The 121,896-nt window shown below is 38.2% G+C and overlaps 9 protein-coding genes and 1 pseudogene across 15 annotated transcripts in view; 4 read left to right on the top strand and 6 right to left on the bottom strand.

Moving 5' to 3' along the window:
* Positions 1 to 782: 782 nt before the first annotated feature.
* Positions 783 to 14,037, top strand: LOC127439189 (cellular tumor antigen p53-like). 3 transcript variants are annotated; one of them, XM_051695347.1, is made up of 11 exons: positions 783 to 975; positions 1,734 to 1,802; positions 2,061 to 2,118; positions 2,218 to 2,388; positions 5,255 to 5,438; positions 5,604 to 5,716; positions 8,260 to 8,369; positions 9,104 to 9,243; positions 9,407 to 9,507; positions 11,243 to 11,346; positions 11,449 to 14,037. In XM_051695347.1, exons 2-11 carry the CDS (start codon positions 1,747 to 1,749, stop codon positions 11,543 to 11,545), a joined length of 1,134 nt encoding a protein of 377 aa, XP_051551307.1. In that variant the 5' UTR covers positions 783 to 975; positions 1,734 to 1,746; the 3' UTR covers positions 11,546 to 14,037. The 3 variants fall into 3 exon arrangements, with proteins under 3 accessions (XP_051551307.1, XP_051551289.1, XP_051551298.1); XM_051695329.1 differs by having other exon boundaries at positions 785 to 975; positions 2,215 to 2,388; XM_051695338.1 differs by having other exon boundaries at positions 830 to 887; positions 2,215 to 2,388.
* A 1,860-nt stretch (positions 14,038 to 15,897) lies between these two features.
* LOC127439767 (zinc-binding protein A33-like) lies at positions 15,898 to 22,327 on the bottom strand. The gene is made up of 10 exons (XM_051695991.1): positions 22,322 to 22,327; positions 21,558 to 21,719; positions 21,374 to 21,454; positions 20,253 to 20,369; positions 19,865 to 19,996; positions 19,642 to 19,776; positions 19,182 to 19,233; positions 18,972 to 18,998; positions 18,848 to 18,874; positions 15,898 to 16,893 (listed from the first exon to the last, which is right to left on the bottom strand). The coding sequence occupies exons 1-10, from the start codon at positions 22,325 to 22,327 to the stop codon at positions 16,355 to 16,357; spliced, it is 1,278 nt and encodes a 425-aa protein (XP_051551951.1). The 3' UTR covers positions 15,898 to 16,354.
* Positions 22,328 to 23,706: 1,379 nt separating this feature from the next.
* On the bottom strand, positions 23,707 to 36,877 carry LOC127439595 (macrophage-capping protein-like). The gene is made up of 9 exons (XM_051695779.1): positions 36,798 to 36,877; positions 34,580 to 34,776; positions 33,921 to 34,075; positions 32,650 to 32,811; positions 26,169 to 26,318; positions 25,836 to 25,922; positions 25,125 to 25,257; positions 24,938 to 25,029; positions 23,707 to 24,136 (listed from the first exon to the last, which is right to left on the bottom strand). Exons 2-9 carry the CDS (start codon positions 34,770 to 34,772, stop codon positions 24,071 to 24,073), a joined length of 1,038 nt encoding a protein of 345 aa, XP_051551739.1. The 5' UTR covers positions 34,773 to 34,776; positions 36,798 to 36,877; the 3' UTR covers positions 23,707 to 24,070.
* A 5,494-nt stretch (positions 36,878 to 42,371) lies between these two features.
* On the top strand, positions 42,372 to 52,944 carry LOC127436789 (serine/arginine repetitive matrix protein 1-like). 2 transcript variants are annotated; one of them, XM_051691176.1, is made up of 10 exons: positions 42,372 to 42,662; positions 43,622 to 43,683; positions 44,628 to 45,296; positions 45,665 to 46,303; positions 48,530 to 48,660; positions 48,787 to 48,880; positions 48,962 to 49,010; positions 49,169 to 49,243; positions 49,593 to 49,745; positions 52,367 to 52,944. In XM_051691176.1, the coding sequence occupies exons 2-9, from the start codon at positions 43,643 to 43,645 to the stop codon at positions 49,734 to 49,736; spliced, it is 1,842 nt and encodes a 613-aa protein (XP_051547136.1). In that variant the 5' UTR covers positions 42,372 to 42,662; positions 43,622 to 43,642; the 3' UTR covers positions 49,737 to 49,745; positions 52,367 to 52,944. The 2 variants fall into 2 exon arrangements, with proteins under 2 accessions (XP_051547136.1, XP_051547146.1); XM_051691186.1 differs by having other exon boundaries at positions 43,599 to 43,683.
* On the bottom strand, positions 52,530 to 59,273 carry LOC127436801 (28S ribosomal protein S31, mitochondrial-like). Its single transcript, XM_051691199.1, has 7 exons — positions 59,073 to 59,273; positions 58,413 to 58,832; positions 55,714 to 55,866; positions 54,592 to 54,738; positions 54,436 to 54,509; positions 54,173 to 54,310; positions 52,530 to 54,093 (listed from the first exon to the last, which is right to left on the bottom strand). The coding sequence occupies exons 1-7, from the start codon at positions 59,189 to 59,191 to the stop codon at positions 53,867 to 53,869; spliced, it is 1,278 nt and encodes a 425-aa protein (XP_051547159.1). The 5' UTR covers positions 59,192 to 59,273; the 3' UTR covers positions 52,530 to 53,866.
* A 134-nt stretch (positions 59,274 to 59,407) lies between these two features.
* LOC127436810 (mitochondrial ornithine transporter 1-like) lies at positions 59,408 to 67,192 on the top strand. Of its 2 annotated transcripts, none has more exons than XM_051691222.1 (7): positions 59,408 to 59,645; positions 60,048 to 60,156; positions 61,745 to 62,003; positions 63,739 to 63,876; positions 64,646 to 64,821; positions 65,341 to 65,499; positions 65,687 to 67,192. In XM_051691222.1, the coding sequence occupies exons 2-7, from the start codon at positions 60,102 to 60,104 to the stop codon at positions 65,800 to 65,802; spliced, it is 903 nt and encodes a 300-aa protein (XP_051547182.1). In that variant the 5' UTR covers positions 59,408 to 59,645; positions 60,048 to 60,101; the 3' UTR covers positions 65,803 to 67,192. The 2 variants fall into 2 exon arrangements, with proteins under 2 accessions (XP_051547182.1, XP_051547172.1); XM_051691212.1 differs by having other exon boundaries at positions 60,027 to 60,156.
* LOC127436815 (transmembrane 4 L6 family member 4-like) lies at positions 67,056 to 81,777 on the bottom strand. Its single transcript, XM_051691238.1, has 5 exons — positions 81,413 to 81,777; positions 81,081 to 81,146; positions 80,034 to 80,170; positions 79,753 to 79,939; positions 67,056 to 67,606 (listed from the first exon to the last, which is right to left on the bottom strand). The coding sequence occupies exons 1-5, from the start codon at positions 81,587 to 81,589 to the stop codon at positions 67,598 to 67,600; spliced, it is 576 nt and encodes a 191-aa protein (XP_051547198.1). The 5' UTR covers positions 81,590 to 81,777; the 3' UTR covers positions 67,056 to 67,597.
* A 4,798-nt stretch (positions 81,778 to 86,575) lies between these two features.
* LOC127439766 (mannose-P-dolichol utilization defect 1 protein-like) lies at positions 86,576 to 89,788 on the top strand (annotated as a pseudogene).
* A 14,162-nt stretch (positions 89,789 to 103,950) lies between these two features.
* Positions 103,951 to 106,389, bottom strand: LOC127439283 (transcription factor Sox-19a). The gene is made up of 2 exons (XM_051695518.1): positions 105,456 to 106,389; positions 103,951 to 105,314 (listed from the first exon to the last, which is right to left on the bottom strand). The coding sequence occupies exons 1-2, from the start codon at positions 106,109 to 106,111 to the stop codon at positions 105,068 to 105,070; spliced, it is 903 nt and encodes a 300-aa protein (XP_051551478.1). The 5' UTR covers positions 106,112 to 106,389; the 3' UTR covers positions 103,951 to 105,067.
* Positions 106,390 to 117,639: 11,250 nt separating this feature from the next.
* LOC127439613 (eukaryotic initiation factor 4A-I-like) overlaps positions 117,640 to 121,896 on the bottom strand; it is a 16,726-nt gene continuing 12,469 nt past the window's right edge. The window contains exons 10-13 of one of the 3 annotated variants that reach the window (XR_007897002.1): positions 119,528 to 119,583; positions 119,093 to 119,235; positions 118,901 to 118,980; positions 118,557 to 118,625 (exon numbers count right to left, since the gene is read on the bottom strand). Coding sequence is in view for 2 of the 3 variants with exons in the window: in XM_051695807.1 (XP_051551767.1) it covers positions 118,481 to 118,625; positions 118,901 to 118,980 (225 nt within the window). In the remaining variant the exon portion in view is untranslated. Of the gene's footprint in view, positions 118,626 to 118,900; positions 118,981 to 119,092; positions 119,236 to 119,527; positions 119,584 to 121,896 lie in introns of all 3 variants that reach the window. The other 2 variants (XM_051695808.1, XM_051695807.1) reach the window with 2 other exon arrangements.

Raw genomic sequence — 121,896 nt, 5'->3', positions numbered from 1 at the left:
GAGTGATGATTCAATTATGAAAGGTCTCATCTTCCATTATGCAACTGATGTGGGAACTCAACTGACTGGTCCAAAGTTTCAAGTATGGTTTTATAACTCATAGGTAGCAATCACAGAATATCAGTGGCTGTGATGTGGGTGAACAGTTCGGCTTCTGAAGCTTATAATTTAGTAAGTCTTGCAAGCCAAGAATAAATATATCAAGACACATCTTAAACAAAGCAACGTACAACTAAGAGTTGCCTACAGTTTACGCTATGTGATATTCAGATGGATTTGATGCCTGCCACTTCATTTTGCCATTCGCTCTCTGGAGATGCGCGCGTGAGTTTTTATAACCATTAAAATCAGTGATCTGTCTCACATCAAACCCGGTAGCTCTCTCCACCCGTTTGTGCGCATTATAATCCTACAAAGTATTCCTTTTCTGCCTGAAAACTGATAGATCAGATTTACGAAATATAATATGCATCAAAGAGTTTGTCAAAATCGATTCCATTACAGGTACCGTGAACGCGCGCGCGCGCGCGCGCTCGAACCAGAAGCGACGCAGAAAGAGACATTTCAAAACAACTTCCTGGTTAACCAGATTCCGCGCGTTTTATAATGACAGTTCCGATATTCGTTAATACCAGATAAATAAATTAAAAAAAATAAGGATTGGGGGAAAAATCTCAAGGTGTATTATAAAATGTATATTTTGTTATATTATATTATATAATATTTTATAGATCTTATTTAATATATTATGTGGGACCGGTTGTCAGTCACGTGACGCTGATGCAATAGACTCCTCCTGTAGGGGATTCCCCTCAAACTCCACGCGTTCTTTGCACTGGGTTTTAGCTTTGCTGAAAATCCACGTTTTGTTGTGTTGTTTTGGCCAGGTGTGTGTGAGAGACTTCAAAACATCGCAGCAAGAGTAGCAAGATTATAGGTTGGGGAGAGGAGGTCGGCAAATTAGATTATCACAAGGTAAAAGACAGACAGTTACCTGGCGTTGATTTGCAATATGTCAGAGCAGAAATGCGTGTTTTATTAAGTGTTTGCTTTTAGACAGTTGCACTGTTATCGTGCATTACGTACAAAATAGTTTGACGCTCGAATTTTTGTCGGGTAATAGTCGCATTTTAACGAGATGAGATCGTCAGCATTGAAACGGGTTTTAAAGTTTTTTCGAGCGACCCTACATTTTAGAAATAAACGAATGAATTAACAGGAACATATACTCGGAAGGCCTGCACTTTAAACGTTACTGAAACGTCAACGATAGCAGAGGAGCGGGTAGGCTACCTATCTAATTGCCGAAAATCCGCGATTTAACATGCAGAGTTTTCGGTACATCCGTTAGTGTGTTTTTGGATGTTCGTTTTTGTGCAAAAGTCCAAACATAGACTTTTACCCACTTTAAAAGGAACAGCAAATGTGCGCATTAGCTAATGCCGCGAAGTAGCTGCCTAGCCTGGCGATAACTTTGCGACTCTTGACTATCGCTTCGAAGACAGTTCTCACGGTATTGTCATTCATTTATACATGTACTCAAATCTCCAACTACGTGAATCGGTAATTAACTTAGAAAAATATTTGACTTATAAGAAAACGAGCGCGATCTGAACCGTCTCCGAATTACCAGTAAACGTGAGGCGTTTCACTACGTTACATTTTCTTGTTCTCTTGTGTATATCTGACCTAAGGTTTTGTGTCTTGTTTGTAATCTTGCGAACCTGAAACAGAGAGAGAGAGGACATGGCAGACAATACCGAAAGCCAAGATTTTGCTGAGCTCTGGGAGCGGAACCTCATGTAAGTTTGCAACACCTGCTGAGGATAAAACTTCCCACCTCAGTCTGTGCTCTGGAGTTGGCCATGTCCTCAGTATTATGTGGGTGCAAGCAGTTTACTGTGAGGTCACCCTTATTGTGCACTTTGTGGGAATTATTTTTTATTTTTTTGAGACACCAATTTAATTTGTCATTACTCAGATGTGTGCATTGTATGTTTGGTTTAAAAGCTAAACAATTTCTTTCACTTTTCCTTTTTCCTTTCCTATTTGTTTCTTAGGTTGGAGCCTATACAAACACCAGAAGGTGGCCATTGTTTCTCATCAGTCTATGATGAGGTATTTAAAAAAAAAAAAAGAGGGCATGTACACATAATTGTTTTGAATTGTGCTGCTGTAATAATTGTATATCATTTATGTTCTATGTGTTTTCAGCAGTACCTTCCGGACTCATTCGATCCAAATATTTTTGATGTTATCACTGAGCAGCCTCAGCCATCCACTTCCCCACCAACCTCCACCGTCCCGGTTGCCAGTGACTACCCTGGAGATCATGGCTTCAAGCTGAGATTCCCACAGTCCGGCACCGCCAAATCTGTCACTTGCACAGTGAGTTGAAAAATACACGCAATCATGCGTGTACACACATACATGCATAGATTGCTCAATGTAAAACACTAAAACATACATCAAAAGAATACAAAGAAAGTGTGTTTGATCACCCCTGTTATGCCTCACACCTAATATAGTCACTATATTTACACTTTCTTTTGGGGGGGGGGGTTGGGTGGTTAGTTTTACAGCATAATAAAAAAATAAATAAAAAAAATCTCTGGTATTATCTAGTATTACATTGCAGCTAACTTCAGGATACAGTATACAAGTAGCTTAAGTGGGGCATGGATGCCCATGTACCTGAAGAAATGTTGAGAACCTAATTGTTCTTTCTGGTGAGCGCTGAATCTTAATGTTGCCAGGATACCACAAGACTTCATTCATTCTCCACTGCTGCCTTCGCTCCTCTCCTGAATAATACTTAAGACCTCCCATTTTGTGTATTCGGCACTCAAGTTCAAGATAGCCGCTATTGTCATTTGACTTGTCGATTTAAAATCTGGAGAGCGCAAATACGAATTTAGCTTTGCCATTTTCTTACGCCATTGTCTGAAGACATGAATGGGCATGTTCTGATGTGTAGCGCAGATATGGGGTTAAAGAAGTGCCGCCCCACTCCCAACTGATTCTTTTTCTTCTTTCTCCTGTTGCACTTTTGTGTGTAGATCTTTAAAATATTCACATTTTACTTGGAATGTTTAGCCAGTGAACTTGATGGAAGGTTTTTAACTATGTATAGTTACAAGATGTGAACAGAAAGCTCAACACACATTAGTTTGGATAAAGTTGAGCATTAAAACAGAGCAATTTCTTTATGATGTATGTGGAAAGAGGTGTTGCTCTAAGCCATATAACATAAAACATGATGACACACAATTCATCATCAGTCAAAGGAGCTATTTTTCTGAGGTTATACTGTTCAGTCCACATTAGAAGCTAAAGGGTAATTTACCTTAGTAATGAGTCATACAACCGTCTGTGTTAAATTTAGTGATCTAACATGAGATATAACCGTAGATACATTTTATTCAGTGAAATGGAGCCCAGTGTAAGGTTTTACTCTAATCTTCAGTGTTTTCTGTTGGTGCCTTGATTTCATTTTTAAGATGAGCAGCAGTTTTTTATTAGTAAGCAAGTAGCTGTGGAGTTTGAACATGTCTGAACTTGTCCTCATAGAGGAGTGGGGGAGGGAGTGTCCTGATATACCAAACCAAACTGCAGTCTACTAGACTAGACAATCAGAACAGGGACTTTTAGCATTCAAAATTTTCAACCTTACAATAGACCTTTTTCACAGGCTGTGATGACGCGTTTCCGCCTTATTTATCAGCGTAAATCTTGCAATTTTTTTTTTATATTATACATTTTTTAAATATTGAGTGTAAACGTATAACATTATGCTTTGTGTTATATTACCCTGGAATTAGTTTAAAAAAATGAATTACCACAGCTGTGAGGGGGTTTCTATTACAGCTGCTGAGAGAGTGACAGTAAATTTGGCGGCATCTCCCATTTTACTGTCTTAATCCATCGCTCTGTTTTTTTTCTTCTTCTGGAAAGTCATTCAAACGTAATAGTGGATTTTTTCTTTTGGTCTTGGAGCAAATGGGTAAGTGAAAATAATATTTGCTGTGATCTCCCATTCACTCCCATTCAACTCTGCAAACGTTTACTTATGCGTTCCAAAACCCGGAGTGTGAAAAGGGTTAATTGGAGGGAGAAGTGGGTCCTATAACCCACCACTAGAGTTTTAAGATTGATTTAGTGAGAGACCGTCACACTGGTGTGTTTCAGATCCCATGAGAAACTACATGACAGGATATGCTCTGGAGGGTAAGACAAAAATAGAATTTTAAAAGCTCATCTCTATTTAATAAGTCTGAATTTAATAAGTGTGTATTTTATTCAGGATCTCTGAGCTGTGTGGTGGCTTGGATTTTGAGACATTTGTTGATGCTTGGCTATCCTGTTTTTTAACCAATTAATAAATTAGGTTTTGCTGCCTTAGCCATGAACAAATAATGCCATGACCAATATGATTAATATTATTTAGTTTTTCTGGCATAACATGTGACTGCATCTTGTAGGGGTTACTTAGGGATATTAAAAAACCTACACTTTCAAAACTGACATGTCAATGGGGTTGTCTTAATGACTAGTTGGTCTTAAGAAAGCTTTATATATTAGGCTACTAAGCTATCATAGTTAGAAAAAATGTAGATATTTTATGCATGCTACGGGGAATATTGCTTACAACAGGCAATTTGAAGTTCAACATTAATTGTCTTGAATTTTATTGAAGGCGGTGAATTTGTCACTTAATCAGTGCTTTGATGGCTGTAGCAATTTAGAGAGGCAACGTAAATGAAAGGGTTTTAGCATTTTTATAGTTAATGTTGGCAAGCATGCTGTCAGCACACAAAAACTCTGTTGTTTTTAAAAATATATATATTTTTACAAAAATCTAGATAGCCTTGTCAGCTGCACTAATCGAATAGTCATAGTAGTTGGATGACTAGTTAGCCATCCTGACCATCTCAAGTGTTAATCTGCGTTTTCATGAATTGACATAAAACTTGAATGCTTTATTAGTTTGTGTGATTTCCATACGAATAATTTTTCATTGAGAGCATAAAGAGTTCTTAACCGCTGTGTGTCAGGCTTCAGTAACATTTGTGCAAGTTCATTATTGTCTGCTGTGTGTGTTTGTGTGTGTGTGTGATACCTCGTAAATCACTGAACATCTCTCAGGCTGATCTATTTTGTAAAACAAAGGCTAGCTATCTTAAGGTGGATCTGTAACTTAGTGAGTGGGTTTAAAGCATATCTCCTGTTTCTGTCTTTTACCCTCTGAATTCAGTACTCTTCGGACCTGAAAAAGCTCTTTTGCCAGTTGGCAAAAACTTGTCCTGTTCAGATGGTGGTGGACTCACTCCCTCCCCAGGGTGCAATGCTCAGGGCGACAGCCATATACAAAAAGTCTGAGCATGTGGCTGAGGTGGTCCGCCGATGCCCCCACCATGAGAGGACCCCAGATAGTGATGGTATGAACATGCGCGCACACATGCACGCGCACACACATTCATTCTCTCTCTGTCTGCCATACACCATTGTATACCACTGAAAGTCAAGAGGAAAACAACAACTTTGCAAAAAATGATGTTCCACTGAAGGCCATAAACAGGTTTTTTTTTCTTTCTTCTTCTCAGGACTGGCTCCTGCTGCACACCTAATCCGAGTGGAAGGAAACTCTCGTGCTGATTACAAGGAAGATCATGTCACCTCCAGACACAGTGTAGTTGTACCCTATGAACCTCCACAGGTAAGTCTAAATTGGGGATGGGGATTATACATATATTTTTGTAGTAGAGTAAAACAAAGAAGTGATGGATTACGTTAATTAACATGTAAATTGAGTATGGGCTTCCGGTTCCGGCCACCTTAGGAATCGCAGCATAGTTTGTCTACTCTGACAAAGTGGTAATTAGCAAAATTTTTGAGTAACAAAATAGTTCTTGATAAGGTAAACATGTAAAAGTGGGACAACAATTGAGACCAGAGAGAGAATCAGGAAAACTACTTTCTGAGTACCCGAAACTTAGAACAGACAGAATTGCACGACTCGCACGTTAGTTCAGACAGTATGCTAATTGCCAGTAATCTCACCCAGACACCATGCAAATTAACCAAGAGTGAATTCTGGAGGGAATTCAAAACTTTCGTAAGGAGAACAATTGTCAGCTGGATGAAAACAAAACATTAAGAAGACAAATCAGAGAATCAACCACGCTAAAGATCGCATCGAAGAAATGGAAATGCAAGTGCAAAATGAGGAACAGGTGAAGTGGAAAGTGATAAAACTATAGTCCCAGCTGGAAAGCAAACAGATCGAGACAAGAGGGTCAGTCAAGAAGGGATAATATAAGAATATACAATGTGCCAGAGGAAACTGAGGGAAATTCTATGGTTGACTTTATTGAAAAATGATCGGGGGACACCTTGGACTTTGCCCCTGAGCTGTTTGTGGAAATGGGTGTGTATGTGAGACCCTGGTCGATTATGTTGAAGTTTCTAAGATACAAAATGAAGGAATATGTGATCTGAAAGGCTTGGAAAAAAATAATATCTACCTGGGCCAACTAAAGATTTACTTTGATCATGACTACCCTCCAGCAGCTCTTCAGAAATGAAAGAAATATTCAGAAGTGAAGAAAGTGCTGAAAGAGAAATTAATTTGTTTCCAAACTCTTTACAAGGCAATCTCTACCACATTGCTGAAGAAGCAGCTTAGGATATGGTGAAGATGGTGTTTGACGTGGAAGAGCTACTGCCGTCGAAAACACTGATGGAACAGTTAGGACGCTCCGCTTGGGAAACTGTGAAACTGCAAAAGAGGCAAAAAGACACTGAAAGTATTTGATATTAGGGACTCTTAAAAATATCAGAAGATATCTCCAGGCAGAGATCCATGCAATTCAGAGCATGAAAACAATTATATAGATTCTGGATTTGACTCTGTACTGTTTAATTTAGATTTTTTTTTAAAACGTTGTTTTTCTTCTTTTCATATAGTTGCAATGCATAAAGTCAGACAATCTCCTTTAGTTTAGTTCTCATGAAGGCAGTGAACTGGAGGCCCTGCTCTTAACTGTAGGAGAGGAGGCTTTCCCTCCATGGCTAGATGTCATCATTAGTGTGTAACAGGTTCGTTTTGTTGAGACCCCCTACATTGAAAGCACTGAAGGTTTGTTGTGTTCTTATTTTTCTTCCATGATATTGTTCTTACAGGGAATGTGCCTGTCATCTTTCAATTTCAGATATCATTTTAACCAAACATTGAATAGTTACAAAGTAAAAGTAGTTTCTTTCTAAAATCTAAAATGAAATAAGAAAAGACACAAGTTGTTGCGTTATCATATAATAAAATATCTGAATAAAACCGAACATGAGAAAATTAGAAAAATGGGGTTTACACATTCATTATTCTTCATTTTAATCAAGGACGAGGAGTTATTTTGACAGACGAAGTAAGGTTTCTTCTTTATTTTGGTTTCTTGGAATGGTAAATGGAACCCGTTACTTTGCTGATTATTTACACCCTGCCTGGGAGTGATATTGCATTTTTCAAAAGATTTTTTATATAATAGTTACTAAAACACATGGTTTATTGATCTGTGGAGGTGACTTGAATGTACATTTACAGCCTGAACTTGACTCAAGCAAGAGGTTTTGTTTCTAAATCTATCCACTGAAAAATGTATGCATTAATGAAGGATATTGACTTTTATATATAACTTTTCCCTAATACTAGAGATTATACACATACACTTTCTCCCTCTGTTTGTACAAGGATTTATTATTTTTAAAATAAATTAAAAAAAATGGGTTGCATATGTGTCATGAATGAGGCCTGATTTTGCCGTTATAAATTAATAGAAGGAAATATACTTACCATAAGTTTTGTCAGGAATTAGTTTTATATTGATGTTTATATGTATGTATGTACCAGTATGCATATATTTATGAACAGTAATATAGGAATATATTAATGCTTTCAAATGTTTATCTTTTCACATGTCCTAATTTGGCACACAAAAAAAAGTGGTGAAAGTTGAATTAGTAGCATGTTAGAAATGTGCTCTGCCTGTGTTCAGAAACTTGATGGACATACAGATATGGTCTGATCTCGGTCTCGACATTTTATTTCCACATATTTCCAAATATAATTCATTGCCTACTACAAGTTCTCAACTAATCAAGAGAAAATCAGTTTGAAGTTTTTCCTGACACAAATGTGAGGCTATGTCTCTCTCTCTCTCTCTCTCTCTCTCTCTCTCTCTCTCTCTTTCCTCTTGTTTTATGTAGTTGGGAGCAGAGTGCACTACTGTCCTTTATAATTACATGTGTAACAGTAGCTGCATGGGTGGGATGAACCGCCGACCCATTCTGACCATTATCACCTTGGAGACTCAGGAGTAAGTACTGTGTGCTTGAGTCTTCTGGTAGTGCATTGCATATCTTTGACCACCTGGTATTAAGATGCATTCATGTGGTTAGCGCTAAATACAGGTCTAAACGTTTTGTGATCGGATCACAAAAACCACATGTGAATGTGGTGAAAAACGCATGTAACCACATCACATTTGAGGTGGAAACGCTAATCCGTCCTGTACCTTTTGGTATCAACCACTGCGATGTAACGAGTCTAAAATTTGTCGGTTACCAGCAGCTTTAAAAGGAAATAACAGTCCAATCGAAAATTTAAAAAAGCGAATACAAACATGAGAACTTAACAGATCTTCTTCAGTTTGTCTGAAATCAACATGCAGGGACATTTATGAGAAGCACGAACATCTGCAGCTCAGGTTAAAAAAGGTAATCCACTAAAATAATAGACAGTTCTGCTTAAAATTTTGCTTTTGTGCTTAAATTTCGGCTGCATCTGAGAGAAATAGTGCACAGTTTTTTTCACGCTTTCTTTGTCTTTTCTGTCTTTATTGCGGTTTTATTATCATGCATGTCGTCCCTCCCCTCCATATCCGATCACAATTGGTCACAGGAGACGAATTTGAGTGACCAGGTGTAAACAGTGATGTCTCACCTGAACATATGTGATCGGATCACCCGAGACGCATGTTAATACCATGTGTAAACGGGGTCCATGTGAATGCCAAGGATAATCAAATCTGCCTTTACTGTTGTCCCACAGTGGCCAGTTGCTGGGCCGTAGGTCTTTTGAGGTGCGTGTGTGTGCGTGCCCAGGCCGAGACCGAAAAACTGAGGAGAGCAACTTTAGAAAAGAGCAGGAGGCCAAAACCATGGGAAAGACCTCCTCTGCCACCAAACGAAGTAAGTTTGAATGTGTGCTGTGGTATTCTGCATAAGACTCCCTTATATACTAAAGGCTATGAGTATCGTTTGCTTAAGATGTGCGTGTCTGTGAGTTTAGTGTTTCTTAACACCATTATCCTACTGTAATCTTGAACTGCTATCCTGACCTTTGATCTTGCAGACTTTAAGGAGTCATCCTCATCTACTCCACGCCCTGAGGGCAGTAAGAAGGCCAAAGTAACACTGTGTAACAGCAGTGATGAAGAGATCTATAACCTGCAGGTGATTGCATGTGTGCAAACACATGTATTGATAGCACAAAACAGCCTCTCTATCTCTGATTTTTCTGTGATTTTCATGGATATCATAGTGAGGTTTTGAAGGTTATTAGGATTTTAAATGAAAGATGGAGATTAAAGGAGAAGTTCACCCAAACATTGGAAAAGATTTCATGTACTCACTAGGGATGTGCACGGTTACTGTTTTTAACATTCGGTTAACCGCGAGGTTTCATGGATGGTTAATTGGTTTTCGTTGGGACTCTGGAATTAAGAGTGTTTGTTGCGATGGAATTTCCTCAAACACTCAAAATAGCAGCAGATAAAGTGCATAGTGAGCTATGAGCCTAAATAGCAAAATACGTAGATATTCAAATGATAAAATCTCACAATAAACTTAAACAAAAATAATCAAATTGTCTCTGCATGTAGTATGCACTCTGCCCGGACGGGCTGACATTTCTGCGAGACAGTGAACACAAGTATTATCATGTGCATGCTGCGGTTAAATAGCCTCTTTAGGGTGCTTTGATTTTTAAATGGTTTAAAATCAAATGGCATTGAACTTGTTTTACTACTGTACGTAAATGTGCACATTAGAGCAAAAGGAAAACACTGTCTTACCGTTTATAAAGCACTGAAACGTTCCTTGGTGAAAAACAACCTGGAATCATGATTAATGGTGTAACAGTCACACAACGCAACGAATGATACAACGCAGGTGTTTCATGATGTTTTTAAAAAAAAAAGTTCTTTTTAACTTGGTGTCTAAAAATGTGGCGATCTGCGCAAGACGCTGAAAGAGAAAACGGTGAGATTCAGCGCAACAGTCAAAGACGCCCGTCCCGCCCATGTTAGCAGTATATAGAAAAACAGCGCAGACGCACAGGAAAGCACGTTTGAACAGCCCTTAACTCACCCTATAATTGAAAAACTGACCCAAACCTGATGGTTTGTCAGAACTCCTCGAGTTTGGGTCGGGTTGAAGACCTCTATTGAACATGTAGAATAACCGAATAGTGGTTTTTGGTATTCGAATAGTGGCACGTCGAGCGGTTAACCGAATGTCAACTATCTGTGCACATCCCTAGTACTCACCCTCATGTCATTCCGAATGTGCATGAACAGGATGCATTTTGAAGAATGTGTTGGTTGTGAGAAGGCATTCATGCCTCTGAAGGCATTCGATAGAATTGTTTTAGAAACCGACAACATTTCACTGAAAATTTGCTCTAGCTCTCATTTGGCACGTTTATGGAAGAAGGAGCAATATTCAATTTGTGAACAAATTGTTCTTTTCAATGAATCAGTTGATCCAGTTTACAAGATGATTGTCTGAAAGATTTATTTACAATTCGGACTGATCCACTTCTCAAGTTCAACTCACTGATTCAGTTGCAAGGTCTCTGGAGTGTTGATGAATAACAACTTACATTTTGGTCCGTATATCATATTAAGCTATCAGATGACTTAATTAGACTTGGAACATAGTACACAAGTTGAATGGACCACTTTTATTATACTTTAATGGTATAATAGTAGTCAGTAGTCATTCATTGTAATTGGATTTCAAAATTTCTCCTTTCATGTTGCACAGAAGAAAGTACGTTTTATGGTTTGAAATGACAAGAAACTGAGTACATGATGAGAGAATTTTGAGAGAACTGTCCATTTTGACTTTCCAACTGTTGATTTGTTTTAGCATGACTGTAAAATTAGTCGGTTCTCTCTTCATGCAGATCCGTGGTAAGGAGAGATTTGAGATGCTTAAAAAGATCAATGATGGTTTGGAATTGAGCGACATAGTGCCTCCATCTGACTTGGACAAATACCGTCAAAAATTGTGAGTTGTCTTCCTACAGTCTCACTCACACAGATAGAGCTTTTCAGTTACAAATCTGATGTAACACTTTCAATTCAATTACATTCTTTACTTGATCATCAGTGTCTCCAAGACCAAGAAAGAGAAGGATGGCCAGGCTCCTGAGCCCAAACTAGGAAAGAAACTGATGGTGAAGGATGAGAAGAGTGATTCTGATTAAGATTGAGGGATGTTGAGAAAGAAATGTGGAAAAACGTTTTTACTCCACTGTCTTTTGCCTTTTTTGCTTTACAGTAGAACTACGTGATCCCCCAGTCCTATGTGTCATTGTTTATCTTGTTCACTTCATCAGAACCTTTATAAGTTGGTTAACACATAAAAGCAGCATGTGAATGAGGCTAGAACAGCTGGGTGCTTAGGGTGTATTGTGTTACATCTGCACTGAAGGAGCAATACTGGCCCATCGTGTGAGTGAATGTCTCTGTAGCCCATGGGGCACTGTAATGAGATAAAAAGGCCTGTCTATGTTCTCATGCAGTCAGCACAGTGTGTGGGATTTATCCTGCTGTAGGTCAGTGCAGGTCACTTGCCTCCCAATACTTAGTTTCTATCATCTGGTAGAGTTGTAACTGGAAAAACAGTTTCTCAGTATTTTCAAGGACTACTAAGTCAGTCTGAATTGGGATTTAATGGCCATTTTGTTTCAAATTTACCAATTGTTGTCAGTATTTTGTAACCTGCTTTCAGATGAAGTTTTGGTTAGATTTTGAATTAAATGCAACCTTTAGAACTGGTTACTAGCTATTAACTGTAATGAAACACACAAAGCAATGGTATGGTGTGGAATACACAATCTGTAATTGTTTACAGCACCACTTGAATGACATGGATTGACTTCATTGAACCTTTAAAGGAACTGTTGTTATTGTCTAAAAATTTTGTGCAACCAATAACATCCTGCCATTTGAAATACATATTGATTACTCTAGTGATTTGTTGTTTTAAATAATATGACCATGAACTCATGGTTTGCAAATCAATTGACTTGTTTTGTTTGTGGCTATATGTCTAAATACAGTGGCATGTAAAAGTTTGGGCACCCTTGTTAAAAATTTCTGTTGCTGTGAATAGCTAATTGAGCAAAAGATGGCCTGATTTTCAAAAGGCTTAAAGTTAAAGATGACACTTTTTTTTAATATTTAATATTACTTTTTTATATTCATTTTTACAGTTTCAAAATAACAAAAAAGGAAAAGGGCCCAAAGCAAAAGTTTGGGTACCCTGCATGGTCAGTACTTAGTAACACCCCCTGGCAAGTATCACAGCTTGTAAAAGCTTTTTGTAGCCAGCTAAGTGTATTTCAGTTTTTGTTTGGGGGATTTTCGCCCATTCTTCCTTGCAAAAGGCTTCTAATTCTGTTAGATTCTTGGGCCGTCTTGCATGCACTGATCTTTTGAGGTCAATCCACAGATTTTCGATGATGTTTAGGTCGGGGGACTGTGAGGGCCATGGCAAAAGAGGTAGTCCATTGTGGATGTTGAGATGTGTTTAGGCTCATTATCCTGTTGTAGAAGCAATCCTCTTTTCATCTTCAGCTTTTTTACGGATGGTGTGATGTTTGCTTCCAGAAATTGCTGGTATTTAATTTAATCCATTATTTCGTCTACCAGTGAGATGTTCCCCTGTGCCACTGGCATCAACACAAGCCCAAAGCATGATCAATCCACACCCGTGCTTAACAGTTGGAGAGGTGTTCTTTTCATGAAATTCTGCACCCTTTTTTCTCCAAACATACCTTTGCTCATTGCGGCCAAAAAGTTATATTTTAACTTCATCAGTCTGCAGGACTTGTTTCAAAAATGCATCAGGCTTGTTTAGATGTTAATTTGCAAACTTCTGATGCTGAAATTTGTGGTGAGGATGCAAGAAAGGTTTTCTTCTCATGACTCTTCCATGAAGGTCATATTTGTGCAGGTGTCACTGCACAGTAGAACAGTGCACCACTACTCCAGAGTCTGCTTAATCTTCCTTACGGTCTTTTGCAGTCAAACAGGTTTTGATTTGCCTTTCTAGCAATCCTACAAGAGTTCTCTTTGAAAGTTTTCTTGGTCTTCCAGACCTCAACTTGAACTCCACTGTTCCTGTTAACTGCCATTTCTTAATTACATTATGAACTGAGGAAACAGCTACCTGAAAACGCTTTGCTATCTTATAGCCTTCTCCTGCTTTGTGGGCATCAATTATTTTAATTTTTAGAGTGCTAGGCAGCTGCTTAGAGGAGCCCATGGCTGCTGATTGCTGGGACAAGATTTGAGGAGTCTGAGTATGTATAAAGCTTTGAAATTTGCATCACCTGGCCTTTCCAAATGATGATTGTGAACAAGCCATAGCCCTAACAAGCTAAATAAGGTCTGAGACCTTGGTAAAAGTTATCTGAGAGCTCAAATCTCTTGTGGGGGGCCCAAACTTCTGCATGCCACTGTATGAGCACGATTAAATTGTCATTCTCAGGGCATATTCAAAGTCCCTCCTTTTAATTTTGGTACAGATTTTTGTCTTTTTTTTTCCATACTCGTTTTATTATACACACAAATTTACCATTACATATGCATTTATTCATGTTTGTAGTTAGGGGTATATTTTTAAGAAAATGTAAAAAAAACTAAAATTTTGTTAATACAGTCTTTTTAAAAGAAAAAAAAAATGTGTCTTGATTTCTTTTTGGTGGGACCATTAGCGCACTGATTATTTATATACAGTTTTAGGTCATGGAGATGAGTAATAAAAAACTAATGGTATTCAGTTGCAAGCATATATGATTCATAACGAAACATGCTTGCATAACATTTCATGAAGTGTTAGGGTAAATGTTACTTTGTAGACAATTCAGAACCGTATGGGCTGAATCAAAAGTACTTTTTCCTTTTAATCTTTCAGTGTCCACAATTTAAATGGTTATATACATTTTAATTTGTGCTTAATCTCCATTTAAAATGTTTTACATAATATGGCAAAATGTATGTGGACACCCAAACACCACAAGCATATTTGCTTGAGCATTTAATTTCAAAAGCATGGGTATTGGGCATTAATAGGGACTTGGACCTCCTTAATGACTTCCACCCTTCTGGAAACACTTTCCAAAAAAAAAAATAAAAGTACTTTTTTCCTCACAATTGTTTAGAATGTGCAATGGCATTAACATTTGTGTTCACTGGAATTAAGGGACCAAGCTCAGATCCATTACCTAGAACGGGGTGTCCACATACTTTTGGTCATTTAGTGAATAATCTAAGGGACGTTTTTAGGTGTGGGCAACAATGACTAATTGACTTCAACCTTAACAAAATTGGTAGATATACACTGGCGGCCAAAAGTTTGGAATAATGAACAGATTTTGCTCTTATGAAAATAAATTGATACTTTTATTCACCAAAGTGGCATTCAACTGATCACAATGTATAGTCATTAATAACATAAAAAATTACTATTACAATATGAAAAAAAAAAATCTGAACTTCTTAAACTACTTCAAAGTGTTCTCATCAAAAAAATCCTCCACATGCAGCAATGACAGCTTTGCAGATCCTTGGAATTCTAGCTGTCAGTTTGTCCAGATACTCAGGTGACATTTCACCCTACACTTCCTGCAGCACTTGCCATAGTTGTGGCTGTCTTGTCGGGCACTTCTCACGCACCTCACAGTCTAGCTGATCCCACAAAAGCTCAATGGGTTTAAGATCCATAACACTTTACCAATTATCTGTTGTCCAATGTCTGTTTCTTTGCCCACTCTAACCTTTTCTTTTTGTTTTTCTGTTTCAAAAGTGGCTTTTTTTGCAATTCTTCCCATAAGGCCTGCACCCCTGAGTCTTCTCTTTACTGTTGTACGTAAAACTGGTGTTGAGCGGGTTGAATTCAATGAAGCTGTCCGCTGAGTACATGTGAGACGTCTATTTCTCAAACTTGAGATTCTGATGTACTTATCCACTTGTTTAGTTGTACATCTGGCCTTCCACATCTCTTTCTGTTCTTGTTAGAACCAGTTGTCCTTTGTCTTTGAAGACTGTAGTGTACACCTTTATGAAAGCTTCAGTTTTTTGGCAATTTCAAGCATTGTACAGCCTTCATTCTTCAAAACAATGATTGACTGACGAGTTTCTAGAGAAAACTGTTTCTTTTTTGCCATTTTTGACCTAATATTGACCTTAAGACATGCCAGTCTATTGCATACTGTGGCAACTCAAAAACAAACTCAAAGACTATGTTAAGCTTCATTTAATGAACCAAATAGCTTTCAGCTGTGTTTGATATAATGGCAAGTGATTTTCTAGTACCAAATTAGCAATTTAGCATGATTACTCAAGGATAAGGTGTTGGAGTGATGGCTGCTGGAAATGGGGTCTGTCTAGATTTGATCAAAAATGACTTTTCAAATAGTGATGGTGCAGTTTTTTACATCAGTAATGTCCTGATTATATTTTGTGATCAGTTTAATGCCACTTTGCTGAATTAAAGTACCAATTAGCAAAATTTGTGCATTATTCTAAACTTTTGGCCGCCAGTGTAGACATCAGGACACTCTTATGATGCGCACTAAATTTTGTCCAACATAACTTTGTAATCATTTTATTCACGTAGTTAAAAATATTTATTTTTTTGGTATGTAATGCACATTTTATTGAGAATTGGCCATGAAATGGTGCTATAGAAAATTATTTTACATTTTTGCTGATATCTCAGGAAAGTCCTCTTCTGAATCCTTGAGTGTTTCAAGAAAAAATAATCTAGAGACAAACCTGGAAAAAAAAATTGATAGGTCAAATCATTTGGCAGATATGAGCCAATACTTTATCGGGCGTGGCACATAATGAGTAATTGACCTTTACTTTGTGGGTGCCATATCTAAATGCACTCCTTTATGGTCTAAGGTCTGCACAAACAGTCAACTTAACTCTCCCCAACAGCCCTTTATGAGGACAGTAGTCAAGTTAAAAGGATTGTACATAGATTTAGAGAGAGCATTCATTTATTTAGACATTTCTGGCTTGAAATCTGGAGAGGACAATGTGATAAGTGTGCGTCCATCCAGTGGTGCGAAGAGAGGGTACAACTTCTCACAGAAACTTGTAGCAAATGTGAAGATATGTGACCGTGTGTCTACGTTGTAGAAAGACACCTGACCTTCCTCATAGTCCAAATAGACTCCCAGTTTTCTGGGCACAAGTGACAAGGGTAGCTCGGTCTCTGGTTTGGTGCAAGCATAAAACTGCCGCGTGCTTCTCCATATTGCCCAAAAGCCCTCAGAAGGGTTCATGGGAAAGCGGCCATGCCTTTTGGAAGAGGCAGTGGTCAATCCAATGCGCCAGTAGCCATTGTTGACAATATCAACTTCCCAATAGTGACGACCGGAGGAGAGCCCTTCCCAGCCCAGAACACAAGGCCAGCTGTCAAAGCGTTGGGTGCTAAATGACACTTCAGCTTCATTCAGAGCTTCCTGGACCTTCTTCCTGTCCTCTGAGAGCTGTAACCATGGGTGGTTAGTCATGGGGTCCAGTGTGATGTCAGCTAAACAGAGGTTGTACAAGTGAAAAGGTAAATCTTTCTTAACCCAAAACTAATCAATATTAACAAGTTTCATTGGCAAGTTTGCTGTATGGATTGATGATTTCATTTGCCAAAACACTTTACTTGTTGGTGTCGTTAACATTAGTTCAGTCATGACAACTCAAGAGACATGCTAATGCTAGAAAATACACATACATACTGAGTTAAGCATGTGGACATGCTTCTGCTGCTGTACAATTAGACAAAACGCAAGACAAACTGCATCGAGTATATGTATGACATTCTGCTGCACAAATAGACACTACAAACTATCCCCCAACAATGCAGGCTGTTGCACAAAACGCATAAAACATCAAACGAACACGACCGCCAACCTAGCAAATCTATTGCCAAGACTTGTTTTCTGCTGCTGTTCCAAAGATCCATGTGCACCAAGTGTATGCTAGCTAGGTGTGCCTATGGCCACTGGCCAAATGGAGTAACGCTAATGACTGAATTTCTCTGTGTGCCTCTGCCTGCTTAGTCTAATGGCTTAACCAGCTAGTGACCAAACTCGGGTGTACCTGAACCAGGAAACCCCAGAGCTTATTTAACTAGTGATTTACAGTAGACTAGCTCTGTGTGGATTTATTTAATCTAATGACCAAAGACCCCGTTTACACCTGGTATTAAGATGCGTTTGTGGTGATCTGATCACATGTGGTCAGTGCTAAAAACAGGTCTAAACAGGGTCTAAAACGTTTTGTGATCAGATCACAAAACCACATACGAATGTGCTCAACGCATGTGACCTCATCGCATTTGAGATGTAAACACTAATCCGTCCTGTATGTGTCCCGGCAGCAGAGAAGCGCATCTCCTCACCTGTCAATCAACCACTGTGCTAAAACAAGATTTTATTCTTTGTCGGTTACAAACGGCTTTAAAATGAATTCACCGCCCAAACAGAAAATAAATAAAATATAATAAAGAAATTCACAGGTCATCTTCAGTGTGTCTGAAATCAACATGCAGGGACTTATGAGAAGCACGAACATCTGCTGCTCAGGTTAATACAGGTAATCCACTAAAATAACAGACAATTCTTCTCTAAATGTTGCTTTTGTGCTTAAATAAAATTTCAGCTGCATCTGGGAGAAATAGCATGCCTTTTTCTTGCGCTTTGTCTTTTCTGACATTGTTGCGCTTTAATGTCATGCAGTAACACATTGACATAGTGATTGATGTATGTCATCATGAAACAGTCTCTCCCCTCCAAATCTGATCACAAGTGGTCACAGGACACACATTTAAGTGTAAACAGCCATTTTTCTCACCTGACCACACATGATCGGATCACCCGAGACGCATCTTAATACCAGGTGTAAACAGGGTCCAAGATAACGATGTGTGCCAGCCAGATTTGGCTAAGGCTTACCTTGTTAAAGGCACACTTCTATGTGACAGGGCCAAAAGCACCTTACTGTGCAAGCCCCTTAAAATAAAAGCCCCAGTAACCACCTGACCAAAAAGCATTTTCAGAGAATAACTCTCGCCGCGTAATGCTCTGAAACTGGCTTATCTGCAAAACTAAGCAATTTAAATGTTAGACAAAGAGAGAGACGCAAATTGATTGGCTACCCAATTACACGTTAAAGTACCAATCAGTTTACACCATGCAAGTCGATAGGCTTAACATGTCACATGTGAGCAAGCCAACTGGCGAAACAGATACCAGTTCAGAGAACTTATCAGCTTTCGCCACATAGAGTTGCATGGCTGGTTTTTACATTTAAATGTAGAATATGTTAACATGAGTTAATGAAATGTGAACTATTTTGATTCATTAACATTAACTAAGATAAATAAATGCTGTAAAAATCATTATTAGTTCATGATACCTAATGCAAAATTATAGTTTTTCTAATGTAAAACTAATGTAAAATTAAAGAGTAATATTATGAATCAGTGATACCTGATGCACTGCAGATCCAGCTCCACACTTTAGAAAACAGTGATAAACATTATTATTAAAGTAGTAGTATTTTGACTATAGTAATGACATTCTAGACAAACAAGACAAATACAAAAATCAGTACCTGAGTTTGGAATGTACTTTGGTGTCTCTGTCAAAACAGATTATACACACTGAATTGTACACATCAGAAAAAATATGAACTATATGAAAAATATGAGCAGTTTCCAAAATCATTAAAAAATCAAATTAAATAATTATTTCCTAAATGAAATTTACTGTAATTTGCCAAATCAGTAGTTTTTCAATTTGTTGAATTATGCAGAAGACTCACCTATTTTCCAGGTACGTTGTTTGCTGAGGAGCCAGAGCTGTGGAACAACACCCTAAACAATCCATTATTATAAAAATTTGAGTGAAAACAACAAGAACAGTATTACCTCAGAATAAGTTCATTTGTTCAATAATATTTACATAATGATATCCTCTGTTTGTAATGGGCACAGTTGGATTTTGTTTTGTTTTGTTTTGTTTCCTGTATTTATTGTCCTGCAAAAAGGATAGCAACTTGCCATAGATGTTCCCTCTAAAAATAATTTTTTACAAAACGTGTAAGGAATACACTGTTTATGCAGTGATAGGTATTTCCTAATAGAGATAACGTGTCCTAATAATGCCATTGATGTGTCACCGTAAAATAGTTTATGGGTTTAATCTATGAATTTTAGCTGGATGTTGAGATTATACAAGGTTGAAGATTATTTGTCCCTTATCTAATATGGGCTCAGTTTCACCTTGCTGTCCTCCTTCAGCAGAGACCAAGTTATGAACTCCAGAAAAGGCAACAAAGCTGCAACCTTGTTCTTGTTCTTCTTCAGTTCCAACTGCCTCAGAAACTGAGCTAAGTCTTCTCTCATTACACCACAGCGCTGCACAAATATACAAAAACATACAAATGGTTATTAATACACATACATTATGACATATGTCCCATGGGATCACACCCACTAACCTCACCTCTGACACAGCTTGTAACTCTTTAGCCCATTCCATGATCTTCTGCTCTGTATGCTTGGCAGAGTCAACCTTGTTCTCTTTCTGCTCCCAGCATGCATCTGTTTCTTGCTGCCAGGGGCTCTCACTGAACAGCTTTAAGTGGGATTAAAAAATAGACTGATACAATGAAGGCAACGACCTTAATGAAAATGAAGCAGCTTTCGTGTATTCTTTCGTTTTTAGGTGTAGTAGATATGCAAGTTTTTCCAAAGAACTCATTGAATAATTATTTTACATAAATAATTCGTTATCACCCACATATATCCACAAAGACAAATTCTGCAAAAGTGTACTTGGATTAGTATATTTAAAATTTGTGAATGAACTGTATATATTGCAGTGCACTCACAATGTCAACTTTCTTGAGCTCCTGTGCCCACTCAAGGATGAGCTTTCGGCATTGTTCCAGACTACGAGGCTCTGCATTCGCACAGATATTTTGGCCTTCATCTGCATTGGTACCAGGCTAAAAACACACATGCACCCACATACACAGTCAATTGTGTTTTTTAGTGATTTCATGTAATCAAACAAACACCCATTGCCCCAAACAAACCTAAAGTACTACCTCAGGGCTCTGTTGAAAATGAATTCAATGCATAACAAATTTGCAATCACAAATTCACAGAGGTTGATGGGCTGTTTATCCAATTCCACAACACAGAAACCCTACCTCACCTTTCCATGGTGCACTTCAACACCAGTCTAATCAAATTCAACCATCATGATAGGGTGACAGAGGTTTAGTTTGTTGTTATCAATAGCTTTATGATACACTGATAAACAGTTACTGTGCGTAAGATGTCTCCATGCAACCTTTATAACATTAATATTAAAACCACTGTTTGATCAAATCTGTATCGTATTATCAGTACCTTTCTATGGATGGGTAATAAATCCTGTCTCAGCACATTAGCTCACTTCTAATAGTCTGCCAACTTAATGGCTGAATAAAACCATTAGACCATTCAGATTGGTTTAGTTTTGGGATTTGGATAAGAGAAGCATTATTCAAGACTCATTCTCAACAGCAGTTGGTTTGTGTAAAATACATCCACTAATTTTATCGTAAGAAATTTCTTAATCTTGAACGATAAAACTTTTTAAAGCAATAAGCGTATAGATCAAATTTCATTGCTGCATTTACTGATGCATGCTGTATTATTTTTCCATTTTATTTTGTTCGACCATGATTTCATTTGTTCCTACTAGTGCCTATAAATTCAATAAAGAGGTTTTTGGTTCTGTATGCCCATAATTAAATCAAACACTATTTTTACATCTCCACATGTACGTACATCACATATACACAGATGTCCTCATAATAATGACAAATTACTTTGCACTGGTAAAGTTTGGGTTGCAAACATTAAAGTATAACAGATTTTGCTATAATAGTTTAACTGTTAATAAAATCTCACTAGCCAAACATTGACATACATGAAGTTAAGCATTACATGTATATATTACCTTGCAGACATGTTCCACCTGCTGTTTCCATTGAGTGATAAACTTCACACATTCCTGCAAGCTACGGAGATCCTTAAGGTCCTGTAACACAACAGAAGGATAGCGATTAAGAATAGTGAATACTGTCTGTCTGTCTGTCTGTCTGTCTGTCCATACATCCATCCATCTATCGATCTGTCTATACCTTTTGTCTGGGGCTTTGACTGCTTTTGCTGGGAACTGAGTTATGAGACTGAAAACCCTCATCAGGTAGAATCCAGCGCACAGCCCCGATGGAGTTACTCAGACCAGCTTCAGGGTCCTGAAATTCTGTTACACATAAAAACAAATACGTCTTTCCCTTAGCCTAAACTTTTTTTCTTATACTTTATTCTTATTCTAAGTGTTATAGTGTCATTGTCAAAATCATAGGATATCTAAACTTACTGAGTCTTGTCTTGTCCTTCAAGATACTCTTCATGTTTGTGATTTAAGAATTTTTCTTTTGAGATGCTCAGTCTAGCAAAGAACAAATTTTATCAGCTCAAACTTATGAAACTTTGCTAGAATTTAAATTACGTAATAGATTGATTAATTCATTAAATACTAAAATACAAAATAAAATTAATCTGTAAGATGCCAATTTAATAAATCAGCTAAATATATTGTAACTATTCTAAAGCACCGATGAGCTTCCTCTTCCTCACTCAAGCAACAATTTAATTGTTAAATCTAAAATAATATATGTATAAAAAAAATTACAGTAATACATAAAAAAAAATAATAATAATAATATTAAAGAAAGTTTACATTTCTCACCTCACCCTTTGAGGGAGCAGTCTAGCCCAGAGAGTCGAGGTGCACACCAGCAGAACCAGAGCACAAGGACACCGATTCTCTTAAGCGGTATCATTTCATCTGTAATGGCTAGACAACGACCTTTGCCACCTTAATCTGCTCCAGTCATACACGCATGATTTCTCATCTATTAACTTATATAGGGCTCTTCTGGTGTTTGGTAACACTAAGGGAACCTGATAAGAACTTGACCATTGTGAGCTTATGTAATCAATTAACGTGGGCTGGAAATCTAGTGTTGATGTTGTTGGTGTGCTTTCTGGGCTATATTCAACTCCGTTCAAGAAAACATTAAATTAAAACCCTTATATTCAATTAATATGCAATGATTAAACGGTTTTATGCTTGAATTAAGAGTGCAAAATTCCTGGTGTACTGCATGTGATTTGATAACACTGTCCATCAAACAGCAAGCTAAAAATATTATTTGCATTTGTTTTTTCTTTAAATAAAATTATGTGACTGAAAATCATGAACAAGCAAAGATACTGTATATACTATATATATACAGCTCTGGATAAAATTAAGGGACCATGGCAAAATTATCAGTTTCTCTGGATTTACTATTTATAGGTATGTGTGAGTAAAATTAACATTTTTGTTTTATTTTATTAAGTACTGAACATTTCTCCCAAATTCCAAATAAAAATATTGTCATTTAGAGCATTTATGTGCAGAAAATGACAACTGGTCAAAATAACAAAAAAGATGCAGTGTTTTCAGACCTCGAATAATGCAAAGGAAACAAGTTCATATTTATTTTTTAATAACACAATACTAATGTTTTAACTTAGGAATAGTTTCGAAATCAATATTTGGTGGAATTACCCTGATTTTCAATCACAGCTTTCATGCTCTCTACCAGTCTTTCACATTGCTGTTGGGTGATTTTATGCCACTCCTGGTGCAAAAATTCAAGCTGCTCGGCTTTGTTTGATGGCTTGTGGCCATCCATCTTCCTCTTGATCACATTCCAGAGGTTTTCATTGGGGTCATTTCATTTCAAATGATGAGAGATTTACAAATTTAGGGTGAACTACCCCTTTGAATTAATAGCTCAGACTGCACTTTTTACAGATGCTATTGGGCCTCAATTTTGCTTGTGATTGTAATACCCACCTATTTGTTTCTTAGACTAAAAATAATAAGGAACTGCTGGACTGGCTGAACTGGTCAATGACTACATGACTACAATTAATGCATATGAATGAGTAAAATTATTTGCACCGTTGGTACAAAATAAAATCCCTGTTGTGGATTTATTTTGTTCCCTTTTTCACGTTTTTTAAAAAAAATTATTTTCCACACATTCATGGGTGGGTTCACCAACTTTCAGTATCCTTTCCAGTGATTTGATTCGATGTAGAGGTTGTCACCTTAGCTTAGCATACATGCACCTGTCCAAGATAAAGGATGATCACACAGAAAACCATTTATGTAATTCTCATGCGTGGTTATATAAGCATTGGTGTGCGATGTCTGTGTTTATGCATTCTATTTGAATTAGGGCCAATTTGGTGCTCATTATAAAGCAGAGGTTGACGGAGGTCATGTGATTTAATAAAATCTGAATTTTGAACTCAAAAACAATTCAAACAAAAAACATTGAATCAACAAAAACAACAACAACTGACTGTTGGGTTGTTGTTTTTTTAATGAAAGATGTACTGTATGTAACAGAAAATTAATAGAAATGCATACAAAATGACAAAGGGCCTTCTCATTGCCTGGGATCAAGCAGCAATCTTTTGGCTAACAGCAAAGAGTCTTTACAGGGTAAAATTACACATGGCTAATATGTTATGTGGTTATACAAAATGAGTCACAGTTTCTGTGCATCCCATATCTTGGTATGTGTATTTAACTCCAGCTCTTGAAAAACTGTTTGAAGAGGACAGATTCACGGCCTTGAGGAAGAATTTCCACCTAAGGACAAGAGGAAAAGCAGAAGACTGCACTGTAAAAAATAAAATTGCATTTTATCCAGCTTATGTTTTGTTTGTTTTTTTGAGTCATATACTATGAAATGTGAATTACTTTGAATCTATATGAAAACACATGTTAGACCAACAGTATTCCCACAAATGTTGTCCCAACTAGCCTAACAGAGTTGTTTGAACAAACAATTTCATATTGAACAATGTTGCTGATTTGCAAGTTCCCAGCATGCATTTGAACATGAATAAATTATGCTGTTAGTGTTATGGGCTTACTTTTTGCTGTTTACTGACTTCATTTTGGTGTTATTGTTGTTGTTGTTTTTTGGTGTTGCTGTTTGTCAATTGTTGTGTGGTGATGTAAGGAGCTAGTCTTTTAACTTAATGAGGTTTGTGTGTTAAGGGGTTGAGGTCTATTGTGTGTCTATGTCAAACAATTGAATGTACTGTCTTGCCTTGCAAAATATACCTCTCTCTTCAGAGGCAAAATTGCAATTAACTTTATTTAAAAGGTGACAAAATGAAAATTCTTGTAATGTGAGTTGTGTGAACATAAAATTAGTAGTTCTCTCAACAAGAATTTTTGCAGTTTGTGAAAAAACAAATTCACATTGATTAAACAAAACAATGGTACTGAGGACAATTATTGAGACAGTTGTTAAGAAAAGTCATGATATTTTGAGTTTACACAAGATTTCATTTTTTACACTATGGTAAAAGATGCCCTATGACATCATAGTTCTGTTTCCTAGAGTAGAGTTTTTTTTTTTTTTACTGCTACTTAGAGTACCTGTGTTCTCATCCTGGGATAGTTCATTTCTGTGATGAACTCATCTGCTACCTTCAGGGCAACTCTCTTCTCCTCTGCATTGGCTCCATTCCCTGTCAATCAATAAATAATGGCAAGGACTTTTTATGTGGGTCTTTTTTATTGTTTCTCTCTGTTTTTCTATCAGTCGCTCAGATGCAAAATTCACCTTTCCAAACATAGATCTTCCCATTAGATCCATTGTCTAGTATGAAGCAGTCATCTTTCCCCAACAGCTCTTGACCAAAAGGTCCTCTATCACAAAGTTTGGTCAAGGTCATTTGGCCTGTTGCATTAGATACCTGAGAGAGAGAAACATTGTGAGATATTCTTCTTTCCCCTTTCATGAATGACATTTGAACCCTAATACATTCTCTTTTTTCCCGATTAACACTTTTTATTGAATCTCACAATAATAATAATACGTTTATTGTCCGATTCCTCTAAAATTTGCTTTGCGTCAGAATTACTGTCCTCATCATCCAAACATACAATAACTAAATGAACATACACAGTTCAATAATACGACATATCATCAGCATACATCATCTAGGTAATCATACAGTACAGGACATTAGTACAACATGTCATCGTTGTCTATTATACAAGTCACATAACATTATTTCAAGTGCAACATCTCCGTTTCTCAGTACGAAGCCTTTGTCATTGAGTCGTCCAGTTGGACGTTGGAATGAAAGTACGCTTGAAAGTCTGTGTCTGGGCATCCTAAACCTCCTTCCTGATGGGAATTGAAGTTTATACTCGTCGTGAAGCACATGTTGGCTATTACCAATGATGTTACTTGCTATTTTAAGTACCCTCTGCTCATGATCATGCCGAAATATCTCTAAAACAGGGGCCCCTACAAGAGAGACCTGACCTTGTAAAGTGAAGCAGAATTAGAAATGTCTGCTTCAGTGTCTTCCTCTGCTGTGCTGTCCTTCAGAGCTGGGATTGGACCAAGTACCTTTCAAGTAGATAGAGAGATGCTGTTAACTTCTCTACTTATGCATTTACAATGGAGTCAAAAAGTCTGAGACCACTAGTCCCACTATAAACTGCTTCTGTTTTGCATTCTTTTCAAATGTAATACAACATTTTTCAATGTCATTACAGACTTTTAGACCCTAAGAAACTTTGCATAAATGTACAAATAGTGCCATTTCTTTCTGATGAAAGTACATTAGTGTGAATGTATGAGTGTGTGTGTCACCTGAACCATCTCTAGTGGTTCCTCGCCCTCTGTCACATCAATGATGTGAGCTTTTCCATTCCTTTCTGTGTCTCTGATCAGCATTGCAATCTCACGGACCTTCTGTCGCTCAAACATGTTGGCTTTGGAACCGCTCCATGCGACTATGGTCTGAGAATATACACACACTTTGTTATATCCTCTCACCTTATAACTTAATGTAATATATGTAATATACCCATGAAATTAACTATGGTGGGTTCATTACACAACAAAATTAGCAAAGCAAACCAAGCTTGAATAAACAGCAAAATAAACCACATTAAAACGATGTGATGTGGCTTTTCTGCTGTGCTGTTGTTTATTTCCATTGTGTTGTGGCTTAATTTTGTTGTTGTGTTGTGGTTTCATTACGTTGTGTTTTCAGCTTTTATTTGCTTTGCGAAAGCCACGTCCACACTAATAAATTTTTGTTTGAAAACACATCTTTTTCTCTACGTTTTGGCCTTCCGTCCACAATGAGGCAGCGTTTTTGTCAGCGAAAATTGAGCTTTTTGAAAACACTCTCCCAAGTGGATACATTTGAAAACGCTGTTTTCGCGTTGTAGTGTGGACTGGGAAAACGTCTTGGTTACGTACGTAACCTCGATTCCCTGAGATGAAAGGAACGAGACATTGTGTGCTAACGCATATGGGGAGTTGTCCTTCCACACGACCTTGTTGAAACCTCTCTACAAGGTGTTTGAGCCCCGGCCCTCATGTTGGGCCAGGTGGGGAGCACTCAGAATGAATATATGAACTATAGTCGTATAGTATGAATTAACCCCTTCACGAACCCAGTCAGGAAGGGAGTTTATTTATAATGAAAGTGCTTGTGACTTTATGGTAAATTACAATGGCCTGATGCAGGCAGTTGTGTAAACTGATGGGGAGCCCGTACTTAAGGGGAGAGGCATAAGTATATGTTTGGCAAATGAAATAGCAAGCACTGTAAACAGAGGACTTTTGAAGAGAGAGATGTTACGTCTAGGTTGTAAAACCTTGCGAATGTGTTTTGAGAAGACCATCCTGCTGCAAAACATATCTTGTAAAGACACACCATTTGTCCATGCCCATGAGGAGGCTATGCCTATGAGTGTGTTTTAACACCAATTGGGCAGATCTTACCCTTCGACTCGTAAGCCAGGGCTATGGTATCAACGATCCAGTTAGAAAGTCTTTGCTTGGAGGTGGACATTCCTTTCGTGCATCCTCCATAGCACACAAAGAGCTGATCAGACGTATGTGTGTAGTGCACGCACAGGGCATAACAAATGCAAGGATTGTTCCTCATCTGAAATAAATGGGGGAGGGAAGAAAGCTTGAAGGTGAACCACCTGCGCTCTGAAGGGTGTGGTTAGTACCTTAGGCACATAGCCTTTTCTAGGTTTGACAGTGGCTTTTGAAAGACCTGGGCCAAACTCCAGACATGAATTGTGAATTGATAGTGCATGTAAGTCACCAACCCATTTTACTGAGGCCAAAGCCAGCAGTAGTGCGGTCTTAATGGAGAATATGCGCAAATCAACAGAGTCCAAAGGCTTAAACGGGCCCCTGTGAGTGCTTTTAGGATCAAAGTTAGGTCCCATGTCGGGACTGTAGCCGGCCAAGGTGGATTTAATCATCTTGCTCCTTTAAGAACCTTTATGATTAAATCATGCTTATAGTGGCCTGGCTTCAGGCATGATACGCAGATATAGTCGCCACATAAACTTTGAGTGTTGACGGAGTGGGTCCTACGTCTAATCACTCTTGAAGAAATATGAGAATTTCATGTATAGGGCAGTTTCCTGGGTCTTTGCCATGTAAAAGACACCAATCAGTGAACACATTCCATTTTAGCGCATAGAGGCATCTCGTGGATGGCACTCTGGCCTGTAAAATGGTGTTTATGACTGAATGCATCAGTTCTGACGTGGTTAGCGTGCTCCGTTCAAGGGCCACACATGCAGGTTCCACAGCTTGGGCTTGGGATGCCAGATTGTGCCTTGCGCCTGAGAGAGGAGATCCCTCCTCAGCGGTATTTCCCATGGTGAGCTGTACAACATCTCTATCATTTCTGGAAACCATGGCTGATTGGGCCATTTCAGCACAATTAACAGAACTGTTTCCATGTCCACTTGGACTTTGTTGATGACAGAATAAAGGAGGCACACAGGGGGAAGTGCATACTTGCGTTTCGCTGGCCGTATGTGGGCCAGCATGTCATGGTAACATACACTATATTGCCAAAAGTATTCGCTCATCTGCCTTTAGACGCATATGAACTTAAGTGACATCCCATTCTTAATCCATAGGGTTTAATATGATGTCGGCCCACCCTTTGCAGCTATAACAGCTTCAACTCTTCTGGGAAGGCTTTCCACAAGGTTTAGGAGTGTGTTTATGGGACTTTTTGACCATTCTTCCAGAAGCGCATTTGTGAGGTCAGACACTGATGTTGGACGAGAAGGCCTGGCTCGCAGTCTTCGCTCTAATTCATCCCAAAGGTGCTCTATCGGGTTGAGGTCAGGACTCTGTGCAGGCCAGTCAAGTTCTTCCACACCAAACTCGCTCATCCATGTCTTTATGGACCTTGCTTTGTGCACTGGTGCGCAGTCATGTTGGAACAGGAAGGGGCCATCCCCAAACTGTTCCCACAAAGTTGGGAGCATGGAACTGTCCAAAATCTCTTGGTATGCTGAAGCATTCAGAGTTCCTTTCACTGGAACTAAGGGGCCAAGCCCAGCTCTGAAAAACAACCCCACACCATAATCCCCCCTCCACCAAACTTCACAGTTGGCACAATGCAGTCAGACAAGTACCGTTCTCCTGGCAACCGCCAAACCCAGACTCGTCCATCAGATTGCCAGATGGAGATGCGTGATTCGTCACTCCAGAGAACGCGTCTCCACTGCTCTAGAGTCCAGTGGCGGCATGCTTTACACCACTGCATCCGACGCTTTGCATTGCACTTGGTGATGTATGGCTTGGATGCAGCTGCTCGGCCATGGAAACCCATTCCATGAAGCTCTCTACGCACTGTTCTTGAGCTAATCTGAAGACCACATGAACTTTGGAGGTCTGTAGCGATTGACTCTGCAGAAAGTTGGCGACCTCTGCGCACTATGCGCCTCAGCATCCGCTGACCCCGCTCTGTCATTTTACGTGGCCTACCACTTCGTGGCTGAGTTGCTGTCATTCCCAATCGCTTCCACTTTGTTATAATACCACTGACAGTTGACTGTGGAATATTTAGTAGCGAGGAAATTTCACGACTGGACTTGTTGCACAGGTGGCATCCTATCACAGTACCACGCTGGAATTCACTGAGCTCCTGAGAGCGGCCCATTCTTTCACAAATGTTTGTAGAAGCAGTCTGCATGCCTAGGTGCTTCATTTTATACACCTGTGGCCATGGAAGTGATTGGAACACCTGAATTCAATTATTTGGATGGGTGAGCGAATACTTTTGGCAATATAGTGTATATGCACCACTACTGTTGTGTTGTCCAAACGAATCAGAATGTGGTGATTGACAATATCGGAATGAAAGCTCTCAAAGCAAAAAGATAGCCAGTAGCTCTAGGCGGTTGACATGTCACGGCCATTTCACACCTGTTTCCAGGTATTGAAAGTTGGGTGTCAATTACACACCGTACCCCAACCTGTGTTGGATGCATTTGCGGTCAGCACTTTCTTTCTGAAAACTTGACCCAGCATAACACCCTGTTGGTAGAAGGCTGGCGCTGTCCATGGTGCTAAAGCAGCCAGACAGTGGCGAGTTACTGCGATGCATAGGAAAATGACATGACTTCAGTGGTAATGTTTTTTCAGTTTGAACTGAAACAGACACCGAAGAATGGTCTGTACGTGGTCGTTCATAAGGTGCGCACGCATGAACTCCCATGAAGGAATAGATCTAGCGGCTGTCAGAATTCTACTCCTTCAACAAGGGGACCGTCCAGTTGAGGATCATGTCTGTGAGTTTTTAGAGCCGGCAAATCAAGTGCACTATCCAGACCGCTCGCTGGTGGTTTTCTTCTGGGCCAGTCTGAATAGTGCACTGAGGGAACTGATGCCTCCGGCTGATCCTCACTGGACGCTCTGCGAATATGTGGAGAAGGCTCTGGAACTTTGCGGTTCCCATTATACAGTGGATTATGGCGGGAACCCCGGGCCAAAACCTTCGTCTTCGACTCCCTTCTCGAAGCCTTCCACAGCCCCTGTCTCGAAGCCTTCCATGGCCCCTGTCTCGAAGCCTTCCACGGCCCTTGTCTCGAAGCCTTCCACAGCCCCTGCCTTGAAGCCTTCTGTGGCCCCTGACTCCAAGTTGTATGATCTGCCACTGATGTCGGTGCATAGGTCCACGAAGAACCTGCCTCAAAAATTGTCTGTGCCCACGCCTGCCACGGCCAAAGAGCCAACCCCCACGCCTGCCACGGCCAACGAGCCAACGCCCACGCCTGCCACGGCCAACGAGCCAATGCCCATGCCTGCCACTGCCAACGAGCCTACACCCACGCCTGCCACGGCCAAAGAGCTAGAAGCCTCGTCCGTCCCAGAGCCTGCATTGCCAGCCTCGTCCATTCCAGAGCCTGCGTTGCCAGCCTCGTCCATCCCAGAGCCTGTGTTGCCAGCCTCGTCCGTCCCAGAGCATGCATTGTCAACTTTGGCCATCTGGAGAAGAAGGAGAAGAAAAGTTTCTGTTCCCAAGTCTCTTCCCATGCCCACGACCACAGAGGTCATTCCCGAGTCTATGCCCAGATTCACGACCACAGAGATCATTTCTGAGTCTCTGCCCATGCCCATGACTACAAAGGTCGTTCCCGAGTCTCTGCTCATGCCCACAACCACAGAGGTAATTTCTGAGTCTCTGCCCATTCCCACGACCACGGAGGTCGTTCCCGAGTCTCTTCCCATGTTCGTGACCATGGAGGTCGTTTCCCATTCATCCAGGACTCTTTGTCTCAAGCCTGCAATGGCTCCGCCTTCCACGGCTTTGCCCCTCGAGCCTGCCACGTCTCCGCCTTCCACGGCTTCGCCCCTCGAGTCTGCCACGGCTCCGCCTTCCACGGCTTCGCCCCTCGAGCCTGCCACGGCTCTGCCTTCCATGGCTTTGCCCCTCGAGCCTGCCACGGCTCCGCCTTCCACGGCTTTGCCCCTCGAGCCTGCCACGGCTCCGCCTTCCACAGCTTTGCCCCTCGAGCCTGTCATGACTCCGCCTGCCACAGCTCCGCCCCCAGAGCCTATTCCTCCAGTGGCTCCGCCCACAGAGTCTTCCATGGCTCCACCCCCAGAGTCTTCCACGGCTCCGCCCGCTCCTCCAGAAACTATTCTTCCTGCGGCTCTGCCCGCTCCCCCAGAGACTCCTCCTACAGCGGCTCCGCCGCCTGACCCTGTCCCTGTCCTGTGGCCGCCTCCCAGGCCTCCTGACCCTGTCTCATCCCTGCAGCTGCCTCCCAGGATTCCTGACTCTGTCTCGGACCTGCGGCCACCTCCCAGGATTCCTGACCCAGTCCCCACCTTGAGGTCATCTCCTTGGTCTCCTGGCCATCTGCCTGATCTGCTCTCATCTCCCTGGTCTCCTGGCCATCCGCCTGATCTGCTCTGGTCTCCTGGCCGTCCGCCTGATCTGCTCTGGTCTCCCTGGTCTCCTGGCCATCCACCTGATCTGCTCTGGTCTCCTGGCCGTCCGCCTGATCTGCTCTGGTCTCCCTGGTCTCCTGGCCATCCACCTGATCTGCTCTGGTCTCCCTGGCCTCCTGGCCACCCGCCTGATCTGCTCTGGTCTACTTGGTCCTCCAAGCCTGCAGTGTCACTCTGGCTCTCCATCCCTCCAGCTCCGCCTTGGTTTCAAACCTCCCTGTCTTTGCCTTGTTCCTCTGCTCCCCTTGCCCCTTGTGCCCCCCTGAACTGCCTGTTTACCCCTTGTGCCCCCCTGAACTACCTGTTTTCCCCCACACTCCATGGACAATTTGTTTTTGTTTTTGGAGAGTCTGGAATCCTCTCCTTAAAAGGGGGGCTCTGTCACATATTCCCTGTTTTTGTGTTGACTTATGTTGAAATTCTTGTTTAGTTCCGGTTTCCTGTTAGTTTGTAGTCCTTTTGTAGTTTCATTTTATGATTGGTTTTCCCCTGACTGTTTCCACAGGTGTTCCTCATTCCTTTGTTTGCCCCCATGTATTTAAGCCCTTGTTTTCCCCTGGTTTCTTTGTCAGTCTTCACATGTGTTGTCACGTTCTGTGCCTGGTTTCCCGTGTTTTGTTTCGTTTTATTCTGAGTACTTTGTTTATCTTTGCTTTCCATTAAAAGCTGCATTTAGATACTCATTCCTTGCCTGCCTCCTCACAATTTTCATTTTTGGGTGAACTGTCCCTTTAAGGCCACAACTGCAGGTTACTGCTTTTTACAGAGTAAGAAAGTAAAATTTGAAATTGGCCTTTTACTTTTTTGACCTTTTCACACACATATACTCACATACCTCTTCTAGATCCAGTATGAAACAGTCTCCCTTGTTGAAACTTCCCCAGCTAAGCTCCACCTCTCTGGCTCGGATGTTTTTCTTTCCTTTGACCTGATACAGATGAGTAACTGGGCCAATCCTGGACCTGGCACTCTTGAATCCGGACTCCACCCCTCCCTCCTGAAATAGAAGGAGAAACCAGTGAGAGCGTGTTTCTATAGTGAACAATCTTACATCCTTGGCCTTTTTATTGTTTTCATTCTATGGTGCTGTTGCAAAATGCAGTAACTACACGATTTTTCAAAATTGAGTTATGCCCAAATTCAGGCCTCTTAGACTATGATCTTTCTCATGACGGATGAGTTTAGATCAACTATGCTCAGACTCAGAGAAAATGGCTTGAGACTATTTTAAATCCACATTTGACTGGACAATCAAAAAACAGAGTGTCTATTTACACTAAGTCCAAACAGCCCATCTTTTTGGCAAAGGCTATTTACACTAACTCCGCCCACCATTGTTGAGACCAAGCTGAAGACAGCCATGACAAATTTCTTAGGGGTCAACTGCTGGTCAAATAAAGGTGGGCATATTTGAATTTTTCGTGATAGGGCAGAGACATTGAACAGGTTAATGGGTTAGACATTTTGTGGGTTAGGAGAAAGGAGAATGGAGTGATTATTTGCACTCCAATAGTCTGGTGGAAACGCACAAGTTTAAAATAATTTGTGTCCCCATGTGTTGCTGTAGTAGCTCAGAGTATAATGAAAAATGATTTTGAAAATTATTGGTAATGCTGATGATCCGGGTTCGAATCTCGCTTTCTGTCATACTTTTTCCCATGTCTCCAATCTTAATTTTTCCTATAATACTATTTGATTCCTCACAGTGATTTGGTCACAGTAAAGGTTGAGGAGTTTAGGGAAGAGTTTGATCTGGATAAAATTAACCTTGGTTTTCCTATAGTAATATTGTAGTAACCATGTTTTTTTGGTGGAAACTGTAGTTTTGATGCAATGAACCATGGTGTTACAACAGTAATATGTTTCAAATATAGTAACCATGTTTAATTTTGTGGACTCTAAATAAACACAATAAAAATGCTGCAGTAATACCACTATACTGTATATTAGTATTTAAACAGGGGTGTAGTAGTATCTGCCACTATTTGCTCTAGAGTGCAAATAACCTCTGCCATCAAAAAACTTTGACACCATTTTTCAGTGTTGACATTGTTACTGCATTTTGGCTTTGTATGTCAGTATTGCTGTCCCTCCTCTCTCTCTCACCTTGTAGCTAACTCCTTTCGGAAAGAGTCTCATGAACTCAGGTGACTCGTAGCCTTGCACCTGTCGGTGTTGTACTGGCTCTCCACCTAAGTAGCTGTCTAGCTGAGTGGCAAGCATGGCACAAGCACCCTGCTCATCCCGTGACGACTTTTCACCTTGAAAAACATGTGATTCCATAACATTCCAATGTTAAAACATGTGTACAAACAGCACCTGTTACTTAAAGGGATACAGTAGTTACTCACTTTCATGTTGTTCCAAAACCAAATAACTTTTTTTCTTCTGTCAAACACAAATTTTAGATCTTTGGTAAGTTATATTCATTCACCATTAACTTTCATGGTATGGAAAAAGGAAGCAATGAAAGTGGCTGGTTACTGCGGCTAACACTCTGCCTAACACCTCCTTTTGTGTTCCACCAAAGAAAGACTGTAATATACAGTTTGGAACAACATGAGAATAAATTATGACAGAATTTTCATTTTTGTGTTAATTATTCCTTTGATTAGTACACTATTTCAGTATAGAAAATGTCTATGTAGCAAGAACAGGTTCATAGTACATAGTAATTACACATCACAAATCCCCATTTATTCTCAAAAAGCTCATATAACTAACATTCTACGGTTTATACATCAACAATTACACATACTACACACCCATCCACATGTGCAGGTCACTTCTATCCTTGCCCCGGTTGCTGAGCACAATGTACGCATCTCCGTTGTAGAAGATACCCTGCTGCAATGAATCAAGAAGCACAGCCTTCATCTTCTCCACCCTCCAGATCCACATCCCAGGCTCTCGCACCTCTGGGGTAAACTGGCTTGTCGCTGCCCGCAGATTAAGCATTTTGCTGATGGCAAGAAAGAGAAAGAGAGATGAGTGTGTGTAAACGGAGGTCGAGGGACTGATAGGACTTTATTATGTGAAAGTCAACAGGTGAAGAGAGGAGGAGGAGGTGAAATAAGAAAAGGGAGAATGAAGCGAGGAGAAAACAAGAGTGGATAAGAGAGAGCGACAGAACAGAGTGTGCATGTACTAGGAAAATACAGAAAGAGAGAACAAGAAGATATAAATATAAGGGGAAATGATACAAGGAGGAGATCTTAGATATTGTAGTTGAGTGTTGTAGTTGAAGAATGATACAACATTTAAATACAGGATATTTGGATGAGAAAGTTAGAAAAGTACGAAAGTAAGAAGGGAGATTGTGGGAAAGGAAATTGGAAAAATTATGTGTGATGGAGTGGATGAAAGAGAGGAAGAGCAGTAGACAGTGGAACAGAGCAAGAATGATGATGGGCAAGCCTGATCCAGACAGCAGAGGCGGGGACCCTTAAGGTCATGGGTCAGATATAGAAGCAGAGCACTGGATTGCATGCTCCATTAGAGACACACAATGGGAATGCCGAGGGAAGGTGAGAGCAGAGAGATCAAATAATAGAGCTGTAAAATGAGATGCAATCATGCCATACAAATAATTCATAAGGCCAACTGTTGCACAGCCATTCAAGACACACAGCAACATACAGCCAGCCACACACACCAAAGGCAGACTGACAGATCAACAGAAGAAGTTGTCCCCCTGTCACTGTGTTTACACTGATTACATAATCACATTAGCTGATCAGATGTGAGGTCACAAATAGAAGCGAACCACTTGAGAGTGACGCATCATCCGACTGTAAGTGGTCTCACATGATTGATGGTAATATCCAAAAAGTTGTAGTAGTTTCTACTCCACCTTCTTTCAGTTCCATATTTCCATGATCAAATTTAGTATAAAGAGTAAAACAGAATTCTAAAAAGGTGAGAGCAAAGGGGGCCTGGGTAGCTCATCGAGTAAAGGTGCTGACTACCACCCCTGGAGTCGCGAGTTCGAATCCAGGGTGTGCTGAATGACTTCAGCCAGGTCTCCTAAGCAACCAAATTGGCCCAGTTGCTAGGGAAGGTAGAGTCACATGGGGTAACCTCCTCGTGGTTGCTATAATGTGGTTCGCTCTCAGTGGGGCATGTGGTGAGTTGTGCGTAGATGCCGCAAAGAATAGCGTGAAGCCTCCACACATGCTATGTCTCTGCGGAAACACGCTCAACAATCCACATGAAAAGATGCATGGATTGATGGTCTCAGATGCGGAGGCAACTGAGATTCCACCACCCAGATTGAGGCGAGTCACTACGCCACCATGAGGACTTAGAGCGCATTGGGAATTGGGCATTCCAAATTGGGGAGAAAAAGGGGAGAAAAAAAGAAAGAAAGTGAGAGCAAAATAACAGAAAATTAGTTTCTATCTATCTATCTATCTATCTATCTATAGAAGATCAGTGTCTTGTCAATTTACTTTGATTCAGACAGGCTGAATTTTGAATGCCAGGTGCAGATTAACCTTAGCCATGTACCAACAGGTTTTGATGGATGAAGACTTTCAACACTGTCATCTTCAAACCATCAAACTTTGATTCTGAAGACAAGTAATAAAAACACATGGTGTGGTAAAATCATTGCACAAATAATAAAATTAATCTGAGGACTAGTAATAAAAAAGAAACTGAATATTGTGAGGTTGCATAAAGGAAACCACACATGTTTTGTATTGAAGGAGTAAGTGCTGAACAATACATCTCTCAATGAAATAAAAGATGAGGGAATATTGACCTAAAAAAAATAACAACAGATTGACTAATTTACACATGTGCACCAGGAACATAAAAAAACAATGGAAATATCTTAAGTAAGTATGTTAAAAGTTAGTGCGACTTAATAATATTAACATAGGCATGATTTTAGTTTAAATAATTTTGCCAATTAATTAATTTATTGTTAAGGAGCCACAGCATGAAATTTCAGTCAATTCCCTCTGAATCTGAACATACCTTAATGAAAAAGTAATTGTTAATGTCGGCACAGCTCCAGACAGCTGTTATTGTAAATGTAGTAGTTGCCTGAAGAGTTTTCTCTACTGCCTATACAGTTGAGTGACTTGCCTCACAACTTCCTGCCATTTCCTCCTCAGTAACTTATAAAGGCTGGGTACAGTTATTGGGGCATATATTGTATGGAGCACTTAGTGTGAAGACAAAAGCGTGCTAACCAAATGATAAGCCGCGTGGAGATACGGATAATCATCTCACATCTGTTGTGAACACACTGAACGCAAACACTTTTTGACTAAACAAGCAACATGTCACTTTATCTGCATGAGCAAACGTGAGCTTGTGTTTATGGCACTTTGAGGAAGAGTGAGAGGTGAGAGAAAAAGTGCAAATAAGAAAGAAAGAAAGAAAGAAACTACAGTATATAGTTATTACAGATTAAGTTGACAGGCCAATGTCTGAAAATATGACCCAATGAACTGAACCATATTCTATTTTCATGAAGTGATGAGGAGACCACGGTACTCTTCAGTTCACCTCAAATGTTGTGTCACCTGTAAACCACCAGAGGCCACTTGTTTAGGATTCATATTTGAGATCTCTATCCACACAATATATGGCAATAGTCCCATTGTGATAGATTTTCCATCATTATTATTCTCATTGTTGGAGGTTTTTAGTGAGGGTTTAGACATTTGACACACAAACACACTGTAAGCAAACATCTTAATTTGACTACACAAGTAACACATCATTTTAACAGCTTAAGCTAAGTGAGCCCATGTTCATAGCATTGAAATGGTGTTCGCTCTGATATCACAATAGCAATTAAGGGCAGATAAACTAATTAATTTTCTTATGAAGAAGCTAAGCTTTGCCTAAGTTTGATATGTTTTGCTATTCAATTTAACTTTAAAGCTGAAATTTATTGAATTGTATTGAATTGTAGTATTATTACACTGTAAAAAATGAAATGCCATTTTATCCAGTTTATGGGGGTTTTTGAGTCACAGAAACTCAAATTGTAAATTACTTTGCCTCTATATAAAAACACATGTTAGGCCAACAATAGTACCCCAAATGTTGTCCCAACTAGTCAAACAGAGTTGACTAGTCATGTTGAACAGTGTTGCTTATGTGTGAGTTCCCAGCATGCATTGCAACATGAATAAATTATGTGGTTAGTGTTTTAGGCTTGTTCCTTGCTGTTTGCTGTCTTTATTTAAGTTTTTTCGTTGTTGTTGTTTTTGTTTTATTTTTTGGCACTGTTGGCACTGTTAATTAATAGTTGTGTGGTGATGTTAGAAGCTCATCTTTTAACTAAATGAGGTTTGTTGATTGTCACCGTTATTGAGGTTTGTGTGTTAAGGATTGAGGTCTATTATGTTTCTCCATCATTCAGCTGATCATACTGCCTTGTCTTGCAAAACATACCTCTTCAGAGGCTAAGATTACTGGTAACTTCATATAAATGTACTTTAAATGGTGACAAAATGAGAGTTCTCACATTGTGAATCGTCAGTTGGCTGAGTTAAAAATGACTAGTTCTCTTAGCAAGATTTTTTGCATTTAGTGAACAAACAAATTCACATTGACTAAACAAAGCAATGTTACTGAGGACAATTATTCAAATGTAGTTGAGAGAACCCCAAAATCTTACTGCATCATGTTGTGTTGAATTTTTAAGTTTGCTCAACGATTCCTTTTTGAAATGTGTAATGATTACACTTGTTCCATGTTATCCTTCTGAATGTGAACTTGAGGCCTTGTCAGCCCTGAGACATGCCATCATGATCGACTACTCTCGAGTCTTAATTCGCCTTAGTCTTGTCTTTGTCCTCATGTAATTTACCAAAGGATACTCTTTTGATTTTTTTCCAATGTGTGTTATTTAACCATTTAAAATCACTGCTGCATTTTTTGTGGTAATTTGACTTATTTGTGCAAGACAAAGAACGAACGAAAGAAAGAAAGAAAGAAAGAAAGAAAACTGTATTTTTAGCAATAACCCTACACATATTAGAATGGTAACTCCTTGGAATCATATGTTGCCATTTTGGCACTTATATACAGTACATGTAGTGATCTTAAAGGGACAGTTCACCCAAAAATGAAAATTCTCTCATCATTTATTCACCCTCATGCCATCCCAGATGTGTATGACTTTATTTCTTCTGCAGAACACAAATTAAGATTTTTAGAAGAATATCTAAACTCTGTTGGTCCATACAATGCAAATGAATGGTGATCAGACCTTTGTAGCTCCAAAAAACACATAAAGGAAACATAAAAGTAATCCATTTGGCTATAGTGGTTAATTACACAAATTCTGAAGCAATATGATAGGTGTGTGGGTGAGAAACAGAACAATATTTAAGTCCTTTTTTTTTTTTTTACCCTAAATCTCCACTTTCACTTTTACTTTCAGACGTGAAAATGAAACTAACAGGCACCACATGTGACTTTCTGATGTAAAAGTGAAAGTGGAGATTTAGGGTAAAAAAGGATTTAAATTGTGATATTTTTCTCACCCACACCTATCATATTGCTTCTGAAGATTTTGATTTAACCACTGGAGTCTTGTGGATTCCTTTTGTTTCCTTTATGTGACTTTGGAGCTACAAAGGTCTGATCACCATTCACTTGCATTGTATGGACCTACAGAGCTGACATATTCTTCTAAAAATCTTCAATTGTGTTCAGCAGAAGAAAGAAAGTCATACACATCTGGGATGGCATGAGGGTGAGTATATGATGACAGAATTTGCATTTTTGGGTGAACTATCCCTTTAAAAAGCTGCATTTCAATAAGAGGCCTCATCTGACATCATAGCAATTAAGGGCTGATAAACAAATTCATTTTGTAATGGAGATAAACAGTAAACAAGACTGTAAACATTATAATTGTCTGTAAAAGCAACTACTGAGCAAAGTGCTTGAGATTTCAAAACATGGTTTCAATCATGGTTATCACACCTAGAGAGCAGTACTTTCTCTATTCAAAAGGTCTGTAACTGTAACATTTATTTACATATTTTACACATTTTAAGCATAATTCATTGAAAAACATATTGAAAAAAGAATGAAAATGCAAAAAACACACCCACTTCTACTCCCAATTGATTCCTCTTATTTATTCATTACTCATGAATAATTTGCAGGGGAGTTGATTCATGTGGAAGACAAATTGGTCAAGGTTTAGGGACCATTAGACTGATGATCTCATCCTCTTACTAAATCACCACACATACTCATATGGTGGATGTGTGGGCTGTATTATGAAATTTGCAAGTTTGTAACATTCATCTGTCATGTGTGAAAGACAAGAGACCCGAGAGAAAGAGAAATGTTGACCAATCCAATCTAGATTGTTTCTTTCATTATCAGGTCATCAAGTGTCACAGTTTCCCTTTTCTGATGTTGGTAGTTTATGAAAAGAAAAACATTTTTTTAAAAGTTTGAAGGGTTGACTCTAACATGATTACTAATAATCCAGAACTGTAAAACTAATTTTGGCAATTTGTTTCCCACGTAATAGAGTCCATTTATATTATACCAGCAGTACCTTCCTATCATAATGCACAGAAACAGTCACAAGGCAATCAAAGCCCAAGACAAATGGAATGCAATATGTTAGCTTATTTCAACTAAGTTATGTGTAGTCTTTGAGTGAAAAGGGAAACAGACTCTCCTTTGAGACAAAAGGGGTTTCGTTTGACAATCTTCACTCTGATTACGTCATTTACAGTACTGCTGTTTCAGCCCTTGGGGAATAAGTGACAACTATTACGACCCCATCTAAGGTGAGGACGCAACTTAAAACTGGAACACAAAATGAAGGTCTTTTTGTGATTTTTATTTAAAAACACCACAGTTGAAGCAACAACTTCAGGGGTGAGCATAGCCAAAACAACAAACCAAAGCCCCACTAACTCCTGACAAACAACCAAATAAAATAACAAAGAAAAGAGAAAAAAAATACAATAAACACCCTTACTCCCTGACTAACACTAAACAAGAGAAAAAGGATATATACAAAAGAAACTGGCACCCACCCCCTACAGCTTTCCAAAGGTGAATTAGCTATTTACAATATTTACACAGATATGTCCAAAAAGAAATAAGGTTGGACAACTATCATCACAAACAACAATGTTATTTTTAACAGTCACAACAACAGGCAAGCAGCAATTAAACAACATCACACTACAACAAACACTCTTAGCCAACAAGGTTTAACAACAGCAATGGAAACAACAGGAAATCGTGAGATCAACAGAGCTCCCCCTGTAGATGTGGTGGTCTGTTTTATATTCCTGTCTCTTAGGCCACACCAATCACAGGTGGAGATTAATCCTGGCTGGTCCAATCCTGTGGAAAGTGGAGACAGAAGAGAGAGAGAGAGAGAGAGAGAGAGAGAGAGAGAGAGAGAGAGAGAGAGAGAGAGAGAGAGAGAGAGAGAGAGAGAGAGAGACAAAAAGGACAAAACAGCAACACCTATCTACAACAATATGTCACTGGACGTAACACAACAACCGTCTTGTCAAAAAATGCCTCAGCTCAGGTACTGATCAACATGCTTTTCTGTACTGTTTAATTGCCAATAAGATTTTATATGCCGCACTTTTGTTGGTCAAGTGGTTACAAATAACGATTATAAACGTTAGGGAATACGGTGGCTAAATACTTATTACAGACAAGGGCGTAGATTTGGCTTGAACTTTGGGGGGGGGGGGAGGTTGCAACGTGAACATGTTTCCGTTGATCATTATTTGTTTTGATTAATGGGGGGTTACCTCCCCAGTATACCCCCTGGAATCAACGCCCCTGATTACAGACACAGTGCAGTACCATAACATGGGAAAACAAGAGATGCAATGGAAATGGCAACAACATTGGGAAAATGACACTAAAGGAAGACATTTATATTCAATACAAGCAAAAGTTGGGAAGGGAAGATGTAGTGGAAGAAGTAGGAGGGATGAGAATATAATATCAAGACTAAGACTGGGGCATACAGGTCTAAATAAAACAATGCAGTTAATATCCAAACATCCTGGCTGTGCCAATGGCTTGGACTGAATGAAACAGTGGAACATGTGATTATTCATTGTAGGAAGTATGATGAAGAAAGTGTTATTGGAAGAAATGAGGAGGATAGGAGAACAAGGATTAACACTGAAAAATCTATTGAATCCAGAAATAAAAAAAATACAAACTCAGCACTGATTAAAAACATTCCTGGAAAGTACTGGTCTAAAAAATAGGATTTAAGCTATTTAAGAGTAGCCTATATAAAGAGTAAATATATAGGAATTGTATATGGGTTAAAGGGAGTGTTGTATTTATTTATATATTTATTTATTTTCTTCGCTTTTTTCCCTCCTCTGGACTGGGCAGTGCCGGGAGTGGAGATCAGAGGAGCTGAACACTCAGCGACTGAACTTTCGGCTCTGATATGGTTGGGGGAGGGGTGGAGTTGAAGAGATTCGAGTTTCGGATCCATGCTATCAGCAGATGGCGGTAATGCACTATTTAAGTGCAACTCGCCAATAAAACAGCAGAAGAAGAAGAAGACGGCGATGTCGTCGATAATGTGGTCCCGTTGAAGCGCAGGCGCCTTGCTCCCTTGACGTCACGGCTGCTGTGAATGTGATTCCACTGAGGGCGACTCGGTCTTCTCGATGCACCGGCCTCAATAAGACGAGGGAAGCACGGGGTTTCTGCTAGTTAAAAGTTACATTCGGTTATTTTTCGGTCAAATGCGGGACGACGCCCACCCGAAGCCGTTTGTTAGCTTTCAGAGCTAAGCCTTCGCCGATTAACTAGACTTGGTTTGCTGTTTTTCTAACCTTAAAACACTGGGTATGTCAAAACAACTCAGCCGATGGAGTTTTGATGTATTAAACAATTAAAAAATGTTAGATGATACTGTTGCATGCCATTTAATTAAACTGAAATAGAAACAGTTTCGTTTTGTCGTAGGTTGGCATCATCAGAAGAACGGAAGACGCTGTTTGGCCTACGTCTGAAATGTTTTGCTGTTCAGTTTAACCTTGATAGTTGACTTAAGATGTGTATTTTGTAGAGTTATTTACGATAGGTGTAATCATTTTATTTTTTGTTATTCTTATGAATGTGAATCTCGAGGCCTTGTAGGCCCTGGGACACGCCATCATGATAGGCCAGGAATGCGGCGAGTCGACTTTACTATTTAGTCTGAATTCGCCTGATCTTTTCTTTGTCCTCACTTAATTTACATGAGGATATTTATTTCGTCGATGTGTGTTATTTAACCATTTACAGCTGCATTTTGGTGTTAATTTATTTTACCCGTCGTGCATGTAATTCTTTCGGTCTTTGGCTACGGCCCTGCAACATGACCGACAGAACAAACACTCAAGGCGCGATGTGGTATTCAAACACATTCAGTGCTTTTTATATTTTGATAAAGTCGTTTGAAGTGTATGTGTTGTAGTTATGTTTCAGGGAATTTAAATCGACAACATCGGCGAGCTCTAACTGTTTAATGTAGATAAGTTTGTATTTATTGTGCATATGGCACTGGGTTAGGTGTGTAGTGTGCAGCCTCTGTTTACAATGACTGAACAGCATATTTTAAACATGCTGATTTGAAATGTTCAGCCTTTTTACATCTGGTGGCCCTTGGATTTTTTTTCAAAAATAAGGCTGGAACCTTTTGCCATTGCACTGCCACCAAGTGTTAGATTTACTTTTTAGTTTATGAAACCTTTAGTTATAGTTGCCTTTTTCAGCTTTGCATATTTCTTTAATTTGCAGTGTTTTTGTTTTCCCCACTGAAGGCAGGTGGGAGAAAGCTCAAAATGGTGAGACCAAATTCAGGATCTCCTCATTCCAAACACAGGTAAAATATTGCTGTATATGTTAGCTATGTTTTTTTGTATTAATTATTTGTATAATACATTATAATAGGGCTGAATAAAAAATCGAATTGCGATTTGTTTTGAAAAATATGATTTCAATTTGAACTTCTATGATTAACTTAAAACAACAACTAGCAAGTGTTTCCTTTTGGCCAAAATTAAGTCATGGGCAAACTTTCTCTACTGCCAATAGAAATACTGTGAAAACTCAAGAAAGGGTGTTCACACTTGAGCCCTCTTAAAACGAACCAGACCAAAAAAATACAGGGAAACAGAGGGGGAAAAAGATTTGCATCTTTACACTGTATGCCTGTTTTTGTCCACTTTGTAATAGGGTCTCGGCCCACATTTCGTAATTTTTGGAACCCAATAACAAGTTAAGAAATGATGCAAATTTATGATATTTTGTATAATATTAATGGCAAGTATTATTATAAAACAGTAGTATTTATGAAATGTTCTTAACCTTTATGCGGCATAACTATGCAGACCTTTATTTTGGCGGTACACTGGAGCAAGACATGAAGAGAAATGATCACATCCACATTTCTGTCCACAAAAACCCAGTGTTTTGAGGTAACGTTTAGCGGCCAAGCATATTTGAAATTACATAAATGTGCGGTTAGTGCATCTAGAGCACAGTAAATAATACATGCTCAACGTATTAGCCTCACGCATGCTTTTAGAATGTATAAAGAGGTACAGAGAACAGATGTGCACATACAGTAAACGCAGCGAGAAGACATTATTTAGAAGACTTTAAATCACAACCTTTGTGGTTTGATAATTGCACTACATCAAATCGCCATTTCGATTTTAGTTTGATCAATCGTTCATCCCTATATTATAAAGTATCTACATTATGTACACCATGATCAATGTGATGTTGTGGTGACTTAGTTTTTCTCACTTGTTTCACATACAGATCTTTCTCAGACAGCTACAGCAGCATGAACCATGAAGGGCGATTTGGCCCCCCTTCAAGAAGCCAGCGAGGTTTTAGAGGACCTCCTGGAAAAGCCCCACCAAGTTGGAGAGAGAGCAACAGTGGTGGACCCCAGGCGTACCCCAAGAGGCCCCCACTCATGGGTGAACGTAGAGAGCGCCAACATGGACAATGGATGCCACAGAGCCAGGATAACTTCCGTTCATTTCAAGGCTCGCAGAATTCACAGCGGGGCCGCAGGAGGCCTTCTCCACCCCGCTCAAGCCGCCCTCCCCCAGTCCAGCACAGGCAGTCCCCACGTGGTCCAATACATGGACCACCTAGCCACAGAGCACCATTCTTTCATGGGAATCACAGTAGCCACGCATCTCCATCACGACATTTTCGTGGACCTCCATCAGAAAGGAGGGCTCCGTCTCCCCACAGTTCCTTTAGGGGTCCCCAGCGACGTCCAAGCCCTTCTCAGGAGCATGGGAGAAGCTGGTGCCCTGCACCTCGGGAGAGGCCGTTTGGGCGACCAGCACTTGGGAGGCAGCACTGGAATGGCCCAGGAGGTTACCCTCACCCCCCCAGTGGGGAGTCTAGGTTCACTGGCCTGCCTCAGAGAAAACCCAGAGAGTTTCATGGAAGGAGTTCATATCCAGAGAGGTACAAGAAAGAAGTTGTGCAGGCTGGGTAAAGTTGCACAGAATTGAGGCTTATAAAGAAATGTACCGTTAAGTGTTAGATTGCAAAATCCAGTACACTACAGTGTGATGAGAGTAAGTCCCAACTGCCTTCAGCTTTCTGTGTAAAGTACCACAGGATCTAATGATAAAGCCTATAAAGTGAAAGTGTCTGAAGAAAATGTAAAACCATTTGAGCCTCCTAAAAATATTCTGGCACAGAAGTGATATGGCATTCAACAGCCTGGGGCTGGATCTAAATTAATAGAAGTTAAGAGCATCCTCACAGCTCAACCAGCAGAAACTGGCATTATAACCCACATGTTTGTATTGTTTGTAATGGATATATAGGTGGTCTGCAGAGAGAGATCCACGCACACAGCATGGAGAAGTTAGAAGGGAGTCTCGACGCCCCAGCCTGGATTGGGCACATGGAGGAATGGGCAGTCCACATTCTCGACCCCCTTACGGATCACCTGCACGGAAACCAGGCCTACCTTCATCAGTCAGAGGGTATCCACCTCTGCGACCCCAGGAAAGGCTCACTGGACACCCAATGAAGAGGAAGCGTCAAGAGTTCAGACAGCCTCCATCATCTGGTGGTTTTGAACATGGACCACCGAAGCGCTTCCGCAGGGAGTTTTCAGTGAGACCTATGCCTCTAAGGGGCTTCAGAGGTCGTGGTTTGTCCCTCAGTGATAAGAGTCGACTGCTAAAGGCACGAAAGTTCAGGGCGGAGTCAGTGGCCAGGTTCAAACTGCCCCCACCAAGGCCAAGAATCTCAGACAGAGTTCAGAAACCTAAGCCTCTGATAGCACCAAAGAATAGTGAAGATTCTACAGGAGATCAGCCACGCAAGGTACCCCTAAAAAAAGGTGCGAAGATGCCATCACCCAGAGAGTCATCCCCCAACATGACCTCCAAGACCGCTGAACCTGAGAGGGACAACCAAACAAAGGTGGAATCTCGACGCTCTGTGAGCGCACACAGGTATGGTATCCCCCCTCACACTGTGGCAATGGGCGCGTGATGTTTAGAAGGTCAAGCTTCCTGTTTTTCAATGGCACAACTTTCAACAAATGGGTTTCACCTTGTCAGATGAGATGGATGAGGAGAGAAAAAGAAATCATGCCCGTTTTCCTCATTGTCACCGATAAGATGTTAAACCATCTCATTGTCCAGAATATCTCTGTCCTTGTCAAGAGAATGTGATAAGAGAAATGTCTTGAGCAAGTGATTTTTTTTTATTTTTTATTATAAGAGTTTCAGAATCGCAGTCCTTCACGGTTCTACCTCAGTGTCTAATCACAGTTCTGCCTCCTATCAATCAATCTGCAAAAGTGAAAGGACATTTGTCTCAATGATGTGCCCAGATCAGATCTGCTTTGGTCCAGGAGAGGTTAAAAATGTCTTCCAGGGGAGGGAAATGCTGTTTTTGTTTTGTTTTTTACCAACAATGGCTGTACTTTGAGGTGCATGTAAGAAATGCCATGCCTCAATGTGCAACTTTATGCAAGCATAATTACATTATGGACCCATCTCTCCGACTATGCACAGGATGTCTTGGAGAAAGGAAACATGAAGGATATATGAAAATGTAGCTGAGTGGGTTAGAGATTTGAGAAGAACAGCAAGTATTTTGAATTATAATTCATGGCCAAGACACTCTGTAGACATGTTTCTGCTAAAGATCATTTCAATGATTGGCTGGATGAAGAAACGTGGGGCTATGGGGTCTATATTATGGCACACTTTGTCAGTTTTGAAAAACAAATAAACAGCAGATTGTTTATCGTTGATCCAATCCTAAGGACCTTCTATGAATCTTGCAAGAAGGAAAGGAACTCTGTGAAATGATCCCCCACATACCATACCTAATATTTGCCACAGGTTTTCACTGGAAACCAGATCTATCGTTGAATCAACCTAAGGACCTTGTATGTTGGAAAAAGAGAAAGAACACCCTGAAATGAGACACCATACCTAATAAAATAATGTATGATTCAAAGTCAAAATTAGTTGGCCATGGTCAAGAAACAAAACTCAACCTCAGGAATGAAGAAAATAGATGCCTTGAATCTACAATCAACAAGAGGCCTTATGATGTGAAAACTACAATGATTAATGAAGACTCAAATGGAAACAAAATGGACATCATCTCAACAGTCCTGTGGAATCTCAGTGGTGTAATTTATTAAAGCTTTATGCTCTTGAATTCCTTTCTATCAATTTTATTGCAGCAGTGGTCCTCAAGCTGGGAATATGTTTTACTCTACAACTAACACATTGACTGAAATGGCAATACGTTGAAGTTCTGCTGAAGCTAAGGCCTGCTCCCATTCTGCAGAATGTGACATGCATGGCGAAATGTCAACAGTTAATTTGTAGTCATCATCAATAGAAGTTCTACAACTGAAGAACTGTCAAAGCAAATTTAGGTGCAAATATCTTCCTGCTGGTTCAAGATGGATTAATTGACATCAGTGTTTTTATCTACATCACTTCATCTGAAGTTCAGTGATGGAGGATTTTTCGACAAAACTGCAGATTTTATCCAGTATCCAAAAGATCATCTTGGCCTAACCCCTTTACTTCTGCCATTGCAGGAAGCACAGCTGCAAGCCGGTGTTTATGCTACGAGATGTATTTTCCTGCAGGAAAAATTGTCTGCCCTGTGAACTCCCAAAGTACACCAATATTAACACGTCACAAGGAATGTGTCTGGCTCGGCAAGTCTGAATGGAGGTGCTAATCTGTTAACCTTTTGGAGCATGCAGTGGTTCCTACATGACATTCTTCAGATCACTCATTCAATCTGCCGATATCGGTTATTCACGTTAGTGAAAGAAAGGCCAAGGTGAATCAGTGAAAATTAATCTACCAATTCAAACTGAAGCATGGAGATGATGGGCTTGCTTTGCTGTAAGTACCCATGTAGTAGTCCATCATTGGTCCTTTCCTGCATTTCCAACAATACCGTAGGGTTCTTTGAATGTTGTTTGAATGGACTGTGAATGTTTTGAGTAATGTTTTCTCTCCTCAATTCACAAGCCACAAGTTTAATCAACTTTGAAAACAAAATTGCATTTATGCATGCCATCTGTTTTCTCAGAATTTTTGAAATGCTGTTATTTGTACTGTTAAATATGATTTTATCCATGCTTTTTAAATGTCTGTACAAAACTTGTTCATATACCTCATTGGCTTTCTTTCCAGCTCTTCAGCAAGAGACAGGCGACTTTCACGTGATCTTGTTGTGGTTTCCCATTGGGAGTCAGGGCACAAACCCAGTACTAGCCCCAAGAACAGCGCAACCTGGAGGAACAGGGCCCCCAAGAACAAGACTGGTAAAAGTCTGGCGCTCGTGTCAAAGTTTTGAGTAATTAGCTGTAACTAGCTTTAAGTAGCTAGAATCCCTTATAAGCATTTAAGTTTGTCACTTTGTTCTTGTGTAATTATCCTCCATCTCACAGAAAGCTCTGAATCTCATGGAAATTTAACACTAAATGAGCGCTTCACCAAGCTACAAAGTCCTACTAGCTCGTCAAAGGAGCAGAAAGAAAGACGGTAAATGAGGCACCTTATTCTTGTTCCACTGGTTTTTAAAATCAGTTTCTCAGAATTCTTACACTCAGCTATTTTTTGTAGGCCTTCTGAAAGTCCAGAAAAAAACTTGAACAAACCTGGACCTTTTCAGGTGATGGAATTCCTGAAATATAACTTGTCTAGTTTATATACTTGTCAAGGTTTTTTTTTTAGTCAGTTTCATTTTTACTCGTCTTTATATCAAACATTTCCATGTGTTAGCGTCATTGTTAGAGTGATTTGTGAAACTTCCTATATTTCTGTACATAGATGCCTAATTTCTGCCCTACTGTTGGATTGAAGAGGGGATCTGCCCCCGATGGAATTTCGAGGAAACCCTTGATGGTAATTTTATACTTATGCAATTATTCCCAATTATTTTAGCTTAAATGGAACATTGAGGGTGATGGAATGAGTGTATTATTTGCAGATCAAGTACCTCTACTTCTAACAAAGACTGGCCTACCGTTGGTGGGTGTTAGAAATTACACTGACATCCTTTTTAGAATTATTTTTTCCAAGAATTAGGATTGAAATTAGATTTATATTGTTAATATAGTTATTCTCAAGTCCAGTATTTTAAACAAATGTTATGTAGGCTTTATAGTAGGTGTGACATGATTGATTTAGGTGCTGAGGTGTTTTCTTGCACTGTTCAAATAAATCTAAATATGTCTTTAATGTACTCTTTAAGGCCTCTATAATGCCAAGACCACCGTTCAATCAGAAGCCTGTCTTCAAAAAGAGTCAAAGTATCATGTCCAAGTACAAGAACTTGCAGACGCTGCGGCATAAAGCACCACATCAACGCCAAGCCACTAGCTATCGCCGATGGTGACCCAGAATAGTAAGTACCAAATATCACAAGTTTAAAGGTATACTTCACTCAAATGAAAATTGTCATTGTTTACTCACCCCTTTGTTATAACCCCATATGACTTTTTCTTTACACAAAGATAGATTTTGTGCTCTGTGATGTCATACAATGGCAGTTTATGGTGACCACCACTTCAAGCTTCAAAAGGACACAAAAGTATAATTCGGAAGTCTAAGAAATTATTCCATTTATTATTATTATTAAAGCATACAATGAGGTTTGGTGAGAAACCAAAATCCTATGTATTATTTAGTGAAACTGTTGACCGACCGTTGATCTCCTGTGTGAGTTACCCCAACAGTCCACACAGCCTCCTTGCGACATGGGCCATTCATGCGAAAAATTTTTTTTTTTTTTTTTTTTAAATCTAAAAACAGGTCTGCCACAGCGGTAGTGACAACAGAACACAACACATCTGCACACAAATAAGAGAACAGAACGGTTTGTAGTTGAAGAATTTATGTATTTCTATGCCCAGTCTTATTATTATTATTTTTTTTTACGAGTACTCTGAAATCAAACAGAAATATAGAGACTACTGCAAGGCTGCAGTTCTATGATTAAGAAGTTAATATCAATTTACTTCCGCGGATAAGTTATCAATTTGGTTCAGAACGAAATGCTGTAAAATGTTGTACACGGTTTTTTTCTTTTTTTTTTTTTAAACTGAGTACTCTGAAATCAAACAGAGGCTTCAGGTAGCCATAGTCACACCGTGTCTTAACCTGATGGCAAACAACACGCGATAAAAGGTATTTTTCAAAGTTATTGTCCTAACCAGCCGTGACAAGTGATGGGTCATTCTGTCGATCGCTTGGTTTCTGTGTTTGCTGTGAATTGGCACCGGTCCAAAAACTCTCATAACAGTATTGAAGTCAGCATCTCACTAGCCGGTTAAAAACTACTTGATTTTGTCCGAGAATGTTACCTACTGAATGTTTTGCTGAGGTCTCACTACTTCAGTGGAGTTTTGTGTCACACACACAGTTTCAGAATGGAGAAGAGGTGACAGACATTCCTACCTCCTCTATTGCTCTGTTTGAGTACTCCGGTCAAACAGATGAAGCTGGGCATAGAAATTAGGGATGTGCTCGAATACTCGAGTATTCGTTCTGCAGCGATTATTCAAAAAGTAAAAATAATATTCGAAATTTTGCAAAGTTTTGCTTTGCTGGCCATCTATACAGTGAGATGCCTGTTAAATCCTGAACACAAACTAAAATTGGCAGTTATAACAGAATGCACTGGGTGGCGTTGTTGAGTGTGGGCACAAGTTGATCACATTTAATGCACAAACCGTTCTGTCAGTACGTTTAGATGGACACCAAAAAGCGAGTTATTGCAATGTGGCTTGCTGTGAGAAAGCTGGGTTCCTGTTTAAATGCACTGTATAAGCGGTGTACTCTTTACACCCCTAAATGTTTAGCTCGACAGAAAGCAGTGTCCCTGTAACAACCTAATCCCCGTGACGCTTCTGTAAACGACAAACATGGTATCTGAGAAAGACTGTGCTAGCTGAGGTAAGGGACATTCCTTACTGGTGTTTACAAATGAGTATAGTTTACAGAGCACGTGGATATGCTTTATTTTCTCAACAAATACATGACATACAATATAAAAAACTTATGTCGAGTGTTTATTCATCATGTATGTTAATTGCATCAGTCTATTTTATTAGTGGTTTCTTTTTCTTCGCTTTGCGTGAGCTTAAATGATTTCATTCTATACTTTTGTTTTCACGCACTGCATTTTTAAATGTTTTCAACAAAAAACACAGGACCTAATATAAGCTTGTTTTGGATATAATTAGAAGCATTTTTTTTTTTTTTTTTAAACGCAACCTTTATTGTTTTACAACGTCTCTTTCTCAATTACCTTCATTTAAATAATAGAATATTTTAGTATTCATTTTTTTTAATGAGCTTAAATATTTGAATACCAAATTATTGACGAATGCCCATCCCTAATAGAAATACATGATTTCTTTGACAACAAATCTTCAGACATGTTAAGTTTTGTTTTCTGGTTTGTGTGCAGCTGTGTTGTCTTCTGTTGTTACTATCCTGTTTTAGATTAACAAAAATAATTTGTTTGTACGGCCCATGTCGCAAGGGGGCTGCATTAATTGGTCTCGTGCAGTATCATGAACACGCACAAGAGATCAACGGTCCGTGAACAGTTTCACTTAATACATTAGATTTCATCTTGTTTCTCACCAAACCTCATCGTATGCTTTTCATAATCATGAGTCTCATGGAATAAAATTCTTCTGAATGATACTTATGCATCCTTTTTGAAGCTTGAAGAGGTAGTCACCATAAACTGCCATCGTATAACATCACTGAGCACAATGTTTCACAATTTCTCCCTTTGTGTTAAAGTCAGCTGGGGTTATAACAGGGCTGAGTGAACAATGAATGAATTTTCATTTTTGGGTGAACTAACTCTTAAATAATAATGCATATTTATCTCTGTAGGATGAATCTGAACATTTGTATTCCGTTATGATGATCTTGCTCTGATTCAACTTCTGTATTATCTGTTTAAAAGAGAATTCCATCAGCTAACAAATATTCTATGTTTTTTTGTAGGTCACCCATGCTATGGCAAGTTGTCCATTGTAAGGCTCTGTAAGGAGCTTCATACCTCCCATTCCCTTCTGCTAAGGTGGTTATGAACTAATCTCTGTAAACTGCGAAGATCACCAGTCTATTTTTTTATTATTTTTTTCTTCTGTCATATTGTTTTGAGTTCTTATTTTTAATTTTTTTTTTTGGTATTTTGTGTACCCTAGAGAGAACACACTTCTGCAGTGGTCTTTTGGAGTAAAATGAAAAGGGTTAGGATTACATTTTTTGTGATTTATACCATGTAATAAGCTCTCACTTTGCTATGATTTTTAGCTTTGGTTAAACTTTTCCACATCTCTTGTCATCTTTGTTATACATTAGTGTCTGAATAGCTGTTTTCTGAGAGTGATTGTTAAAAGAATCATGTTAAATGATGCCATTATACTGCTTTGTATGATTAGCGGTCATTTGAATAGTGTTGATTAGCTCTGCTCCATGGGTTTAAATATTAAAGTTACCTGAATTCTTGTTTGTGGCGCTCCTATAACAATGTACATTCTTTAAAGTCAGACACTTTGAATAAAACTGGAAGTATCAGATGTCCTGAGGTGTGAAATCATGGGATTTCTTGAATTGAGAATTTATTTTAAAAGTTCACTAAACTAAAGCTCTAATAATTTTCAAGGAGAAATCTAACAAGAGCTCTGATTTTTGAGGCATTGCCAATTGCAGTGTGCTTTCACATGTGACTGCAAATCTGTATACCGTTATTTTGAAAGAAATTAATCAATAGATATGCAAAAGATTCTCTACCAAATCTGAATTTAGGATTCTTTTTTCCTTAAATGTTAAAAGCTGTGTATTTTCCTGGTAAGTGCTTGTACAGTATACTCCACTCAAACTTTTTGAAAAAGCACTTTTGCAACATTTTAGAATTAAGCGATCTCACACGAGCAAGAGTTGTGCCAAATAATCTACAAACTGGCCATATACAAGGCTGCAATTCTATGATAAAGTTCATATCAATTTACTTCCACGGATAAGAGATCAATGTAGTTCTGAGGATCGGAACTAAATGCTGTATAATGTTGTACACTTATGCTTCACTCACCAGTGATGCCATGGCAAAAATATTCTAAAAGAGATATTACAGTAGAACCACATTCTCAGAATTCTTCTAGAAGTATCCAATTCTATAACTTTACGAACCACCTTGGCTGAATCAAGGTGGGTTCATAAGGTACTATTCTTCCTAAAGCTGCCTTGGAACAAAGTGGTATACAAATATATTACAACACTGCATACACAATATCCAGGCAAGTTCTTGGAAAACAGGTTTTTTTATATATATATTTGTAAATGTAAATAGTTTGTAAACTACAACACAGATGACCATTTAAGAAGCAATCACAATTATTACTTTCAGTTAGTTATATTTCTTGCCACGATTTCATGATTCCAATTAGGGTTTTATCAGATGGTTGTTAACTTCTTTGCATTTTACAATCCACAGTTCCTAAGTTATGCCTCTGCCTCTTTGAGAACATTGTCTTTCTGCTGGAAGTAGTCTCTGAACCAGGCGATATGCTCCCGTTTCTGTTGAACTGTGAGTTGGTGATTCTTTGAAAGGCCAGTAATTACAAGCTCCATGAAGTGCCTGACTGGGCCCTGCCGGGCGAATGAGTCATCAAGGTACTTCTCCAGAAAGACATGTTCATGGAAGGGCACACTTGCCTCTTCCTCCAGGCCTAGAAATAGAATGAAAATTTTATTGATGCAGGTAAAGATAAAAAAAAAAAAAGTTTTGTGACTCAAAGAGGAACTTACCAGCCTCGTTGTTGATTGGATATTGCCAAAGCTTGCCCTCTTTGGTCCACTGGATCATCTCCTCAAAGCCATTCCGAGGCATTTGATTTGTCGACTGAACAATCTGACTGGTTAGATCAATGTCCCAAAGGGTGGGGCCTGATGTTCAAAGAAAAAGCAGCACAGTACCATGTAGGTAAATTGTTATGATATCATTTCAACTGGTGATACTCCTCTAATGTGATTCAAATGTGTCACCACCATAAAACAGATTGTCTCCATACCTAGATCTGATACTGCATCTTGCTCAGCACCTGCAGTGAAGATGTTCAGCCTCTTACCAGTGAAAGGACTCTTCCTTTTAGAAGAAAGATAGGACACTGGATTAGATGGAAAAGATCACATGTATTTAAGAAATCAGGACTTTTTTTATTCTTTACCTTCTGCGGACTGCATCAAGTTCACCGGTAATGCCTCGGTCTTGAGTATATCCCCTACCATCATCGTCAAAGCGAATTTGACTGTTAGGCCTGGCAATTGTTCTGTCATTCTGCCTTTTTCCAACTTTCATATCAGCAATTATGTTTCTGAAACAGAAAACAATCTTTCCTCAAAATGTAGTTTTTTTTTAGGACTAAAACAGTTGTATAATCAAAAATAGGGATGCACCAATGTATTGGCGGCCTATATTTATTGACCAATTATTGGCTAAATTAAAACCATCAGCATATTGGTTATAAGTGTAACAGGAGCCAGCTGGTACATGATGACTGTGCGGTATATGTAAACCTCAATCCCCTGGCCTCAAGAGGTAGACTCTGACTTCTGAGACATCAGTATGATATCCATTAATGCTGCATGATTGATTGAATTAAGACTGAAATCGCAATATGGCCTTGCGTGATTACTAAATCTTAAAAGGCTGCGTTTTAAAAGATCGTCTGCATTCAGCTATTCAGTGCTGTGTGAGCAAGTGGCAACCTCTAGTGCCCTCTAAAAGGGGGTTTTGTTCCTTTGGTTAAAATTTTTTATTTTTCCATGATGTGGTTGACATTTCCATGGAATTGCCAAACATATGCATGGTATGAATTTTTACTGTTCTAACATATACAGCACATAGATCCAAAATGTGATTTCTGTTGTGTTGAACTGCAAAAACAGAAGAGCAAAATTGTTTTAGAAGAACAAAATAATCTTTTTTCATATCAATCATCATGTTATCATATTTATTTATTTTTCTATGTTTTTAAATGTTTATCTTCTACTTAATTTTCATTGTTGGCTTGTCATGTGTTTAACAGATCTAATCCATGTTCAATGGAAATTATTTATTGTTAGAATAGTAAAGAGGCTTCTGAGAGTCTTTGTATATTTTTCAAGCACAATTCCAAAATAAAACACTGATCTGAAATATCGGTACAGGCCTATAGTTTTTCTGTTAAAATCGGTATCAACCAATTTTCATATCAGTGCATACCTAATCACAAATCATTGCTTTCAAAAGATCATGTTTGTATTACTGACTTTTTCCCACATATTTAAAACATGCAAATGAGCCCTACCCTATGTTCTGTCCCTCTGTTCTCCTCTGGGTGTCAGGTATGGCTTCATGTTTTCTCAGCTGCTGAAGGAGCTCTGACTCAGCCTGATGACTGTTGGGCAATGTGGATGCAGCTGCAGAGGCTGCAGCAACCAGTGCCGGATTCAAGGTCTCTCTAAAACGCATGCAAAGAGATAAATGTTCAAAATTTATTTCTTCAATCATGCATTGATCATAACATAAATCATAACCCTACGATTTAAAGCTTAGAACTGCAGTGTTGATTCTTAAATACAGTTGAAGTCAGAAGTTTACATACACCTTAGCCAAATACATTTAAACTCAGTTTTTCACAATTCCTGACATTTAATCGTAGAAAACATTCCCTGTCTTATGTAAGTTTGGATCACTACTTTATTTTAAGAATGTGAAATGTCAGAATAATAGTAGAGAGAATGATTTATTTCAGCTTTTATTTCTTTCATCACATTCCCAGTGGGTCAGAAGTTTACATACACTTTGTTAGTATTTGGTAGCATTGCCTTTAAATTGTTTAACTTGGGTCAAACGTTTTGGGTAGCCTTCCACAAGCTTCTCACAATAAGTTGCTGGAATTTTTGCCCATTCCTCCAGACAGAACTGGTGTAACTGAGTCAGGTTTGTAGGCCTCCTTGCTCACACACGCTTTTTCAGTTCTGCCCACAAATTTTCTATCGGATTGAGGTCAGGGCTTTGTGATGACCACTCCAATACCTTGACTTTGTTGTCCTTAAGCCATTTTGCCACAACTTTGGAGGTATGCTTGGGGTCATTGTCCATTTGGAAGGCCCATTTAAGACTGAGCTTTAACTTCATGGCTGATTTATGTTGTGGAATATTGAAGACTCTTTTTCTCTCTCACTAAGAAAACTCTTGAAGTCAGGAGTTCCAGATGTCAAAGACTAGACTTTATTGAGCAAAACAACAAAGCCAAGACACTAGCTGTATCACCTGATCCTCTCATTCAATGCTTACTTTTTTATACACTTCTGTTATCGCACATTACCTCATAAGCACACCCCTCCTGTTATCATAACCAATAAGCAAGCTCTGTTATCACACATTACCTCATAAGCACACCCCTCCCATTATCTTAACCAATAAGCATGCTTCTCCACTCTCCTTATTCGCCACCATTATTTCACAGGCTCTCTGACTTCTTTTTAATGATGGAATTCTGGCAGTTAGTCTTTTTTTAAAATAACCTTTTAAATTAATTTATTATGAAAGTATACAATAACTTTAACTATTGTCTGTGCCATTCAGTGCTTTTAAGAGTACTCTCTCCCTAGTACTTTTCTGTCATGGCTGAGTGCCCAGATTTCTCTCAGCAAGGTCATGAAGACCTTACAGTCTCATCCTTATTTTCCTGGATTAAAATAATGCTCAAACTATTTTATAAGTGCTTTTTCTATGTTTCATATATAAAAATATACTATAATATATACTAACATTTATATTATACTATAAAAAGTATACTATATACTATAATGTCTTGAGATGTTGCTTCAATATATCCACATAATTTTCCTTCCTCATGATGCCATCTATTTTGGAAAGTGCACCAGTCCCTTCTGCAGCAAAGCACCCCTACAACATGATACTGCCACCCCCATGCTTCACAGTTGGGATGGTGTTCTTCGGCTTACAAGCTTCACTCTTTTTCCTCCAAACATAACGATAGTCATTAACAGTTAAATTTTGTTTCATCAGACCAGAGGAAATTTCTCCACAAAGTAAGATCTTTGTCCCCATGTGCACTTGCAAACTGTAGTCTGGCTTTTTTTTATGGCGGTTTTGGAGCATTGGCATCTTCCTTGCTGAGCAGTCTTTCGGGTTATGTCGATATAGGACTCATTTTACTGTGGATATAGATACTTGTCTACCTGTTTCCTCCAGCATCTTCACAAGGTCCTTTGCTGTTGTTCTGGGATTGATTTGCACTTTTTGCACCAAAATACGTTCACCTCTAGGAGACAGAATGCATCTCCTTCCTGAGCGGTATGATGGCTGCATGGTCCCATGGTGTTTATACTTGTGTACTATTGTTTGTACAGATGAACGTGGTATGTTCAAGCATTTGGAAATTGCTCCCAAGGATGAACCAGACTTTTGGAGGTTCACAATTTTTTTTCTGAGGTCTTGGCTGATTTCTTTTGATTTTCCCATGATGTCAAGCAAAGAGGCACTGAGTTTGAAGGTAGGCCTTAAAATACATCCACAGGTACACCTCCAATTCAGTATACCTCCTATCAGAAGCTTACGGTCTAGTTGTCTAAATGCTTGATGTCATTTTCTGGAATTTTCCAAGCTGCTTAAAGGCACAGTTAACTTAGTGTATGTAAACATTTGACCCACTGGAATTGTGATATAATCAATTAAAAGTTAAACAATCTGTCTGTAAACAACTGTTGGAAAAATTACTCATGTTATGCACAAAGTTGATGTCCTAAACGACTTGCCAAAACTATTGTTTGCTAATATTAAATCTGTGGAGTGGTTAAAAAATTAGTTTTAATGACTTTAACCTAAGTGTATGTAAACTTCTGACTTCAACTTTACGTACATGGGAGTGCTGTTCACTGGGGGCATTTGTATTGTGCCACAACTCCCTGCCTAATTGTGGGTAAAATGCTGAGGTAAACAATAACCAGAGATGGCAGATATGTTCTTATAACTTACCGCTGTTGTGAACCCTCATTTGTGGCATGCTGAAACATGCGGTGCACACTTTCCATGGACCTCGGCTCTGGCCTCTCTGTATTTCTGGGAATCTTTGTGGAACTTAATTTACGTTTGGTTGTAACCTCCACCTTCATGGCGCCTAGCAGCTCCAGAAGACTCTCCTTTCCTGTTTTTGTCTTCTCCGACTCTTTGCTGTCCTCGGGTTTAGCCTCCGACTGAGATGTCAATGCCACTTTTGAAATTTCAGTGTCCCCGATATTAACTGTTGTGTACCCATCATTGTTAACCTCTGCTTTAGCCTCATTCTCCTCTAGTCTCTTACCTTTCTCTTCTGACAGAGACGTGAAGCCCTCTTTATTTTCACTAAAAGAGATGCTACTGGTTGATAATGGCCTCTGGCTTGCTTTACCTGTGACCCTAAAATTAAGGATTCAGGTCAAATGGGTGTCCATACCAAAGCCAACTAATTTCAGCGTCTAAATATAGATAACTGTCATTTTTAAACCAATCAAATGTGATGTCATCATTAATATTTGAGCGTAGTGTCATATAATACAGCATACATTTGTTTAATTAATGTTAATCAAGTATTATATTGTTCCGATATACGATACATTTAAACTACTATTAACTAACACACATCAGAGTTAATCTCACCAGAAAAATGGAGCAAAAATCTCTCTCTCTTTACATTTCGTGGAAGGTAACCGTGGATTCTGTGTATGAATTAATCCATTTCGGACTTGATGAATATTTAATAATAATCTTCTATACATAATTACTCCTCTCAGAAGCCCTCAATGTCGTCCGTGCACGCTTCCTCGTGCAGCGCAATAAACAGTCCGTCATCGTCAGGCGACTGAGATGTATAATAAAGGTTCCGGGCCCCCTTTACACATTTTGACCAAATAATAGCGGATTTACACTCCTTTACCACTTTTTTCCAGGCTTATGACACAGTCAGTGATTTTATGTGTTTAAATCCGTCTATATCAGGTATATGGACAACGCCACAGCTCATTACTGGTCACAGAGATGAGGGGGCAGCCGCTGTTCCTGTACCGCCACTGTCAACCAACCAACCTCCCTCAATCCTTCCTTGCATTCCATTCTGATTCTTGACGAGAGAGGTCACGATTCATCTGTTCGCAAATGTACCGTTTTAGTATAGAGGCAGCATGACCATCTCGCTACTCATTCACAGGACAAGCGCGCGTGTGTGAATTAAAGGTAAGCGTGTGTGTTTCTTTAGCTTGTTATGTGATAAAACCAGACAGACAGACACATAATATTAAAAACATTACATCAGACCAGTATGGCTTGGTGAGAGTATCTCAACGCCACATGGTTGGCCATTGTAGTTCTTGACGTTCGTCATTAGCTGCTGTAAACTTTGTTCTTCCTTGAAACTTGAGATGCAGCTCCATGCTGCTTGTTGATGTAACTTTACGCTGTTTTGTGCAATGCACTAGCTATATACTTCACATAATGATATAAGTAAGATATGTACGGGTTTACAAACAACTACTACAAATGTAGCTAGGTGAACTGAAAATGATGAGCCAACATTTTAAAGCATAATCACGTTCTTTTCTCTTACATATTGCACAGGTGTTTTGTCTTTGAATCAAGTCCAGATCAAGATATTTGAAATCAGGATTTCTCGGGGCGCTTGGTTCATTCACCATGGCACCACATCCAGTAGTTCAGGCAATAATAGACCTCTCTGCTGGAGCTATAGGTAACTTCACTTCACATTAGGCCTGTTGGGGACTTGCACTAAAATAATTTTTGCATGTGAGGTTCTTCTGTCAGATAAGCAGTTTGATAAAGAATAAGCACAACCTATTTTGGATTGTTTTTGGCCCCTTGCCAAATGAACTTGATTTTTACATTCGAAATCAGTATTTTGTAAAACATATTCAATAGTGTTTTAATGTAGTGCTGGGCGGGGATCCTTTTTCAGCACCATTTGCATTGTAAAAAATCAGTTGTCAGTCCTTATCTGAACTTTGAGCTGTGTGTTTTTGCTTACCTTTGTGGTTTCACAGGCTGGACCATTGTCTGTAATAGTCCCTACACACACACACAGACACAGGGCTGGAATAGGACAAAATAATCAGCTTTGGAAATATTCAACCCCCCTCCCCCCATGATTGTTTCACTGTCCCAAAGGGGGGGAAATCACAAATGCCATTAACTATATTAACAACAATAAAATAAACACCTAATTTACTGTATGCAGGGCTTTGTCCAAACATTCTGACAGTGGGACTTCTTAACTGATATTTATCTTTCATCAGGCTGTTAGTTACTGAATTAAATTTTTCCATTAAACTTCACTAGAACCAAACCTATTTACACAGTTGAAAACTCAGCTTCGTCTTTAATTCATGGGGGTCCAGGCTTTAAAGCTCTTGTTAAATTCTCCTTTGTTGCCCTTCTGAAAATGTACCACATTTCTTGCATAGCATCCAGAGTTTAACTGAGGTTTTAATAAGGCATTGGTAATCACATGTAAAACAATGCTTATCATTACCAGATGTAATTATGGTTTCTAAAAAACAAACTATGGAATTTGTAATGACAAACAATATCCATGTTGAAACTATAAAAACAACTGCCATAAAAGTGACTTGTATTTCCCATATACAATATTTCATAGAATTATTATAATTGTAGTAACAATTAAAAACAATATTCTTGCCAAAACACCATAGTTTCTACAGTTAGTTTTACTAACTGCAATATAATGGTGATGTGTGGATTGAAAAGCCTGTAATTGCAGTTGTGAATGACACAGTGTTTTCCTTTTTACCTCGTCACTGCTGTTTAGAAAGTCGGGGCAGTTTAATGCAGCGCTTAATAAATAAAAGTGGGGCCATTTTGTGGTTGCACAGGTGGAAAAAAACGGTAGCAAAATGCAACCATTTAGTCACATCAGCCCACTCGACTGGCCCACCGGGAAAAGTCCCCATGCTCCCAAAGGCCAGTCCATCACTGCACACACACACATGTTTCTCAATGACATTTAAAACCTATTGTCTCCAGCTCGGATCTGATATTAATAAGTGGGGGAGTAGGTTTGTAGTGCATGAAACTGTCTGTAATTTGTGGATCACACTGCTTTGTCACTACATTACCAATTGCAATCCAATTTAAGTTTGTAACAACAAGAAAGAGCAATACACAAACAAAACAATCTATGTTAGGATTATTGAAGGGTAATGATATAATTCCTACAATCCTTTGTGTGTTTCATAAACAAGAGAAAAAAATTAATTGTGATAACTTTCTATTCTCCAACTCCCTTCTTCTTTTGTCTTTAGGGGGCGCTGCTTGTGTGTTCAGTGGTCAACCCTTGGACACGGCAAAAGTGAAAATGCAGACCTTCCCCACTTTGTACAGAGGCTTTGTGCACTGCTTTGTGTCGACATACAAACAGGTGGGACTTCGGGGGCTGTATCAAGGTACCACGCCTGCCCTCATGGCTAACATCGCTGAGAACTCTGTGCTCTTCATGTGCTACGGTTTTTGCCAGGAGGTGGTCCGCGTTGTCTCTGGACAGGAGAAAGGGACTGTGCTTAGGTGAGGGGGTTGTGAAATGGTGGAGGTCAAATCAGCTAAAATTAAAGGATGTATTCAGATTTCTAAAAACCAGGTCTGTCATGATGTTACTATATTAATTAAAAGGATAGTTCACCCAAAAATGAAAATTCTCTCATCATTTACTCAACCTCATGCCATCCCAGATGTGTATGACTTTCTTTTTTCAGAAGAACACAAACAAAGATTTTTAGAAGAATATCTCGGCTCTGTAAGCTCCATACAATGCAAGTGAATGGTGATCAGACCTTCGTAGCTCCAAAAATCACATAAAGGAAACATAGAAGTAATCCATACGACTCCAGTAGTTAAATCTATATCTTCAGAAGCAATATGATAGGTGTGGTTGAGAAACAGATCCTTTTTTACTCTAAATCTCTACTTTTACTTTCACATCGGAAAGTGAGTTAAAGTGGAGATTTAGAGGAAAAAAATGCCTTAAATATTGTTTCTTAAATAACATTGAACATAACACTTATTGGCCTAGTTCTATTCTGAGCTTTTCTTAATGGTTGGTCTATGTACTCATGTGTCAGATGGACGTATTTTGAGTGTCTCACTTTGGTTGCATCGTGTTTCACTAGATTTCAGCATCTCTAGTCATAAGCACTGTGTTTTTAGGATACTGTGTCAAGTTAAATGTTGTTTGAAGGGGGGGCCTGGGTAGCTCAGTGAGCATTGATGCTGATTACCACCCCTGGAGTCACGATTTCGAATCCAGGGTGTGCTGAGTGACTCCAGCCAGGTCTCCTAAGCAACCAAATTGGCCCGGTTTGCAAGGGAGGATAGAGTCACATGGGGTAACCTCATCGTGGTCGCGATTAGTGGTTCTTGCTCTCAGTGGGGCGCGTGGTAAGTTGTGCATGGATCGCGAAGAGTAGCATGAGCCTCCACATGCGGAGTCTCTGCGTTTGTCATGCACAACGAGCCACATGATAAGATGCGTGGATTGACTGTCAAAAGCGGAGGCAACTGAGACTTGTCCTCCGCCACCCGGATTGAGGTGAGTAACCGCGCCACTACAAGGACCCACTAGGTAGTGGGAATTGGGCATTCCAAATTGGGATTAAAAAAATAAATAAAAATGTAGTTTGAAGCGTTGAAAAATTGTATTGTGTTTTGCTTGGTTGAAGTCTCTTTCAAGGTTAGTCTGGTCACTCATCAGCCATCTTTGGAACACTCCAGGGCAGGCTGGGCAGCTATTTTCTATGTAAACAAGCAGCATAAAAGTACAGCTCCTATCTACTTGAAGAGGGAAAGACTGAAATCTCCAAAATGGTTGGTCAACATTATGATCAAAGAACATATTTTAAATCAGCAGTATAATCTGACAACAATGGTATCGCTAATTGTGCTGCTTTAGCTCAGATCACGGCAAAAAAAGAAACGCTATTGTTCAGGCTGTTCCTGCTAATGCCCATGCACGTTCTTGAGTTGACTGATAGGTGATGTCTGTATCTAAAGATGATTGGCTCTTTTACCTGTAAGGGGGAGCAGGACTTCCATTTCTATATTTGTTAACCATTGGATGTTCCAATTCACCCATTCATTTTAATACCAGTGGTCCATTTAGGGCTATATAGTCTCTGGCTCGGTCCAGCTGTCTTTGAGCGCAAAAGCACGTCAGTGAAATGTTGTGCTGCCTGTTGCTCTCGTTTGTTTGATATTAATGTTTTTTTTGTTTTTTTCTTTCATAAATTTGTTTATTTTTGTACAGTGACATGCAGAAAGCATGTGCAGGCTCCGTGGCTTCTATTTTCTCCTCTCTGGTGCTTTGTCCCACTGAACTGGTGAAGTGCCGACTGCAGGCTATGCATGAGATGACCACCTCGGGCAAGATCGCCAAAAGTCAAAAGTAAGGAGCACATCAGTGAACCTTTCCATTTATCCAGTGCGCATATCTTTTTTTAAATTATTATTTTATAGGCGTTTGCCTTTAATTAGATAAGACCGTATAGAAGTGACTGGAAACAATAGGGAGTAGAGTGGTTTGTGGGATTGCGAAATGGCCACTCTGAAATATGTAGGCTGCCTCTACCTAATTGATTTTAAAATGGGTTATGTGTCATAAATAAAATGTTCTTTTTCACCATTATCCAACAGTTAAAGGCACACTTAGTCATTTTTCCATTGTTAAAAATGTTTTACACAAGGAAATGAACAGCACTTTTGAAAAATATGTTTGAATTTATGTACACTCACTTGAGATGATGACTCCAGTCTTATCAGTAGCCTACTAAAAGCTGTTAATTTACATGGAGCTGGTCACTTCATGCGGGTTGACAAGTTGAGATCATATGACCAGCCAAATGCAACTCACTTTATCTCAGTTACCCCTCTATTATTGTACACTTTCGTTTGCGGAATATATTAATCATTACTGACTGTGAATAGCGCATTTCTGCAATGGCACCAGTAACTGAAAAATGTTGCTTCTGCGTGATGCTACATCCATGCCAATAGGTGCCAGCACAAGTCCAGGACCACTGCAACATAGGAAATAATAAACACTTAGTGCACCTTTAAGTATTGCAGCTTTTCCACACAGTTTAATGAACGTGTTGTTGGAGCTATTATGTGTCAGGCTGTTGCTTAATTACATTGTGCCTGTCTGTCTTTTTCAGCACAGTTTGGTCAGTTATAAAGTCCATCATGCACAATGATGGTCCTGCAGGGTTCTTCCTGGGTTTAACTACCACCATTGCCCGTGAGGTGCCTGGATATTTCTGTTTCTTTGGAGCATATGAGCTTTGTCGGTCTCTCTTTGCTCAGTACATGCACTGCGACAAGGATGACATTGGTATGAAAGCACCGTCACACTACAATTTCTAAATTGTATCTTTAAAAGTACTATTAGCATACTTGGTTTCTCATTTATTGATTGGTCTGGTGTTTTTCTGGTGTATTTAAGGAGTTGGCGCCCTTACGAATCAGTTATAAGGACGAAGTAAAACATTAGACGCCTGTAAAATCAGTCAGCACAGCAAACAATGAGCTCTTTGTTTTAAATGTAGGTAGACAGCTGGTTGTTTAGTTTGCTTAGTGGAAAGCACTAACAGATTTTTCCACAGCAGAATTACAGCATAGTGGGTGGAGAGAGAAAGCCATCTCTTTATCTGCTTTTGGACATTACTGAGCTAATAGGATCTGTTTTAACAAAACTTTAGATTGAAATGTAAAAAAATAAAATAAAAAAATAAAAACATGACGACGTTTCCTTTATGTTTGAGTCCGCTTATATATATATAATGTGCTCTGCATATATTCTCAGATTTCCAGGTTCATTAGTTGCAGCTTTGATTAGTTCTTTGTTTTGTAGGTGTAGCCCCCATTGTGTTCAGTGGGGGTTTTGGGGGAGCTTGTCTCTGGCTTGTCGTGTACCCCATGGATTGTGTTAAATCCAGAATACAGGTCATGTCAATGACAGGCAGGCAGGCTGGCTTCTTCAAGACCTTTATGCACATCTTCAGAATGGAAGGTGAGCAAAATTTCTGTTTTACTGTTTTAAATATTAACATAATAAGTTAGAATTATTTAAGTATTTAGACTGTTGAAACTAATTAACAAAATGATCGCTGTTTGCAAAAGGACACTCCTCTAACTCACTAATGTGCCATTTTTCTTTCTTTTTCACCTTGTTTTTTTCTTTTCTTTTTGCCTTCCAGGTATAAGGGCTTTATATTCTGGTCTCACTCCCACAATGATTCGAACGTTTCCAGCCAATGGTGCTCTCTTCTTAGGATATGAAGCCAGCCGCAAATTCATGATGGCACAGTTTTGACAGCTGACAGTTATTTTCTCTTGTTAGGTCCTTAATATTTTATTTTTTACTAACTCAACATAATCAGCCCTTACTTACTCAAACATGCCATAATAATAATAATCACATGCAATCCCTAATACAGATTGTTATAAAGATGCTTTTTTTTTCTTGTTAGATAATTTCTGAGTGTTATTTTTTCCTTTTTTTTTTTTTTTTTCCTCTTTATCCCCTTTTCTCCCCAATTTGGAATGCCCAATTCCCACTACTTAGTAGGTCCTCGTGGTGATGCGGTTACTCACCTCAATCCGGGTGGCGGTTGCCTCCGCTTCCGAGACCATCTTATCGCCTGGCTCATTGTGCATGACACCACGGAGACTCACAGCATGTGGAGACTCATGCTACTCTCCGCGATCCACACACAATTTACCACGCGCCCTATTGAGAGCAAGAACCACTAATCACGACAATGAGGAGGTTACCCCATGTGACTCTACCCTCCCTAGCAACCTGGCCAATTTGGTTGCTTAGGAGACCTGGCTGGAGTCACTCAGCACACCCTGGATTTGAACTTGCGACTCCAGGGGTGGTAGGCAGGGTCAATACTCATTGAGCTACCCAGGCCCCCCTTTTCTGAGTGTTCTTAAAGAACATGCAGCGTTGGTCAGGGAGTCTAGTGACTTGATATTATTTAAACTGTATTTTCATACAGTTTTTTAGTCTACCTCAGTATACTGGCCAGTTTCCCAAATCTCAAAACTCCAGCGGTGTAAACAACTATGCAAGTAAATGCTAAGCTGCTCCCTAAAACACTAACAGACAAAAGGAACAAAAACCACAGTTCAGTGGTTTTGGAAATACAGTTTTTATGGTTTACTCATTTTGTGCTGTCAATATAATATCAGGATAGGCATTATTAGTGTGTATTTGATCATACAGTATTTCAGAAAGGTAGGAATGCCTGATTTTTTTCAAATGTATTTCTTTAACTTGGTTTTAAATATGTTCATAAATGGATGTGTGAGCATGTGCTTGTTACATTCAATCTTTCTGCCAAGACACATTCAGCTGTAGACAGACCCTACAACTGTAACATAATAGCAGTATTAAATTTTAAGGCACATCATCATATCAAAATTTGTATTGACTGTAAATGATCTGCCATTTCATTCAGCAATGGAAGACTCTCTTGTATCATTCTTTTTTCTCCATTGTAAAGAATCCCCACCGTAAAAAAAAAAAAAAACAAAACAAAAAAAAACCCCAAAAGAGAATAACTTTGTAAAACCATTATTTTTATTTTTTACGTTTGCATATTTGACTTATCTTTTTTATTATTATTATTATTTTGAATTAACATGACACAACAGTGGAAAATCAAATTGTGAATTAAAATCTGCCATAAAAACCACACATTTTTTGTTTTTGGTATATGTTTACTTAATTTCTGAACCATAAAAAATGTGTTTTGAGAAAAACACTCAATGAGATGAATATAAAAAGAGTGGCTACATTTATATCATTAATTGAAGCCATTTTCCTATACAATATTATTCACTCTGTGAGCCTCTATACATAGGTATTAAAACTGCAGTATTAAGCCAAAACATCAGCAGTACACATCAATAGGTGAGTACTGACAGTACCAAAAACTTTGATCAAAATGTTCAAAGTGGAAAGATTTGGAGCATGAAAACAGTTGGCTGATTGCAATATTAATTTACTACTTCATCTTTCTTCAAGAGGGCGCGGGTTAGCTGATAGTGAGGCAGGAAGATAGAATTATGATATCCTGGATACTAGGAGTAGTGACGGTTTACAGAGGCTGAAAGATAAAAACACGGTATAAAGTTTAAGACATGCTAAATAGCTAATAGTACAATCATAGTTAATATAGCTAGCCAAATAGTACAATCTCAGTTAATATAGCTAGACTAATAGTACAATCATAGTTAATATAGATAGCTAAGAGTACAATCTCAGTTAATATAGATAGCTAATAGTTCAATCTCAGTTAATATAGCTAGCCTAATATTACAATCTCAGTTAATATAGCTAGCTAATAGTACAATCTCAGTTAATATAGCTAGCCTAATAGTACAATCTCAGTTAATATAGCTAGCCAAATAGTACAATCTCAGTTAATATAGCTAGCTAATAGTACAATCTCAGTTAATATAGCTAGCCTAATAGTACAATCTCAGTTAATATAGATAGCTAATAGTACAATCTCAGTTAATATAGCTAGCCTAATAGTACAACCATCAGTTAATATAGTAGCTAATGTCAACTAGTTAATAAGTAGCAATAGTCAATCTCAGTTAATATAGCTAGCCTAATAGTACAATCTCAGTTAATATAGATAGCTAATAGTACAATCTCAGTTAATATAGCTAGCCTAATAGTACAATCTCAGTTAATATAGCTAGCCTAATAGTACAACCATAGTTAATAGAGCTAGCCAAATAGTACAATCTCAGTTAATATAGATAGCTAATAGTACAATCTCAGTTAATATAGCTAGCCTAATAGTACAATCTCAGTTAATATAGCTAGCCAAATAGTACAATCTCAGTTAATATAGATAGCTAATAGTACAATCTCAGTTAATATAGCTAGCCTAATAGTACAATCTCAGTTAATATAGCTAGCCAAATAGTACAATCTCAGTTAATATAGCTAGCCTAATAGTACAATCTCAGTTAATATAGATAGCTAATAGTTCAATCTCAGTTAATATAGCTAGCCTAATATTACAATCTCAGTTAATATAGATAGCTAATAGTACAATCTCAGTTAATATAGATAGCTAATAGTACAACCATAGTTAATATAGATAGCTAATAATACAATCTCAGTTAATATAGACAGCTAATAGTACAATCTCAGTTAATATAGATAGCTAATATTACAATCTCAGTTAATATAGCTAGCCTAATAGTACAACCATAGTTAATAGAGCTAGCCAAATAGTACAATCTCAGTTAATATAGATAGCTAATAGTACAATCTCAGTTAATATAGATAGCTAATAGTACAATCTCAGTTAATATAGATAGCTAATAGTACAATCTCAGTTAATATAGCTAGCCTAATAGTACAATCTCAGTTAATATAGATAGCTAATAGTTCAATCTCAGTTAATATAGCTAGCCTAATATTACAATCTCAGTTAATATAGATAGCTAATAGTACAATCTCAGTTAATATAGATAGCTAATAGTACAACCATAGTTAATATAGATAGCTAATAATACAATCTCAGTTAATATAGACAGCTAATAGTACAATCTCAGTTAATATAGATAGCTAATATTACAATCTCAGTTAATATAGCTAGCCTAATAGTACAACCATAGTTAATAGAGCTAGCCAAATAGTACAATCTCAGTTAATATAGATAGCTAATAGTACAATCTCAGTTAATATAGCTAGCCTAATAGTACAATCTCAGTTAATATAGATAGCTAATAGTACAATCTCAGTTAATATAGCTAGCCTAATAGTACAATCTCAGTTAATATAGATAGCTAATAGTTCAATCTCAGTTAATATAGCTAGCCTAATATTACAATCTCAGTTAATATAGATAGCTAATAGTACAATCTCAGTTAATATAGATAGCTAATAGTACAACCATAGTTAATATAGATAGCTAATAATACAATCTCAGTTAATATAGACAGCTAATAGTACAATCTCAGTTAATATAGCTAGCCTAATATTACAATCTCAGTTAATATAGCTAGCTAATAGTACAATCTCAGTTAATATAGCTAGCCTAATAGTACAATCTCAGTTAATATAGATAGCTAATAGTACAATCTCAGTTAATATAGATAGCTAATAGTACAATCTCAGTTAATATAGCTAGCCTAATAGTACAACCATAGTTAATAGAGCTAGCCAAATAGTACAATCTCAGTTAATATAGATAGCTAATAGTACAATCTCAGTTAATATAGCTAGCCTAATAGTACAACCATAGTTAATAGAGCTAGCCAAATAGTACAATCTCAGTTAATATAGATAGCTAATAGTACAATCTCAGTTAATATAGCTAGCCTAATAGTACAATCTCAGTTAATATAGCTAGCCTAATAGTACAATCTCAGTTAATATAGATAGCTAATAGTACAATCTCAGTTAATATAGCTAGCCTAATAGTACAATCTCAGTTAATATAGATAGCTAATAGTTCAATCTCAGTTAATATAGCTAGCCTAATATTACAATCTCAGTTAATATAGATAGCTAATAGTACAATCTCAGTTAATATAGATAGCTAATAGTACAACCATAGTTAATATAGATAGCTAATAGTACAATCTCAGTTAATATAGACAGCTAATAGTACAATCTCAGTTAATATAGCTAGCCTAATAGTACAATCTCAGTTAATATAGATAGCTAATAGTACAATCTCAGTTAATATAGCTAGCCTAATATTACAATCTCAGTTAATATAGCTAGCTAATAGTACAATCTCAGTTAATATAGCTAGCCAAATAGTACAATCTCAGTTAATATAGATAGCTAATAGTACAATCTCAGTTAATATAGCTAGCCTAATAGTACAACCATAGTTAATATAGCTAGCCAAATAGTACAATCTCAGTTAATATAGATAGCTAAGAGTACAATCTCAGTTAATATAGCTAGCCTAATAGTACAATCTCAGTTAATATAGATAGCTAATAGTACAATCTCAGTTAATATAGCTAGCCTAATATTACAATCTCAGTTAATATAGCTAGCCAAATAGTACAATCTCAGTTAATATAGCTAGCCAAATAGTACAATCTCAGTTAATATAGATAGCTAATAGTACAATCTCAGTTAATATAGCTAGCCTAGTAGTACAACCATAGTTAATATAGCTAGCCTAATAGTACAATCTCAGTTAATATAGCTAGCCTAATAGTACAACCATAGTTAATAGAGCTAGCCAAATAGTACAATCTCAGTTAATATAGATAGCTAATAGTACAATCTCAGTTAATATAGCTAGCCTAATAGTACAATCTCAGTTAATATAGCTAGCTAATAGTACAATCTCAGTTAATATAGCTAGCCTAATAGTACAATCTCAGTTAATATAGATAGCTAATAGTTCAATCTCAGTTAATATAGCTAGCCTAATATTACAATCTCAGTTAATATAGATAGCTAATAGTACAATCTCAGTTAATATAGCTAGCCTAATAGTACAATCTCAGTTAATATAGATAGCTAATAGTACAATCTCAGTTAATATAGCTAGCCTAATAGTACAATCTCAGTTAATATAGATAGCTAATAGTTCAATCTCAGTTAATATAGCTAGCCTAATATTACAATCTCAGTTAATATAGATAGCTAATAGTACAATCTCAGTTAATATAGATAGCTAATAGTACAACCGTAGTTAATATAGATAGCTAATAGTACAATCTCAGTTAATATAGACAGCTAATAGTACAATCTCAGTTAATATAGCTAGCCTAATAGTACAATCTCAGTTAATATAGATAGCTAATAGTACAATCTCAGTTAATATAGCTAGCCTAATATTACAATCTCAGTTAATATAGATAGCTAATAGTTCAATCTCAGTTAATATAGCTAGCCTAATATTACAATCTCAGTTAATATAGATAGCTAATAGTACAATCTCAGTTAATATAGATAGCTAATAGTACAACCGTAGTTAATATAGATAGCTAATAGTACAATCTCAGTTAATATAGACAGCTAATAGTACAATCTCAGTTAATATAGCTAGCCTAATAGTACAATCTCAGTTAATATAGATAGCTAATAGTACAATCTCAGTTAATATAGCTAGCCTAATATTACAATCTCAGTTAATATAGCTAGCTAATAGTACAATCTCAGTTAATATAGCTAGCCAAATAGTACAATCTCAGTTAATATAGATAGCTAATAGTACAATCTCAGTTAATATAGCTAGCCTAATAGTACAACCATAGTTAATATAGCTAGCCAAATAGTACAATCTCAGTTAATATAGATAGCTACGAGTATAATCTCAGTTAATATAGCTAGCCTAATAGTACAACCATAGTTAATATAGATAGCTAATAGTACAATCTCAGTTAATATAGATAGCTAAGAGTACAATCTCAGTTAATATAGCTAGCCTAATAGTACAACCATAGTTAATATAGATAGCTAATAGTACAATCTCAGTTAATATAGATAGCTAATAGTACAATCTCAGTTAATATAGCTAGCCTAATATTACAATCTCAGTTAATATAGATAGCTAATAGTACAATCTCAGTTAATATAGATAGCTAATAGTACAATCTCAGTTAATATAGATAGCTAATAGTACAATCTCAGTTAATATAGCTAGCCAAATAGTACAATCTCAGTTAATATAGATAGCTAATAGTACAATCTCAGTTAATATAGATAGCTAATAGTACAATCTCAGTTAATATAGCTAGCCTAATAGTACAATCTCAGTTAATATAGATAGCTAATAGTACAATCTCAGTTAATATAGCTAGCCAAATAGTACAATCTCAGTTAATATAGATAGCTGATAGTACAATCTCAGTTAATATAGCTAGCCTAATAGTACAACCATAGTTAATATAGATAGCTAATAGTACAATCTCAGTTAATATAGATAGCTAATAGTACAATCTCAGTTAATATAGATAGCTAATAGTACAATCTCAGTTAATATAGCTAGCCTAATATTACAATCTCAGTTAATATAGATAGCTAATAGTACAATCTCAGTTAATATAGCTAGCCTAATAGTACAATCATAGTTAATATAAATAGCTAATAGTACAATCTCAGTTAATATAGCTAGCCAAATAGTACAATCTCAGTTAATATAGATAGCTAATAGCACAATCTCAGTTAATATAGCTAGCCTAATAGTACAATCATAGTTAATATAGATAGCTAATAGTACAATCTCAGTTAATATGGCTAGCCTAATAGTACAATCACAGTTAATATAGATAGCTAATAGTACAATCACAGTTAATTTATATAGTTTTTGGGGGATATATTTGTCAAACCTTTATTTTTTTATTTTCTTTTGGGGGGGGGGGGGGGGATACAAGACTTAATTATTAATTGTGAAGTGCCATGCAAGTTTCTGGGGACATTCTTCTGAGAAGAAGGAAATTCTGCGACAATTGATGAACGTGTTGGCAGTGCTAACGAAGGTTGTTGCGGACTTGGAGGAGCTTGTTGTAATACATCAATCGATCACTGCCATGGAGACGAAATTCACTGAGATGGTTACAAGAGTGGCAGATGCTGAGAAAGGGATCGATTATCTGTAGTCATCAGAGAGGGAATTAGCTGCTAAACCACTAGCGACCAAGGCAGACTTGGAACGCGTTTGGGAAAAGTTGGAAGATATGGAGAATTGTAACCGACGGAACAACGTCCGAATTGTTGGAATTCCTGAGCGAGCAGAGGTTCAGAATATGGTGGAATTTCTGGACAGGCTCTTTCCGAGTCTGCTCGACATAATAGACTATAAGCTGGAAATCGAGCGAGCTCATAGAGTTCCAGCTCGGCAGTCCGCTGAGGGAGACAGCCCCCGATCAATTCTGGCCAAATTTCTGAGATCATCTGATAAAGAGCTTGTGTTACGCGAGGCGAGGAGTAACAAGGCTTTCTTGGAAGAACCACAACATTTTCTTGTTCCCAGACTTTGTGAATTCAACAAGAAAGAAATGTTGGGCCTCATGTATTCAGATAGAAGACAAAGGCAGGCCTAACACAGTCGTAAAACCTAACTCAGGCCCCCATATCAAGTCATAAATCTTACTGATAAAAACCGCGCCAAAATCAAACAAAGGGAGTCCAAAACAGACTACAAATCCCATGAAGCCTTGCTCACTAAAGGATCGAACTCTCAACTCCTATTGGATGAGGCACATGACAGAACGCACCTCAACCATGACATCATCAGGAGTAGAAATACCTCTGAAATGCTTCCGGGATTTGCTTTCAGCAACTTTGCTCGCCGTGCATAGACGCAGCTCATCGCTGCTCTCAGGTGCAGCCTTGTGGCACAAGGAAGTTCAAGTCCGACTTGAAACTGTGGCCATACAATCTCCATCTCGCTGGACGAGATGAGATTACTCTGTGTTCCACCGAACACTCTAACAGATCCGAAGGAGACCACCGAGCAATCTGCATCTTCATCCGTTTGCCTGCAGAAGTGAAGAGATAAAAGATTTCTCTTCCATCTTCAATCAAGTCGACGTCGCTGATTTCTCCGCCAGCCTGCCGAGAATCAGCAGCCGTACCGCCCGCCGACAGAGCGAAGAAACGGCCTCCCGTCATCACCCGAGCCTCGAGGAACCGAGTCTGAGTTAAAGGACGGATGAACACACATTCTGCATCCTCATGCGATTCAAGTAAGAGGTTTACGTCAGGGCAGAGATAGAATATTATAGTGTGTTATTCTTGTGTATCAAGGTTATTGCTTGTACAGTTTACGGACCGCCATGTCCGCTCATTATTAATACTCAGGGTATTAATTATCACAAATTTGATTTGCTGTATTGTAGTCCAACCACATTGCACTTCCGCCATCGCGGGTGAGACTGGCAAACTGAGTTTATCAAAGACAGCGGGACAGTTTACGAGCCGTCCACCGCGTCTCTGATTGATAAACTAACAGCTGCTTTCTCTCCCACGATCGCGAAATCGGCTTTGGGGCCGTCACTTAATTCTCTCTCTCTCTCGTACTAACCACACACACACCCTCATGTGTTATAGGATTATTTTGATTTCCATATCTAATATCACTATTTAGTTTGTAGTTGTAAGTTGTAAGTTTATTGACTGCATTGTATTAATTATTAATTGATATTACTGCATAAATAAACTTTGTTATATTACAAAGAGAAGTGTTTTGGTTTGTTTTGCATACACCTGTGTCATGCTGACGGGATGTCAGTGCTCGGATTCAAGCCTTCATTCACTGTTTTTTTTTTTCCGAAAATCGATATTCTTCGGATGTCGATTTTCCTAAGAAAACAATCTAATATTGAGACTGTTATACTATCTGGTTATTAATCCCTGATTCCAGGGTGGTGCCCTATCAATATTAATCCTTATTAATATTCTGTAATTTGAATGATCAATAAGCTATTGTTAATTTTAATTAATGTTTCATTGATGTTAATGATTAGTGATTATCTTTGATAATTGTTGATTTAAAGGATTAAAAAAAAGCTAACATTGATTCTCATCAATGTTCTATTCATTTTAATAATTAATAATTATCTTTGATAATTATGAATTATTGCTAATAACCAAACCCGCTCCTAAACGTAGCGCACTACATTTACTGGAGACCCATATAAGGTTTTAATGAGTTAGATTCAATTAATTAATTAAATATTAATTAATAACTAAAGAAATAATTATCAATTATTTCTGATAGTAACACTGATCTAAACAACCAGTAAAGCCCTACTGAAATGTGATCGATTCTTGGAATGCAAGAAACTCTTACATGAACGGAAGGTCGCTTTTGCACTGATGTTCCCAGCCAAATTGAGAATAGATGCTAAGGATGGCCACAAAGTATTTACATGTCCCCAACAAGTGTTGTCCTTCATAAAGTCAATGGAATGAGTAAGTCATTGTGTGATACTCACTTTGCAGCTGAGTTGGCCTGACTCACAGAACATTCACTTGACTGTCCAAGGCACCATTTTTGTTTCTTTTGGTGCTGGTTCCACCTAGCGGCTGGAGTTTGTTTTGTGGAATAACACTCCTTCGGGACAGTGTTGTGGATGAATCTGCATGTTCTTTGTGCTTATGCCTCCTATTGGGTGGAGTTTGTTTTGTGGAGTATTTTTTGCAGGTCATTGGAGTGATTAGGTCATCTGTTGCACTCATGTAACAGCCGGCTCACTGAACATTCGTTTGACTGCCTGAGGAAACTGAACGTCTTTTTTTTTTTTTTTTTTTTGTGCTGGTTCTGCTAGCGTCTGAAGCTTGTTTTGTGGAGGAACACACCTTCGTGACAGTTATGTGGATGAATCTACACATTCTTTGTGTTTATCCCGCCAATTGGCTGGAGTTTGTTTTATAGATTTTCTTCTGTTATGTAATTCTGTCTCACAAAATTTGTATAGCAACACCGGACTTGAGCAATCTGACGGCAAGTTGTCATGGGGGCTCTCATAGGCGTACGTGGACTGTTTGAGTTTAGAGGGATGGATGCCGGATGGTGCTGTCGTGCGTGGGGTTAATGCGCACGTTTTTCTGTTTTCTGTATATTTGGTTCTGGGGGAAGTTCAGGGTTTGACTGTTGAACTAATGTTGCGATGTGGTCTTTATAATTTTGTTTTTGACACACTGTCTATTTTTTCTAATATGTCAAAATATAAAATGTTAGTATTAGTGGATTGTCTCTCTCCACGTGGAATGTGAATGGGTTGGGGCATCCCATGAAAAGAAGGAAGGTTATTTATTTTCTTAAACGTAAAAAATATGATATAGTGTTTCTTCAAGAAATGCATCTTTAACTGCAGGAAGCTGAAAAATTTAGGAAGATATGGGGTGGATATGTTTTCTTTAGTGCTGGCTCAATTAAGAGCAGGGGAGTCATTACATTGATAAGTAAACATCTACAATTCAAATGTCTCAAACAGAGTAAAGATAAATTAGGAAGAGTCATTATTGTTTTAGCTGAGATTCAGGGGTAAAGGATGATTTTGGCTAATATTTACACACCTAATGCTGATGATCAGGGCTTTTTTATAGATCTTGAAGGGATGTTGCAAGCCGCTGGCACCCTTCATGATATAATATTGGGAGGAGACTTTAATCTTTTGATACTCTCAGTCCTTGATCATAGTGAAGCAAAAGTGTGTAAGCCCCCTAGAGCAACATTGATGCTTCTCAGGATGTGTAAAAATCTTGGTCTAACAGATATTTGGAGACTTTTGAACCCATCTGGTAGGGACTATACATTCTTTTCATCAGTCCATAAGATTTATTCTAGAATAGATTTGAATTCCAACAAATGTTAAAGGTTGAAATGAATGTTTATATGGAGACCAACTGGTCCTCAGTATCCTCTGTGGGTGTGGTTTGGGAGGCAGTTAAGATGGTTCTTAGGGGTCGGATCATACAGTATGCCTCATTCACCAAAAAATTCAAAGCATGAGAACTCGTGGAGTTGGAAGGGAATATTAAAAGTGCCAAGGCAGAGCTAAAGCACCGAATGTCGTCTGATGGCCTCAGAGAATTGACCTGATTGAAATACAGATATAATACTATTTTGCTGCGGAAGGTGGAATTTTGTCTATTCAGGGCAAGACAGTCATACTTTTGAGTCGGAAGACAAAGGAGGGAAGCTTTTGGCTAGATATATAAAGCAGAGAGAGTCTTTTTCTTTCCCTCAGTGAAATCTGCTGGTGGTGAAATGTTTACCTCGGCCACTGATATTAATAATGCTTTTAAAGTATTCTATATTGATCTCTATAGTTCTAGGTCTTCGTCTACTGATGAAGATATTAGAAACTTTGTGAAACCATTAGAACTCCCTAAACTGTCGAATGAGCAAAAAAATTATCTTGATTCTGAGATAACCTTGGAGTTGCTTGGCGAGGTAATTAAGGGGGCCAGATGGCTTTACAGCTGAGTTTTTAGGTCTTATGCTACAGAACTGGCTCCACGTTTGTTAGAAGATTATACGGAATCATTAAAGAATGGAAAGCTTCCGCCAACCATGATGCAAGCCCGGATCAGTCTGATTCTTAAAAAGCACAAAGATCCAAGCGAGTGTAAGAGTTACCATCCAATTTCCCTGATCCAGTTAGACGTTAAAATATTGTCAAAAATTATGGCTAAACGATTAAGTAAAGTTATGACATCTCTTATACATATAGATCAGGTGGGGTTTATTAGGGGCCGTAGCTCTTATGATCAATATCATGTGGTCAGTGGCGAACGATCGGACTCTGGTCACTGCCATCTCACTTGACACCGAAAAGGCGTTTGATATGGTAGAATGGGATTATCTTTTTAAGATTTTGGAAATGTACAGGTTTAGGAGTACATTTATTGGATGGATTAAGTTACTTTATAGACACCCAGTAGCTGCGGTACAAACAAATGGATTAATTTCAGATTACTTTACTCTGGATAGGGGCACAGGAAGTTCTTTCCCCTATTTCACCATTACAAAGCCTTTCTATCAAACTAACCGGAGAAGTTAAATTACACCCCGTTATCTCGCATTTGCACTTGGTATGGACAAAAGTGTCCAGAGTGTTTAATTCGGACATTTATTTAAACGTTGCCTCAAGCATATGGCTGAACCCAAAATTATGTATTAAAAAGTCTCCTTTCTGCTGGTCAGAGTGGATTGTGAGGGGGGTTACTACACTTGGTGACCTATATGAGAGCGGAGTGTTGAGATCCTTTAAAAATTTGGCTCAACATTTTGGGATTCCCAGATCTCAGTTCTTTAGGTATTTACAGCTCTGCCACCTGCTCTGTACTATTTTTGGGATTAGCATACACCCCCTAAAGCGGCAGACACTCTGGGAGTGGTGATTACTGCTTTTGGAAAAGGTCATGAGGCATCATTGTATTACTCCCTGTTAATTCAGAGTCTGGGGGACAGACCTTGAACTTCTCTCAAGGGATTATGGGATAAAGATTTAAACTTGGTATTGGAGGAGGGAGAGTGGGCTAGGATTCTAAAAAACATTAAGTCTGCATCTAGAGACGCAAGGGTGCGCCTTATGCACTTCAAGATTTTACATCGATTCTTTTGGACCCCCTCTGGATTGCATAGGCTTGGCCTTAAAGACACACCCACCTGCTGGTGATGCCAGTCAGAGGATGGAGACACAACCCTTGTCTTTTGGGGGTGTGTTAAGATCTAGGAGTTTTGGTTGAAGGTTTTGAGTTTTGTGTGTGATGTATTGGGCACTCGGGTTTCATTTTGCCCCAGACTCTGTATTTTGGGTGATGGGGCAGTCAATAATGTAGAGAACAGACACACAAAGAGTTGGGTCCTAACCAGTGTCATGATTGCCAGACAGATAGTTTTAAGGGGATGGAGGTTGGCTGGAGTGCCCTCATTTCAGGAGTAGTGCTTGGAGATGGGGAGGGTGGTGGCCTTTGAAGAATGGTCATTTAGAAGACTGGGGAAATTGAACTTGTTTGTGGGGAAATGTGGTGGCTATCTGGCATTTCTGGATGTGTTTCTGGATGTTACTTTTGTGTGTGTGTGTGTGTGTGTCTATAATCATGTATGACCACTGGGATGTTGTTGGGGGCCGGGTTGGGGATTCGGAGGGGGAGGGGTAACAGTGGGGGATAATTGTTGAATCTGTGTATATATGTTTTGTTTTTCTGTGTTCAATATGTGAATCAATAAAAAATTGTTAATCAGAAAAAAATAAAAAATAAATAAAAAAAAGATTAATTCGTATGAAGGCTATATGGTAATACAATATAATGTGCTAATGTGGAAATTACTACATTAGTAATTGCTGAATCGCAGAATTTGTGTTTTTTTTCAGTTGTTCATCTATGTAAACATTTGCATGACCGTTAAGGCCCAAACATACTTCACACATTGATTTGATAAAGCAGCAGAGAATTCTCACATTCGGATATTGCAGAGAAATAACTAAATAAAATTTGGCTAATCTTGCATATATAGCTATATACATATATATTTTTGTTTTCCTGTACCCCTTGAAGTTATTTTATGACTGGATAGAATATCACACTCAGTGATTACTTTGATTTTCTTTTATGCCTCATTCACCACCCTCTCTGTTCTCCCTTCCCAGGGGCGCAGCTACCCATTTCTGAGCATGTATGCGAAACTAAAATTTGCGGCCCATGTATCTGTCAAGTTGGCCTTTACATGTCGCCCCTTTACGTTGCATACCTTGCATATATGGTTTTTGCACCTCTGTCTCTACCAGTATTTCTTACCCCCTTTTCCTTGCAGGTTCCACAGAGGCAGCCGAAGAGGCCATTGATCATCTGTACAGCGCAGAGTATGAGCTGCAGACCACTGGCCGCCAGCAATGTTGAGAACAGACCCACATTAAACTCCACCACATTTTCTGGCTCAGTGCATATTCTCCACCAGTCACGGTGCTCAAGGTAGCTGTCATCTCTGAGAGATATAGAAAAAAGACACAAAAGTAGAGATTTAATCAAAATAAAAAAGTGTCATTATATGATGTAAATTGCAGAGGTATCTCTTTTACCTGTCTTTAAATGGAGTTCCCCAAAAAAGATACGTTTGTTTACAGTACGGCCCATTGACAAGGCCCAGCAGTGCCACTATAAAACTATAAAGAGCACCAGCAACACCCACTGCTGCAAATAAAATGGACAGGAGCATCTGAAACAGAAAATGCATTGTGGGAATAGGAAATACCAAGAGAAGCAAAAATATGTGGACATATTATTTCAAAGATGTCTCAAGAATGATTGTCAAATCACACTTTTTCATATTTGCTTTTGGTGAATGTGACTTTTTGTGGAGTCAGGCTAATGAACATGGCTGAAAAATAAACTACCTTTTCTGTCACAATGTCATTACTTACAGTCCCAAGTAATCATGTTTTTTTTGTTTGTTTGTTTTTTGTTTTTTGTTTTTTCAGTTGTAATTCCTGTAAGAGCGTTAAGGTTACTGGAATTCAAAACCTATGATACACTTTTTGTTTTCTTCTTTTTTCTTTTTTTTTTTGCAAGAAAATGCAAATTATTCTAATCACATGTCAGACATGAGTCAAATATTTATAGATGTGTCCTCTTTCCACAACAGAGGAGTGCTTGTGTAAGGAGGAGCAGCATTCTCAGTCCGTTCTTAAGCCTTTCAAGTACACTACAGATCTACACTGCACATAAATGGTTGCATTCTAAATATGTTTATGTTTTCGTTCTGTAAGAAGTTTCTGCTCATAGCGACGTAACTTCCAACTTTCTGAATCAGAAACAAGAAAGCACTGGTCACTAAACAGTGGTTAAGTGCCTTTATGTCTCTCTGTACACCAATATTACAAATAATAAAATTCATTTGACCACTCTGAATATCACTTTATATTTTTATCTCTCAGCAGATATTTCCAAATATCTTGAACAGAAGATGAAAAAAGAATCAGTACTCTTGCACAAGCCAATTTGCACTCTAAAAACACACTGAACAAGCCCTTTCAAAACTGAATTTCTAAAGAATCATGGATATTTTTATACTGCAAACCAAAAATACGTTTTTTTTTTTTTTTTTGTGTGACAGGGTTGGAACTCACTCCACAGCGATTACCACAGCAACCCTGCTTTCCAGTTAGGTGAATATGAAATGCTGGAATCAACACCTAGAGAGAGAGAGAGAGACATGTTTATGATAAATATTTGTATCATGTTGCAATTAGATAAATTTGGACTCAAATACATCATGAAAGTATTGAATATATTTATGTTTAAAGGTCACTACTCACATTTGATTCATGTCACAGCTTTAAAATATAATATAAATATTAAAAAAATATAAATAGGCTATGCGATCTTTATATATAATCTTTAAGTAGAATATTTGTCATTTTTAAATTTACATTACAATTAAAAACATATTTCAACTTACCATTATCCCCCCTCCAATCAGTCCTCCCATGTATTTGACCTCCTTAGTAAGTTGCCCATTCTGCGAGTACTTAACATCCCAGCCAGGAAAGAATAGAATAATATTACAGATTATGGAGATGAGCGCTAACGGGTACAGACTTCCCCCAACGCACAGTGCACATTTTCCCGTACACATGCTTTGAGGTGTGTGTTACTCCTGAAAGTAAATGTAACCAGTGTAACTGCTCTAATCACTACAGCAATGGATAAAAATTTACCCCGAATAAAACCTTTCCCAAGTGCTTGTCGACAAGATTTTTGGGCGTCGTCGTCTCACACCCCCTGAAGTTGGGTTTCTGTCAGAGTGTTAATGTCTTTTTTTAAACACTGGCTGGACAGTTTTTATTGAGTTAAGACAAGACCAACCCACATAATTCCATTCCTCTAACCACACCCTACCTAGAGAACTTACAACTCAATAAATTTCCAACCTAATATTCATTTACCTTCTTTCCTCTTTTTTTTTAGTTATTCGTGATGTACAGCATTGCCATTTAAACTATTTTTGAACATGACAGACAGCTATTTCCTCTCTGCAATTCACATGGGTTACAGTTTAATAAACAATGGAGATCTTTGACTTTTCATACAACCATCACCGATCACTTCAAAATTAAAACCACAGTCTAAACCCATCCTTAAGTGTTTATATGCTTTTATGCATTTCATTTGTTGCAAGCACAGAAACCTGGCTCTGGTTTTCATAACAAGTGGAAACGGTACATTTTCAATCATTCAGTTGCAGTTAGAGCTTACAACTGTATACAACATACTGTTGAACTGCAAGGAAGAAATTAATAGGCCTATGTGTGTATGTGTGATACATTGTATCCACTTGTCTAAATTATATTTGCTCAGGGTGCTCTAAATCAAGTGCTGTGTGGGACTTTGGACTGTTTCTGTAGTGAAAGAAAAACACCATGACACCAACACAGTAAAACAAACAGCATTATCTGAAAGACCATCTTTATGATATTTTCTTTGCCATTCTTTCAAGAGAATTATTAAATGACTGTTTCTGACATACAGTTTAGATTTACTTTATATAAAAAAAATTAAAAAAAAAAGTATAGGTGATACTTTATTGTATCTCATACTGAACAATTTGCGTTCATATAAACATCAAAGACGTTTAAGGAGTTGAACAAAAGTGCATTAACTGCTATTAAGCACACTTTGTTTATCACACAGCATGAGTCAGAGTTTTGATGTCCAGCAAATTTTATTTTTGAGTGGAGTGGTGCAGCCATGGTTTCTGGAACACTGCAAGAACACATCTCTCCTTTAAAGGCTTTTCCTGTTTGCCTAACCCCAACCCTCTGAAACACACCCCTTCAGGAAAACCATAGACAAAAGTTTGAGACAATCTTTCATGACAGTTGTTTAAACCAATATAAAATCATATCACAAAATGTTTATTTGTAAACTGTTTTTCATTGTGTTAAATAAGTTAACAACTTATAAAGTAGCATATTTTGTCAAATAAAGTGCTTCCGTTATGTTCACAAAAACAAATCTCACACACAGTGTTTGTTTAACAATCACTTTTGTTTGAAAATATAATTATATATTGCATCCTGATTTTTCTTGGTACTTAACTATATAGATTGTATAGTGATCAGTTCAGAAAGAAAAGAAAAAATGTTGCATTTTTTTTCTATCCAGTAATAACACAATAAACATATCGCCATAACTCATCAACAGACATTCATCACAATGATAAACAAAGCAGTGAAAGACGTTATATAATCCTCTGTCTGGGTCAGAGTCTTTACAGCTTCATTAAAAAGTTCATACTAGCACACAGGCCAAACAGGCGCATGTCATATACAGTACATATGCAATTCAACAATGATTCATACAAAGCACATTGGAAAATTCATGCAAAAAAGGTACTGAAAAGGTGAAATGAATTTTGATGAATGTAAACAAAACAGCTTCATAGTAGTATAGTATTCATTTTATATTGATGAAATGCTTCATTAACATTTACTCTGACATTTCAAGTCTACTTGACATGAACATTTTTATTCTACCTTACACTATATATATAATTAAAAAAAAATTACAAAAATGCACAAAATAAGTATCCGTTCATGCAAATCTGCTTTCCAGTGATCAGTTGATTACAGAGATGGCGTTTATGATCAAATATCAAACAGCCCGAGCCGATCTGAGAAAGCAATGGCTAGTAATTCTCCAATCCAAGCACATTTCACTGTTTCTCCTCACATGGAGGTCTGTAGCAGACATTTAACCACAGATCAACTCGAAACGCAAATGACAAAAGGTTGAATGAGACAAAGGGTGTCAGCATCAGTGGCGCTCTTTGAATTAAACAACTATGTGCTTCGCTCATTGCTTTGATCCATGTGTGAGGGAGGTGAAAGACGTGATGAATGCATGCATCAACCTGTTTTTAATAAATGTATGTTTTATTTTGTGTCACTGTTTCACTGAAAAGTACTGTATATCAATAAAGGTTGAAATGCAAATCTGTAAGACCTGTTTGAAACCACGTTTGAAATAGATTAAATATGTGTAGTATAGTAAACTATATTTTAGCACAGTTCTTTATTTAATTTGATAATACAACTGCTTCATCGGAGTGTTTTGGTAGCTGCTAATGTATTTATAAATAACCAGGGTTGGGGAGTAACGGAATACATGTAACGGGATTACGTATTTAAAATACAAATATAGGTAACTGTATTCCACTACAGTTACAATTTAAATCATTGTTAATTAGAATACAGTTACATTCAAAAAGTATTTTGATTACTGAAGAGATTACTTTGCATTTTATTGTCATTTGTTTCATTTAATATTTAGTCCTTTCAAATGGAAAACATTTATCCATATAAATGATGCGATCCAAAGTGTATTTGAACAGCGGTGAAACACTTTCTTATGATGTGTTACATTCATACGAGCAGACAGAGAAGTAAGTTTGAAGTAAGTTTGGAGCAGAAGAAATAGAAATAAAGCTTGTGTAAATTGTCAGCTTTACGCTAAACTAAAATGCTATTTCTAGCCATTTTACATGCACATGTTACCAGGCACAATCATATTTTTTTATTAAGAAAATTCACGTTGGATCATAATTTCTTTTTTTCTAGTAAGAACTTATTCTTGATAATATTTTTTTTTATTATTGTTTTCCTGTAAAAATATCTAAAAATCCTTAAAACAAGATCAATTAGATTTATCTTGTTTTAGAAACAACACTGCATAAGATATTTAGGTTTTTCAGAGAATGTATTTTTAACAAGTGTATTTTGTCTTACTGTACTGGCAGAGTTTTTATAGTCAAAACAAGTGAGAAAATCTACCAGTGCTGAAGAAGTAATCCAAAGTATTTAGAATACGTTACTGACCTTGAGTAATCTAACAGAATATGTTACAAATTACATTTTGTAGCTTTTATTTATTTATTCTGTAATCTGTAGTGGAATACATTTCAAAAGTAACCCTCCCAACTCTGTAAATAAATACATCTAGGACATGTATCCAAAGAAAAGTCATTTGCAATCATTGTATGGTAGAATTTATTGTTGAATCTCAACTGTGATGAAATATCATCAATGAATGAAACGTGTTAATGAGACGGCCAGACTGCTGCAGGTTATACATATTTGATTTATTATTCAGGAGCCGAGTTTAGCTACATTTGCAAAGGAAAAAATATATTTAGAGGCAAATTTCAGCAAATTATCAAACTGAGATGTCATGTTAGTGCCAGATATATGATTTATTTATTTATTCAACTGACAGCCCTAAAAAAAAGAAATAATCTGCCTTCCAATTAATAAATCCCTGCACGTAGTCACACTGAACGCTGTAACCGGAAACGCCTGAGCCACACTACTTAGAACGTGGAAAGCCCATTTCTCCCATTAATTTTAATAGAAGTGGCCCATCTCTGCTAAATAATCTCTGATGCGGCCAAATAAGAGATTTTTGGAAGATTTTCTCTCACAAGAACAACAGTCAACCCATCCAGTCTGTCGCTCCGCCTTCTTGGTAAAGAATGATGAACACAAAAACATGAACTTACAAAAACACATAAGTAACGTTTTTGAATACGGTAACGAATGTTTTCTGATCGCATCGTTCATTTACATCAAATCATAACCAGGGGAAATGACGCTTCATTAGGGAGTGCTGACTGAATCTGGAAAGAACAGAAAGCTAACTGTAAAATCTCTGAATACAGAGTCGGAGACGTTGATTCCATTGGTTAAGATGATCTTTGTGCAGTCAAACTAGAAGTAGTTCCCTTGAGACTCAGTACACTTGACATTGCATTTGCTAATGCATATGGGGAGTGTCCTTCCATACGACCTAGTTGAAACCTCTATACAATAACGACAATATTGTAATATTGGCTATGGTGTTTGAGTCCCGCCCTTTTAGGCGCGAAGCTGTTCGCTATAAAAGCAGGTGCACAAACATCATTCTTCAGAATTTTCTTCCTTCAAGACAGTGATTCAGTTCTCATCTAGAAGCCTTCTACTGCTTCGCCGTTGACTACACGAGTCAGCGGGCAGGATCTTTACGGCAACCAGAAAACTCTCCGCTCCCCTGCAGTGTTCTGGCGAACATCACTGCACCTTGCCGCTTGACGCTTCGCTGGTAAACGGGCCGCTTCAGCATACTGATTCCCCGCAGCGCTTTGGCAGGAGTTGTGTATTTGCAATTGTATATTGTTATTTTGTGTGTGTGTATATATATATATATATATATATATATATATATATATATATATAAAGAGTCGCTTACGTGTTCGCGTCTTTTTAAAGATGTCATTCCATAAATGTTCCTTGTGCCAGAGGCACATCCCACCATCAGATCAGCATGAGAGCTGCATTCACTGTCTGGGCTGCGCCCACGCAGGGTCATGGAGATAGACGGTGAGGGCATGAGTCTCAAGTCACTTCACTCATGAATCGCCCTCATTCTGAGGGATGATTTAGCCTCCCATGCCCTCCAAACTGCCTCTTCTGTGACACCCGAGGGATCACATGAGGAGGCATGGCGGTGCCGCGAGTTCGAGCAGGATGAATTTGAGGTGGTTCTCGTGCTGGCACATGCCCCACGAGCCCCTCAATCTCCTTGTAACATGTCTATGCCGGTGCGTGACGAGCTCCGGCCCTCTGCAGGAGTGCACGGCCTCGTCTCGTTCGGAGGTTCTGATGCCGGGGATGATGATGATGTCATGTCTCTCGCTGCATCAGGCGAGTGGTCAGTGGATGACACTACCGCCCCTTCCCCCAGCGAGGGCGAGGAGCGTGTATGCACCACTGACAAGGAGATGCTTTGCGTCCTTTCAAGGGCAGTAGAAGAGCTCACGACGCGCCCATTCAAAATGTTAACTCAGAAACAGATCTTATTACACACCCGTCCTCGGGACTGATATGCGTCAATAGATCTGAAGCACGTGTACTTCATGTACCAATTGCACCGCGTTACAGGTGGCTTTTTAGATTTGCGTTTGAGGGAACTGCGTATCAGTGTATAAGCCGAACAGTGTGGAATATCTGTTCCCCATATGCGTTAGCAAACGCATATCAAGTGTACTGAGTCGTAAGGCAATGTTTCGGTTACGTACGAAACCTCGGTTCCCTGAGACGAAGGGAACAAGACATTGTGAACACTGGCCACACTACAAGACTCAGAGTTATTTTGAGGTGTGAGCGATGCGCTCCTTGTCCCTTAGTCAGAAAATTCTGAGGAATGGTGTTTGTGCGCCTGCTTTTATAGCGAACAGCTTCGCGCCTAAAAGGGTGGGACTCAAACACCATAGCCAATATTAGAATATTGCCATTATTTTAGAGAGGTTTCAACTAGGTCATGTGGAAGGACACTCTCATATGTGTTAGCAAATGCTCTCGTTCCCTTCGTCTCAAGGAACCGAGGTTACGTACGTAACTGAGAAGTTATGTACATTACATGTACTGGATTCTGAATCCATCTTCAGTAAACAATAAAAATATATTGAACAAATAATTTCTATAGTGGGTTAAATATGCGGGAAAATGCATTTACCACACAGGTTACATTCCACGGATCAGATGACTTGTCTTGTACAACATGGTTTTTTAAGAGTTGTTTGTGTTTGGCACAGATATGTTTTTAAATAGCCTACAATTTCTGGACACTTGATAATTATCAAAGGAATATTCCGGGGTTAATACAAGCTAAGCTCAATTGACAGCATTTGTGGCATAATGTTGATTACCACAAAATATCATTTTGATTCATCCCTCCCTTTCTTTAAACAAAGAAAAAATCGAGGTTACAATGAGGCACTTACAATGTAAGTGAATGTGGCCAATTTGGAGGGCTTAAAGGCAGAAATGTGAAGCTTATAATTTTATAAAAGTACTTACATTAATTCTTCTGTTAAAACTCATGTATTATTTGAGCTGTAAAGTTGTTTAAATTGAAATTTTACAGTCGTTTTAGGGTTTGTTGACATTTCATCGTCATGGCAACGAAGTGGTAAAATTGGCTATAACATTACACAGAAAATGTTAGTATATAACACTAAAATTAAAAGTTTACATGCATATTGTTTACGTCTTGTGGCTATACTTTTACGTAACAGTGGGTATTTTAACGTAAAAAAAAAAACGCCCTCCATTCACTTCCATTGTAAGTGCATCGCTGTAACCCAGATTTTAGGTTTTTTAAAGAAAAGGAGGGGTAAGTCAAAAGAAATTTTTGTGGTAATCAATATTATGCCACAAATGCTTTCAATTGAGTTTAACTTGTATTGAATCCGGAATATTCCTTTAACTGTTATTATCCATTTTGTGTTTTAGTACCCTGTCTAAAGGTTATCCTGAGTAAGACTATGGAATATTTATTTCCTTTATTTTCTTCAGGTTGTGTCCCATATTCTCATTTCCATATTGACTGAAGTTATAATAAAATGTTCTTAGTTTCTGCTTCTTTCTTTCCACAGCCCCGTTGCTTCAGATTTGGAAAGTTCTAATAGACTGTGTCTGAGTTCTGTTTTTCTAGACCTGTTGGCCATCTCTGCCTATGCAGCTTTCTGCTTCAAACAAAACTTTCCCATTGGGTAACACAACATTTCACACAATGTCAAAAGCTGTTTTGGGGTATAGAAGTATGTTCTACTGCTAAGTATGTGTTAACATTCATGCTACAACTGTCACATCTTCCCAAACTGTTCACACAAGATCTCCTTCCCCTGAGTATTAACCCATAACCGGACTACATTTCTCAGAACCCCCTTCTTCCCGCCATTGCCATTCATTCATTAACTCACTGTGTGTATAATCCCCCGCTCAAACTTCACTTCATTGCGAAGTCTTGCCTATTCACCCGTTGTCTTGCATTTCTGAGCATTATCGTCATCTACTGCCTGCCTGTCCCTTGGATTACCCCTTTGTTTACTGTCTTTGATTTGTTACTTTGTTTGGATTGCTTACCTGGTTTTGACCTCTGCCTGTTTAACTACGATTGCATTAAACTCTGCACATGGATCTTCACTAGGTGTCTGCCTCTGACTCGTTACAACAACATGTATGTGTATGTATGCAGAGCCTGGGGGAACGTTTGTTCACACTGATCCAGATTGCTGTCCTAGCTTTTCACATTCAGTACCATAAAGGGAAAACCATTAAATGTCAGAGAAGAGAGTGGCCAGTTTTCAAGATATACAGTAAATAATGTTGTTTTTCTTTGAATGTGTGTAATTTTTATTTTTATACAGGTATATTTCCTTGTGCTATATTGTGGCTTTATGCTCATCCTGGCTTCACCTTTGACCCCCGTGTCAGTGGTTGGACCCTTCATGAAAGGAATGCGCTGTTGATAATAGCTGGCAGGGTGAGATGGGACTTCTTTTTTTTTTTTTTAAATAAAAGATAAAGACTATCCATATAGAGAGTGCATTTGTATGAAAAACAATCCTTTGGTTTTGTTTTTATTTAAACAAAGTCAGTTAATCCAGGCAGGCAGTAACTACAGACGTGGTCACACAGGCCAGATTTCTACTGTCCCTGTTCTGGTGTTTCTCGGCTCTCTGAGCCGTAATTCTTAGTTCACTACAGGTATACAGACACTCAGTGGGCAAATAGGACAGAAATTCTTCTTTACTTGTGTATCAGACATAAGTACTGTAATTACCTCTCTTTTACATATTTTGTCTCTTTCTGAAGGAGACAGGCTTTTCTTTGTCGACTCGGGTGCATGCACTGGCCGTTGCAGTGATGTGATCCTAGCACAGGTTCTGTTAAACTGGAACAAATGCATGACAACCAAAGAGCAAGAGGGGCAACTGGAGAAAGAGAAGGCTGAATAGAAGAGGTAAAATAAACTCTGGCTACATGAAGAATGTCTCTTAACTCTTGTAATACAGTATATTGAACACTTATTCTGAGTCAAGTGCAAGGCAATGTATGACACTCGTGAACTCCTAAGGCATGCGCCCTGAAAGGCACATTACAATAGATGCATGCAATCGAGTCATTAAAGGGATCTGTAATGGGGTAAGGATGGGCAAGGAGGAAGTGGGAACTGGCTGAGCAGGCAATGTAAGTTTTAATGTAATAAATGATCTTAAATCAACCTAAGCACAAACACATAGACACACACAGCGGCCACATGTGGCTCTCTCTCTCTCGAACTGGCACCTCTGGCTCATCTTTGTCCCCCTCCCGGCTGATTAGCCCGATTCAGGGCCAGGCGTGTGCCCCGCCCTCTTCCTCGTCACACTCCTCCATTGCCCGTCTCAGGCCGGGGAGACCCCCGATATGATGTTCTCCCCTCCCTTCCTAGAGGGTGTGTGCTGCCCTTTCGGCCATGCCTGCTGGCAGGTCTTTCCTGCCTTTCTGGAGCCCTGGGAGAGATGGGGGGAAAGAGCGAGGCGGAGCTACAGAGAGAGGAGAGAGAGAACTGGCTCGGCAGTCCCCGGACATGCCGTCTCCTGGTCCTCAGCCACTCCGACCCCTGGCAGATGAAACGGCTCCTCCCCTTTCTCAGCGGATGACAGGAGTTCCTCCAACTGTCGGCGGCCGGCAGTGACCCCTCCGTCCCCAGGCAGGCGGCTGCTCTTGTCAGATGGCAGTGGCGAGGACTCTGTGACAGAGCATCCCTCTTCCCTGGATTTCGGCACCAATATAACGGGGTAAGGATGGTTAGGGAGGTGGCGGGAACCGGCTGAGCAGTCAACGTATGTTTTAATGTAATAAATGAATTTAAATCAACGTAAACACAGACACACACAGCGGCCGCATGTGGCTCTCTCTCTCTCGAACTGGCGCCTCCGGCTGATTAGCCTGATTCAGGGCCGGCCTTGTCCTCACTGCCCAGCCCCGCCCTCCTCGTCACAGGATCTTTTGCTAGAAATGTTTTATTTTAAGCAAATCTAATCTAAACTGCTGAGTTGGTAAGTGGCCAAGCAGGGCACTGTGGCGTCCACATAATTGCTGTTGCCCAACTCCTGTTGGGTGTGAACTAGCATCACTTGTGTTTTTGTTTTTGTTTTTTGATAGGCAAAGCAAAATCTAGTCAGTGCAGGTCCTCCATATACGCAAGTTGCATAGGGTGCTGTCAAAGACGTTATAAGCAGCCTAGTGCTTTTATTACTTGTCATGCAAACATAACTGTAAACATGTAATAAACATGCTAATATAAATGTAATGTCATCCTTAAAGGAGTCACATGTTTCCTAATAATAAATTGTAAGAATTATAATTTATTTATAATGAATTATTTTATATCAATGTACTTTTATCATTATATTTAAAATTCTTATTTAATCCTGTCATTATCATTAAGCTCATACACCAGGTGTCGATCTTCGATATAACCACTGTTTTACGAGAGAATTGCTTTCAATGTGGCATTTTCTTCATTTGTGTCAGTACACAAAGAATGCAAAATCAAAACGTGACGTGTCTTAAAATGTAACTGAAAGCACAAACCTGTTATATCATACAAGCTCTGAATGTCATGACATGTCAATACTTCAATGAACAATATCCATTTGAACTTTTAGTCCAAAGTTTGCACATTTAGAGATATGATGGATTTCTTCAGATTTCCTGAAAAAATATCTAATGTTTTTCAGTCAAATTTTCGGTCCGAAAAATATGCTTTCAACTGGGAAACTCTCGTATATGTGTGCCATTACATATTTAGAAAACTAGATGGTGCTAGAGCGTTAGTTTCTGTGAGCTGTCAATCAAAATTCGATTTCTATTATTTGAAATCTGATCCTTTATAGTTACGTTCAGACATACCATTCAGTTTGTTTTTTTCCTTTCTGATTTCTGATTTTAAAATGCATAGTCATGCATATGTCATGACACCTACATCCTGAAGTACATAATGATGCTGAGTTGAGTTTCTGTTAGCAAAGAGAACAAAATGAAAGACTCCGTATTTGTTAATGGATAAATTATATTCCGATGTTTGATGGATCTAAATTAAACTGTTACACGCTTCTTGTTGTGGCCACTGGTCTTGATATCAAATGAACACTGTGTTGATTCATGTGTAAAAAGTATTTGTAAAACTATTGTTTACTCGCTGGATAAGTGTTGGGGTGATTTGTGTAAAAAAAATATATATATATATTCGCTTCATAAGTGCTACACTTCAATTAGTTTGAATGCAGGTAAATGTATATAATTATAGGAAAAATAGCATATACTGTACCACATGATGAATGTAATTTTGCTGTAATAGGCATATGTTTGCAGCTAGGTAATTTTATAAATTTGTCAGAAAACTCGATAACAAAAAACAAAACAATAACCAGTGGAAATGGCTAAAAAAAAAGTGTAAATTCTGAAAAAGCTTGAACTTTCCAAAAGAAGTTACGATTAGCTGTAAATGCGTTTGCATTTGCAGAAATAGACCACTAGGTGGCAGAAAAGTAGTTTCTTTTTACACTAGAATACTGCAAGTGTAAATTGCTGTACATGTACACTGTTGCTCTATTCTCATAATATATTTGTAATTGCATGTAGTGCAATATTTGTCTTTCACTTCAACTATGTTTTGACTTGAATGCATTTAGACTTCTGAATGTGAATTTGCATCTCTGAAGCAAAAACGTTTTGATTCTTTAATGTTTTCTGAGGTTTTTTTTCTTCTTCGCTCAGTTTTAAGATATGAATCAGTTTTATTTTAAAACTGTTAAAATTTACACTGCACGTTTTAGACACATTATGTAGTAAAATGTTCTTTACCAATAAAAGCTCATTATATATATATATATATATATATATATAAGTTTTATCCTTTTATATAACCTGTTTTTTAGTCATGCTGGGTGAAAGTGTCTTGGGGATTAGTTGTGATGTCAACAAGACATTTAAAGGTATTGAAATGACAGACAGCATGTCCCCCTGTTGCTTAGGAGCTATGTTGTTGGTGCGGTATGGTTTGTTGGGTCTGGTTGTGTAGTCTTGGCTCTGTCTGCTTTGTGGGAGGTCTTCTCTGTGTGGGATGTGTGTGTTTCCGGAGCAATGAAAACTCACTGAAACATGAGTCAAAGCGTGTATGTGTATATGCGTGTGATTCTCTCCTTATCTACCTGTTCGACGGATCTCAATCTACTATAATAATGATCTAATCTGCTTGTCTGTGTGGAAACACCATGCCATGTATGTGTTTGTATGCCCAGCCCTTGAGGGTCTGAAAGAATAGTGTGTTTGTGTGTACACTGCATGTGAAGACTTGAAGAATTATACAGTATGTTAGTCTGTTAAAATTAGTGATTTACATGCATATTCTATGTTCATAACTTTTACATATACATTTTTCTAATGTGAGGTTTTATATCTGTTATCTCTGGACTTTGATCTGTGTAGTTCAGTTGTGTCTGATAAGCAGTCCATTGATGCAGTCTTTACATATATCTGAAGAATGCGGTCTTGATGTTTGGTGAGTATTTCTATCTGTGTGGGCTTCACCAGAGTGGCTTTTGATGGATGATACAGATCTGACTGTAGGCTTGCATTCATGATGTTTTAAATTTTTGAACAAACACATGCTGTTAACTTCTGAATCAATGCAGAAGTGTTTTTGGCCCTATGGACTCAATTAAACTTCTCTTTCACAACACTGTAAATTGTAGTAACCTGGAATAATTAATTATCTGTTTTTACTTTAACCCTTAAAATTACTTCTATTCTTGTGACCTTATATAGTCAGGTTGGTTTAGCTATGTAACCAAATGAAGCACATTTTTTAGGTTACCTGACAAAACTTTTTATTGTATAGGTTAATTTGTGTATCAATGTTCAACAATGGACATACATGCATCACAGAATTAAAATATTATTCATGTCATTTTTTTTCCCGAAAGTCATGAATATTTCTACCACAGTATCAAATGTTTTTAATAGCAACATTGTTTGTAGTGGAAATAATGCCTTACAGTTTTAATTTTAAAAACTTGATGTATAATTTTCAAACAATAAATATTGAAATGGTTTGTGTTTTTCACTCTTATATTGTATTAAACGTAATTATTAAAAAAAAATGGTTTTCATAGTTTCAGATTGAAAGTCTGGTTCTGAGAAAACAGTAAAATAAAATCTGTAAATAAAAGGCATTTTAAAAATTAGTAAAAATTAAGCAGAAACCATGGGGAAAAAAGTTTCTAGCCTTTGTGAATTTTTTTCTTCTTCATAAAACAAGCAAAAGTTGAAATTTCAATAAAGATCAAGACCTGTGTTTCTCACTGAAACAGCTTTGTAAAACCAAATACTAAAACTGAAATCCAGTTTACCAAGAAACAATGATAGAAAAATGACATTTCTGCTGTGGCATTATTGTCAGGTATTTAGGCAAAAGTAAGTGTGTGTGTGTGTGTGTGTGTGTGTGAGAGAGAGAGAGAGAGAGAGAGAGAGAGAGAGAGGGAGGGAGGGAGGGAAAAGGAGAAAGGATAGGCCCCCTGAATAAGTTTGAATTTCTGATGAAGGGGTGAAAAGAGTAGGCCACTGAAAAACTACTCTGTATGAAGTACTGTTACATCAGGGTGAATCTACTTGAACAATGAAAGAAATCACTTGTGTTTGTACCTATCTCTTGTTTGTGACTGCAGCCTTTTCCATAGATTTTTAGAAAAGTGCAGCAAACTTGTTCCTCCAACAACATGATCATAGGAAATTTACATGCTGCTCCCAAATATTCATGGATCCCGAAATCGACCCCATTCTGCCAAACTACTGACAAGCGGCATCCCCATCAGTCATTTTTGCATAAATTAAAATGTGTTCACCATTCCCGTAGTGCTTCTGATAGTGTTGTGTGTGTGCACCATCTCAGAAACATGGGTTCTGGGCCTGTGAAAACCAGAAAGTAATCATGTTCACACAAACAAAGGTGAGTGTGATTCAGAGCTTGCATTTTTGCTCTAAAATTACTGTATTTTATTACTCCACTGATGATTAAGTTTAGGGTTGGGGTTTGGGTAAGAGAGTAGGATTAATAAAATATGCTTTTCTGTTGACTGTATTAGGTAATTTACAACTAAAAATACAACTCGCTTTTGCCGCCACCCTAAGGACATGTCACCTCAACAACACTTCCAGCTTTGGCCACTGGGGGCAGCGGTTTCTAGTTTGGTATGCACAGGCTGATTTCAGCAGAACTTTCGACCTCCTGTTGCTGAATTCTCAACAGAGGGTGTTTTATTAAATTCTTATTCACCTTTGTTCTGAACATGGAAGTGTTCCACGATTCCCTGCTTTGATGTATGCCAATGTGATGTTTAACATATTCATTTTGAAAAAAAAAAAAAACATGTTACCATGTTATCGCATTGTGCCGATACTTAGAGTTGCGATCATCAGTGTTGGGGAGTAGCTAACTACATGTAGCGACGTTACTAACTTAACTACATTTTCAGTGGCTTGACAGTAGCTCAGCTGCTTTTAAAACAGAGTAGCTTTTCCAGTAGCGAACTACTTTTTCCAGAAGGTAGCGGTGTAGCATGACCAAACACTACATCATGTTGGTCAGATTATAACTAATAGCCTTCCTTATTGCGTAGAAGCCAAACTTTTACCGGCAAAACGTCTGACGATCTGGCAGCATATTTCTGTCTGCTGACCAGAATCAGGCAGCGTCGTCGTTGTCTTTTGTAATGGCAGCTCACAAAAATAGTGAATTACCACCATCTACTGAGAGCTTATTACAGCTCACTTGGATAAGAAGAGATTGTCTGGTGGTTATGTAAAGCGAGCAACCACCGTTTGTATACCTTTACAAGACGTACAGGGGCAGGTAAATCTGAAAATGATAAAAAATCACCATTTTATTCTATGAAACAAAGAATGTTTCATACACTTTGTTCTTAATAGATCACACAATAGCATATTTACCTTTACTATTTTAAATAAAATAATTAAAAAAGTTATTGCCTTTTGAGGGATTTTGTTTCTGTTCTAAATATGTTTTTCGCTTATCTGTGCATTATTGGGAGCAGTGAGTGAATGATTATATTTATAAATATACAGTATATATTATTATAATAATTACTATCATGCAGAACTATTTGATTTCTCCATTTCTTAGCATTTAATTATTTTCATGTAAAATAAATAAAATGATTGGTAAAATAAATTATTTATGGCATGTATTATTATGCAACAATCTATGATGACCATCCATCCACTATTTTTGGACCTGAACAAAGTGAACAAATATTTGTAGAGCAACCTCTGTATGTGACCTGTAAAGCTGCCACTTGCATGTCAATGGCAAAACAGTCAGAAAATACAGTGAGCATGAGCCCAGGTGAGGGGAGAAACAAGCCCTAAGTCTTTATTCACATTATCCACACTAAATATTATGTGACAAGAACAAAAAATGCCAGCCCAAGGAGAGTTTGTCATAAAAATGTGATCTTTAGGGAAGCAGGCTACACCTGGCCACAGCAGGACTGAGAAGTGTGAAGTATAGTATAAAAAATATTTTTTAATGGCATCTGATCTTTTTTGTTTTTATTTTATACTGTTTATTTTATGGTCATTATTAACTGTGTTAATGTTACTATTTATTAAATTTATTAAATACATTTAATATATTTAAACACATTAAATGTATTTAATACATTAATAAATGTGTTAATTTTGTTAATATTATTGGTTTGAAAAAAATTACCTCATTAAGTAGCTTCAATGTAGCTAGCTACTTTTTGATAGTACCTTGTAGTGTAGCTAACTACTTTTTCAAAAGAGTAGCTTGACTGTAGCTTAACTACTTAAAATTATGAGTAGATTGTCGCTTGTCAAACTACCGTTTCAGAGTAGCTTCCCCAATGCTGGCGATCATTGTCTTTGACAGTGCCTCACCCAAGTGCGTAGATGATGGTCTGAGGTATTGATATCATTTAACTACTTCGAGTTGGCTGCCGGCATGCTGCACGAGTCTGTTTGTTTGTAGCTTGCTAGCCTGCTTAGCATTGCTTATTCCTCTACGCTCATCATTTTATCTTACCGCGTGCTGTTTTTTCCCCCCGCTTTTCTACTGTTTCAACTGTGTGTATATTACCGCGCGCACATGTTTTCATTCTTTTTTTCCCATTTGTCTTCATCTTGCATTTCAATTGTGTGCATTCATTTTCTTCTCTGTGGTTTACACAGTTTATTGCATCAATCTCAAACATCTGCTGATCAGGAACTAACACAACAACAGCAAACAACTGCGTGAGGGATTCACATTGACCTCAAACACTCACCGCTCAAGAACAACCATAACAACAACAACAACAAGCAATTGTGGTAAGTCACAGCATCCACTCATATTATTGCTTCCTGCATTGCATGCATGTTTACTATAGATTCTTCCATCAGAAGTGAGGGGTTTACATGTGATAAATGTAAGGAAGTATTCAGGCTGACGGAGAAGGTTTGAGTTAGAGACACGCATCTGAACGCTAGTGGAGGTCAGTGAGAAAGAGAAGCCGGTAGACACTGTTTCAGATGCGGGTAGTTCAGCGAGCAACACACACACTTTGGTTCTGGCTGTAGAGCCCCCGCAGCAGGGCGTTTGGGTGACGTCTCGGCAGCGTACTCGCTCAGCAAAGCGACACCGCTCTCCCATTCCTGTTAGGGTTTCCTAACGATTCTTCCCACTCAGTGATGCACTCACTGAGTGCATCATGTTGAAAGAGCCTTGGTTTTAGGAGGTTCTGTTGTAAGGAACGTGGAAATAGAGATACCAGCCACTATTGTTAAATGAATTTGTGGTGCCAGAGCGTCTGACATCAGATCAAATTTACAAGTACTGGCTAGTGCTAAACGTAGATTTTCTAAAATTGTTATTCATGTTGGCACTAACGATGTTCGGCTTCGCCAGTTGGAGATCACTAAATATAATATTAAAGAGGTGTGTGAACTTGCAAAAACAATGCCAGACACTGTAATATGCCCTGGCCCCCTCCCTGCTTGTCGTGGTGATGAGGTTTATAGTAGATTAGTGTCACTGAATGGCTTGATGTCTGATTGGTGTCCAGAGAATAGCATAGGATTTATAGACAACTCGAATAGTTTTTGGGGTAGACCTGACCTGCTAAAGAGAGACGGACTCCATCTCTCCAGGGAAGGTGCCGCTCTCTTCTCTAGTAATTTGGCTCATAGTCTTAATAGTGATAGTATTTTACTAACTGGGGCCCAGGTCAGGAAGCAGACAAACTGGCTAATCTGAACATCTGCTAGCTGCCTTGAGACGTCACACAGGTCACATAAACAAAACCACATAGAGACTATATCACCTAGATATCACATAGAGACTGTATCTGTTCCCCAGATTACCAAACACGAACCCCTCCTTAAATCATTTAGAAAAAATTTTATTATGGTAAAACTTGAAAATAAAAAATAAAAATAAATAAAAAAATAGAAGATAAACATCATATAAAGAAAGGGCTACTAAACATTAGATCTCTTTCAACCAAAGGACTAATTGTAAATGAAATTATTACAGATCATAGTTTAGATGCGCCCTGTTTGACCGAAACCTGGCTTAAACCAGATGAATATATTAGTTTAAATGAATCTACTCCCCCAGATTATTGCTATAAACATGAGCATCGCCTGAAGGTTTTGGTGTTACTCAGAGGACAGGATATAAGTTTAAGTCTTTTGAACTAATAAGGCTTAATGTGATACCGTCAGATACAATTAAAAAATCCTTTTTTTTGCCTTTTTACAGTATAGTACAGTATAGTATTCCCAATTCATGCGTTCATGATGTCAAGACTAGATTATTGTAAGGCATTACTGGGAGGATGTCCTGCAAGTTCAATAAATAAACTTCAATTGGTTCAAAATGCAACAGCCAAAATGCTGACTAGAACCAAGAAATATGATCATATTAGCCCCATTTTATCATCGTTACATTGGCTACCTGCTAAATTTCTTATTAATTAAATTTTGTTATCTACGTTCAAAGCTTTGAATGGTCTAGCTCCGCAGTACTTAAATGACCTTCTATCACACTGTATTCCATCACGTTCATTACGATCTCAAAATTCTGTCCTGTTAATAGTTAATAGAATATCAAAATCCACAAAAGGAGGTAGATCCTTTTTTTATTTGGCTCCTAAACTATGGAATAGTCTCCTTAACAGTGTTTGGGACGCAGACACACTCACTCAGTTTACGTCTAGACACAAGACTCATCTATTTATCCAGTCATATACCTAATTTATCCACCAACTCACAATTAGGCTGCTTTAGTTAGGTCTGCCGGAACCAGAAACATTTATCATGCTCTCTAACTCTGCAAAAAATGTAATGGCATCTAAACTAACATTATTCTATTTGTTTCCCTGTCTCGACCTCGGGATTCATATTGAGGTTACCAGAGCTGACCAGATCCACCTCCGTTCCTGCTTGGTGTTGGACTCCACTGCTATGTGTCTCTGAGTGATGACGACTAAACGCAGCCGGTGCAAGCCAGACATCTCTTCAGTCTGTTACGATGGACTTCAGGGGATGAACTGATGCCAACTCCAACCATAAGACATGGGATACTTCATATGCCACTGCCTGAACCTTGGACTGACCTCACTGAAATGACCGGCTGGTTGAACTGCGATGCACTTCACTTAACTCTGCCTGCATCACCTTGGTCTAATGATGGACTACACTCTTAAAATGGAATACATAGACTTCAATTCAATCAATTATCTGCCAACAAAAGCCTTCATCGGCCAATTAACAAAGGACAATGCATCAATGTGAACTTCTGCAATCAATCCAGGCTGAACTTCAATGACATTAGTCATTTATTTTACAGTTCATACAAAATCTTTGTATAAACACTGGCCCTTAACATTTACTTAGTTTACTCATTTTAAACCATCACCTGCACTGCACATAAATAACTAATATTGGCATTATATTCACGCTGGTTAGCCAGAGGGGAATTGGCCCCCACAGAGAGCCTGGTTTCTCCCGAGGTTATTTTTCTCCATTAACCAACATCTTACGGAGATTTGTGTTTCTTGCCACAGTCGCCTTTGGCTTGCTCACTGGGGTTCTAAATACAATTATGATTTAATGATTTATTTTTATACACAATTTACAATCATATTAAATCAAACTACACAATGATGACTAAGACTTTATAAATATTACAGTTTTCATTTTCTGTTAATGCATGATTTTCTGTAAAGCTGCTTTGAAATGATGTGTGTTGTGAAAAGCGCTATACAAATAAAAATGACTTGACTTATGATAGCCAACAACTGTGTAAGATAAGACTGGAGTATTTTTGACTCCAAGTAACACATATAATGGTGATTGTTCTCCGTCTGGTTCACTCGTTTCTATAGTTTTTACTTTGCTTCTAATGGAGAAACAGTCCAGCGGCAATCGGTCAGAAAAACTTTGGATAGCAAGCCTAAAGACAGAATCCTGGCCAGTATGACCTCTTATGGCATTCATTGTAAACATGCCCCTCTTTGCAAATTTTGAATTGAGTGAAATATTACTATTTTAAGTTTTTCTTTAAATCATATCTGAGGATTTCAGTGATTTTGAGTTTTTTATTTTATTTTAATTTTTTATGCTGAATACTTCTAGTATATACTATTTAGTGGACTGGTCTATTTTAGGGTGTCTGATATACTCTAATATGTGTAATTTAATGGCTAAATTTGAGCTGATTCTAGATCAACACTTACAATCTCTATGTTCTGATATGATTCATGCTCAAGGGGAAAGTTGAAATAATTAACATGCCACTGAAACTGACTCACTAATAGCAGGGTTGCTTTGTGACGTTAGTTACGAAGATTGTGATGACATTCTGCTCGTTGAAGTTTTTTTTGTATGAATTGGGGTTCATTTCTTGCACAAGTCTTTGTTGGCAAGGGTTTGTTATATCACTCTCCCACGAACAAACACACACACCCCTCACCACACCTTCAATCTGACACATGCACAGACAAACCTGCACTACTTTGCTCTATCTTTTTGTTTTGTTTGAGTGTGCAAGTCAACCATAATTGTGTTGTAGGTGGCAATCAAGCAGACAGCAGTGCAGAAGTATGCTGTTTGTCCTGCTTTCTCTTGTAGCTCTGAACTGGAGCATAGCAACTTTGTCCTGCCTATCTACAAACACACGCATGTAGAGCCAAACTTCAGCCCACTCTGGTTAGATATATGTTGTCTATCCCAAGCAGGATATGAATTATAGACATCTACAATTCATATCTGCAATGAAATTACTATTAGTGAAAATGCTATTTTTTTATTTTTATTATCAGTAATCAGGTTTTCATGAGTAAAAACATAATTCTTGATATTGAAAATGATGTTATTATTCACAGGGATACCAAATCTTGATATCAAACATGGAATTTCAACTAGTAAAAAAACAACTATTGATATCAGTAACGTCATTTTCACTCGTAGAATTTCACAATGATCTGTCATTCGCTTCTATTCAAAACATAATTCCAGTTATCTATAATTATTTTTTTACTAGTTGAAATTCCAAACAAATATCAGCTCTGTACTTCTTACTAGTAAAAATATTTTTTTATACCAATAATTACATTTTTACCAGTGCAAATGCCCATTTCGATATCACAAATGGAATTACAACTAAAAATGCTAATATTTGATATTTTTACTAGTGCAAACCTACTGATATCTTACTGATAACTTTATCATTCTCTTACACACAAATAAATGATTTGAAGGTCACCCTAAACATACTTTTGTTTGTTTTGCCTAAATCCTAAAACCTAAATCAAGGCAAAATTAAGGCTTTATCAAATATGTTAGTGAATTTATTGGATTAATTAATTGTTTTAAGGTTTTTGGTGCCCTACCTTCTATCTGCACACACACACACATTTATTTTGGCACATTTATCTAAGATAATATGTGTGAGTGAGTCCTGAAATTTTTAAATGTTTTCCAACTGGAAATGAAGTCTTTCTCTTTCTCTCTCTGGTGGGTGTGGGGTGAGTTTTGGGGTAGTTTGGGGGATTGCTGTTGCTTTGGGAACAACCTGTGGAAGCCTCTGTTTGTTGCTAGGAGATTTTATGCTTTCAGCAAGAAAATCTGGCTCCCCCTTCAACTGAACCCCCACACATACACACACTCAGTTTTGGAGTTTGCCAACTGATTAATTCAGAAAATAAGATGTTAATACCAAAACAAATATTTGTTCAAAGCTAAATCTGATGATATTCTTTATGGTTTCATGCATCTCCCACCCTCATGCACTTGCCAGACTTCTAGATGCTCACTTTAAGGAACAAACAGCACATTTATTTATAATTATATTATTTTTAATAATGCTTTTTTAATTAATTTAACGGTTTATTTAACATTTTATTCTTTATTACAAAGTTAACATATCATATTGCCTTGCACGGTCGTTTTCATTAGATACCCTGCCTCTAAAAAGATTTAAAACAGTGCAGAAGTTACTGACATTGGACTCAAACTTCACCATACAGCTTCCTGCTATAGAATTTATGCGTCCAGCGCAGCATATTTGTCGTAATATGCGTGCGTTAGTGATGTATGTTTATAACTCCCATCCCCCTATTAAAACTCTTCCTTGCCATCTCCCCCATTGCTCCCCTCCCCTCCACCCCCGATTAGCCGGTCCTGACTGCACCATTACCATGAGAATAGCGGGGAGCAGCGAGCGGGTTAAGCTTGGGACTGCTGAGAGAGGGAGACGAGGCACTCAATGCAATGCTAATTTTCTGCACGGTGGGAGAGCGAGAGAAAGGAGAACAAAGGCGAGCATAAGAGGCGCTGAGAACTGCGCGCTTTTACTGCGCGCACCTGCGTGCTCAAAAGCGCAGGACAATGAGACTCCGAAACGGCCAATTACAGCCCGGACAGCCACTCGCTTTCTCTCCTAGAAAAAAAGCGGGGCAAAGTATTAAAAGAGAGAGAGAAACGGGAGGGATATTCTTCCGACCTCTGTGTTTTGGTCCTCCTAACTTTTATCAGTTTTCGATGTCCACTTTCTTCTAGGGGTTAGGTGACGGAGGTCAGATGTCCCCTCAGCACTCACCAAGACCCTGCCCCTCCCAAATCAGTGTTCTTCTAAACTAATTGTTCCTTTTACTTGCTTAATTTGGTGCGTTTTAGCTCATTATAATATTAGTCATATCGACTTAAATGCGTGAATGTCGCGACCATAAGCCCGCTATCGTATTAACGATGAATTAAAGGAGACTGGTCGCTTTTAAATGGGCAGGCATGTAAAGTAAATCCATATGTGATTTAATTAATCATTACGAAAATAATTTCAGTAATTTCGCAATAAATACAGATGTGTTTGGGTTGGGCTGCCTTGGCGCACTAGTACACATCACATTATTGTCTAATGCGTGAAAGTGTGTATGTGGCGTCATAGTACAGCAACACCTGTCGTCTTATCATTAAACTAACTTGGGCCCTTCTTTCTTTACAGCATTTACTACATATGAACGACACAATCTAAGTGCTCAGCTTAGTTTATATGAATTTGTAAAATATTTAGCCTATGTATCTGGGAAGAGACAGATGTAGCTGACGCATTTATAATAAGAATCATTATGAGGCATTAAGGACATACTTATTAATATTATGCCCTTACCCAAACCCATTATCTACACTTAACCAATCAGTAGAGTGTGTAAACATGATAGGAAGCTGTGTGACAGAAGCAAGTAATTGTCGCGTATAAGATGGAAACATGTCCAGCGACCTCATTGGCTGTAGTGAAAGTCCTACGATTTCAAACGAGTGCAGTCGCACGATATCATACGAATTAGCCAAATTTAAAAAAAGTCGTACGAATCCTGACGATTTCGCTGTAAGAGTATGTTGAATTATTATTCATTTTGATTAACTCCTCTTATGGCTGAAAGGAGATGGTCTTCAGGCTGAAAAGCAGCTTTTCTGTAAAGTGCAAAAGCATGTACGATTAAAATGAGAACTGGATTTTGGACATAAGGGGGACAAAGAAAGACAAGTGTACAAAAATAATAAAATACTTTATTAATTTTTTTTTTCTATCAAGGTTGTCAAGTCCCATACAAGATTATTAACCCTTACTGTAAGGGCTTTAAAGTAAAAAAGAAACATTTAACAACAATACATTCTTAGTCAAACAGTCTTATAACAAGCTCATAAAGTTTTTTTTTTCTCTCTCTCTCATGAACATTATTCAAAACGTTTTGACTTTCCCTCTTTTTACACAACCGTTTTATTCACAATGTTCTATTTCTCAAAGGAGTTGAGAATTAATTGTTCTTTTTAATAGAAAATACAGTCAAATCCCTCTAAGCAGGATCTCTATGTTCATGTTCACTTTAATGCAACAAAAATGTGTTTATGCTCAGGGCATAAATGTATCTATACTAACGTTGGAAATCAAACAAAAATGTCTAAACCATTGTGCATTTTATATTTTTTCATTACCTAAGCAATGAAGAGCAGCACAATCTTTGTGAAAGCTAAAAAGTCAAACTTGGGAGATAATTATTATTAATTATTTTAATTATTAATTATAATAATTATTTTTTTAGATGTTTTGATAATCAGGACAAGCAGCGACTCAGGGAATATGTGCTTGGTTTGTTCCCTTCTTTCATTATTTAGTGTTTTCAGTGATGCATTTGAAGTCAGTAATCAGTGAGATATTAAACTAGCTGGAAAAAGGTCTTGACTATGCAAATAAGAATTAATCAACCAGTCAGCTGGTTAGCTTAAACCCACAGACCAATCAATTACAGAAAAAAGTGTGCCATGTTACACTCAACTATAAGCAATTCCAAGACCAGTGCACCAGGCATGTGGTCACTGTGACATAATTATCTACAATTATGCAGAAAACAATGACAAGGACAGTAGAAAAATATACGATGACATAAGAGTGACGCACATTCCACACAATATTCTGAGGCACTTCAACAAGGCCAAAAGTCCAGCTGCCTTGGGTTTTCCAGTTTAGCAATGTGACCACACACCCTCATCCTTTTTACATATCAAGTTCATGCATCTACATCGGCACTTCAAGTCATGTTAGCCCACAGCAGTGGCCCACTACAAGCCTCCAGACTTGATACAGGAAGGTGATGACACTTTCCTTATCAGATGTGAGTGAGAGGTGCTGTACCAGTGAGGTAATGCTGTTGGATGTTAGAGTAGCCTCTCTGTGCTCCACTGTCTGAGGTGTCTCCACCAGGGATATACATGCTAATCATGTCTCTCAGGTCTCCTTGTAAAGGACCTCGCGGGTGGCTGTGGGCACCAGTGGGAGAGTGGGAAACTTGGTCTGGTTTTACCATGGACATGACTGGGCTGGACTGCTGTGGAGTGCTGCTGTAGGTCATAGGGCTGGAGAGACAAAAGAAGAAAGATGTTGTCAGACACTGACTCGGGACTTTTCTCATATGTGCATATACTGTACAAATAAATATATTGACGTGGACAGTGCAGGTGCATACACTTTTAATGCGAAATAGATTATGAACTTACTTGTAGGAGTTTGCGCCATTCATATAAGTTTGCGCCGTGGCCATGGCAGATGGATACTGCAAGGTAGACAGATCATAGCGGTGCAGCTGCTGACTGTAGCCCAGAGCATCAGTCTGCATGCCAGCATAGCCACCTGCGTGACCCCAGCCGTAGCTGTCCATCCTCGGGCTTCCCCCCGAGCCTTGAGCAGCGGCTGCCGCCAGCAAGTTGCCGGCTGATAGAGGATACTTGGCAGCCGGGTTGTCCTTCTTCAGCACCGGTTTCGTCTTACGACGGGGCTTGTATTTGTAATCAGGGTACTCCTTCATGTGCAGGGCACGAAGTCTCTTGGCCTCGTCAATAAACGGCCGTTTTTCCGCGTCAGTCAACAGCTTCCACTCCGCGCCCAGACGCTTACTGATCTCCGAGTTGTGCATTTTGGGGTTCTCCTGCGCCATCTTGCGCCTCTGACCCCGAGACCAGACCATAAAGGCGTTCATAGGCCTCTTAACTTTGTCCATAGGATCGCTACTCTGTTGCTGGTTGTTGACAGCCGGTTTGGTGGCTCCGTGCGTCACGCCGTGAGTTACTCCACCGTGCAGCTGGGTCATTCCTTGCGCGCTCTGGTGCGTCGGTGGCACCGAAGCCTTCATGTCGTGTTCCAGCATGCTGTACATAGCTGCCCACAGAGCAAATGGGTGACACTAAAGTATCACCGTAAACTATTTAGTGACTTAAAATCAAATCCACTGACTTTTCAGTGTGCGCCGAACGAATACTTTTACTTCTTTACGCGCATGTTACATGGACACAAAAGACGAAATGGAAACTAACACTAACTATAACCAAGACTGTTTGTAAATCTCTAAAGACGATCAACAAGTTCTGATACGACGTTAGTTTGCATTGAAAATGAAAACAGGTCCGAGCTAAAAATGTGCGTCTTGCCTGCAACTCTTTCAGTGCTTGAGTGATAATAGAATTTCATCACTGTCCGCCTCCAGCTGCTTTCTTTCTCTCCACATTAGCATAACTAAAGAAGGGGTGCGGTGAAGAGAGCAGGAGGAGGATTCCGTTTCGGGGAGAAGAGATTCTGTCTTCACCTGCAACTTTCTACACTAACACAATATACGGTAGAATGTTTATTACAGTGTATTGCAGTGCTATATTACATACTAATTAACTATTAATGTAGAAAATTATTCAATGCAATAAGTCGCTCCACTTAATAATGGACCCATAACTAGACTGCCCTTGAACAGAGTCTTATGAAATGTATCAAACTGGAAACCACACTGGAGAAAAAAATGACTAGTGAGATTTACTTAATTTTATTTTTTAAGTTTAAGTAAATGTTAATGGTATTAAATCTACTTAACTTCTTGACATAATATTAATTAAAGTGAGTTAGTAACTTTAACTTAAATATTTTAGTAAATACAGTAACTTTATACTTTCAGATATACATGGTACTTACACTTATTAAAATGTAAATGAACATATTCCAACATGTCATGTCTTAAACTTTCCTTACAAACACGTTTAATCATGCACCACACGACATTTGGAAGCCTCTCACAGTAGGGATGGGCGGATCGATACTAAAGCATCGATACTTCCGATACTGATGTGGTATCAAGAATATCGATCCTTACATAAAAATATCGATTCTGAAGGTTTTTTTTTAACTAGTGATCTAGTGAGCTTCGAAGTGGAAAAAAGAATTATATGAGCGAATTGTTGCATGGCAACGGGACTATTTTTTCTTCTGCTCATCTTGACGCACAGAAATGCTAAAATACACCAGCAGTCACAGACAGCGCTCACCTTTTCAGTCATAGTGCTCGTTCAAAGAGGGAGCAGTGTTTTCCTGAGGTAATTGTCTGTAACAATTTTTACAGACTTATTTAAATTCAGAGTTGTTAAAACATTGATAACTGAATCGAAAATAAAATAAGTGGAATCGGCCATTCCTAACTCACAGGGAAGCTTAATGCATGGTATTGTGAGAGAGAGCGTCACCATGCATTATAGGAATTGTTATCAACACATAAAGTTGCGCACACAGACCTCAACACTTGGTGCACAAAACACAATGACGGTGACAATCAACAGAATGTTTTTGGATCACGAACAGGTAATTTTGAGTAGAAAATGAACTTCAGAATGCACAAAAAAAGAAGTTACTAAACGTAACATTATTTATTCAATCCCCGTGCACAGGGTTGGTTGAGTAACGGAATACATGTAACGGGATTACATATTTAAAATACAAAATATAACTAACTGTAGTTACAGTTTTGAGGGTTCCTCAAAATCTACAAACAATACCCCATAATGACAACGTGAAAGATTCTTTTTTTAGTTTTTTATTTTTAATACATTTGCAAAGATTTCAAGCAAACTTCTTTCATGTTGACATTATGGGGTATTTTTTTTTGTAGAATTTTGAGGAAAATAATGAATTTAATCCATTCTGGAATAAAGCTGTAACATAACAAAATGTGGAAAAAGTGAAGCGCTGTGAATACTTTCCGGATGCACTGTACTTAATCTCTTATGCTGTATTTACTTCACCTCAGAATCATTTTTCAGTGCACTACAATATCTGGGACATTTCTTCTCCTTCAGTGCCATTAAACCCAAAGATATGCATTTGCTGTATTCCTATAGTTATATTTTGTGTTGTTGAAGATAATGGATATTTGAATTTTGTTGATCAAACTATAAGGGTACTTGTTCACAAGTCCAGGGAATACCACAGCATGCATATTATGAATACAATTGCACTTTCTCAAATGCTACATAGTCTCTTTTTTAATTTCTGATCAATACAACATCAGCTTTTTACACAGGCTATTGGTACCTGATGAAAACAGAAGCTTTTGGACAGTCATTAATTTGGATTAAAAATATGTTTCACATGTATGTTTAAGCAGACACTTTCTTACACTACTAAAAGTGAAACTGTGCAGTTGTTGCAAAGTATTTCTACCTGACCCTTAAAAAGAGCATTTGTCGCTTGGTTGATTCATTCTAATTAGTATTTTTGACTTGAATAAAACCATTAAATTTAGATGTTACTAAACAAAATTCATTGTCCAGGTAGCCTGACAAATTTTTTTATAGTACACCAATGTGACTTACATTAATGAGCACAAACTATATGGTAATAGAAATTTCCCGGTCAGGTTTAATAAAGCTGTCACAATAGAGGCATTTCCTTTCTTAATACCTCTAAAAAAAAGTGCAAAATAGTCAAGTAGAGACACCTGATCAGAACAATTGACTTTTTAATTGTCTCAGTCTATTGTTATTGTTTGAAGTTTAATTGATTTATAGGAAAAGTGATTTCATAAACTATTGATGCTTAAGCAAATTCATAGAATGTGTTATCTTATTCATATTTAAAACACAAATTGCCAAGTAAACTACATTTTCATTAAGTATTTTTTTGTTGGGGAAAAAGCTTGGGGGTTGGTTCATCATTCTCTCTTTTTTAGTCATCTACCATGATGCCATGATGGTGGAAATGTGTTCCACCCCAGTGGGTCGTCTTTTCTAATGACTGCAGGTGTGAGTAGTTACTCCTTATCACCCAGTCAAGCCATACACATTAGTTTCTATGGGCATCACTTCACACTTCTATTGTGTGCCCTGTATCCCTAAACACAGCCACTACGACTGACCATCAATATGAAGTGTGACAATGACCAACCCCCCTCTGAGATTTGCTTGTAATAACACATCAGCTGAATGTTCCTATAAGGCCTACATAAAGTTGTTATACGAGTGACTTCATTATGACATTAATTAAACTGGTGTGATATTAATGAACAGTTAGCCATTCACAATTAGTGTGCAATAGGTTGCTTTACATTTTAATCCATTTTAATCTATTGACAGTTCCTGTTTTTTGTACACAACTAAATCAAACATATCATTCACCCCAATATACAAATTTACTCACTTTTATGTTGTTCCAAACTCATATGACTTTCTTTCGTGGAACACAAGGAGATGTTAGGCAGAATGTTAGTCTCATTCACCATTCACTTTCATTGCACCTTCTTTCCATACAATGAAAGTGAAAGGTGAATGAGACTAACATTCTGCCTAACGTCTCCTTGTGTTCCACAGAGAAAAAAAAAGTCATACAGGTTTTGAACAACGTGAGGGTGAGTAAATGATGACAGAATTTTAATATTTGGGTGAACCATTCCACATGCCAGGGCGAGGGTTGGACGGGAGACTGGACAATTCCTTTGATTCATTCTCTTCTTTTATGTTCTTGTCACTAATGATTAACAACATGTTTTGTTACAAGGACTGAAAAGTGTTTCTGCTAATGGAGACTGAAACGCTTAGAGAATACTGCAAGAATACATTGGTGCAAAGGATGCTCGGACTGAGATGCTTTAGTTTTGATATGAACACTAGTTCTATCTGCAAACTGTGTCATAAGCTGTGAAACCAACCAACAGTAGCTGCAGTGCATTGTCTTTATGTTGGACTGTGGGATGTAAAACATGAATCTCCTATTCAGTCAGTCTGTTGTGTCTGGCCTTGTGACATGTTGAATGAGTTAAACCTATGGCCTATTAAACATGACAAAATCTCATAGATGAGCAACAGGTGGTTTTACCTCAAACCAGAGCAAAAATGCCCAAAATCTTGCGCGTGACACGTGAAGTCCTGTTTTCCGCAGGCTCACAGCCCGACTCTACAAACTTCACTGTACGGCATCAATATTGACTCGAGCCATTGTCACAAGTCATCGTCACACACTTATTATACAATTAACCTTACTTTATGTGGAGGCTGAATATGGAGTGTGCCAGGGCTATTGTGCATGAGTCATTCTCATGTATGGGATCAGTCTCATTATAAGCAAGGGCCGGAGAATAAAGAGAGGAAACACATTGATGTCTCCTGGTGTTGTGTCGACAATCAAATCAAAATTTAAGTGGGGGCCTCGTGAGAGAGCCAGAGAGTCCACAGAAAGCCTGAAAGAAGCCAAACATCATACGTGCAAGAGACGCAGAGATCCAGAATGACAGATTGGATGGTCTGAGATAAAAGCGAGAGGAAAATGAAGTGTGGGGGGGGTTCGAGAGAAAAGAAAAAAACGATGGACAGAGGGAGGGGAGGAGGACAGTGGAGGAAGAAAAGCAAGAGAGACAGCAAGAGGGGAAAAGGGGGTTGAGAAGAAAGAAGAAAGTAAGAGGGAGAGAGGGAGAGGAGGAGGAGGGGGTTGGTTAGTCACTGGAGAAAGTTCTTAAGCTTTTTCAATGACAAGCAGATTGAAAGCCTCTCTATTCAGCCGCTCTCCGGCTTCTGTTCTCATGTAAATGGAGTCTGCGGCCTTCCCTCTATCCATCACACTGCCCGGTAGCACAGCCAGTGCTTTACGAGCCTCCCACTTGCAAAATCACCATGCCCCATAAACACTAGCCATGGAAAGGGGGTTGGGGAGGACAGTCAGGAGGCAGCGAGGGGAGGCGGTGAGGCCACCTACACTGTGCGAGAAAAAGTGTTCAAACTGTAACAGTATGGTAAAGTGCCTCGGAGTAGTGATGAGGTGGTGAAGAAGAAATGTGATTGAAACTGTGTTTGGTATAAAGTTCATGGCTGAATTTAATGTTTCTTAAAGTAGTAATCCCCCATTACTGCCAAACTTCTTCCACATGATATCCGCCACATATGGCAAACTAATTTGTGAAGTTAATTTTTGACAAAACATGTTTGCCTATATTCTAAATATGTGTCTATTTCAAGGCACAAAACAAAAACTGCATATGTTTTATTTTGAAACTTGAAAGTAAACTTTCAAGCAGAAGTCTGCAGCAATTCCATTTGTTTGCAAGATTTCCCCCCCAAAAATAGTCTCCCAAAAAGCATTTAATATTTTTTCATATCTTAACACTGTAAAGCTATATGCTTTCTAAAGTTCTAGTTCTTATTTACCTTTAGAAACTGTTGCAATTATACACCGATCAGCCACAACATTAAAACCACCTGCCTAATATTGTGTAGGTCCCCCTTGTGCCACCAAAACAGCGCCAACAGCGCCAACAACGCTATTCTTCTCACCACAATTGTACAGAGCAGTTATCTGAGTTACCGTAGACTTTGTCAGTTCAGACCAGTCTGGCCTTTCTCTGTTGACCTCTCTCATCAACAAGGCATTTCCATCCACAGAACTGCCGCTCACTGGATGTTTTTTTATTTTTGGCACCATTCAGAGTAAATTCTAGAGAATGTTGTGTGTGAAAATCCCAGGAGATCAGCAGTTACAGAAATAGTCAAACAAGCAATCATGCCACGGTCCAAATCACTGAAATCCATTTTTTCCCCATTCTGTTGGTTGATGTGAACATTAACTGAAGTTCCTGACCCCTATCTGAATGATTTTATGCACTGCTGCCACACAACTGGCTGATTAGATAATCGCATGGATGATTGTTGGTGCCAGACAGGCCGTTTGAGTATTTCTGTAACTGCTGATCTCCTGGGATTTTCACACACAACATTCTCTAGACTTTACTCCGAATGGTGCCAAAAACAAAAAACATCCAGTGAGCGGCAGTTCTGTGGATGGAAACGCCTTGTTGATGAGAGAGGTCAACAGAGAATGGCCAGACTGGTTTGAACTGACAAAGTCTACGGTAACTCAGGCAACCGCTCTGTACAATTGTGGTGAGAAGTATAGCATCTCAGATTCTATTCTGAGATGCGGGTTGGTGCTGTTTTGGCGGTACGAGGGGGACCTACACAATATTAGGCAGGTGGTTTTAATGTTGTGGCTGATCAGTGATGCTGTATGTTGGTTGTCAGATGAACGAGTTGTGCAGAGCCACCCTCTAGTGTTCAATACTGGTTACAGCTTCTCAGATATGAAAAGCTTTGTAGTACAATGTCTTTATATACATTTATTGGTTGGATAAATTACGAGAGCAAAATTTTTGAAGGAAGTTACGGCAATGACTCCGTATGTGAGTCCATGTTCAAGCAGGCTTCCAATAAATATGGATTTGTCTGAATTTCTGTGAATATGATGGGTAGAGAGTTTATAAAATGTAACCTTTGTTTCAATGTGCATTTAAACACATCTGAACTTACATGAAACACGAGAACAAATGAGTTAATTATTTATATATCCATTTGTACACAAATTGTTCCATTGGAATGAATGCAACAATTTGCTTAAAAGTGGCTTTATACATGATTCACAGAAATTAATTCTACACATTTTTCATGAATTAGGCCCATTAAAGGAATAGTTCACCCAAAAATGAAAATTCTCTCATCATTTACTCATCCTCATGCCATCCAATATGTGTGTGACTTTCTTTCTTCTGCTGAAAACAAACAAATATTTTTAGAAGAATATCTCAGCTCTGATGGTCCATTTAATGCAAGTGAATGGTGGCCAGAACTTTGAAGCTCAAAAAAGCATAAAAGTAATCCATACGATTCCAGTGGTTAAATCCATGTCTTCTGAAGCAATATTATAGGTTTGGGTGAGAAACAGATTCATATTTAAGTCCTTTTTTGTATTAGTCAAGTCATTTTTATTGTATAGTGCCTTTCACAACACACATCGTTTCGAAGCAGCTTTACAGAAGATCAGGAATTAGCAGAAGATAAAACTGTAATATTTATAATGTCTTAGAGTCATCATTGTGTAGTTTGATAAAATACGATTGTGAATTGTGTTTAAAAATAAGTAAATAAATAATAATTGTATTTATAACCCCAGTGAGCAAGCCGAAGGCGACTGTGGCAAAGAACACAAAACTCCATAAGATGTTGGTTAATGGAGAAAAATAACCTTGGGATAAACCAGGCTCACTGTGGCTAACATCACGAATATAATGCCAATATTACTTATGTATAGTGCAAGTCATGGTTTAAAATTATTAAACTAAGTAAGTGTTAAGGGTCAGTGTTTAAAACAAAGATTTTGTATGAACTGTAAGATTAATGACTAATGTCTTTGAAGTCCATCCTGGATTAACTGCAGAAGTTCACATAGATGCAATTGTCCTTTGTTAGTTGGCTGATGAAGTGTTTTGTTGGCAATTAGTTAATAGTCTGTGTATTCCATTTCAGAAGTGTAGTCCATCATTAGACCGAGGTGATGCAGGCAGAGATCAGTTAGGTGCATCGCAGTTCAACCTGGCTGGTAATTTCGGTGAGGTCTATCCTAAGTCCAAGGTTCAGGCAATGGCATATGAAGTATCCCATGTTTTATGGTTGGAGTTGGCATCAGTTCATCCTCTGAAGTCCAGCGTAATAGACTGAAGTGATGTTTGGCTGGCACCGGCTGCTATTAGTCATCATCACACAGCAACGCGTAGCAGTGGAGTCCAACACAAAGCAAGAATGGAGCTGGATCCAGCCGGTTCTGGTGACCTCAGAATAGGAGTCCTGAGGTTGAGACCGGGAAACAAATAAAATAATATGAGCATAGATGTCATTCAATTTATCGCAGAGTTATAGATCACGATTACTGTTTCTGGTTCCGGCAGACCTAACTAAAGCAGCTTAATTGTGAGTTGAAGGATAAATGAGGTGTATGCCTGACTAAATAGATGAGTCTTTAGTCTAGACTTAAACTGAGTGAGTGTGTCTGCATCTCGAACAGTGTTAGGGAGACTATTCCATAGTTTAGGCGCCAAATATGAAAAGGATCTACCTCCTTTTGTGGATTTTGATATTCTAGGAACTATTAACAGGCCAGAATTTTGTGATCATAATGAACGTGATGGAATATAGCAAGTCAGAAGGTCACTTAAGTACTGCGGAGCTAGACCATTCAAAGCTTTGTACGTAGTTAACACAATTTTAAAATGAATATGAAATTTGAGGTAGCCAACGTAACGATGATAAAATGGGGCTAATATGATCATATTTCTTGGTTCTCTGGCTGCTGCATTTTGAACCAATTGAAGTTTATTTATTGATCTTGCTGGACATCCTCCCAGTAATGCATTACAATAATCTAGTCTTGAGGTCATGAACACATGAATTAGTTTTTCGGCATCAGCAACAGAGAGCATGTGTCGTAATTTACGAACATTGGTAATTTGATTTTCAAAGGACAGTTTGGTATCAAATATAACACCTAAGTTCTTCGCTGTTGAAGATGATGTAACAGTACATCCATTGAGAGTCAAATTATATTTTAGCGGCTTATTTTTAAAGGTTTTTGGTCCAATAACTAGTACCTCTGTTTTGTCAGAATTGAGTAGAAGGAAATTTCTGGCCATCCAATCTTTTATTTCATTGATACACTCTGCTAATTTGGAGAATTGTGAAATCTCATCAGGTTTTGAAGAAATATAAAGTTGGGTATCATCAGCATAACAGTGGAAACTTATTCCATGATTCCTGATAAAATCTCCCAGGGGTAGCATATACAATGAGAAAAGCAGAGGCCCTAAAACTGATCCTTGTGGCACTCCATACTTTTGTTTGGTTGAACAATTCCTCATTTACATAGACAAAGTGGTAGTGGTCTGCTAAATAGGACCTAAACCATGCTAATGCAACTCCACAAATGCCAACATAATTCTCTAGCCTATTCAAGAGAATGTTGTGATCTATCGTGTTGAATGCACCGCTAAGATCTAAAAGCACTAGAAGTGAAATGCAGCCGCGATCAGATGATAAGAGCAAGTCATTTGTAACTCTGATAAGTGCAGTCCCTGTACTGTGATGAGGCCTAAATCCTGACTGAAATTGTTCATATATACCATTTCTCTGTAGAAATGAACATATTTGGGAGGATACTACCTTTTCCAGTATTTTCGACATAAACAGGAGATTTGAAATCGGTCTATAATTAGCCAGTTTTCCAGGATCAAGTTGTGGCTTCTTAATAAGTAGCTTGATAACTGCCATTTTAAAGTTTCTTGGGACATCTCCCAATGAGATTACAGGGAATATCTCTTTTAAGAGCTTGGTTGGTATTAGATCTAACAAACATGTTGTGGCTTTTGATGTTTCGATACGTTTTGTTAGCTCTTCATGACCTATGACAGTGAAGGATTGAAGTTGCACGTGAGGAAAATTATGAGACTGTGGTTTATGTGATTATGAGGTACTGTGACAGATGATTGCATAATTCCAATTTTATTTCTGATTATTTCAATTTTATCAGTAAAGAAATTCATGAAGTCATTACTATTGTATATCTGGTTCATTTGAAGCTTTATTCCTAACCAATTTAGCCACAGTACTGAATAAACACCTAGGATTGTTGTAGTTATTTTCATGAGTTTGCTAAAATATGCTGACCTGGCAGCTTTTAGTGCCTGTCTGTAGCTACAGACACTATCCTCCATGCACCGCAAAATACCTCTAATTGTGTATTCTTCCACTTGTGCTCCATTTTACGAGCTGCTCTCTTGAGAGCATGAGTGTGATCATTGTACCATGGTGCAGGGCTTTTTTCTTTAATTTTCTTGAATCGATGGGGGGCGACACTATCAAGAGTGCTAGAGATGACTGTATATTTTCTGTTATTTCATCAAATTCTTCTAGACTTTTTGGCTTACTGAGTGTATGAGATAAATCTGGAAGATTATTAGTGAAGCTATCTTTAGTGGTCGAAAGAATAGTTGTACCTGAACGATAGCATGGTGTAGATTGAGTAACATTAGCTGATCGCAGCATACAAGAGACGAGGTAATGATCCGAGATGTCGGATCATTACCGACATCTCGGATGCCGACATCATCACTCTGTGGCAGAATTTCTATAATATCAATATCAACTCCATATGACAGAATTAAATCTAGCATATGATTATGGCGATGAGTTGGTCCTGTTACATTTTGTCTGACTCCAAGAGAGTTGAGAATATCGATAAATGCTAATCCCAATGTATCATTTTTATTATCTATGGGAATGTTGAAGTCACCAACAATTAAAGCTCTGTCTACAGTAACTACAAAATCTGATAAAAAAAACGTGCAAATTCACCAAGGAAATCAGATTATGGCCCGGGTGATCTATATACTGTAGCAAGGGTAAAAGACAACAGAGTTTTTTTTAATTTATATCTATATCTGACGGTGTCACATTAAGCATTATTAGTTCAAAAGACTTACATTTACATCCTGTCCTCTGAGTAACACCAAAAACTTCTCCTCCACGACCCTTCAGACGAGGCTCATGTTTATAACAATAATCTGGGGGAGTAGATTCATTTAAACTTATATATTATTCTGGTTTAAACCAGGTTTCAGTCAAACAGAGTGCATCCAAACTATGATCTGTAATGATTTCATTTACAATTAGTGCTTTGGTAGAAAGAGATCTAATGTTTAGTAGCCCTAACTTTATATGGTGTTTATCTTTAATTTGTTTGCTTTGTTCAAGTTTGACCTTAATCAGATTTTTTCTAAATGATTTAGTGAGGGGTTTGTGTTTGCTAGTTCGGGGAACAGACGTAGACTCTAGGTGATATATAGTGATAAAGACATATTATAAATGTCTTCTTTCACTTCCACATTCTTCTTTGGTTTTTGGGGATTCACATTCTTCATGCATATCGCCACCTACTGGGCAGGGATGAGAACTTATAGTGAAAAAGAACTTAAATGTTGATCTTTTTTTCACCCACACCTATAATAACCCTTCTGAAGACATGGATTTAACCACTAGAGTTGTATGGATTACTGTTATGCTGCCTTTATGTGCTTTTTGGAGCTTTAAATGTCTGGCCACTGTTCACTTGCATTGAACGGACCAACAGAACCGAGATATTTTTTTTTAAATCTTCGAAACATCTGGGATGGCATGCGGGTGTGTAAATGATGAGAGAAATTTCATTTTTGGGTGAACTATTCCTACAAATTATTGTAGATAAGCAGCATGATTTTAACTGAGATTAAAAATGTATTTGGGGATTGGTTGAAACAGATGTTTTCAAAATGATCAACAACTTTATAATGGAAATCTTCAAATTAAGGAAGTTTAATTTGAAGGTTTGCTGTACACCTTCCAATGAGACTTTGCAGTTTGAGCTAGACAAATTTAAGATTCAATAAGAAATTCAATCATTTGTTGGATCCAAACAACATTTGTTCATATAAAAAAAAAACTGTCTGGGAAGAAAAAAGGTAACCTCTGGCCTTAATGCATTGCAATAAATCTTGATCATAACATTTAATAATTAAGAAAGGAAACAGTCTGACAAGTTAGACTGCAGCTTTATTGGAGTCCCCCCTCACCAAAAACAAAATAACTTAATGTAGAAAAAAAATAACAACCCAAGATTGCTGAAATATGTAAGGTTTACTTTTTGTCCATCTCATTTTTTTTTTTTTTTTTTGCATCACTTGAGTCAAGTTCATCGGAGCAAGGACTTCCATATATCTACTGTATATCCAGGAAGCTCACAATACTCAGCCATTTTGTATCATATCCCACTCAAGTGTGATTGAATAGCACTTGTACATAGTTTTACAGCAAACAGTGTAGCAAATAACGCAGCTACTTGGATTTTACAGTTCCAGTAGTTGGCTCTGAAAAAATAAAAAACTAAAAAATATTTGTAAATAAAAATTCAAATAAAAACTCTTACCACTGCTTTTCATGTCAATTTAAAAGTCAACACACTTTTACCAAGTACATTAATATAGGAAGCTGTAAAAAAAAAAAAAAAAAAAAAAAAATTTTTTTTTTTTTTTTTTACTGTAGTCCAACTACCCATCAAAAAACCCTTAGGACTCCCAGCTAAAAAAGCAGCCCAAGATGACTGAGTGCCAGCACATGAAGTTGGCTTAGCTCATACTTCACAATGTTTATTATGAGAAATGGATGGAGACAAAAAGATGCACATTCAGCATCTGGGTTTTATAAAATTTATCTTATAGATACATATTTTGGAAGATGAAATCAATAGTACCCGATTGTGGAAGAGAGGGGAAATGCATGTCCCCTACTTCATTTCGAAGTGCTTAAATATGAATATAGAGTGAGAGATTGTGGGGCTGGAGAGAGGGGCGCTCTAGACCACGTCTAATAAATCTTCAGATCAGGTCTGCCACATTCATGGGCATCTCCTCTACGGTAGTGTTGTAGAAGGTCTCGATGTCCCGCAGCGTACGCTTGTCATCTTCTGTCACCATGTTGATAGCCACACCTTTCCTGCCAAAACGGCCCCCTCTCCCAATCCTGAGAAAGATATCACAGAAGATCACTGAAGTTGAACTAAACTAGCCTGGTCATAGGACAAAACTTAGTCTAAGAGACCCAATTTTAGTCAAAACTCAAATGTGTAGTTACGGTGTTTTTGAAATATGACTGCATTGCTTCATAAAGACAGACTACTGAGGATCAAGGTTATAGTTTGTTTGTTTGTCTTTAATGCCATGACACTAATATGGCTATTTTTTGGGGGAAGATCAAGGTTATAGAATGATGTGGAGAGTAATGTGCCAAACGCAGACCTATGAATGTAATTCTCCCGGTTGGTTGGCAAGTCGTAGTTGATCACCAAAGACACCTGCTGGACATCAATACCTCTGGCCTATGAATGAAATGGAAGACATGCAAAAAAAAAAAAAAAAAAAAAATGAGAACCAACACACTTGAGGCCAAAGTATACATCGGTTGTCCGTGTTGCTCATTGGAACACATACAGTATGCATGACGCAAATTTCGTCATCAGTACAGTCTGCGTGGACAGTCCGTGTGCTGTCCAGATTTTCTTGCCTGTGCGCACCGTTGGCGCATGTTTGTGTGTTCCCTGGGCAGTGATGGGTAGTAACAGAGTACATGTAATCTGGATTACATAATCAGATTATTAAAATCAAGTATTAAATTATATATTATATAAATTAATATATAAGGATTAAATTGCATTTTAAAATGCTCAAAATCGGACTACAGTTACTTTCTTATGGATTACATGATAACATGTTAATTAGGCAACGGCTGTAAATTGTTCATTATATGGAATTTTTTCTCTTATTTAAAATCTTTAAAATGTTTCACTCAGTTTAACTATGATAAATGTTCAGTAACTCTACAAGTGTTTTTGGAAGAGAGGGAAGGTTGTAAAATTGCACACAGACCTGATACTCGTCATTAGCCAGGTAAAGATGAAGCGGTCTAAATCAGCATTTGGCACCTGGATGTATTGTGAGATAATTTCATTTTTAAGGCGACATGGGGAAAAAAAACATCACTGTACAATGTAAACTTTGCCTTCTAAAGGTTCATATCCTGCCAAATGCAAAGGATTCTATGTCAAATCTAAAGAAGGATTTGAAGATATGTTTGCATGTTTTCTTAACTTTCTTTACTCCTGACAAAAACATTTTAAGTATTATTTAAATAATCACTCTGTGTGTAATATAACCATGTGTCACTCACTATGTGTTGGAAGGGTTTTGTCCATCAAATGCATCAAAATGCCCAAATACACATTTCATATTCACAATGTAATCCAATTAAATTAGCAGCGTAAAAATTGTTTTAGTGTCATTAATTGATTTTGTACTCGGCTTCAAAATACACTTTTGCTTTAGCGATAACTTTGAGGCCATTTTTGTGATGTTGATTCCCAAATATAACTGGTTTGATCTTTTACCACACAAGGATGGCGTTTGTAAAATGGCGAAATTGCATGACCACATTTGTGTAACGTGCCCCGGGAACCTGTCCATATTTCTAGAAACTGCCATAAGAAATGTAAGTGACATAAAATAAAAAAGTTAGGTTGGAAGTAATCCAAATGTAATCAGATTAGACTACCCTCAAAAATGTAATCTGCAAGATTATGTTACTGATTGCAATTTTGGCATAGGGCTGGGTGGTTTTTTCCGATTAATTAGAATTTTCGTGTTGACACGATTTATTATTATTTTGTTTAATCGAAAAATCGAGATTTTGCAAAAAATATTGCACACGCTAAAGTTAGATATGTTGTAAATCCACCAAAGGCTGAATAAGGAAGAGAAAAAGAATTCACAGCGCTTGTCTTAATGCCGCTCCCGATCTGATTAGCTGCACGTGTGTGGCGCGCTCCAAATGAACATGACAGGTTAACAACACGGAGACTGATATAAAAGACAGTGGTAATATTCCCAATACGATTGTACACAGTGTCACTGTAGCTCAGCTTTGTCCATCATGCAGGTATACCCTGGTTTAAGACTATAACTGACCTTGGCGTGCGAATGTTGATGAACGGTCTCATTTCTTTTCTTTTTACCCCAAAAAAAGTGTTAGTTACATGACAGTTATGGGCGCTTCATTTCAAATCATGGAGAGGCTATATATGGGAGAATCAAACATCTGCCGCTCCTTTTGCCATGATGATTCAGATAGATTGCTAATTATTGCTTTGTTCTGTTGCGTGTTTCAAGTGTACTTGACAAACTTTGCTAGTTGAATTGTAATGACAGATTATTTCATATTGCTGCGCTGCTCAGCATGAACCGCTAGAAGGCACTTCACTATCTGCAGGTGTTTGTGAATATACACACAAATTGTTTGATAATGTTATACAATGAGTACTTTCTAGATAAACTTGATAATTTATAGATATTGATTTCTAGATAACTTTCTAGATAGACTTGCTTTAGATAAAATGAATACCTACACTGGCTAATAAGTATTTAGCAGTTTTCTTACTTTATTCTATTATTTCTGAACATCTGAGTCTATTAGATTTGAATTTATTTCATATTTACACTCTGTTGAAACTTCCACCTGTGGTGCATTTGTACATTTTTCTTGCACACCTATTTTTCCTATAATGAAAAGAACTTGGATTTCTCTAACCACGTTGCCTTGCATTCTAATAAAGAACATACAATTTGAATCACGTTGGGAGTACATTTTAAAGTTGAAAAAAATCTAATCGTCCATAAGTTTGATAAAAATTGCGATTTTATTTTTTTGCCATATCGCCCAGCCCTATTTTGTCATGTAATTTGTAATCAGTACCCGATAACAATTCAGAAGTAATCTGCACAGCACTGTCCCTGGGAATCAAACCCATTACCTTGTAGGGGTGTAACGATCCATCGATCAAATATCCAACGATCCAATGTTATCGATACAACGCGTAAATATCGATATAGGCATTTTTTTTTTTTTTTACAATGCACCTTTATTTTAATACTCTCATGTCAGCCATGTTCGTACGCATTTCCATCAGGTGATGAAGCAACCTTATTACATTCATTTCACTTTATGAGCGCTAAATACGCTTTTCATGTGGGACAAGGATGTGCGCAGGGTCTGTGAAGCCAAATTGCGCTCTGCTACCCACGCGCACGTGTCAACCGAGCTTCCCGCGAAACGCGAGCTCCAGACCAGTGACAGGATCAGTGCGAGCACGTCAACCGGGCACTCCTTAAAATGTGAGCTCTTGTGACAAACGCAGAGTGGCTCACATGTGCGATTAATTCGGGTTTCCATCGATATTGTTGCG

The sequence above is a fragment of the Myxocyprinus asiaticus genome, chromosome 4, assembly GCF_019703515.2.
Source record: "Myxocyprinus asiaticus isolate MX2 ecotype Aquarium Trade chromosome 4, UBuf_Myxa_2, whole genome shotgun sequence".
Classification (NCBI taxonomy): Eukaryota; Metazoa; Chordata; class Actinopteri; order Cypriniformes; family Catostomidae; genus Myxocyprinus; species Myxocyprinus asiaticus.
Note: the sequence above shows the minus strand (reverse complement) of the source record. Positions and strands in the feature narration are given on the sequence as shown.

What these genes read in the sequence shown, in the direction of transcription:
- LOC127439189 (XM_051695329.1), top strand. Translation starts at nt 1,747, where the DNA reads ATGGCAGACAATACCGAAAGCCAAGATTTTGCTGAGCTCTGGGAGCGG. An exon ending in GAGGACCCCAGATAGTGATG is followed by an intron (nt 5,439 to 5,603) that starts GTATGAACATGC and finishes TCTTCTTCTCAG; the next exon opens with GACTGGCTCCTGCTGCACAC. An exon ending in CTCCTCTGCCACCAAACGAA is followed by an intron (nt 9,244 to 9,406) that starts GTAAGTTTGAAT and finishes TTGATCTTGCAG; the next exon opens with ACTTTAAGGAGTCATCCTCA.
- LOC127436810 (XM_051691222.1), top strand. Translation starts at nt 60,102, where the DNA reads ATGGCACCACATCCAGTAGTTCAGGCAATAATAGACCTCTCTGCTGGA. An exon ending in CTGCGACAAGGATGACATTG is followed by an intron (nt 64,822 to 65,340) that starts GTATGAAAGCAC and finishes TTTGTTTTGTAG; the next exon opens with GTGTAGCCCCCATTGTGTTC. An exon ending in GCACATCTTCAGAATGGAAG is followed by an intron (nt 65,500 to 65,686) that starts GTGAGCAAAATT and finishes TTTGCCTTCCAG; the next exon opens with GTATAAGGGCTTTATATTCT.
- LOC127436801 (XM_051691199.1), bottom strand. Translation starts at nt 59,191, where the DNA reads ATGTATAGAAGATTATTATTAAATATTCATCAAGTCCGAAATGGATTA. An exon ending in AATGAGGGTTCACAACAGCG is followed by an intron (nt 55,867 to 58,412) that starts GTAAGTTATAAG and finishes CATGCGTTTTAG; the next exon opens with AGAGACCTTGAATCCGGCAC. An exon ending in ACAGAGGGACAGAACATAGG is followed by an intron (nt 54,739 to 55,713) that starts GTAGGGCTCATT and finishes TTTCTGTTTCAG; the next exon opens with AAACATAATTGCTGATATGA.
- LOC127439595 (XM_051695779.1), bottom strand. Translation starts at nt 34,772, where the DNA reads ATGCTTAATCTGCGGGCAGCGACAAGCCAGTTTACCCCAGAGGTGCGA. An exon ending in TCATACTGGATCTAGAAGAG is followed by an intron (nt 26,319 to 32,649) that starts GTATGTGAGTAT and finishes GTATATTCTCAG; the next exon opens with ACCATAGTCGCATGGAGCGG. An exon ending in AACCACTAGAGATGGTTCAG is followed by an intron (nt 25,923 to 26,168) that starts GTGACACACACA and finishes TCTACTTGAAAG; the next exon opens with GTACTTGGTCCAATCCCAGC.
- LOC127436789 (XM_051691176.1), top strand. Translation starts at nt 43,643, where the DNA reads ATGGTGAGACCAAATTCAGGATCTCCTCATTCCAAACACAG. An exon ending in AGGAGTTCATATCCAGAGAG is followed by an intron (nt 45,297 to 45,664) that starts GTACAAGAAAGA and finishes ATGGATATATAG; the next exon opens with GTGGTCTGCAGAGAGAGATC. An exon ending in TTTCGAGGAAACCCTTGATG is followed by an intron (nt 49,244 to 49,592) that starts GTAATTTTATAC and finishes GTACTCTTTAAG; the next exon opens with GCCTCTATAATGCCAAGACC.
- LOC127439283 (XM_051695518.1), bottom strand. Translation starts at nt 106,111, where the DNA reads ATGTACAGCATGCTGGAACACGACATGAAGGCTTCGGTGCCACCGACG. An exon ending in AATGGCGCAAACTCCTACAA is followed by an intron (nt 105,315 to 105,455) that starts GTAAGTTCATAA and finishes TTGTCTCTCCAG; the next exon opens with CCCTATGACCTACAGCAGCA.
- LOC127439767 (XM_051695991.1), bottom strand. An exon ending in AGTTACAAGCTGTGTCAGAG is followed by an intron (nt 19,777 to 19,864) that starts GTGAGGTTAGTG and finishes ATATTTGTGCAG; the next exon opens with CGCTGTGGTGTAATGAGAGA. An exon ending in ACAACGTACCTGGAAAATAG is followed by an intron (nt 18,999 to 19,181) that starts GTGAGTCTTCTG and finishes CTGTTTTGACAG; the next exon opens with AGACACCAAAGTACATTCCA.
- LOC127436815 (XM_051691238.1), bottom strand. Translation starts at nt 81,589, where the DNA reads ATGTGTACGGGAAAATGTGCACTGTGCGTTGGGGGAAGTCTGTACCCG. An exon ending in TGATTGGAGGGGGGATAATG is followed by an intron (nt 81,147 to 81,412) that starts GTAAGTTGAAAT and finishes CTCTCTCTCTAG; the next exon opens with GTGTTGATTCCAGCATTTCA. An exon ending in GGAACTCCATTTAAAGACAG is followed by an intron (nt 79,940 to 80,033) that starts GTAAAAGAGATA and finishes TATATCTCTCAG; the next exon opens with AGATGACAGCTACCTTGAGC.